Source organism: Pseudochaenichthys georgianus, chromosome 21 (genome assembly GCF_902827115.2).
Source record: "Pseudochaenichthys georgianus chromosome 21, fPseGeo1.2, whole genome shotgun sequence".
Classification (NCBI taxonomy): Eukaryota; Metazoa; Chordata; class Actinopteri; order Perciformes; family Channichthyidae; genus Pseudochaenichthys; species Pseudochaenichthys georgianus.
Window position 1 is genome coordinate 35,513,886 of NC_047523.1, and position 125,503 is coordinate 35,639,388.

The 125,503-nt window shown below is 41.1% G+C and overlaps 8 protein-coding genes across 15 annotated transcripts in view; 5 read left to right on the top strand and 3 right to left on the bottom strand.

Moving 5' to 3' along the window:
- The window catches only part of wars2 (tryptophanyl tRNA synthetase 2, mitochondrial), a 76,544-nt gene extending 57,278 nt beyond the window's left edge, over positions 1-19,266 (bottom strand). Inside the window, exon 1 of the mRNA XM_034110515.2 lies at positions 19,233-19,266. The gene's annotated coding sequence lies outside the window, so the exon portion shown is untranslated. The remainder of the gene's footprint in view (positions 1-19,232) is intronic.
- A 1,149-nt stretch (positions 19,267-20,415) lies between these two features.
- hao2 (hydroxyacid oxidase 2 (long chain)) lies at positions 20,416-27,418 on the top strand. Its single transcript, XM_034110516.2, has 8 exons — positions 20,416-20,616; positions 22,048-22,200; positions 23,014-23,165; positions 23,707-23,990; positions 25,197-25,418; positions 25,820-25,978; positions 26,686-26,755; positions 26,989-27,418. Exons 2-8 carry the CDS (start codon positions 22,070-22,072, stop codon positions 27,042-27,044), a joined length of 1,074 nt encoding a protein of 357 aa, XP_033966407.1. The 5' UTR covers positions 20,416-20,616; positions 22,048-22,069; the 3' UTR covers positions 27,045-27,418.
- A 420-nt stretch (positions 27,419-27,838) lies between these two features.
- LOC117466711 (kelch-like protein 9) lies at positions 27,839-46,115 on the top strand. Of its 2 annotated transcripts, none has more exons than XM_034110117.2 (11): positions 27,839-28,039; positions 30,927-30,980; positions 32,408-32,529; positions 33,310-33,491; positions 33,863-33,995; positions 37,071-37,267; positions 37,626-37,701; positions 38,384-38,941; positions 39,543-39,722; positions 41,394-41,507; positions 44,614-46,115. In XM_034110117.2, the coding sequence occupies exons 2-11, from the start codon at positions 30,976-30,978 to the stop codon at positions 45,108-45,110; spliced, it is 2,064 nt and encodes a 687-aa protein (XP_033966008.1). In that variant the 5' UTR covers positions 27,839-28,039; positions 30,927-30,975; the 3' UTR covers positions 45,111-46,115. The 2 variants fall into 2 exon arrangements, with proteins under 2 accessions (XP_033966008.1, XP_033966011.1); XM_034110120.2 differs by having other exon boundaries at positions 27,841-28,039; positions 33,313-33,491.
- Positions 46,116-50,011: 3,896 nt separating this feature from the next.
- On the top strand, positions 50,012-57,467 carry hsd3b1 (hydroxy-delta-5-steroid dehydrogenase, 3 beta- and steroid delta-isomerase 1). The gene is made up of 3 exons (XM_034109407.2): positions 50,012-50,370; positions 51,063-51,227; positions 56,136-57,467. Exons 1-3 carry the CDS (start codon positions 50,220-50,222, stop codon positions 56,942-56,944), a joined length of 1,125 nt encoding a protein of 374 aa, XP_033965298.1. The 5' UTR covers positions 50,012-50,219; the 3' UTR covers positions 56,945-57,467.
- A 772-nt stretch (positions 57,468-58,239) lies between these two features.
- pla1a (phospholipase A1 member A) lies at positions 58,240-74,327 on the top strand. Of its 2 annotated transcripts, none has more exons than XM_034109964.2 (10): positions 58,240-58,621; positions 59,827-60,055; positions 60,748-61,034; positions 62,404-62,505; positions 63,778-63,870; positions 64,519-64,683; positions 65,872-65,961; positions 66,241-66,346; positions 73,474-73,629; positions 74,185-74,327. In XM_034109964.2, exons 1-10 carry the CDS (start codon positions 58,555-58,557, stop codon positions 74,273-74,275), a joined length of 1,386 nt encoding a protein of 461 aa, XP_033965855.1. In that variant the 5' UTR covers positions 58,240-58,554; the 3' UTR covers positions 74,276-74,327. The 2 variants fall into 2 exon arrangements, with proteins under 2 accessions (XP_033965855.1, XP_033965856.1); XM_034109965.2 differs by having other exon boundaries at positions 58,242-58,621; positions 59,830-60,055.
- A 731-nt stretch (positions 74,328-75,058) lies between these two features.
- On the bottom strand, positions 75,059-86,795 carry popdc2 (popeye domain cAMP effector 2). 3 transcript variants are annotated; one of them, XM_034109967.2, is made up of 4 exons: positions 85,926-86,795; positions 81,802-81,910; positions 80,462-80,894; positions 75,059-75,756 (listed from the first exon to the last, which is right to left on the bottom strand). In XM_034109967.2, the coding sequence occupies exons 1-4, from the start codon at positions 86,411-86,413 to the stop codon at positions 75,674-75,676; spliced, it is 1,113 nt and encodes a 370-aa protein (XP_033965858.1). In that variant the 5' UTR covers positions 86,414-86,795; the 3' UTR covers positions 75,059-75,673. The 3 variants fall into 3 exon arrangements, 2 of the variants coding, with proteins under 2 accessions (XP_033965858.1, XP_033965857.1); XM_034109966.2 differs by having other exon boundaries at positions 80,374-80,894; XR_004554296.2 differs by having other exon boundaries at positions 75,666-75,756; positions 80,317-80,894.
- Positions 86,796-87,869: 1,074 nt separating this feature from the next.
- Positions 87,870-90,940, bottom strand: cox17 (cytochrome c oxidase copper chaperone COX17). 3 transcript variants are annotated; one of them, XM_034110116.1, is made up of 4 exons: positions 90,830-90,940; positions 89,731-89,862; positions 89,548-89,646; positions 87,870-88,002 (listed from the first exon to the last, which is right to left on the bottom strand). In XM_034110116.1, the coding sequence occupies exons 2-3, from the start codon at positions 89,847-89,849 to the stop codon at positions 89,562-89,564; spliced, it is 204 nt and encodes a 67-aa protein (XP_033966007.1). In that variant the 5' UTR covers positions 89,850-89,862; positions 90,830-90,940; the 3' UTR covers positions 87,870-88,002; positions 89,548-89,561. The 3 variants fall into 3 exon arrangements, with proteins under 3 accessions (XP_033966007.1, XP_033966005.1, XP_071063105.1); XM_034110114.1 differs by having other exon boundaries at positions 89,523-89,646; XM_071207004.1 differs by having other exon boundaries at positions 87,870-89,646.
- A 59-nt stretch (positions 90,941-90,999) lies between these two features.
- Positions 91,000-114,718, top strand: LOC117466709 (potassium/sodium hyperpolarization-activated cyclic nucleotide-gated channel 2-like). Of its 2 annotated transcripts, XM_034110113.1 has the most exons (11): positions 91,000-91,089; positions 92,683-92,774; positions 98,081-98,267; positions 98,844-98,948; positions 99,969-100,106; positions 105,164-105,325; positions 106,021-106,114; positions 106,237-106,364; positions 107,001-107,147; positions 108,284-108,521; positions 113,442-114,718. In XM_034110113.1, exons 3-11 carry the CDS (start codon positions 98,094-98,096, stop codon positions 113,612-113,614), a joined length of 1,359 nt encoding a protein of 452 aa, XP_033966004.1. In that variant the 5' UTR covers positions 91,000-91,089; positions 92,683-92,774; positions 98,081-98,093; the 3' UTR covers positions 113,615-114,718. The 2 variants fall into 2 exon arrangements, with proteins under 2 accessions (XP_033966004.1, XP_033966003.1); XM_034110112.2 differs by lacking the exons at positions 91,000-91,089; positions 92,683-92,774 and adding an exon at positions 95,678-96,114.
- The last annotated feature ends 10,785 nt before the right edge of the window (positions 114,719-125,503 follow it).

Below are 125,503 nucleotides of genomic sequence, written 5' to 3' on the forward strand. Positions count from 1 at the left end.
GGGGTTAACTTGTGTGGACCGTGTTATTGTGATTAGCAGTATTGATGTGCTTAGATTAGTTTGATTAGATGTGCTTAGATTAGTTTGATTAGATGTGCTTAGATTAGTTTAGTATTGTTTGACGGTTGTCCTAGCTGTGTTTTCTTACAGCCTTCCTTTGCTAGTTGTACCACTTTTACAGTGAGGTTTTGTTTCCTTCTTTATTTAGAGTGTGAGTATTTAGTAGTGATGGCGAGATGAAGCCATATGAAGCTTTCCAGCCAATTGGTTCGCAAAAGGGTTCATCTCATGAGGCTTCATCATGGGCTTCATCTGAACACAAACCCCGCTGTTGGTCAAAGTGTGTAAAACAGGCAGATTGGACATCTCAACAGTGTGCTGTATCTCATACCGAGTCCCCATTGAGTAAAGCCTTAGAATAACTCTAAACAACGAACATAAAATCATATTTTCATGTTAACAATATTGTATTTATTCCAGTTTAATGATTGTGATTGAAAAACCTAAGGAGGCTCGTAAACATTGCAAAGAGGGATTTGTATAATTCCTTAATAATATTCATAAACGTAACCATGTTGTAGCCTGAGAAAGGCTAAACCATATCAAAGAATACATTTATTAACTACATTGTCTCATTTAGCTGTAGCTTTTATAAACAACAAAAAATACGTATTGACGAGTCGTTGAACCAGGGACCCTGCGGTCATGAGTCAACTGCTTTCCAGCTGAGCCACAGCACACACACTGAAGCTCCCTGAAAACACTGGAACATATTTATTCCTGTATTTATTCATGTTTTTATTCCTACATTTATTTATGCTTGTATCTATTTATACTTATGACATGTTCTGACCTCTATAAGTGAGGGTCTGAGCTCTCTTGATTCCATCGTGTCACCGGGCCCTGGGTACAGGAGGGGTAATATGGTTCTTATTATACATCCATGGGTATTATGAGCGTTGTGGTTCAACGGTTCAATCGATCTGAATCGCTTCGTGAAGCAGTCACGTGGTATCGACCGGTATCGACCGGTATCGACAGGCAGCGAGGCTTCGTTTGTCATCGATGACGTCACTGGCCCAAAACGATACATGCCTCGATACATGCTTCACAAAAAGCTTCGGGGATTACTCGACACACGCTCCGAAGTCTCGGCGCAATACGTAACATCACTAGTATTTAGTTTCCCTGTATGCGTTTAGACTCACTTTAGAGTCCTCCCTTAGTTTGGTTGCCCATTGAAACTTGCGCCCGTGTGGCCTCTATTGTTTGTTATTCAAACCGGTGTTTGTGGCAATGTGTTTGTTTCAGGCTGCTTGCCTGCCATTTTGTTCACCTGTTGTGCATTAAAACAACTTATAACTTGTACCAATCCCATTCTGGTTGTGTTGCTTCCCTTTGATTCCCCTAGCCCAGAAGGGAACGTAATAATGTGTGATAATGCAAGTGGTGTCTTGGCAAATATAATAAATAAAGGAATTAGTCTGGAGTAGCAGCCAGGGTTGTGTTTAGCCTCATACATGATGAATGAGCTGCCCTGGCCCTTTCCAAAGTGAACAAACATGCCTACAGACACATGCAAAGCTCACTCGTTAGCATGAACTATCTTGTTTCATACCTCTGCATATACAAGAACTGTACACATGGCGGTGTGCTACAGACTTAGGTCCAGGAATGTGTTCCTCGAAGTCCTGTCACAATGAGGTTGCCAAGTTGAATACAGTGCGATCAGAGCAGCCACACCCTGTGCTGAGCAGCTGCATCTGACCAACCGGAGCAGAGGCACCAACGTGCTGGCTGAATGCTGAACTGTTGTTTGTCAAGAAACAGTTATGGCTGTTTCTTTTCATGCTTTTGTTTTCTTTACTTTTGACAGAGCCCGGCTTCTGTTGTTTCTGTGTGTCTGTTCCAGCCATGTGTATCATTAAACTAATGGTTAGCTTAATGAATGCCATTGTTAGCTTGTCAGCGAATGAACCCATTATAATTTAATCATTACAATTGTCTGAAGGCCAACTCACTTTCCAAACTTGCCAATGCTTTTATGTCAATGGGCGGACACTCTTGTTTTGTAAAAGAAAAGCAAAGAAACCATGTCTAGATGTTTTTCACGGTGGCCATTCGGTATGTCACAGCAGGAAAGCTGGATAATAAAATGAATAACAAGAACATTCCACTTAGATGATTCCCACAGCCCTTGTGTTATGCATGCAGGCTGGCTGGCATAGCTTTGTGGAACTCTTAATTCAAGCAAACCCCTTTTAAGGAAATGTGTTTCACCTTTGCTTTTTCTGTGAACATGGTCCTTGTTAGTTGCCACTCATTGTATAACAATCAGTCATCTGTTGTCCATATTAGCTCCACCAATGGCAGGGAAGAGTTTCCAAACAGTTCCACTTGGGGGCAGTGCTCCATGCTGCTGCAGCAGTCAAATGTGGAACTTGTCTGATGGCTACATCTGTAGTTAAATCAGCATGAAAGCGTCAGTACTTCCCCCCCGAAGCCTCTGAGGCTGGACGTGCTCCCAGCGAGGAGGAACCCTGCAGAGCGAGCTCCGTAACAACTGGCACACAGGCAGCGCTCGGCCCTGTGTCTGGAGATGGATTTCAATGCTTACATCATTAACAACAACAACAACAACAACAGCACATAGTTGAATCGCTTTCAAAGACTCGAGACGGCTTGTGAAATACAGTAAGCACACATATGATAGAATATTAAGATCAAGCTTAGGGGACACGGGGTGCTTGGGCTTTCTGCACTCTGAGCTGATGAGAAAGTCCCTTTGATTAAACATCAGCTTTACACCTCTTGGATGCCTCGTAACCTTGACTGTCAAATAACATTTTTACAAGCAAGTTCAATAGGATGTTCATCCTCTTAGCGTTTTAATAGATCTTTCCCTCTCTTCTCGCAGACAAATATGAATGCACATACATGAATCTTTAGATGTTTGATGGGAAATAAAGATAGAGGGGAAGAGTCAAGAGGTCGAGGACATGAGTACATCTCATCTTGGAGAACGCTCAAGAGACGCTCTATCAAAGCCACTTTCCTTCCGCCTGTAAATACCAGCTCAATGAATAATATCCCCCCCACGCCACACAGCGGGCATTCATTCCAACTCACAGATCTGCTCAGCACATGAGAGGAGAAATCATCACAAGAGAAACTCAGTGGCCCTTACGATATGTATCATACAGATGTAGTAACAGAGCTTTGTGTTTTACGGTAACATGCTGATAGTTAAGATCCAAATGTCCATAAAAGACCTGCTGTTTTAGTGTCCAGATAAAAGCTGAGAATGCGCAGAGAAGGATTCCTTCAGAGACAATTTTAAAAGATAAATCACGCACTGACATCCAGGTATTTCAACTCAGACCTGCATTCACTGACTTTTTGATGAGTTGGAGGACGCAGAGAAAACTGTAAACACGGACATATTAGCCCCTTAAAAAGTGTTTACACGTTAGCAAATAGTTGCCAATTTACACATCCAGCGTACCCAGAACAACATTAACACTTCACATTAAACACACACACACACACACACACACACACACACACACACACACACACACACACACACACACACACACACACACACACACACACACACTGATTCGTGTTTCTGCGTACCTGTAAGTCAAACATGTACTACCCTTTTAGCTTTGTTTTGATCCACACCAACTCCAGAGAGAATATGTACGTGTATATCCAAGCAGCTAAACGCACTGCCATGTTCACCTGCCAGCTAGTTGCCTGCTGCAGCTAGAGACACAGTCCATCAAAAAGGTAGCATTGTGGGCTATAAAACCAAAACAAGGACCTGAAAGACACTCCAACTCGTGTGGACTGACCACTACAAGTGACTTCGTTATACTTCGATATGTTGTTGGAATACAAATATTGATGAATGTAAATATTACAGGCAAAGGCCCTAATATACAGTTGTGATACTTTAAAGTTATTTTTGTGTGTCTATGTTATGTGAGGTGTCCTTTTAAGATGAGCCCTGCATACGTCATCATCATTTCAGAGATATAATGTGGAGAAATCCAGCAAGTAGCATGTTTAGAGTGAATGAAAACAGAATTAATTTGAAGCAAATTAAAAAGTTTTAATAGTTTTACTGAGTTTTTAAATAAGTGTGTTACACTGTGGTTTCTTTTTAAATCCATCAGGGGTGTCAAACTCAATTTCATCGCGGGCCAAATTAACATTATGGTTGCACTCAATGGGCCGGTTGTAACTATATAAATATACATATATAAATATATAATATATATATATATATACATATATAATGTATTATATTACATTATTGCCTCTGCATTGGATTATTATCGGATAGGATAATAACTTCAGTGCCATGTCACAAAACGAGATGCATTGTGGGACATGTAGTTTATGGGCAACCTGTTTCTGTAAAGTGGCATGTAACCGTATAATAAACATATTATCTTCTTTGCAAGCTCTTGCGGGCCACATGAAATGAAGTCGCGGGCCGGATGTGGCCCCCGGGCCTTGAGTTTGACACCCCTAGACCTTTTGCTGTGGTGGAGAAGTGATGATTTGTGCATTTTGTAAAGGCAGTATCAGGGGCTTTGTGGGAGAGGAGCGGCAACTGGGATATTTCTAGAACATTTTTTACTTTGAAAATGGGGAAATCAAATGAATGATTTACGAAAACCTATATTTAAAAAGGTGTCCTGTGTTGAAGAATAAAATGCAATATTGCCCAATTTCTTTTTTTAATTATAACATTTTAGTTTGATATTATTTACGTGACACTTTTCTACAGTGCTTTACATTCTCCTTACTTTCTGTTGTATCGTATTCTCTTTTACATGTATATAGTTGACTTATTCCTGCATCTTACTTGCCTTATTTGTATTGCATGTGTTAAGTACACTGTATGTTATGTTACAGTTAACATACAGAGTTATTTAGAGGTATCGTTTCCTGTCCCAATCCTATCTATTTGTATTTCGTGAGGAATCCATCTCTTGTACTTGCTGGCGGGGCCTAATGGACGAGAACTGAAAAGTATTCCTAAAGAGATCTTTACCAGTAAGCATCAGGCCTTAAATAGCCTGTCGGAGATTACTGCAGAACTCTTTATAGTCAAGAGTGACAGAGAAATATCGCTTCCAACATATGCATGCTTCTTTTATCAGCCATGGCAAGTGAGACAGGCAGGGGGGGTTTTCTTTCAACCTTTTTTCAGAAGAAAGGAGGGGAGGTGAAGAGGAAAGAGGTGGATGGCAGCGTTCCTTCTTTCCATCAGAGATGCGGAGCGGAGGACTTCTGCCAGCGAGCCGGACTTTGAAAGTGAAACGTAAGAATGGTAGATCACAGAGGCCAAAGAAAAAGGATAGTCTCCTCGTTACGAGTCCCCCGGCCAGGGCCTTTGTTGTGGGCGCTTCTGCTTTTAACTGGAAACAGGTCCAGGCGCCTCCTGTGTTTCTGCAGTGTCCCACACACACACACACACACACACACACACACACACACACACACACACACACACACACATACACATACACACACACACACACACACACACACACACACACACACACACACACACACACACACACACACACACACACACACACACACACACACACACACACACACACTATACGTTCGGGCACACTCACAAACTCTCCGTCATTTCTCCATCCGCTAACGCCTGGTGACAGCTTGTTAAACCTGATGCCACGTGCTAAGCCTCGCTCTCCGCAGGATCTTTGTCCTCACCTGTCAGTGCAGACCGCGGGTGGCCAGGTGGGGGCGCCCTGCTGCAGAGGGCAGGTGGAAACCACAAGCCACGTAGCTGGTATACGGGAGAGGAGCCTCCAACATCCATATACATATGTCAACACCGTGTTGTTCTCACTTTCTATCTCGTCATAAAAACTATTTCACAACCTGAAATCTGAGTCTCTGCAGTGGGCCCTGAAATGTTTCTTCTTGAGACGTGTTATCAGATATGTATTTTTTTATTTTGAGCAATAGCAGGATGGAAAATACAAAAAAGGAAAGATGACATTTCTTAAAATTTGACATAATCCACCATTTTGTATTTAACCTTTCATCTGGAATATTAAGAAGCATTAAGATGAAGGATAATTAGGGTAAACCTAAAGACACACGTACATTTGTTCATGTTTGATGTCCACCTTTAGGGTTGATTTAGCATATGTAGCCAATATTTCACTGGTATTTCTGGTTTGGATGCTGCAAAATATGAAAATCGTATCAACTAGACGTGTTGGTTATAGTGACATTTCATCAGTAGACCTGTAACCTGTCAAGAGGTATTTTACAAAAACGAAAACAGGAAGATTTGCCCACTCCACAGGAGAGGACTGGTGTAAAGCTGTCATGCATTAGAAAAAGAAAGTTCTCCAATAAAGTGAGATTGCCGCTCTCTGTATTGGATTAAATGACTTCTAAAAATCTATTCTTTTGTAGAGCTTAAATGAAACACCCCAAAGCCAAGCACAGCACAACATCTCACTTCATCCCACACACACACATGGTTTTCATTTGTTACATGATATGGCTTATTTTTGTGGATGTAATGCTTTGTTGAATCAAACAGTAAAAGTATGAAACTAATGTGGCGCCACTTTTTATTTGGTAAATATGCTTTGAGTGCCCCGGCACCCTGGTTCCATATTTTGGGCAAAGGGGCAGAGCGACAGGCTTCAGAGGCGGTGCCAGAGCCCGTGGCGAGGTGGGCGTAGCTTTCGCATGTGAGCATATACTGTAAGGTGATTGACATCTTTAAGTGATGACCAGAGGGGACACTAAGAGACCTTTTTTGGATTCCTTGGCAAACACATGCATGCTTTCACACAGAAACAAATGCGTGCACATGCATACCCTCCAGAGCCAATTGATCCGGAGAAAACCCACAATTTGTCCAGATTTCATCAGAGCAGGAACCTGAGAGTTTAGCATATTGTCTGTAATGCAAAACACATCCGAAGTCCCCTCTGCCAAACCATATAATCAAAGGCCCAGATGTGACAAACACAACTGTAGCCTTTTTGGTGTAAAACCCAGTCATTTGGAGATAAAGGGTCTTGGGTTTTGTCCACATCAAGCCGAATAAGACATATTTAACCTTTAACCTCTTTAACGCCAACTTAAAAGCTTGTATTGTCTCTGACTGGTTGCATGTTGGCAGTGTCAGTCAGTTAAGTCATTCCCATGCCTCTCCATCTTGTTCCACATGTGCTGCATATCATTAAAAGGAAACGTCTTTACTCCCCGCTCTGCTCTTTGAGCTAAATATACTGCAGTTGTTTTCAGATTGATTGGTCTCCGAGAGAAATGAAAATGGCCTCTCTTTATGTGCAGCTGTCACAAATCAGGTGCCTGGCTGATTTTCATCAGTTGGATCCATCCTGTGACGGATTATCGTGGCACAGCCGAAGGACCAAGGGGGAGAATGATGCTTCTGCTGTTCTCATCTGTCCTGTTTTTTAAAAATTGTGTTTTTCGCTTTTTGTTGTCGAGAGGGGGACGACATGCAGCGGGGTCGACCCAGTTCTTCCATTCGTACACGATGGTGTTCATATAACATTCTCCCTTTCTGCAGAGTAATCCGTTGTGCTGTGGTTTTCCTATGTGTTACTCATTCCTCCAAAGCCTTTAATGAGCCGCCCTAAATGAGGCATGTTGAGAGGATGTTTTTTTCTTTGCCCTTCATTAGTTCAGCATAACACATTTCTTAAATGGCCTAATGTGTGCAATGTACCAGGGAAAGGATTATGCTAAGTGTATCACAGCTGCACTATTTATTTGGTTTGTGCTTTTACATCGACAGATAATTAGTTACAGCATTTAGGTATGTGCGTGTGGGTTTTTAAGAGGTGTGCTGGCATTCTGCTGGAACTAACACTTCCACACTGATGGCATTTGGGAAAGAAAGTGTTCATATCAATTCATATGAATAATCTACTGCAATTGAAATCACATACTTAGGTTGAAACAATATCTCAAGTGCACGTACTGTATGTACACCAAACATGTCCATATATACAGTTTGCTGCAAAGAGAAGACGAGGAAGTCAGAGATTCCCCTCAGCACTAACTACATCCCTCAGTCGTGTACAATGCATATAAGCTGTGGCCTCTTCTCCCCTCAAGAGGAAACAAGGGTAAGGGGTTTCGGTTTGATTCTAATTGGTCAGGTTATTACACTGCTATTTGCATAATTTGTCCGAGGGAATGGGAAGGTCAGGGAGAGCTGATTAGAGAAAATGTCACGATGGATTCACATTTCAGCAGCAACTGATTGGACATGAAGCTTTCCAAATGAGCCTCGAGGACACGTGAAAAGTCCTCGGATGATGAGAAGAAAAAAAGGATATAAGAAGTGGAAGAAGAAAAAGAAGAAAGCGGCGAAGAGGGCAAAACGGAGAGTCCTGTTATCCCATTCTTATTTCATAGAGGCATTAAATCAAAGCGTGCTGGATTTGCAATGATCACAGAGAATCATTCCAGTGTAGTATTTATTACACATCGTGAAGTAGAAGAGCTGCACACGGAGTTTTATATGTCTGTTTTATTTTCATGAAGTCTTTGTGTCTCCAGTCAAGTTCAAGTATTCACCCCAGTAAACGGGTTCTAACAGCCAGGCGTGAGGACACAACGTTTCAGGCGGGTTATTAGACCAGTCCAGCTTCCCCCCCCCCTAACTTCAAAGGGTTTTTAAAGAGGAACACGATGAACACTATTACTTTCTTGAGGAGAAAATATGTAATTATTCTGCAGAGTGTTTTGCTGAAAGACAGAGAAATGACAACAGCAGACACGCTAGCTAGTCTCTGGAGCTGCTGGCAGACTCTTCTCCTCATCTGTGCTCACACTGCAGAGTTATCAGTCACGAAGCTTTCAACAGGGATTTCATGTCTAATCTGTCACTCCACACTGCTAAAGGAGCAGGGAACCTTCGGATGTGCGCTGAATAGCAAAGGCAAACTGAAATATGAACAGTTGTGTGGTAGAAAGAGGGAGAAAAGGTTACTACATCTCAGATATGTATGACTGTTAAACTCTAACAGTGTCAAGGAAGTCAATATGCTAGCACTATTTGTTGCTATCTTGTCGACATTGTAATTCTTTTTTGATTTTATATGAATGAATTGTATTAATGTATTTTTGTTTAGTTTAAAAGAATTCTGAATGAAAGATTCTGAGTTAGGTTTGTCCTCAGTCAAATCCCAACACTTGATTTATTACATCACATGTAGCCTTTTGAAAGCGGGACCAGGATGTGTTCCTTCTTCAGATTATTGATACAACTGTGAACTGGAGATGTCCTACTTATACAAATATCAAAATCAAAAACAAGGATGGCTTGAAGTATTTTTAAAGCCATTATTAAATTGGCTTCATCGTAAAATAAATCCGAGATCTGCTTTTCATCAGGACCAACAGATGTCTGGCACATTCAAAATAGATTTGTTTTAAATGTTGATATTTTATTTCTAAAGAGTCTCTGATATTGCATACTTTATTTGTTTAGAAACGAGATCATTATAATCCCATTTAAGGTGTATTTGTTGCTTGCGCAGTGTGTTCCTGGCTCAATACAACCAGCTATACTTACCTTCAAAACCTCTCTTAAAGAGCACCTTCGGGGGAGAGCTTTGCAAAACTGGCCCCGGTAATGGTACAAGTCTCAACCTGTCGTCCAATGGACAGCTTCCCCCCCCCATCTATGTATATACTCGCATTTTAGACTATGTTACTAACTGTATATCTGTAGACTTGGTATGTCTTAAATGTCCGGTTAGGATGTATTAGAACGAAATCTAAAATGAAAATTGTAAATAAGCAATCTGTATGTAAAAAACCACCTGTATGTAAATTGTAAATAAGCCATCTGTATGTCAAATATGTCTTATATGTCTTAAATGATATGATGAATTGGAAATGGGGGACCCTGATGTAAACAAGACGAAAGTCTTTCTCTGGTCTGCATCCCCTTAACAATTTTTTGAGCTGTACTGTACTGTACCCAATATACAAGCTGTTAATAAACTTTTCAATCAATCAATCAATCTGTGGCTATGGTGGAGAACTATTAAGTATCTCTACCACACACACACACACACACACACACACACACACACACACACACACACACACACACACACACACACACACACACACGACTATTTGTCGCCCGTCGCCACAGGATATGGGAAAAAAGCTCCAGTAATGCATTCTGGGATTTTGTGGTGAATACACTTTATACGTTCAACCACCACTTGTGCCCAAATACTTTCTTTCGGTAGTTCAGTCTACATTATTTATATCTGGTACAAGACTATCTTACTTTTTTTTTTAAAAACACTAGCTGGCTGTGATGGACAGGTGGGGCATCAAAGGTCACCTTATCTTTAATAGTATGGTCAAATTCAAGACATTTTTTTATTTAAATTAGAAAAAAATGTAACAGACCATAATTGATTATGTTACCAAACATTATTAAATTATATTTTTTGAGCCACAGAGCCCCTGTTTAAGACCCATGCTTTATATTAAAATAGTAATTACATAAATGTACATTAGTGTATTTATAAATGGATATAAATGTATCATTAAACAAATCTTTAAGCCAAGACAAATATCAAAAACGGAGCCATTTACATTAGTCTGTTAGATTAGTCACATTGATATAACTTCTATAAGTGAAGTTTTAGGTCATGGTTAAGAGAAACAATTTTTACTGAGAGATGAAAGTGGAACAAAGTGGATTGAAGAAGGTTAAATGTGTCCTCTCATCGCATTGACTCCCCTCACTCTTACTTTTCAACAAGCCGTTTTACTTCCTGTTTCATGTCATGTCCAACTAACCCTTTCCCGGAAACCCTGGTTGCGTTCCGATAATCCAAATATCAGCTCCTAAATTCTAACCCTATCTCCTATTCCTTGACCTCTGAGTGAAACGTTAAGGGATAGTGGATAGGAGAATGCAAAAGGACTTAGGAGAAGAGACTGCGGTACTTTAGAGCAGTGGTTCCCAAACTTTTTGTGCCCAAGGCACACCAAAGGACAAGTAAAAATCTCAAGGCACACCTATTGTGCAAAATAGCCCTTATAACACGTGTTATCACTCATATCATGTAAAATATCTGTAAATGTGCATAATTATTTACTAATACCAAATAAAATGTGACAAAGACAACTATATTACTCATGAAATATTTATTAACGAAATATTTCAGAAATTAATTTGAAACGTTATCAAATTAGGCTTCATCAAAGCAGCAACACACTCATTTAAACCAGACAGGTCACAACATTAAAAATGAGACAAAGGAAATTCAACACAGAGAACTGTCAATGCAAGGAAGCTGCATTGTCCATGGTCCTGAACTACAAATTATAAATGTAACATTTCAGCAGAGATGGGGTCGTTACTAAAAAAAAGTAATATATTACATATTACATATTACTTTAAAAAAAAAAAAGTAATATATTACACTACTTCGTTACTCTCTACAACTACATAAAGTAACTCGTTACTTTACTCGTTACTCGCAGGGCCGGCCCGCCCCTCCCTGCAGGCAGATCAGGCTTTAGTTCAGTTTCCATTGTCGCATAAGACTGATCCAGATCCTGAATGTTTTCCTATCTGACCGTGGCTGTCCTCTGTCTCCTGCTATCTGACCATGGCTGTCCTCTGTCTCCTGCTATCTGTATATTTTGCGCAGTCTATCTCTGCTCACTCTGTTGCGTCGGCGTGTTCTCCTGTGTGTTGGCCATGTGTTGCACTGGAACCAGACACCGCAAAGACTTCAGCCGAGCACGTACGAACTGCGCATGCGTGAGTGGCAATAACTCTCCTTACCAGCAGGCGGCGGTAGTGTGTATTCGTCATTCAAAACAGGCAACAACCGGAAGACAGAGAAGAAGAACAGACTATGATATAAACAAACAACAAATAGCGTGTGCGGTAGCTCCACCTTAGCATGTGTTCTTTGCAGGTGCTTGTTGAGGTTTGACGTGGTGTTTACAGCAGTGGATAACAGCTTCTGGCCTGGACAGTTTGCACCTCACCGTCACATTCCTGTCTATTCTTCGGATGAACTCAAAATAATGGGCATACCTCCACCCCTCGAGAGTTATCGCTGACTCAGCCATGTTTATGCAGCACTGCACGCGGAGATGTGGACGCGCAAGTCGCGCAGATTACGTACATATAAACCTACAAAGTACTGATATAGTAAATTAAAAAATAATTATTTTTGTGTAGTTGTATATTGCAATAATAACGTATGGTTGTCACAAAATCCCACGGCACACTCGGACTTGCCTCACGGCACACCAGTGTGCCGCGGCACACCGTTTGGGAACCACTGCTTTAGAGAATCCGAATGCACTTTCACTATCCGACGTGTTTATGATGCGCCAGCGGACGTCCTGAATGTGCGTCTGCTGCTGAGGGGAAACTATGGAAACCACAGTTTTCTATACAGCGGACTACAACATGTATGTTTAATAAGAACGAGGGACTACTGTAAACTCATCTGGAGACTCTGCACCGTGCTCTGATGCTGCTGCTTTGCTTTATGAACGTGGACAACAGAGAAACATATTCTTCAGGACCAAAGTTGGAATTGAAATAAAAAAGGAAAGTGAAACTTATGCTCGTCACCCTCTCCCTCCGGTCCACATTAATACAAATGATCCCAATACGTATGATTGTATGAACTAAAGATCTTAAAATCAATACAGATGTATTTATTATAAACGTTAGTCCTTAACATCTATCACTGTGTACATCACCATTCAAACATCTTTTAAATGTTGAACAAACCCCACACAGCTCAGTGAAATGTTGACTTTATTTGATAACTTCAGTGAAAACTAACGTTCATATTTCTCTTTTTGATTATAATACTGATGAACGTTCAAAACAAAGCACTTTAGCGACTTACCACCTATGTTTTAAAAAGCTTAATAAGCACCGTAACTTTCATGATATCATTTCTCGGTCATAATCGGTTGTTTCCGTGAACGGCCGACTGTTGAGTGACGGCAAATGCTGCGGCTGCAATGCATTGTGGGGCAGCATTTTCTCCTCTCCTTTCGGTAAAGCCCCTGTCACACTGTCCCGAAATTGACACCCGATGGACACACGAATATGGAATTGTGAATTTCGCACGAAGATGGCCCCGAACCACACACGAAGGCAACATTTACATTCCATTTAAGACATACAACTGCAATGAAAGTACCAAAAACAATTATGTTACAGTACTATGATACTGTACTGATATCTTCAGACTTTGTTCTTTACTTTATCTGTCTTTATATGTAGAAAATATTACGTTTTCTCCGTCATGTTGTTGTTTCCATAGCAACAACAACTTCCTTTCAACTGTCCTTCAAAATAATATATTATATCCTTTTCAGTTTCACAGAACACAAATTGGGTTATTTACATAATATGTTTACATGATTTTGTTGTGCAATAAAACAACCCGATGGACACACGATAAAGGAAATGTTCAAATTCGGCTGTGATCGTAGCAACATCGGGACATTCGTGAGGGCATCTGAAGCCATCGTATGACCGCCGGTGGAGTTTCTCAGGCTCCGGCAGCAACTTCGTGAGCGGTGGCAAAATCTTTGGCATGCCAAAAAATTTCCGAAGGACCTTGCGAAGGTTCATTTTCGTGTTGAATTCGTGTGTCAATTTTGCCCTTCGTAAGGCCATCGTGAGGGCATCTTGTTATCATCGGTGCCATCGGGCATTCGCCCCGATCAGAGTGAGGGCGAATGCACCGATGATAACACGAAGATGACACGATTTGACAAGATGCGCTCACGAGTGCCTTACGAAGTTGCTGCTCACGAAGTTGAGCCTGAGAAACTCCACCGGCGGTCATACGATGGCTTAGATGCCCTCACGAATGGCCCGATGTTGCTACGATCACAGCCGAATTTGAACATTTCCTTTATCGTGTGTCCATCGGGTGTCAATTTCGAGACAGTGTGACAGGGGCTTAAGGGAGGTCCAGTGGTTCCTAAGCTAAAGGAGGTTAGAAAGGAAGTTTAAAACCTCCTTTCCTTTCATTTGGAGAATTGGAACGGCACTTATCGTGGCTGCCACTGAGGGACTTCCGGGTCATTTCACTTGGTTAGGAAGGTTCCTAAGCCAAATGGACTATTGGAATGCAACCCCTGACTTGTACTCTGACTTTACATTTGACATCGGGTTCCTTTTACACAACTTCACACACTCAGTCCCAAACAATTCCCGGTCACACAAATAAAGAAAAAACTCAAAGCAAATCTTTACATTACATACATTTTCAAATCTCAAAAAGAAAAGTCCAGTAAGTGGGAGAAAATGGCGTTCATGTGCACAAAGTAAAAGTCTTAATGCACTCGCCGAAGAGTTCCTATAGCTTCAAGCACTCTTGTGTAAGGTATAAATCGCTCTCACAAATAGGACCACCTCCACTCGATGTGTGCAAGTCGCCCGCTGCTGTATGGATTGAATCATAAGAGTCTGAAATGGCGTGACTACAAACTGTGAGTTATGCTGGGATCTCTCCAAACATCAAATGCTCTGGACATCCATCACTCCGCCGCTACATGACATTTAAAGCCACTGATGTGTTCACTGCTTTGCCTTTTCTTTGGCACTGTGAACAATGCTAGAGCTACATACCGCCCCACGTTCACGAAGCAAGCTCCTCCATAGACTCTTGCTTTAAAAAGTCTACTTTGACCATTGTTTTAAGTACTCGGTAAAGAGTGTCTAAATATAGATATTTTTAATTTGACTCATTAACAACCTATGATTAATAATGTTAACATTTCAGATATATATACATATTTGAAACACAAATACAATTTTGAGCAACGAGAAATTCTTTACCTTACAATTATGTTTATTCTGATTTTAACACAACAAAGTTTTGATAGTATTTCACAGATTACAAAACAAATCAACTACTTTTTAAAGAAATTATAGAAATGTAAAGTAATCTTTATTCTACCATGTGATAAGTAATCAAATATGATTTCAATAAATAAAATAATAAGGAAAACTGCACTGGTAACTTGTGCTGCAGTTGTTGTTTTCCTGTTTAGGGTTAGAGATTGATGATTACAACTGCAAAAATAAAATGTGGACACTTACAAGTCATCTTTTTAATAGAGTTAAGAAATTTATTGTTTTTAATTCAGAATCAAAACTCTAATCATAAGCATGTTTTTTCATGAACTACAATCTTTATCCCAGGCTTTGAAACCTTTTACTTTGTTCTATAACTTCATGAAAACAGCCTATAATTCAAATCAGACCCACACCAGATAAAGTCTTTGAAATAACTTAGTTGTTTTTCCTTCTCTAAAAAATAAGAAATAAAATAAAATCGCTTTCTCCGGCCTGATGTGAAAAGTTAAACCATGATGGACAGGCGTCAGGTGAGGCCTTGCTGCAGAGCAGAAGGAGTTTGCTGCTTGAGAGTGTGTCCGTGGACTCTGCTGTATTTAGTCTGATAATAAACCTGGGAGAGACAGAGGTGGAGGAGCGGAGCGCCTCGCAGGGCATGATAACACCTTCGACAATTCAACACACATGTGGCGCGGCGTGCTGGGCCGCAGCCTCGGGGCACAGCCTCAGCAGCATGTGGAAGAGGTTTTCCACTCAGCTGAACGTCCAGTACCTCCACTACGGCGGCCCCGGAGCCAGATCTAACTGCGGTATTAGGCATCGAGGCCAGCTGTGGATTAACACAATTTGCACCTCCTCTCAGTGCAGGTAACACCCACACCTCCCCATGGAGGTCCAACTTGACAGATTTAGCCTTTGGCTCCACCTTTGCTAGCCTTTTGTGTTTGAGCCAAAATAAAACGCATACATTCAGACACACAGAAAGACAGACGTCTCTCAAGAAGCCAGGTTTTGTTACCGAAGATATTACATTCACAGAGAGTTAATTCAATTCTAAAGCCGTAATGAAATAAGAGCGGGAGAATCTAATTTAACATCACTGCTGTTTTAAAACGCTTGAACAACTTCTCGAGGCGTTTTGTTTCGTCCGCGGTGAGCTGAGACACTGTGGCATTCATACCATTTCTCTCTCACATCCTGCCATCGATCCATCACTTACGGGTGGGGACCCTAACATAACAAGCTCTAGATATCAAAGCTTGGGACATCTGTGTTTTATATGTAAAGACCCTCAAAACACCTGTCAAAGTCCACACTCCACTTGACAAGTTTGACATTTCCAGAAAAGGCCATGCCGTGCAGTTTTTGTTTGTTTTCTGCCTTAGTGTCTTATATCTGATCAGATTTGGATCTAGTTACTCCTTAATCTACAGAATATTCAACAAAGACATTCATAAATATTAAAAACACAGGAAGGAGCGGTGGTGGCGAAGTCGATAGGGACTTGGCTTGGCAACTGGAAGGTCACCAGTTCAAGTCCCGGCAAGACCAAGTACTACCGAGGTGTCCCTGAGCAAGGCACCGTTCCCCACACTGCTCCCCGGGCGCCGTTCAAAATGGCAGCACACTGCTCCTAACACTAGGATGGGTCAAATGCAGAGAAACAATTTCCCCACGGGGATTAATAAAGTATATCAATCAATATCAATCAATAGGAAGGGGGCGAAAGTTAGCAGGAAAGCTCTGTTAACACATTTCTTATTTCTAGTAGATTATTACATCTTTTTGCTTTTATTTCTCACTTATTTTGGCAATGTGAAACATGTTTCCTGATAGCAATAAAGAACATTTTAATTGAATTGAATTCAAAGGAAGCGGGACAACAACAAAAGGAAAGATGAGGGGAACAAGTAAGGGAGAAAAGAAAGGAAGCGAGGATGGGAATTTAGGAAGAATGGAACAAATGATAGAAGGGTGGATAACGGGAGGAGTGTGTTGCTCTTCCGAACAATCGACCTGTTTTTGGTGTTTTTTAGCCTGACAGAGAGGCCGCGGCTCAGAGTGCTGACGAGAGGCTTAGCTGGTGTTGAGCCACTGTGGGCGGAGCGCTGTGAGGGGGAGAGGGGTGAGGGAGGTAGGATGGGGGGGCTGTACTGCCCTCTGACACGACCCTGTCAAATCAGAGGGGAACCAACACGTAGGTCTGCCAAAAAAAGCTCAGGTGAAGGTAAGACACTAATTTGACCCGCTTCAGTCTCTGTATTTATTTCCACTGTGTGCAGTTTATTGGATTCTACTTTTACAACTGTTGTGCTTTTACACATCCACTACAAATGGCAACAAGGCGTCAGGACGTGTTTATCTCCTAACCGGCGGGACAAAAACAAAATAATCTCTAACAGAAGCTGGTTAAATCTTCACCTTGTTTAGCAGTGTGGCGCACTACATGGCATACAACAGGTATTCTAGAAGTTCACCTGGACAATGTGCTCCCAGCAGCCATTCAGTGCGGCTAAATGAGCGACAGCCAACACAGACAGAGGCTCACATTCATCACACACACACAGCCGCACCGAGGACAATAAAGATACTGATAATAATAGAGAGTGTATTCCGGTAAGAGTAATAATGAATCATAGGCATAGCAGTACAGACCAAAACATCAGAAACATGTTATCACATTTAAAGTGAAAGACAACTAAATGATACATCTGAGTAATAACTAACTCTTTTTAAATAACATCTATTTTCAAAAGACTCACCTGTGCCTTATTATAGTTACGTTCATGTTGTGTTTTTGGTTCAGTTTTCATTAGACTTGGTGGAAGGGTGCATTATGGGACAAAGAAGAACACATTTCCTTTGGTCGGCTACAATATTAGTTTTTTCTTGTTTTGTGAACAGTTCGAGATAAAGTCATATGGATTTGGTGAAGTTCTGCTCTCTCTGAGTCCCCTTCTAAGTTTTTTACGAAATACAGTGAAACTGAGCCATTAGAACCACATGGGTAATTTGACATAACAAACCTCACACAAGTCAGGGAACAGGAATATCCCTAAACTGATGATCTGTCAAAGTTGGGACATCATTCACAGTTTTTGAGAAGCTGAGCGTGCAGTACTGACACACACATTACATAAAAGTCTGCTTGTGTTAACCTGCCCATCAACTTGAATGGAGCTTTAAGAGCAGACTCTCATTCAGTATTGCACTGCCCTCAAGTGTTCAAAGTGGAAAGCTTGTATTGTGTTTTACAGGATGCCTGTATCTGTACTGTATTACTGTAGACTACTTTGTTGAATATTATTGAAAACAGCATAAATATCATGGTATAATTGAAATGATAGTAGCAGGAGTTATTGTAACTGTCATTCTGTGGACTGTTTACAGGTAATGAGTAAGGAGAGAGGGTCAACTGAGAAGAATGAATATTTGTCATCGGTGAGTAAACTTTAGGAAGATATACCGTCATCGTAAACACGTCCAACTGTCCATATGCTCACACAAAACAAAACAAAATTACTTTTAGAAAGAAAACCTGTACTGTCTTTAAATGACTGTAAAGCAACTGTAGCAATGTTTGTTGTTTTTCAAGTCACTGATGGGTTCATAACAGATCAGGTGCTTCCTCAGGAAATCCTCAGCACAGCTTACATAAATAAATACAACTGTCATTTGTTATAGTATTATTTATAGGTAGGAATAGAGCTACAATTGTAACCTTAAAGTTGGCAGTTTAAATGACCTAACCCAAAAATAAACAACTTACAATGCTTGCATCAGGCAATTAATGTTTACTGCTAAATAGTTCAATTATAAATGAATTAATAAACACATTTTTGTTGATTGATGTTCTGCGAGTTGACCAGTCAAACAATAATGTCAGCACTTTCTCAGGCCAGCGCAATTACAGATAATTATTTTGTATCTGCTAAGAGAGTATGTTCATAACTGAGGAAATGTTACCCAAAAAGTTGCTTTGTTTGTTACTATTAGAATTATTATTGTAATAAACAAGCTCACACTGTCCATGTTGTATATTCAGCCAGTTACGAAATTTTTATACAGCCTTTAAGATGTGGTACTATATTATGAAATGTTCTAATTCTGACTGGGCTATATAAGTATGTTAAAAATAGAAAACTGACCAAAATAAGTAAATGTTATCAAATATACAATGCTTATTAAATTAATTGTTGAGAGTACAGTAAACAGACTGGATATGGCTGTTAATGCATTCATCTATTCATGAGGAACTGCTTTGAAAAAAAAACATTGGACTTACTCTTCATCCCAAATGTTCAGTTGGCAGTAGATGGCTGTCAGGTCCTGTAAATAAACAATAAAATAGATAATTATTTGTCTTACTCAACATTTATAGCCTTCTAAAAAAGAACACAGTGGAAATGTTCATTAATATACAGTATTATTGCTATTTTGGTAGCATTTGTGTGTTGCATTTTGACAAAGTAATGTATTCATAATCTAAGTTTAATTAACAAAGAATGAGCTTCAAAGTAAAAGTGATAATTATGCAGAATGAGTCATCAAAAAGTGTACCTACTTAATTATTATTTTACTTTATAGTATTACAGTATAACAAAGGCCTATTCTTTTGTATCACTAATAAAATACATGGAAGAGTATTCTGCAGTAGTAGGCTACTGGGTGGATTAGTAGGCTACTAAAAGTAGGCTACTGCATATCATATTAAGCATATCATAAGTTAAAATGTCTACAATATATATATATATTTTTTTTTAAAGGACGTTGCCCAAATGAAACGTTTACAGAACAGTTAGCTAGTTAGCTGTCATTAGCTTTTCCTATAACGCCTTGTTAAGAAACTAAAACACTGCACTGTTTGTTATAATGTTGATATATTCTTTACATCTCGAAACCAATATGCTCAGACAAAAAAAAGCCAGTTCCAGTGGATCGATTGGCTGAATTAATTGGAAGCTAAAATGTCGCCTACCTGCGCAGTCTTTTTGTAGCCTACAAACAATTTTTTCGGTTGGATGTTTTTATAAATCTAGCTTCATCTTGCTGGCTTTTCCACCCTTACAAATGGAAGCTAGTAGCATTACACCATAAAGTCAGCCTCACCTGGTTAATAGTTTTGGGTGTAAGGCAGTGTTTCTCAAACTTTTTCATACCAAGGACCACTTAACCAATAAAAAAACACTCGCGGACCACCTAACTCCACAAATATCCAAAAACACATACTGTTTTACAAATCGCGAGAAAATGGTACAAACAAGTGGCCACATGTGTGATGAAGGTGTTTATCTGGGCTATATCATGCGATCAAAAGTGAAACTTAAGCTCGCTCCATTGCGGAGATATTCCTGCGAGAGTGCGGAAAAGTTAAATTTATTTATTTATTTCAAATGTGAAATGTTACCAAAATACTCACGGACCACTAGGGGGCGGCCACGGACCACCAGTGGTCCGCGGACCACACTTTGAGAAGCACGTAAGGTGACCCAGATACACAGTGGTTTGCTAGTTTAGCCCTTCCTTTTACTTACCGAAGTACGACATATTCTGATGAACTAAAAGCCGTCTTCCTTCGCTGAAACATCCTCTTCTCCTACTTATCCCACCCGTGAATATACTCTACTCTCGCTTGTCTCAGCTGACTGAGGAAAACAGGCACCTGTAAGGTGAGTAGTCGTTTAGCAAACAGGGAAACAGAAATAAAGCGAGTGTGGAAAGTCCTCCCCCAGAAAAAAAAACCGCTGGGATCATTTGAAACTAAACATTATACATCAAAGTGTAAAAGGCCGTAATATAGAATCTGTGTTTCACTTGTATTTGTAAATTGGGGTGTTCTACTTCAAATTAAGAATACATTGTTAATATAATTGATCACACCACAGGAAATTCGGTTTTCCTTTTTTTTAGACATCTGATGGCTGCAGGATTTGAGTAATTGTTAAAACTTTAGGTAGAATTCCTTCAACAAAAACAAATAAAAACTACATCTGTGGTGTTAACTTGTAGTATGTATCATTAGATAAATATGAATATGGAAACTATAAAGTGAAGTTATGTATGCATGCAACTGTTTGGACTGTAATTGACTTACACTGATCTCGTCTACCTTTGTGTACATTTATATTTAAACATTGTTATTCTTTATTTGTCACTGAGTATTATACAATATACATCGTGGTATTTCAATCTGAGTACTTCTTCATGACAACATCATTTAGATAAAATATTATTTGACATCGTTGACAGTGTGAATCCTACTGAAAGAAGAGTTATCACATGTCACCACCCATATCCCTGCATGCACGTGTTGGCATGTAGGCTGTGTACAAAGCATGTACATGTGTATGGCCATATATACTACTGTATGTACCATCTGGACCCCAGAGCACTGTGTCAGACGCCTCTTGTCCTCACTATAGTTGGAGTCACCATCAGCACATTTTCAGCTTGTGTAAACACAATAAAAGCAAGGGTCACCCTCAGGTCACAAACACTGTCCGTGGCTTTCATAGTGGCTCTATGAAAGTTTGATTTTGACTGACACTAAAGCAACTCTGTGGACACAAGGATTCCTCTCTGTTTAAACTAGAAAAGAGGAACGAAAAATTAGTTATTGACTAGTTAGTTATTGACTAGTTAGTTATTGACTACTTGTTTGCCTCGATACGAGGGCTGTTTGAGTTTGAGCAGCGATGTTGTAACTTCAGTCCTCCATGGAGTCAGTGTCATGTGAGAGCTGGGGATTGGGTTTTATGGAAGATTGATATTTGTGTTAAGTCTTGCTACGGAAAGTTATTGCATTTAGTGTTTTATTGTGAACAAAATGTCTCCGTTTGCTGTTGTACCCTGCAGCTTTTTGTCTCACATTTAAAGCAACATATACCCAGTTTCCAGATGACACTGCATGGTTCAAAATATGAGAAGTGACTGGGGAAAAAAGACCAATGATGCTTAACAACGCTAGCGGTGTTTGACATTGAATAAAGTGATATTTTGAATGCCACATGCTTGTGTTTTATTGACTTATCTTGACATATGTTGTATTGTTTATGCCTAAATCCCCCAATGTCTACTTGATGGTGTCTATTTCCACACAGAGAGGGAGGCCAATGTGCAGTAATGGCTATGGTATGCCTGACAGACTTCGAGGAGTATGCTAAGGAGCATCTCTCAAAGGCCACCTGGGATTATTATGCAGCCGGAGCGGATGAGTGCTGCACCAGGGACGACAATATCCTGGCTTTCAAAAGGTACAGTGGGAACAATGAAGTCTACCCAGACTTTCAAGGTCACATGTATGCGGTGCTAGCTCACCTGTCCTAAATTCATCATTGGGGATTGAAATAATTTATGTTAGGAAAGTTCTTATACCAAAAGTGGAGATCACATTAGGGATAAAGCTTGTAACACAAGGAAAGGTTTTGTGGACTTTAGACTGACTCATTTCTGATTAGATATTAAAGTATGTGTAAATGTGTGCCTTATAATAACTAACTACATTTGCTGAGTATTGATGCCAAGTCAACTCCATGTGGTTTATAAATGTTTTTAAACCATTGACCATCTTCTGTTCTCTTTGTGAATTCCCCTCAGCTTTCCTAATGTCTCCATAAAGACAGAAAGTTCTGCTTGTCCTCACTGTGATAGATCTGTACATATGTGTTTGCAGGTGCATTCGGGGTCAGGTTAAACATTTCCCCCTGCAGGAATAAAGGTTGGACCTTGTCTTGGAAACATTTTCTAAAGCCATAGCTTTGGGAAAACAGAATCCCAGAAGATAAATATGACTTGTCGAGCAAAATCAGCATGCTGTCTTCTCAAGGATAACTGTATTTGACAATACCGGATAGTACGATGTTGCAATGCTTTGTCAACAGGTTGGTTTGGTTCCATGGAAACTTGACATCCTCTCATGAATCTGGGTCACAACCATCTTTTAACAATGCAATTTAACGTAAAGCTTCTACTAGCAAATATGAATAAATATAAATAAGAGGAAGACGACTACCCGTTATTGTTACATTTGGTGTTGTTGTCCACATGTTCATCTGTTTCTCCCTCAGGATCCGTCTGAGGCCTCGTATCCTGCGGGACGTGTCGATGAGCGACACGCGGACCACGGTGCAGGGAACAGAGATCAGCTTCCCTGTTGGTATCGCACCGACTGCCTTCCACTGCCTGGCCTGGCATGAAGGAGAGGTGGCCACAGCAAGAGGTACACAGCCTTTTGAAAAACCTGTTTTCTTATGGAGCTTGTGAGTAGGGATTGAGAGACCTTTTTCATAACACATAATATGTTTTTTAAGTTCCTGAAAAGTTAGAAATTTGGAGACACAGGTTTTTTTTTATCCTATAACAATGTCGGTACGATTGCCACCACTAGATGGGAGAATAACGTCGTAAAGAAAAGACTGGGTTGTTCTTTTGCCTGTAAGAATAATAAGGAAAATTGATTTTACGTTTTTTAGGTTTGTTTTAAAAATAAGTACATTGATTACATTGTTGAAGTTACTGATGTAAATTAAAATGAGTTATAATGACTTTTGGTTTTACATGGGACACAAACAGCACTAGTTCGACCCTTCAAACCAACCCGAAGTCGTCCCTGCGCTGACTAGAAACATTCTGTAATATGTAAAACACTGGAAACCGGACAATTGGCAACTTCTTTGCGTCGCCTGGGAAGCACAGGGACCACGCTGATGCATCCGCTCCTCGCTGACCACATTGATAACTTCTCTCCTTCCGTCTCACAGGCACAGAGGCTCTGAACACCTGCTACATCACCAGCACTTACTCCACCTGCTCAGTGGAGGAGATCGTGGCAGCGGCACCAAACGGTTACCGCTGGTTCCAGCTGTACGTGTACCGGGACCGGAAGCTGTCTGAGCAGATTGTGCACCGTGTGGAGGGGCTCGGCTACAAGGCCCTGGTCCTCACCGTCGACGTCCCCTACACCGGGAAGCGCCGCAACGACATCCGCAACCAGTTCAAGCTGCCGCCACACCTCAAGGTCAAGAACTTTGATGGAGTGTTCCAGGTAACTGTTTTATTAAAATATTCCACATGCTCTTAAAGATGTAACAGCATGAACATGTAATAACAAGCAACTTAAAGGTCTCCTATTATACTGTTTCTCATCAGTATATCACAGCTCTCTGATATCTACAGAACATGTCTCAGAAGTGTTTGTCTCCAAACACCAAACAGGTCATTGCAGCATTACCCATAACCCCCTCTGTTTCAGCCCTGCTTCCAAAGTGCTGATTCTCTGTCTGTTACTTTAGATGAAAATAAGGAGCCCCTCCCCACGCCCCTCTGAGAGACATTTGGTTACAAATAACTCAATGGAGCTCGAGGAGGAGATTCAGGTGATAAGGTGGGGGGGGGGGGGGGTTACCTTGGTTGCTGATTGGCTAATGGTTACACAAGACAAAAAAATCGTTATGACATCATAAAGTGGCCAAAATCGGATCAGCTCATTTTGAGACAGGTTTTTTATATAGAAATGGATCAAAAAGAGAGAGAATCTTTTTTCCTGAAACTTTCAGAGTCTCTTTACACCGAGGGGACACATGTTGATGTAGAAGAGACATGAAGAAGAGGGGACACATGTTGATGTAGAAGAGACATGAAGAAGAGGGGACACATGTTGATGTAGAGGAGACATGAAGAAGAGGGGACACATGTTGATGTAGAAGAGACATGAAGAAGAGGGGACACATGTTGATATAGAAGAGACATGAAGAAGAGGGGACACATGTTGATGTAGAAGAGACATGAAGAAGAGGGGACACATGTTGATGTAGAAGAGACATGAAGAAGAGGGGACACATGTTGATGTAGAGGAGACATGAAGAAGAGGGGACACATGTTGATGTAGAAGAGACATGAAGAAGAGGGGACACATGTTGATGTAGAAGAGACATGAAGAAGAGGGGACACATGTTGATGTAGAAGAGACGTGAAGAAGAGGGGACACATGTTGATGTAGAAGAGACATGAAGAAGAGGGAGACACATGTTGATGTAGAAGAGACATGAAGAAGAGGGGACACATGTTGATGTAGAAGAGACGTGAAGAAGAGGGGACACATGTTGATGTAGAAGAGACATGAAGAAGAGGGGACACATGTTGATGTAGAAGAGACATGAAGAAGAGGGGACACATGTTGATGTAGAAGAGACATGAAGAAGTGGACTTTGCATAATAGGTGACCTTTAATATATACTTTTTAAAACATAAGCAGGAGGATTCAGTCCCAGAGGATTATGGGATCCCAGCCCACACCTTGGACCCCTCCATCAGCTGGAAGGACGTGTACTGGCTGCAGTCCATCACTCACCTGCCCATCATCATCAAGGGGATCCTGACCAAGGAGGACGCCGAGCTGGCTGTGGAGCACGGCGTGCAGGGCATCATCGTGTCGAACCACGGGGGGCGACAGCTGGACGGAGGCCCCGCTTCGGTACATATTCACTCATTTACTTCTTAAGTTACATTGAAGATAGTTTTGTTTCCAATTTCATGTAAGATCTCTGCCAAGTGTGTCTGCCAAGTCTGTCTGGACTCTACAGTACCATATCAGTAAAGGTTTAATTGAATGAATACAAACCACAGTTGTCTTACTTTGGTGGGTTAATCTGGACGGTCTAAACTAAAGCAGTTGTTAATCCTTTGTAGCTCATAGAGTCAGGAGTAAATGACAGTATATGTACTCGCCGCCCAAACCCTCTTTCAGAATAAAAGAGTGAAATAAAAGGTCCAATTTGAAGAGTAGTACAAAAATTAATTGGAAACACATCAATACTTTGCATTTGTTTGTTTAATAAACATTTTCCATGTTACACCGTCCCGTGTTGCTCACAGATTGACGCGCTGACGGAGATCGTGGACACGGTTCAGGGCAGGATCGAGATCTATCTGGACGGAGGCATCAGGACAGGAAGTGATGTTCTGAAAGCGCTGGCCTTGGGAGCCAAGTGTGTTTTCATTGGCCGCCCAGCAGTGTGGGGCCTTGCATACAAGGTACAAGCAGCAACACTGATCACCACTCTTCCGACAGCTTTACTCACACCCACCACGATAAGGCTCCACACACTAAGCCATTGTCCTTGGCAGCTTGAGTTTATCCTTGAAAGTCATTGAAACTATTGGAGCTACATCAGGGGCGGTTCTAGGGGGGGAAGGGGGGCCAGTGCCCCCCTAACATTGACCACTGACCCCCCCCAATTTTTTTTTAAATGTATATTTTCTGGTACTGGGTTTGCCAAAAACCGCAGGGTTTTGTTGCTGTAATGTGAGATTGTGCAGACACCCTTATGTAAAGTAGAGATGTAACTGTTCATTGCCTTTATTTTTAAATAAATATGGTGTTAGTGCAAACATTGCACTATAACTTAAGCTGAAGCTAACAGTAATAACTATAAGATATATCTGAAATAGTTCCAATAAGTGTACTGAAACAAATACCAATAACTGTATTGCATTGTTTTCTTATGCGCAATTACTTCATACTGTCTAGTTCTCTTTTTCGTCCTGCATTTATTGTGCCCCCCTCAGAAAATAACTGGCCCCCCAGTGGCCCCCCCAGTCAAATTGGTCTAGAACCGCCACTGAGCTACAGGACCTCGGTGTAAAGTTTACAGAGAAAATGTGTCCTGTGCCGTTTGCAACTCGTAGAGCTGCTATGCTCTCTGAACTCAAAGTAATAATGGTGCTGTGTGATATTTCAGGGCGAGGAAGGAGTGAGGGAAGTGCTGCAAATCCTTAATGATGAGTTCCGTCTTTCCATGGCTTTATCAGGTAAGAGATTGATTGATTGATTAATTGATTTCATTATTAAAAAAAGAATTAAATTGCAGTTATTGCATGTGTACAACATCTCAAAAGATGGAAACACAAGATTGAATTTGTATTGCTATTGTTGTTCTCTTTGTGTGTGTAGATGTGAGGTTACGACTGAAAAATGTAACTTGCAATATACAATATAAAATAAGCAATATCCTGTCTGACGTTTTTAAATGTGTCGGATCCAGGTTGCAGGAACGTGGCCGAGATCAACAGGAACCTCATTCAGTTATCTAGACTCTGACACACCAGCAGGGGGCAGCACAGAGGACAATAGCACCCACTGAACAGGACTGAACCAAATATTGAACAAGCACCTGAGACTCCATGGTGACAACGAAACTGAAAGACTTAACCTCGGAGTCATGACTTTATCACGGCAGGAAACACACAAAACAGCTTCATGCCAGGGTGTGAGAGTGAGACTGCAACGGAAAGTTAAGGGTCTGAGGCGAAGTGAATAATGAGGGGTTTTGGGGGGGAGTAGAGGCACTTCTCATGAAACCTACAAGTGTTTTGGGGTTTTATTGTAACAAATGCAACGGATCATGACATATACTACAGTTTAAGACGCTGCCAGTGATTGTAGTTAAATAAACGCCAGCTGAAATTGATGAAGATGTGTTGTTTTTCTTCTGGATTTGTATGGCGATAACAGACAGGCTGATTAGCAGATGTCTGTCTTTTATTTATCTTTGTTTCCCAACTTAATCCTCATCACATTTACATGGGCAATCAATCTGTTTAACTGGTAAGAACATTCAAATGCAGTATTGTTTTCAATCTCTTATATTCATACATCAGCTAAAGGTCAAGGCCCAGCGAAAGATAGAAGAAAAGACCGTTTGGTTTTGTCTTTGCATTCTGTTGAGCAACATGTTTTCACCTTTCATCCAGTAAAAGACATGCGCGTGTGCCTTTATGCCAAATTCAAAAGCTTTGAAACAGCTGGTGATACTTTTTGCTGCTGATTTCACGAACAGTATCACAAGTGTGTCACACTGGTGTGGGGAGATGCAAGAAGGCGCACTCTGAGAAAGAGAAGTAGCACAGGAAGTGACTGAGGTCTCGGTTTAGGCAAAAAAAAGTTGATGCTCACGCAAACGCTTCAACTCTCCGAGCAGCTGGTGCAGAGCAGCAGACATCTCTCTGCTGAGTTCCTCTCACACATCGGGCTGTTAAGACGTACAGGCTGGAGGGAGGCCTGGGGTCCGGGCTGCTGAGGAAGCTTTCTTCCAGGTAAGTCGTCAACAGGTGATTCTGTGTGTTTTAGATCTGGATCCATGTGACGCACCTGCAGCAGGGAATATGACAATAAGTATACCTCAAATTCATATGTGTCTATTTAAACTGCAGTGAGGTACATTCAGGCTGCAGTGATGTACATCATTGTACTAATTTGTATCAGGTTTTGTAGAGATTTATAATTAAACTGTCACGGGATCAGCTTTATCGGCCAAGTACGTGCACAAACATGAAAGGTTTGACACCAGTTTCAAATGTCTCTGAACAATTTACAGGACGATGGAAATACACACAGCGAAAAAACAAGACCACAAAAATGAGGTTAAAATGACAACTATGTACATACAAAGTATTTTAGTACAAACATACAATGTCTACATAATGTGTGTATAATAGTGCAAAGGCATCAATATTAAATGCGTACAGTAGGCTAGGCTATTACTTTGAATACATAAACATACATGTATGTACTATATGTCTATATTCAGTGTGCAGGATTTATAGAGGGTATTGTATTTAAAACTGCAAATAAGTAATGTTTAGGTTAGTGAATATTGACACTATAACTGATCATCACTAACGTCATAATGATACGATGAAAGAAACTTGAGTGCGGTCACACAAATACCTAAATGAAATCACTTCTTGAATAAAAAAGAGACATATTGTTTATTGTAGAGGTGATTTAAGGTAGGCCTAGTTGCATGATCCCATTAGCTGATGCACTTCTCAGGGTCCACAAGATTCATTTCATTTCAAACCTTTATTTATACAGATGAATCCCATTGAGATCATTGATCTCTTTTCCAAGGGAGACCTGCTCAAGTAGTTCCACATGAAACATAAAAACATCAACAGAACAACAAAAGGACATCATCCAGCATCATTTACATAATTATCCACATAAACAGGTACCAATAGCTTCCGATTGAGTAGCATCCAATCGAGCTTTAAAAACATTTAGTGGCACCAGATTGTTCAGTTTCATTTAATTTGCAGACTATTCCAAGACAGAGGAGCTGCGCAAGATGCAACACATAACACCAACAAAGAAGAAGACAGGTGCACTGAAACCTGGCAGCTCGCTGAAAACAAAATAACAGGAAATAGCAAGTAGATGTAAAACTGTAATACTATTAAAGTCCTTTTATGATGTAATGATGCTACATTACGTGTTGTCAAAAACAGCACTTTTTCCACTTGAGTAATTACGTGTGGTCGGCAGAAACTGTCACCTTTTTTTAAATTGCGTTCAAACAAACAAGTCTCTCAGACCTTAATCACGTGACACATATTATCACAGAAACGCGGCAGCTGTACAAAGATGAACGGGGGGTCTAATCGAACAATTAAAAACTGCAATAAGAACAATACATTGCAAGAGTAAGGTCACTAAATGATTCATCACATACTTGAAAAAATGTGGTCGGCAGATGAAAATAATTAGGGAACATAAAAAAGATTATTGGTCATTATTTTTGTCCAATTATGCACATGTATTTGTTTAACCCTTGTGTTGTGTTCGAAAGCTGTTACGGTGCATGGTGTTCGCGAGCACATTTTGACCCATGATTTATCTGAGTCCAAAACACACACAAAATCCAATATTGTTTGAACTACATCATAACTAACTTATTACGCATTCATAACCGTACAATCCTGTTGTTATTTAATGTTATGGCCCAAAACTCATGACACCACATATTGTGCATGTGTGAGTTCAGGTTCAAGTGTTAGTGCACATATTCTTTGAGAAAGGTGGAGTTCCCGTGGGGGAGGGGCAGAGGGAGGGGAGACCAGGTGCATGTAGTGAAACATGATTGTTACAGTGGACGAAGGGGGAGGGGGAGGGGTGTCTAAAGTCAAAGATGAATCTTGATTGGTCCAAATTTGACCCCGAGTCACCCCCAACAATTCTGCTGGGTCTCCCCAGACCCGAACACCAAATGATACACTTTCTTTTTTGAGAGACCTTCAGACTTGGCTAAAATTGTTAAAATCTGTTTTGTAGTGTTTATATATCTGCTGTGGAGGATATCATGAAGCCTTGTTCCGATACAAAAAAACTAGAGCGGAGTTATTATATAATTTGAACTTGAAACGCCTAAAAACCCACCTCTTTTCCCTCGCTTACCAGTCAGTCTGAGCTGAGCTATGTCATACCTATTTGTATGCTTTCACTGTCTGTCCATAGCCTTTATGTGCCTTGTATTTATTCTTACGTGTGCTTTTTTTTATCTATTCGTGTAATATTATATTTTATTATAATGTTATGTTCATTGTGAAGCACTTTGGCAAACCCTCTGTTTTTAAACTGTGCTATATAAATAAAGTGGATTGGATTGGATTGGAACGGGTCACGGGAGACCCGAACACAACATAAGGGTATAGGAATGATTCTGCAGCTGAATGTCTGTGAAATGTCTGATTGTATCTAATGATTAACTTCACACGAGGATGTGGTAAATGAACGCTGACATTATAAATAAAACCTCACAAAAAGCACTTTCATCCACAACCTTTGGGGGGAAAACATATGATATGACGTGTATGCTGTCTGTAAGGGAAAGGTCTAAAAGTATTTAGAAAATGTCTGGAGTCTGTCTTTCAACGAGCGAGGCCACAGCAAACACAGAATTGATCACAGTGTAGAAAAGGGAACATCACAACAGGAAGAATGACCTGCAGAGTATATGCAGAGAGTCACATATTCTCAAAGATGAGTCCTTTCACAGAGGAGGAGATATTTCTGTTTACCATAGATGACCTTTTCTTGTAATGGTTTTCTTTTGGGCTGAAAAATCATCACATTTAGCATTATCTTTTATTTTGTATTTCATCAAATCTATTTCCGTCCACTTCAACTTGTATGTGTCTCCAGGAAGTCTCATCAGCGTAACCAGCGTCCTCAACCACAAGAGGCTAATGAAATGGGGTGAGCTGTTTTTATATTTCAATATTTCTCCTCTTGTTAAAATATTTGCCATAATTCAACCCTTGTATTTTATTTTCAGAATTATTTGAGGGTTTATAGATTTGTTCAATTAGAGGAGTTCCCAGTCATGAGGTTTGAAACACAAACACTCAAATTAAAGAGTTGGAGTTTATTTGTTTCTAAATCATTTTGGAGCATTTCTCTTAAGCCCTTACTTCTGCACAATGTGTTTAATGTTTTTAGCGACAGGAACACATGATGTGTTTTTAAAGGATTATATTTGTACTTAGGTAAGTACTTAGGTTTTACATAAATATTTAAGCATTTGGACACTTGTAATTCCAAGAAATGTTGTTAGAATAAAGCAATTCAAACTGCTTTGTATTCACATTGTGTTAAATAAAAATGAAATATTTAATTGTTAATTGTTTAATGGTTTTCCAGGAGGTCTTTGTGAATTACAAGACATGTCATTATCTGCTCCAATTTGGCGAATAAGGCACCTCATAATTTAATTAAATTCCTTATCCATTTGAAAAAGTAAAAAATAAGACACAATGCTCAAACATCTTCTCTGAGTATTAACTAATTAAAAAATATATACTTTCCTGAATTTGGTTAACACCTTTTAATATGTGTTTGTTTTCTTTCTCAGAGTATTGTTTTTGTTTGACCTTACTATATGTGAGTAGCTTGTCAGGAAGTAGTTTAAAGAGGAGAAGTGGGCGACTTTACTGGTTCCTCCTTTTCAAAACACTGAACACAAAACCAATGAGGGACTTTTGTAAGCTGCCGGTCTGTAGCACGAATCTCCATTTATCAAATGATTCAAATCGTTTAAGGCCATGTAAGTATTTAAGGTCTGCCAAAATAACTGAAGGAAGTGGTATTTGTACACAACATAAGAGGAAGTGCAAAACTAAATTAAGTGTCAAACTGCCCTTACAGTTAATGACACTTTTCAAATAAATCATGTTGACAGCATTCAGATTCAGAATCAGGGACAATGCAGAAAAAGCTAAATCAAACTAGTAGGCTAACGTAATAAATACAGAAGCAAAGATTCAAGTCATAGCTGTAGTAATGGCAATCTTATTATACATCTTAAGTCCTCCAACAATACAACATAAATATATATATGAGACATAAAACAATAAACAATGGTGCAAGAAGAGACAGAGTAGAAATTAAATAGTGCAACACAATGCTGCAAGAAATGCAGGATACAAACACTCAATAATCAAATACAAATCCATAAAGCTTATATGATTATAGGAACGACAGCATAGTTATTGATGTCACTAAATCAGATTGCCCTGTGATAAGAGTCTATTGTTGAGGAATTGAAAATTACACAGTAAAATTCAAGCTCCTCCTCCTCCTCCTCCTCCTCCTCCTCCTCCTCCTCCTCCTCCCTCCTCCTCCAGGGGAATTGGAGATGACAGCGGTTCGTCGAGGCTGAGCCGTACATTCTCTCGTCTGAGCAGACATCAGTCCCGGGATCCACCGAGACCTCCAGCTCAGCCGGGGAGACTTCCTGCTCAGCAAGGTGTGTGTGTGTGTGTGTGTGTGTGTGTGTGTGTGTGTGTGTGTGTGTGTGTGTGTGTGTGTGTGTGTGTGTGTGTGTGTGTGTGTGTGTGTGTGTGTGTGTGTGTGTGTGTGTGTGTGTGTGTGTGTGTGTGTGTGTGTGTGTGTGTGTGTGTGTGTGTGTGTGTGTGTGTGTGTGTGTGTGTGTGTGTGTGTGTGTGTGTGTGTGTGTGTGTGTGTGTGTGTGTGTGTGTGTGTGTGTGTGTGTGTGTGTGTGTGTGTGTGTGTGTGTGTGTGTGTGTGTGTGTGTGTGTGTGCATCCTTTACTGCTAATTATTACTGTAAATACTGAGCCCATATGATGACAGGGAGGAAATACACTTTACATTCAAAGTGATCATCCAATGAAAACAGACCAAACAAATCTAACAGCTTAGTTTATAGTTACTTTTCAGATTATGATTTTAAATCCTATGATTAGATTATAAAATAAATATGTATGACAAGGCATATACCTACTTAAGTATCTAATGTAACCTAAATGCGGCATTATTATAGATAAACATGAATAGGAAATAATCCTTACAGCTCAACTAACTACATCTAAATATTATGTTATAACATTTAAGGGGTCTCTCGGCATGATAAGAACTTTTACTTTTGAAACTTGACATGCATCTTGTTGCTAATACTTCATCTCCATTAGTTCTCACCATCACCATCTCAGCAGGTCCATGCGCCTCGAGTTGAAGTATCATGACTTTTCTCACCTTCGCGGTATCTGTTCTCCATTTGTGTCCAGTAGATGACAGGCCTCCTCCTCCACCAGACCCCGAACCAGCTCCTGCTCCTGCTCCAGCTCCTCTACCTACACCTGTTGCAGCAGCACCTAAACGTCCAGATAAAGCCACAAAGCCCAAACTTCCCCCCAGACCGCTGTCCAAGGTGTTCAGCAGCGATGAGCACGGATCTGCTGTGTTGCAGGTTTGTCACTTAAACACAAACATTCCTTTTGGGACACACTTACTGGAGAAAGCTATGTGGGAGTTGCACACTGGCACCTAAAAGAACATTGAATGTACTTCCTGAAGCTCTTTAGAACAGAATCCTTATTGTCACTATACGGGTACAATGAGATGAGTAGAGGTACTCAAGGTTTTTGTACAAAAACAAACAAGAGACGTACAACATTCAGGAGAAGACAACATACAAACAACAAGCATTCATACTACTTTTGCATATATTTATGTTTTTGGTACCACATTTAACTGAACAATAGTCAAATGTTTCTCTAAATAAATGTCATTCGATGTAAAACTGCAGCTAATTATGTCAAATATTGTGATTTCCTGCAGGGCTTTGATGCTTTTCGGGCTGATGAGACACTCTGTGATGTCGTCTTGGTCCCTGGAGACAGCTCAGACACTTTCCCCGTGCACAGAGTCATCATGGCTTCATCCAGTGACTATTTCAAGGCGATGTTTACAGGTGAGATGTCCAGGTTTATCAGGCTGAAAGCAGACAACGTAGGAAACTCGGGCTTTCGAGTCAAAGACATGGTGAAGTACAATACATTTCCATTTTAGAGTAACACTACATGGAATATTTGGGTGAAGAAACCATTAGAAATACATGAATTCACGACAAACCTCAGTCCAAATAAGGCTAATAGTCAAGCAACATGCTAGCAAGCTCTGTGGGGCTGTTGCCTATTTCATTTTTAAAAGAAATATTATTTTAGGATCATTTTGTGACTTTATAATAGATATAGTGGAGAGAGACAGGAAAGTGGGGGTAATAGAGTTGGGGAATGACATGCACTTTTATCACGTGGTTACCGGATATCCTGAAAGGTGTACTTTGTGCTAAATGCTAACGATAGCAAACAAAACATGCTCCTGATTACAATGCTAACACTCGGATATTTGGCAGGTGTATATATATAGTTTAATGACATGCCAACATTTGCTAATTATCAACAAACACAAAAGCCATACTAAAAAGGGGTTAATCCTATGTTATGTAGCCATCTCAGTTATGTTATGTAGCATCACTAAGCCACCAGGGTGGTGGAGGGGGGTCAGGAGGACGGGACTGAGCTGACCACCCAGGGGCACAGCAGAGGACCAGGAAGGGATCTCGGGCGGACGGCCCGGGGGCAAGGCAGAAGCCGAGAAGGGGGACTCGTCTCGAGCGGACGGCCCGGGGGCAAGACAGAGTCCAAGGTGGGGGTTATGGAGGGGCGAAGGCCAACACGGGCGAACTCAGGGGGCCGAGCATGAGGGCGAGGACCGCGGCCGGAAAAGTCAGGGGGCCGAGCATGAGGGCGAAGGCCGTGGCCCTCAGGGGGCCGGGCTCGAGGGCGAAGAATGCGGCTCACAGGGGGCCGGGCTCGAGGGCGAAGACCAGACAGCTCCAGAGGCCGAGCAGAGCCCGGTGTCGGCCGAACAGGAACCGGAGTCGGTGGGATAGGCCTCGGCAGGATCCCCCACGGAAGAGGACCAGGAGTTGGCAGCACCCCCGGCGAGACAGAGGATGGCGGGGCCTCCAACGGAACTGGACAAGGGATTGGCAGTACCCCCGGCAGGACAGGTGATGGCGGGGTTTCCAACTGGACTGGACATAGAGCTGGCAGGATCCCCAGCGGAACCTCCAAAGACACGGGACATAGAGTTGGCAGGACCCCCGATAGAAGAGTAGTCGGCGGGACCTCCAACGGAACAGGACAAGGGATTGGCAGGACCCCCGGCAGAAGAGTAGTCGGCAGGGCCTCCAACGGGACAGGACACAGGGTTGGCAGGACCCCCGGCAGGAGAGTAATCGGCGGGACCCCCAACGGGACAGGACTTAGGGTTGGCAGGACCCCCGGCAGGAGAGTAGTCGGCGGGAACCTCAGGGGGGGCGTTCAAAGAAACCCCACACCCGTTCGCCAAAGCAATGAATACGTAGGCTCCGTGAAAAAAACCTCACAAACGCCTTAAATCGTACCCTGTACACCACTTCTCCGTTCTCTACCACTCGTCAGCCGTTGGATCTGAAGGACCACGTCATTACACAAGACGAACCGACAAAGACAGACAGAAAAACCAGAACTTAAATACACACAAGACTAATCATACAAACAAGACACAGGTGAGGAGGGAGGAGAAAACACAGGGACACCAGGGGGGTGTACTACGAAGCAGGATTTTCGCTTAGCCGGCTAAATTCAGGGCAAACTCCGGCTTTCCGGTCATCCGAAGCTGGTTCTCTTTTTAGCAGGCTAGATCTCCATGGTAATATATGCTAAGCAGCTAACCTGGTCGGGACCAGGTTAGGTTGCAGGCTAAGAGCTCAACTCAGTGAAAGCACCGCCTGCTGACCAATCAGAGCTCAGTGTGCGGAGTTTAAAGCGATCAAGTCATATTACAGGAGAAAGGAAATACAGAAAAGCTGCCGTCGCAGGAAAGACGGCCGGCAAAAATCACCGACTGTGTGAACGTGAACATGAATAGAATATCACCTCCATCTTCAGAGCAATCTGACTATTATAACATTAGCGTTAAGAAAGCACTTAAATATCGGCCACAACATAAGTAACCGGATCAGAGTACATTAAGTACAGTCCGCGGCATATCACTTCATAATGTATCATATATCTCCTTATCTGAGTCAGCTGAGCCGTATCTGGCCGTGCAACACTCACAGTGTCACATACTGTATGCAGAAGTATTATTTTAAGCAACACATAAGTTGACGAAACACTCGAGACAAATGTAATTGAAGTCAGATCGTGTTTTAGACGGGGCAGTGATATCATAAACCTGTTAATGTACGCATTCAAACACTTTTTCTTTTACCAGCTGTATTCACCTTGCAGGTGCAGCTATGTGGCTTTGATCCTGGATAAAGTGTTTAAGTCATGGATGTTTAAAGTTTAACTTCTTCATTTTTGACTAGTATTAAAGTTCACTTTTCATTCAGGAAGTATGACGCTGCGCTGTCAGTACGCTTCTCCATGTTTATGATTGGTCAAATGCTCCAAATACCACCCCTTTCATGTGAACGCGCACCTAACTAGATAGGACACGGCTGGCTTGAGCGATCCACTTGATAACCAGCGTCGTAGGACAGTTTAGCGAGAGCGCGTATGTTTTGGATTAGGCCAACCGGCTAACTCAAACATATCCAGGTTAGGTTGAACCAGGTTCGTAGTATAGGCCCCAGGTGAACACAATCGGGTAATAAGACACACCAGGGAAACTACCGACAGGGAACCACAGACACATCTCAACAAGACAAAACACAACACTGACATATCGTGACAGTTAGTTTGACAATAAAGAACCTTGAAAAGAGGAAGAACTTGACTCCCTTCTGCATTTCAGTTGCAGCTTTGCAGAGGATATGAAGACATTTGTTTACAACCTTTTTAACAGCTATACTTCCGTATTTGTCTGACGTCATACAGGGGGGGGATAATGAGCAGCCAGGCTTTACAGTGTCTGTCTCTGTATCTTCATGACTGTGCACAAATCTTTTAAAATACTGCATTCACCTTGTTGTACTTGTCCTGTCCTTCAGGAGGCATGAGGGAGCAGGAGATGAGAGAGATCAAGCTGCATGGAGTCACTAAACTGGGCTTAAAGAACATTATAGACTTCATTTACACATCCAAAGTCAACCTCGACATGGTTAATCTCCAGGAGACGCTGGAGGCGGCAAACTTCTTGCAGGTCATGCCCGTCCTGAGCTTCTGTAATCAGCTACTGAGCAGCGAGGTGAGAGAAATGATGATGATGATGATGCCTAAATTCAGGTCATTAAAACTGCAAGATCGCTCCAAGTGCTCCACTGTCCCCGAATGCCCTCTCTCTCGGTGGCAATTAAACGGTGCGGAATAAAAGATAAATATGAGTGACCTGTGAATGTAATTGTTAATAGTTGCAGCTCCATGACTTTTCATTGTTTTATTCATTGCTTTTCTTTGTAATGAATCCGTGCAGAATGGCATATCTTCATGGGGGCCCACTTGGGATTGATTATAAATAGTTGCAGCTGCAAAGTATTGATGACATTACGTTATGCAGTGAAAAGTTGAGTTACTTTATTTCCCTCTTGTGTTGTCATTCGATGCAGATCACTATTGATAACTGTGGGGAGGTGGAGCGCATCGCCACAGACCTGCTTCTGAAGGACCTCCAGCTGAATATAGGTGAGTTTTCATAAAACTAATTGAATCTTAATGTATAATCTTTCTTAAATCTGTCATAATACATAGATCAGGTGGAATGTATGATCAGCATTCAGCTACAGAAAGTCAGCAATCCCTAAAACCACTCCATTGTTTGTATCTACTTCTATCTTTAGAAAGGCATAATCATGTTCATATTTTGATCATGTGTATTTGACTTTAATTTGTTTTCCTTGTGGCGGCTCAATCCCCAGTTACGCTTGAGTCGCCGAGAGGCTAAACTTGGCTATAAACTGTGACGCGTTTTCGAAGAGAAAGTCCATAGTGAAGCAAGATAGTTTTTGGGATATTTAATAAACAAAATCATCACATAGTAACTATGGACAAAACGGTCAACAGAAAAAATGACGGCACAAGCTCACCCTCTGTCTTCCGCACTCGACATGAAACAGTTGACTTAAATAGACAAACCACACCCATGTGACAATTACCGGAAGTGCTCAACAAACAAATAAAAGTGACTTAATAATACAATGAACTTGGGCTAAGTAGCATTATGGCACCTACTCCTACCCTGTGTTTCACTCTTTTTGATGCTGAACTTCCCAACAGGGATGTATAAAGGGTTTATCTTATCTTTAAGATTAGACATCATTCTGGTTTGATAGCATAATAAATAACTTTTCTTTGTTGTATCATGCAGGTGAATTTGTGCGACAGAACCTCTCAGCGTTGGTAGAGTGCGGCCGCTACCTCCAGCTGTCTGAAGCCAGCATGGCCAACGCTCTGGCCAAAAACTCCCTGCAGGGTTTCTCTGAGTTGGAGCTTTACCACATCGCCAAAGGATGGTTGGAGTATGACTACCCCACCCGCCGCTCCTCTGTCTACGGCTTGATGCGCCACATTCGCTTCCCACTGATGAGCCCCAGCGAGCTGATTCAGATCTCCCAGGACGATGAAGAAGGAGAAGAGTCCATGATGCGCTCGGACACGGCCTGTGTGAACCTGCTTCTGGAGGCCAGCAACTACCAGATGATGCCTTTCATGCAGCCAGCCCTGCAGACCGAGCGGACTCAGATACGTTCAGACGACACACACATCCTGGCACTCGGAGGTGTGATGCGACAGCAGCTGGTGGTGAGCCGGGAGCTGAGGCTGTATGACGAGAAGAGCGGCATTTGGAGGGCCCTGAAGCCCATGGAGGTCCCACGGTACCAGCATGGCGTGGCTCTGCTCGGAGGTTTCCTCTTTATTGTTGGAGGTCAGAGCAACTGCACTGCAAACTCTTCAGGAAGTTCAAACTGCGTGTGTTGATTTAACATTGGTTTTTAACTATATGGGCAAACACACGTACACCAAACAGCTAAAATGTCAAACATGGTCCATGCTAACTACAGGATAGTGATGTGCAAAAATAAAGGAACAAATTAATTCGTACAAAATATCAATATTATATAAATAAAAATAAGGGAAACAATGTAGACCAGTAATCATTTAAAATAAGCACATTTGCTCATTGATGACTGTGCATCGAAGTTCTCAATCCATCACCAGTGACCAAATGTGCATATACGTTGACATATTGTGTCACAGAGAAACTTGCGCCTTATTATGCAAATACCCTAACCGATACTGTGAAAAAACGATAAAAAGTCTGCCCATAGAATCTGCCGCATAACCTAGACCCAGTTGGTCTGGTGAACAGGAACTGCAGACTTGCACAATTTTGTTTTACAAGCTAAACCACTTCCTCATGCATGATCACCATTCCAAGTATAACCAAAATAATCTAGAAGCATAAATAAAATATTATTTTTAGAGGTTATAATTAATCCTTTTTTTTATTCTTATTGACTTCTCAGGCCAGAGCACTTATGACACCAAAGGTAAGACGGCCATAGACACCGCTTACCGCTACGACCCGCGCTTCGACAAATGGCTTCAGATCGCTTCACTCAACGAGAAGAGGACCTTCTTCCACCTGAGCGCTCTGAAGGGGAAACTGTTTGCAGTGGGAGGAAGGAATACATCAGGGGAGATCGGTGAGCTGCAAATAATTCACTGCTGTCAATACTGCTTTTACTACTGGTAGCTGACTATTTTTAAAGGGGACCTATCATTCCAAATGCACTCTTTTATAAATAAATATGTGTCCCCGGTGTGTCAGGGAACTCACAAAGTGTCCGTACCCAAATCTCTAAAAACGGGGCTACAACGGAGCTGATACAGATTTGAGTCCGATATGACATAATATCGGAAATGTGGACCCGACTGTTTTGGACGTAATATGGTCTGTGTTTACATTAGCATCGCTAACACTCAGAGCTAAGCTGTACTGGAGAGAGCATGCGTAAAAAAGCAGGAAATAAAAAAAAGTTACTCACCTTGTGGTAAACCCGCAAGAGAAAAAGCATTTGAGCTCCCACTGTTTCAGAAATAATCCTTGATGTGGTTTAGAACATGATATAGCATTTAATGACGGGAGCATTACGCTGAATCTGTCGGGTAATTCTGAGCAGGCATTAGCTCCACCTCCTCTTTTTTTTTTTTAAGCTAAGGACCCATAATCAGCATTTCTCTCACAGGGCTGAAACAGAGGGATATGAGGGATGTCTGAAATGCATGATCTGTTTGGTATTTTGAGCAAAACACATCATAGACATGTTTTTTTATATATAGTTATATATCTGAGACCCATAATATATGCCTAAAAATAGCATGATAGGTGACCTTTAAGTCCAATATTATCCCTCTCTTACCACCGATACCGTAAATATCTCTTTTGCTGCCAAATGCTCCACTTTGTTCAGCAGGTAACCGCTAACTGGGTTTCTCTACTGTTTGGTGATTGGTAGGTTGTGCAAAGTTGGGTTTTTAGAGCTTTTTCTCTAGAAATAGTGCATGGTGTGTCTGAAAACAGTGCTTTCAGTGAAAATGAACTGAAACATGTTACTTGTTAGACACTTTTATCCAAAGCGACTTACATACTCAATACTGTGGGCAATCCCCACAGGAGCAATTTGGGGTGAAGTGTCTTGCCCAGGGACACAACGACATGCTGACTGCAGTGGGGTTTGAACCTGTGACCCCCTGATCCGAACACCAACGCACAACTCGCCTCCCAAAAATGGACAGGACTTATAGCGCTTTATCCAGTCGTTAAGACCCCTCAAAGCGCTTTACATACTACATGTCATTCACCCATTCATACAGAGCAGTGTTCCTTACTCTAGGACCTAACATTCACACACCGTTAGCCATCGGGAGAAACTCAGGGTTAAGTATCTCGCCCAAGGATACATCGACATGTTGACTGCACGGGCTGGGATCGAACCCACAACCTTCTGGTTGAAAGACGACCGCACTCCCTCGCAGCCACAGTCGCCCTGAAACTCACTGTAAAGCTATGTAAAGCTGAGGGGAATGCAGACGCAGGTGATGAAGGACTGTCATTGTTTAGTTGTTTTAAAATATTGATTATAGCCTTTTTAAATTAGCATATTAACACATTTTCTTTTGGAAATCAGTACTGAAAGAAAACGTATTGCTCTTCTGATACTGCTCCTGACTACAGCTGTTGCTCCTGTTAACTACTGGAGATGTTTTTCTGAATAAAAACAAAACTCAGGAATCAGGATTATTTTATTGCAGGTATCTAAAAATAGACTTAACTACATGTTCTCCTTTTCCAAACTGCATCTCTCTTTAATCAGACACGGTGGAGTGCTACAACCTGAGGAAAAATGAGTGGACATTTGTGACCAACATGGTGGAGCCTCACTATGGCCACGCTGGAACGGTTCACGGGAACCTCATGTACATCTCAGGTAAAGTTACAATGTTTAACATACGGAAGTGAAACCACGTTTTATACGGAAGTGAAACCACAGCTTTAATACTTGTGAAAAATGTGTAAAAAAAGGCATAATGTTTCATAAGCCAATGTGTGAATTCCTTAAAGTCAGTGTCTTCCTAAACTTCTCTTATGACCATTTCAGGAATGACTCACATAGACATGTTCTGTTCTGTTACCTCTATGATTATATTCTAGTTAAGTTTAGCAAAGACATCACTGTTAGGTAAAGGTGACGCTCATAGTAGGAGTTACAGAAAACCTGCTTGTGGTCAAAAGAAACCACCGACTGTTCACCGGGGGACGCAACTTAGAGCGTCTCCTGTGTCGACCACACGCTTCAAATACCCAGCATCTCACTTCACTTCCTTATTAAAGCTTTCTCACAGCTGCCTAACAAAATCATGCAACTTCTTCATATGTAAGATTGACGGATAGCATCTCTTTTGAAAGAGACTTCACGCTCCCCAAAGTGATACAATTGTTTAATAAATAACAACATCAAATTTCACACAAACAGAAGAGAACCATGTGGATGCTCAAAAGCCTTAAAGAGCGCGTAATGCTGCAGGCCTGATGGGAATTTAATCTAAAATAGAAACTATAACTCCAGACTTGTTTGACTTACTAATACCAAGCAACTGGAATCTTCCTTTTAACTCTCTGGCTATGTGCAAGACAAACCAAACGGGGACCCACTAACAGCTTTAAAGGCAGCCCTGGCATCAGGTTGGGAGACCATAGTACTGGAAACATCGTTTTATATTTTGATAAGATGTTTTTTTTGACGAGGCTTGCATGACTAGCCTATTTGAAACCACTTCCTGTTTAGCCGCAGACCTCATGAGCTACTCTGAGCCTGTCCGCTGAGTTTCTAAGCAACTTTGGCCAGGAAACCAGTTTCTCACATTGAGAGCAGAGAAATAAGTTTCACACGAAGGTCTGTCTCAATACCTCGCAACAAATGTAAAACCCACAGCTCTCAGAAGATATAAAGGGTCGGTCATGTTTACCAGAATACACAACATACTGTGTGTGTGTCACATTCTTAAACTCATGCTCAGTATAAACCAAACAAAAGACACAATACTAAAGGGGTTAAAGTTCGTTTTACATGGTTTTCTGCTTGGGTATCTATTAGGAAGGGGGGGGGGGTTCTTGACTGTTATTTCTAGAATTATTATTATTATTATTTACAACTATGTTGATAAAACACTCTTCTGTGTCAAACCCATTGCAACAGTATTCAATGACTTCATTTATACATATCTAATATTATTTAGATTTTTGAAGCTTTGCATATCTAATTTTGAATTAAAGTATGTCAGCTTTATTTATACATACATTGGAATTGTTGTTAAAGAAGAAGTATGATGAATAATTGTATTGTTCACTGCAACATCCTGTTCCTCTGTGCAATAACGGCAGTAACCACCCAGGGCTCAACGCTAACTTTTAAAAGTGGTTGCCAGGCAGGCAACCAGGCATCAGCTTTTGGTTGCCAAAACTGAAAATACGGTTGCCATTTTTAGTCACCTTATATTTTAAATAATTAAGATACTATACATACATCAACTTAATAATGAACATGTGACGCAAAAGAATGTTCAAATGCTTTACAATAAGTAATTAACACAATTATTTGAAACTTAAGTGGTCGGAAACTTGTCCACCCTCAATTGCTGGTATACTACATACCAGTAGTGCAGCTGTTGTCATGTTCTTCACAGATCCCTCACAAATGAATTGAGCAAGTCACTAGTTTCTTGGTCATCCGTTGTCTCCCTTTCAAATGTGGGTTACCTTGACCTTTGTGATGACCCCCACCATAGATCCATTGGCCCTTCAGCATTGAAGTGAAGGGAAGCTGCCCCACAGTCAAACAACTTAATTTGCTTTGCATTTTTTGTAAAACAAATACACGGCGCACGGCGCATGCGAGTAAACGTGCATCGTTTTCTGGCTCCGTAATCACACCAATGCACGTGCAACTTAAGTATCAGGTTCTGACTGGTCACAACAATAATTAAATATCACTCTTAATACAAGAAATAATTAACATTTATCTATTTTGGGGTTCACATTTAGCTGTTTGGTGTCCTTAATTCTTCATGTTAAAAACTGGTTGCCACTGATGGCAACCAAAGGCCAAGAAGTGGTTGACATTTTTTCTGAATGGTTGCCAAAGGCAACCTGGCAACCGTTACTGTCGAGCCCTGCCACCTTGACCTCTAGAAGGAATGAGCAAAACCATTACAGGACAATGTTGGAAGAAGCTCTTCACGAAAAATATATAAGTACAAAAAAATGTAATAAAAAAACTGACATCATTCACATTGTGTGAAAGGAAGTGTGTTGTTTTTTAAATCTACGGCCTCAGGAAAGTACCTGAACGCATGTTGACTGAAAACTGTTTTTCATGGGTGCAGACTATAGTCTCATAATTCATCATTTCCAGATTTAATAACTTCATAATTATTTGGTTCAATAAAAATATAAAGATTTTACATCAATCAAGTTTATAATTAGCTGAATCCTAAATTGTGTTACATTTCTCCCAAAAGTTTTCACTAACAGTCACACTAAGTGTAAACATTATCCCGTAACCATCCTTTCCTTCCTTGGGTCTTCAACATGGGGTCTGTGACCCCTAGAGGGTCCTCAGAGTTACTCCAGGAGGGACGGATAAAGATGATCTGACAATGCTTTGAAAGTTAAAACAATTAAAGCATTGATAGGACACATTAAATTCACAAGTATCCAAAAAATGAGATGTAGCAAAGATTTACAAAACACTGTCGATCGGCAGTCTAGCTAATGTAAGCTAAATATGCTTAATCACAGTGTGGCATGTAGCGATAATGGCTTAGTATTATGTATGCCCATTAAACAGTGTGTTATAAATTACACTAAAGCGTTACTGTAGGCCCTGTGTTTGGTAAATATCTGCTTTGTCTGTATTTCATCTGGGGCCCTTGGCCTAAAAACGTTGAAGACCCCTGTTACAATGAAACACCTGTAGGGTATTTATCGTTTTGAAACATACTGTAACATTAGTTTAATTCTCCTTTGTCCCGCAGGTGGCATCACCCGCGACACCTTCCAGAAGGAGCTCTGGTGCTACGACCCCGCCGCCGACACGTGGAGTCGCCGCTCCGACATGATGGAGCTGCGCGGCCTTCACTGCATGTGCACGGCGGGAGAAAGACTCTACGTGATGGGAGGGAATCACTTCAGAGGCAGCAGCGACTACGACGACGTGCTGGGCTGCGAGTTCTACAGCCCGGACACCGACCAGTGGAGCGTGGTGGCTCCGATGCCTCGGGGCCAGAGCGATGTGGGGGTGACGGTGTTTGGCGGGCAGATCTACGTGGTGGGCGGGTACTCCTGGAACAGCAGGTGCATGGTGGACATTGTGCAGCGGTACGACCCGGAGAAGGACGTCTGGGAGCGGGTCTTCAACGTGTTGGAGCCTCTTGGGGGGATCAGAGCCTGTACGATGACCGTTCATCTGCCCGAGGGGTCGGTGGACGAGGCTCAGATTCAGGAGTGCCCTCTGCCCACAGACAAGAGCTGATCATGCACCAAAGAAGTTTACGATTTAGATTCAAGATTCAAGGCTTTTATTGTCATTTGTACAATAGCTACAGTGTAGTTATGACAATGAAAATCTTAGGTCACAGGCTCCTCCAACAGTGCAACACAATACAACTGATAATAGTGCAAGTAAATACAATAAAATAGAATATAATAGAAATAGTGCAGAATAGTATACAAGTAATTGGAATATTGATATATATATATATAAGTTTCAAACAGATGTTATGGATGTCTTCAGCCTTGAGTGTGAAGAAGGCAAAACAGGAAGCAATATGGGTTGCAAACACAAGCAGGTGCAAGCGTGGCAAGCTATTACGACAGTCAAGTGTTTGAAAATGCCACGTCGCTCAATAACACTTTGCTATCTTTAGTGCCATTTCCTGCCCTTGCATTTTATTGTCAGCCAAAGTCCCCTGCTTGTGTTTTTAGCTATGCAGTTTCCACATGTTCAACACACCTTCCATCTTTAATGTAAGGTCAAACCTCCCCCTCAAATGACATTTACTATTGATGTCTCACAGGTCAAAGACATAGAAATCAATCTATAAACTCTATAACCTTGGAATTAACAGGAGTTTCCAAATGCAAGGATAGCATTAGTCACTCTATAATAATGTCATGAAACAACGATGTCCTTATCCCACTAACAAATACTTTCTTTGTTACTCAATGGACACGATCAAACGGGGGATCAGCATAACTCATAATGAAGTGTGTCAAAAGCACAATGTGGCTCATTTATGTGTTTCAGCTAGCTCAGAGTCATGAGATGTAAGCCAGAAGACAAAAAAACATGCTTTTATTACGGTTGAAATGTTCAATTGGAAATTCCTGATGTTCCTTAACCATGTAGTTCAAGCAGAAAGACACATTTTCTGAAGATAACTTAGTTTACGCACCGATTCAGACATGTAAAAATGGTTTTGTATATTTATGCAATGTTTTTTTGTTTTTTAAATGAAAATAAAGTTTTAATTTTTCATTTCATTTCAAACCTTTATTTATACAGATGAATCCCATTGAGATCATTGATCTCTTTTTCAAGGGAGTCCTGCTCAAGTAGTTCCACATGAAACATAAAAACATAAATAGAACAACAAAAGGACATCATACAGCATCATTTACATAATTATCCACATAAACAGGTACCAATAGCTTCCGATTGAGTAGCATCCAACCGAGCTTTAAAAACATTTAGTGGCACCAGATTGTTCAGTTTCCATTTAATTTGCAGACTATTCCAAGACAGAGGAGCTGCATCTAAAAGCTGTCTTCCCTCAGACAGTCCTAGCAGTTGGCACATTTAATAAAACCACAGCATTCGATCTCAGGCAGCAGCCACTTACAATTCTCCGTGAGATCAGGGAGCAGATATAAGATGGAAGTTTCCCTAGCATGGCTTTGTATATAAAAATGTACCAGTGACTGAGCCTCCGTACAGTTAGTGAAAGCAAACCAGCCCTTGCATACAGGGTACAGTGATGGGTTAATGCTTTACAGTTTGTCACAAATCTCAGTGCGCTGTGATACGCAGCATCTAACTTGACCAGGCAATTGGCAGGTGCATTCATATAGACCAGATCCCCATAGTCCAGCACAGATCAAAGGTCACAGAGCCTTTTCCTGGCCTCAAGTGAGAAACAGGACTTGTTCCTGTAGAAGAAACCTAGCCTAACCCTCAGCTTTTTAAGCAGGTTATTGACATGAAGTTTAAAAGTGAGACAATCATCAAGCCAGATACCAAGGTATTTGTAACAGGCAACAACTTCAAGTTTTATTCCTTGCGTAGTTAATGATACTCCTTATGTCACATTAATCACTGTCAGTGAAGGCTGAAGTTGTATCAGCCCCCAAGCATTGAAGCTTGCCGGTGGGCGTGTCTGAAACTCGACCAACAACCAATCACATGAATCTCCCGCCCCGGACACACAAGCACGCGGTTTGATTGGCCAGAGCTTGTGCTGGGATATGATTTGATTGGCTGACGCTTCCATCGAAGCTTAAAAAGTTGAACATTGCTCAACTTTTGAAGCGGGCAAAGCGAAACGACGGAACCGCAACGCAGTTCGGCAAAGCGTGACGTCACCCCATTCAAAGCGAATGGGCAGAAGCGTTGAAGCTTCAACGCATGCCTCCGCGTGGACGGGCCGTAACGCAGTGTCCACACGGCGGCGTGCGTTGAAGCTTGCCGGCGGGCGTGTCTGAAGCTCGACCAACAACCAACAACATGAATCTCCCGCCCCGGACACACAAGCACGCGGTTTGATTGGCTAGAGCTTGTACTGGCATATGATTTGATTGGCTGACGCTTCCGCCGAAGCTTCAAAAGTTGAACTTTGCTCAACTTTTGAAGCGAGCAACGCGGGCAAAGCGAAGCAACGCTTCCACAATGCAGTTCAGCAAAGCGTGACGTCACCCCATTCAAAGCGAATGGGCAGAAGCGTTGAAGCTTCAACGCACGCCGCCGTGTGGACGGGCCGTTGGACAACAAGAGAACCTGCAGCTCTGCACAAACATTTGAACAGAAACACACACTCTTTAGTGGATCTGATGACGATGAAAACTATCCTTGAGACTTCATCCTTCACCCTGTAGATAAGACAAACAGACAGCTGTGATATCAACTGCATCGCCAAGGACTACAAATACTGAAAATCAGGCAGCTACTATACATAGACTCTATAATAAGAAGAGACTCGACCTAATTTATCTATATTATGCATACTCTGGCTAATTAAAACCAATCACCCACATCGAAAATAACTTCAAATGAACTTACGTAGCTAACATCAAGAGACTAAAGAGTTTATTTTGGATTCCTGATTAAAAACTGAAGTGTAGTCAGTGAGTGGAGAAGTATCTTTTCCATACAGAAAAGTAGTAACACCACAGTGTGAGTCTTGCATTTAATATATAACAAGTTATAATAAGTTAAAGTAAAAAAGTATAAGCATCAAAAGAGACCAAAAGTAAAAGTACTAATTCAATGATCAATCTCAGAATAAGATATATCTTTGAAACAATTAAACATTGGATTATAAACATTTCAATCACTCCAACGTTAGACCTGGTTAACATTTGTATGACTTAGTATTCGTGGTTATGAATCTATGAAAATAAATCTAAATATGTTTGTTGATTAAAGATTGTATTATTAATCTGAATCTGCAAAGTAATTAAAATTGTAAAAATAATGCAATGGACCCAAAAGTGCTGAAGTATAAGGTAGAAGTAAATTGAAATATCTAAATAAAAGTCCTCCAGATTTGTACTTTAGTTTAATACTTGAGTAAATGTTCTTAGTTGTTTTCCACCAGTAGGAAAGTAATCCTTGATGTTCATGGACATGATAATACTGATAATCACGATAGAAACCCTGCAGCAGTGGAGTTTCCTCCACAGCCACATGACCCAGTTTACAATTCCCAGAGGAAAACCATGGCCAATGATAAACTATAATTCATCACTGTGCCAGGGAAAAGAACTTCTGGCCTTCTGGCCGACAGATGTCACCTTGAAATGTTGAATATTATTGTATTTGGCTGATCTGGCCTTGTACCTTCTTAGGGAGTGAACAGTATTTGAATAATGTACTGGAGCACAGATCTACTCATCTTCCCTTCAAATGAACCTTGGCAAAATGTGCTTTTCAAAGTGTTTTGACAAAACAGAGAGGAAAATTATTCAGCAATGTTTGTATAAAGTGTTGTTCAAACATTGCCATTGTGCGGGCTCAATCTACAAAACTTAAGTTCATCATATACATACGTACAGTATGTATAAAGACGATAAAGATATATATACAAAAGCGTGCAAAAGGAATCACAGCACAGGACTAATTTGCAACCTGAGGGGGAGGGGGTATGAGCCGATAAGCAGGAAACTCTAGGACTAATGAGGCTGATCAGAGCAGGTGTGTGTAATGTGCAGAAAGGGAAAACGCATCCATACTGAGACATACAGTAGGAGCAATGCTTGGATACTTCTATTTGAATTACGGGGGTGTGTCCTTGGTGCAGTGGGTTGTGCGTTGGTGTGGTTCAACAGGTTCAAACCCCACTGCAGTCAGCATGTCGTTGTGTCCCTGAAGACACTTCACCCTAAATTGCTCCTGTGGGGTTGCCCACAGTATTGAGTATGTAAGTCGCTTTGGATAAAAGTGACATGTAATGTAATGTTATGGGTGACATATTATGAAAGACCCACTTTTTCAGTGCTTGTGCACATACATTTTGATATGGTGAGTTTACCCATAAACTGTTGAAATTAGACAAACCCATAAAACATGGATAAAAGAAGCCATTAAGATGTGGCTCCTCTTCCCTCTGCACACCTGGATAAAAACCTAGCTCTGGCTGGTTCTCCACAGTTGCTACCACTCTGTTTTCCATATATTATGATCTCATTTAACGCACTACATCTCAGAGGCAACAATTATCCTTTTTAGCGGACTGAATATGTTTACCTGATTAATACATATCTTAAAAGATGCTTTGTTATAGATTTTCTTTGACTTGTTATACACAAAGCACCGCTAACTGTTACTGTTACTACTTCTACACAGAAAATCAATGCAGGACGTTTTGCACTTGTATTGTATCACCCTTAAAATATCCCAACCTTCTTCCATCAGTCATGAGGAATCATTCATTTTGTAAAGTAGAATTTTTGTTTTTTTAAAAGAACCCAATTATCATGTTTTACTCTGCATCACATGCTGGTTGCGAGTCAGTGTTATTTCCAAAGAGTATACCAGCAGATGTCCTTGGCATTTAAAAGTCCCATCCCATTATTTTGTCTAGCTCCAGAAAGCATCAAAATCCATCCTGTAAAATCAGAGCCCATCCCCTTTTCGTTTTTTTCACACTGCCCTGGAGCAACTAATTACTTTTTCTGGTGAAGTTTGTGAGTTTACAAAAAGTGAAATACTTGAGGCAGGGAGTACATAAGAGTTGTTGTTCTCTCACAAACAGAACTGGAAACATCCAGCCTTTTTTGAGTGTTTTAGCTATCAGAGAGAAGGCTTTAAAAAGGGGTTTCATTGTAAGGGTTTTGTGTCCTGATACTAACAGAGGATTGAGCTGCGATGTCTCTGAGAGGCGAGGTGTGTGTCGTGACGGGAGCTGGAGGGTTTCTGGGGAAGAGGCTGGTGAGGCTGCTGCTGGAGGAGGAGAAGCTGGCTGAGATCCGACTGCTGGACAAACACGTGCAGCCACAGCTTCTACAGTCTCTGGAGGGTAAAACCTGACAAATATATTGTTTGTATTCCTTCTGCAGCAATCTTCAAAATAGGATATATAACCAAATACCTTTAAAAGTATAGAGAGAAGTGTGTCTCTGACAGCAAAGTAAAAATTATTGGATTTACTCTTTTGTACCCTTAATATTATGAGGCTGAAGAACAATTACTTGGCAACGCTTTGTAGTACCAGCTCTTTGATTTTTTTTAAATCTATCTTTCCAAGATCCAATTTAGGGAGCAATTACCGATGAATCATTTTGAAATTAAAAAAGTGATTGATTTGTATTCCTTCTATCTTAACCTCAACTAAACCAGCAGAGATACTTTCTAAAAGGAATGAGTTTAGTTGGTTAATGTCTGTATATGCAACTACTTTAAAATAAATACCGAAGATAATTCTGTAGATGTTTTTTTTTTACAAACTATGTAACGTTAGTCTTAGCACAATCTTAAGCTATGATCCTTAGTGCAATTTAAACGTCTTTAATTTCATCCTATTCAGATCCAATTCTTCTTGCTTCAGTTGATTCAATTGCCTTACATTGTGTTTGTCCTTAGAGCCTCAGATGTGTTATATTGTTTTTACTCTGCTATATTGTGTATTATGTCTACACTTCAATACATTCAGTTTAAATAAAGAATGTGATTTATAGATGAGTGTTAATCAATGAGTGTCTTGTGTGTCAGACTGTCGAGGCGAAACAACGCTGAGTGTTTGTGAGGGAGACATCAGAGACGCTGATTTCCTGAGAAAAAGCTGTCGAGGTGCATCGATCGTCTTCCACGTCGCATCCATTATTGATGTTAATGACTCGGTGGAGTACCGTGAGATATACGGGGTCAATGTCAAAGGTAAGGACAGCACTTTAATTCTTTCACACACAGTGACGTCACGAGCTACCCACAATGCAACACGCGCCATATATATATATATTAGGGCTGTCAAACGATTAACATTTTTAATCAGATTAATCACAGTTTAAAAATTAATTAATCATGATTAATCACCATTCGAACTATGTCCAAAATATGCCATTTATTTATGTATATTGTTGTGGGAATGGAAAGATAAATGAAAGAAGGCGGATATATCCATTTAACATACAGTATGTATGTTTATTATAACATTTTTCTGCGTGTCAAAATGAAAGACAACCCACACACCTATCAATCATCAAACCGTGGGGTCTTAATTCATTACGTGTTGATTTCTATCAACGGGGGAGTACTTCAGGAAAGTCGACAGGGGGGGGGGGGGGGGGGCTAGGGGAGTACTTCGTGACCACAGAGTGTGAACGTTGTGATCAGCTGTTTTAGCGCAGTTCTCCAGTGAAGGGGGGAGTCTCCCTCCGCAGCCGGTTGGCGTAGTTTTGGCACAGTTCCGTTGTACAGACCGACGTTAACAGCAGCCCTGTCTGTGCACACGGAGACCGACTCTGTCGTCCGGTGATCGAACCGCCTTCTGGAAAAGCTTCACAAGTACGTCGGTACGCAAATGCGCTTTGTGACACAAGTGACGGTACGCATTTCAGATTACGCACATAACCTGCGTACCAGTTAGTTATGTGCACCCCTGTACTACAGCAAAAGTATTCTCCGTCGGGACTTCCTGCAACAACACGACGCCGTTATCTTGATTCTGATTGGCCAGAAGACATTATCAAAGATGTTCTATTGAGAAGACGATCACTACGTGACAAAAGTTTTCAAAACCGTGGCTACTGAAATCAATCTTACTAACTGCTGTCTGTGCAATTTACTCCGCGCTAGGTGGCAGACTTTATTTTGCTTACTTTAACATCATTTTTTCATGGTGGGGCTAAGCCATTTCTTGGTATGGGTGTAGCCTACCCCAGCCATACCCTGGCGCTGCCACTGGTGGCACGAATGTTCTACTTTTGACGCCTCACAAGCAGTAGCCAATCAAACCGTGTGTATGTTGGGAGAGCCAGACCGCAGTTATTCCCCATTTTGTCAAAAAATGGAGGAGAAAATGATCGTGGCGGTAGGGAATCACCCGGTTACTCTATGACCAGTCCCTCTTTACATACAGGGATACCAAACCGGAGGAGCGAGGCAGGGGGGAGGTGGCAGAGACAGTGGGGGAAACTGGTAGGTTTTCGCCTGTTTGGGGAGTTTATATCCAGTGTACTTCGTTTGAATGGACAGCTAGCAAGCATAGACAGTATATTTAGCCAGCATGGATGTAGCATGAATGCTTTGCTTTGTATGTCCGGGGCGGGACATTCATGTGATTGGTTGTTGGTCGCGTTGCTCGCGTTGACTCCCCAAGCTCAAGACACGCCCACCGCCAAGCGGCAACGCACGCCGCCGTGTGTAGGGGCCGTTAAAGGTAGGGTAGGTAAGAATGGAGAAACCAGCTCGAGACAAGTGCGCTAGAATTTGAAAGTACGCAGCCGAAAAAAATCTGCACCTTCCTTCAGACTTCCTTACAGAGCCCCTCCTCCAACATCAACACACTCTCACTCCCTAAGCGTCCAATAGCGACGTTTGGTCAGTGTCCGTGGCGTCCAATTGTGACGCTCCTAGGCTCCTTCAGCGTCATAAAGGGACGCAAATAGCTTTCAACTGATTGCAATGTATTCCCATCTGCGTCGGGATTTGACGCTCATGGAAGCACGGCATTCGTTTATGTCGGCTGCCCTTAAAGGCAATGTGAGCGTCCATTCCCAGGAGTAAAGGATGGCAGAAGACACTACACTACCCAGAATCCCCAGCTATCGTTTGGACTACACCATGTGCTCTTGACAAACCCGTGATAGTCCTCAAGCTCTGTGATTGGAGAGTGTGCTCCGAGGGTTACCGAGCCTCGAACAGCACTTGAAATGGGATGGAACCACGGCAGACTGTCCAAAACTGGATTTGAACGGGTCCACCGCGTCCCCCCTCCCCCACCCCGTCCCCAGAACTACACATGCTGGCTATTCTGTTTTCGCAACATGTTCTCTATGGCACGTCTCTACTGGGAGTTGTAGTTTTAAAAGACGTTTTCGTATTTCCCATAATAAGAAGTTGCCAGTATTAAACTGGGTACATCCCTGGAGGTTTAGGGGACAGGAAACCCTCACATTTAAAACATATAATTAATAAATGGGTGAAAATTGCTTGTGCCCATTATGGGCAGTATTAATATATATACCCACATGCCAGCTAAGGTCAGAAGAGCTTTATTTAACAGCTGGTCTTATGTGTGTGACCCCTGTGATAACATTACATTACATTAATTGATAAGCCTGAAACATGCACTTGTCAAGGTTCAGAGGCACATTTTGCAAATATGGCAGTAGCCATCGATCAGCTTAAGATAAGATATACTTTATTGATCCCAAGTTGGAACATTTGCGTTACATCAGCATGTGTAACAGTTAAATATGCAGTTGTGTTTATTTGAAAATCATTTAGTATAATCACACAAATTCTGTGTTTTATATTTAACAATTCTGTGTTCTTTATTTATTGATTGTTCAATACCTGACAAGGCCGGAGATGAAATATCTGCATACATCTTATAAGAGTATAATACATTATGTATAATATCAGTTAAAATAAGTGCTTCAACATAGTTAACATTGCTGGAGGTATGCACACATATTGATAGATGTCTTGTAATGCACTGTTGAGGAACCTGCAACCCAAGTTTTTCATTCAGTGCAGAACTACACCACAGTTGTGTAGGCCTATATGATCTGTCAATAAACCTTAGAAAATCTTGAAATCTTGAAAGGGATGTGCAAAATAGTCATTACATACAGTCTTTAATTAACTATTAGTAGAGAATAACGAGTAATGAATATACTTTATAGAGATCGTATTAATATCTAATAATAAAAATATTGAAATTCAATAACATGCTTTAACCACCAGGTGTCTCTTTATATCATCTGTGCACCTTTATGGTGTAAATACAGCCTATCTACCAATTGGATCAAATATAAAAGTGAGCCGAATTAGTGTTGATACTGCAAGGAGACGTATTGTGTGAAAAGAAATGTAAGATGTTGTTTAATGGCTGATATATTTATGATCCACATCACGTTTTCAGTTCCTCATGTTTGTCTTCTCATCAGGGCTCTATAAATACAGAACTACGGCAGATATGTAATATGTAATGCAGCCGAACCGTGTATTACAATGCCGTTATGTGATGACTTTCAAAGAGAAAAGCAAGCACACTCGGAAAATGGTATTATTATTATTTTAAAAAAATGTTTTCGGTCTGTTTCCGGTATTTGTTAATGACGGTGTGCTCTGAGATGTGAGACTGGAATTGCACAGGGGGGAAATAACGTAGGCTATCTTTAGATGCGGATTTTGTTAAACTAATATGTTTAGGCTGTGGACCAACACTATACATTGACGGGGAAGGGGGTAGCAATAAAGATAACACCATTAAACAGTTTCACAACATAACAGAAATAATATCGATAGCAGCGTCCCTAGCAACCACCTTGGTAACAATGAAAACGTCGCGATTTCCTGAAGTAATCTTAGCAAACTAAAGATCATGTACATCCACTGCACACATCATCTGAAATAACAACTCATATTTCTCGCATCAAATGACATCAAAACGCATTTTAATGGCCAAACTAACTTTAAAATAGGCATTTTCTACCGAGAATAAAACGAATTTCGGCCATGTTTTCTTTTTCTGCAGGGAGAAATTTGAAGATTGTGACATAGACGCCAGCCATCGGAATGAATGGTGAAAAAAACGGGGTTTGTCAAACAGAGCACATGGTGTAGTCCAACGATAGCTGGGGATTCTGGGTAGTGTAGTGTCTTCTGCCATCCTTTACTCAGAACGAATATTTGTTTCTCCGAATCGAAGGGGAAAAATACAAAAGCATTGCACACAATTTAAACCAATCAATGTTGTGTAATTAACAGGGATAATCTGGTGTTTTTTAGTCGATGAGTAGTGCAGATATCACTGTAAAATCAATCGACAGTAACAGGAATACTTACTTCCGGGTGTACAATTCTCCGTTATCCAATGGGAATGGACGCTCACATTGCCTTTAAGGGCAGCCGGCATAAACGAATGCCGTGCTTCCATGAGCGTCAAATCCCGACGCAGATGGGAATACATTGCAATCAGTTGAAAGCTATTTGCGTCCCTTTATGAAGCTGAAGGAGCCTAGGAGCGTCACAATTGGACGCCACGGACACTGACCAAACGTCACTATTGGACGCTTAAGGAGTGAGAGTGTGTTGCCAACACACATGAACGCGCACATGACCAATGAGGGCACGAGATAAGTTAAGGCCATCCAGTTACTTTAGCCGGGCCGGCTCAGATGATTGGTCGTGCTTTTAACAGCGCCACGGCTTCCACAGATGAATTATTTTATGTATTTATTGTCAAAGCATTTCATGTATTCATTGCTGTCGGGATGTTAAGAGCATTCCATGGAATATAACAAAAGTGTTTCTGAAGTGAATTACCTACCCCACCTTTAACTTTTTTGTTGATGTGACGAAAGAAGAAAGATTGTATGGTGGCCCTGAAGGTCAAAACACAATAACAATTTAAAAACACAAAAATATTTGACAAAAAAAAAACTCAAACAAAATGTCAATACAAACTGACAGACAAACTTTTCTGAAAACTTGTATTTTGTCAAATGTTTTTGTGTTTTACGTAATGTTGTGGTGATTTGACCTTCAAGGCCATCGCTCTTCTGAACACCGTGATTTAAAATCTCTTTTAACGTGTATGCACTATTTGTTTGGCAGGAACGCAGCTGCTCCTGGAGGCTTGTGTTCAGGAGAACGTTGTGTCCTTCATCTACACGAGCACCATCGAGGTGATGGGACCAAACTCTAAAGGTGACCCAATATTCAACGGCTGCGAGGACATGGAGTACTCCTGCGCTCTGAAGTTCGCCTACAGCAGGACGAAGCAGGAGGCGGAGCAGCGGACGCTCCAGGCCCACGGAGAGATGCTCCACAACGGGGGCCGCCTGGCCACCTGCGCCCTCAGACCCATGTACATCTACGGGGAGGGCTGCCGCTTCCTGCTGGGCCACATGGGCGACGGCATAAAGAATAAAAACGTTCTTTACCGCATGTCCAAACCAGAAGCTAAAGTGAATCCGGTGTACGTCGGTAACGTGGCTACGGCCCACCTCCAAGCAGCCCGCAGCCTCAAAGATCCACAGAAGAGAAACGCTATCGGAGGAAAGTTTTACTTCATTTCCGACGACACACCACACATAAGTTACTCAGATTTTAACTATGTTGTGATGTCGCCTCTGGGCTTCAACATCCAGGAGAAGCTGATGTTCCCGCTGCTCCTGCTCTACCTGGTGTGCTTCCTGATGGAGATGCTGTGCCTGATGGTCCGACCCGTCGTACGCATCGTGCCACCGCTGAACCGGCAGCTGGTCACCATGTTGAACACGCCCTTCAGCTTCTCCTACCAGAAGGCCAAGGACGACCTGGGATACTCCCCCAGGTTCACGTGGGAGGAGGCCCGCCAACGCACCGTCGAGTGGCTCGCCTCAGAGCTGCCCAGAGAGAGGGAGAGGATAAGGGCAAAGTAATATGAAAATAAGTTTCACATTACTCCATTTCTGAGGTCTTTCCACTGGCTTCCTATCTGTCAAATAATTGATTTCAAAATACTGTTGCTGGTTTCTGAATGGTTTAGGCCCAAAATACATTTCTGATCTACTGCTAAATTATGAACCATGCAGATCTCTCAGGTCTCCTGGTCTGCTTTACTGTATGTCCCCAGATTCAGAACTAAACATGGAGAAGTTTATTATGCTCCAAATATCTGGAACAAACTACCAGAAACTACTCTTACTACTTTTAAATCCAGGCTGAAGACTTTTCTTTTTGCCGCTGCTTTTAATTGATATATCTCACACTGCACTGTAACTTGTATTCATTCGACCTACACATCAAACTGCCTGCACTATTGCTGATACACACATCTGACACCATAATATTTGTTGTTGTTTTTTCCCTTTAGTGTAAATCCTGTCCTGACAATGAATGCATAACTCATGTCTTGTCTAAACTCTTGTCTCACTTCATGTAATAAAAAATGGACTAAATGACTGGCAACTGAAATTCTCACTTATTTTCTCTTACAATTATTACATTTTTATTGTACAATTACTTTACCTTTACAAATACTTAAATACCAGAGAAACACTATTAAACTACCATTAAACGAAATGATTAAATTCCAGTGGGGTAGGTAAGTTTGAGAAACCGGCTCGAGATCGCTAGAATTTGAAAATACACAACCGGAGAAAATCTGCCACTTCCTCACAGAGCCCCTCCTCCAACACACACGAACGCGCACATGACCAATGAGGGCACGAGATAAGTGTGTGCCCCGATGGAAGGCTGACAGGCAGGTAGGCCATCCAATCGGTTGTACTTTTTACAGTATTACGGCTTCGACAGATGACATTTTTGTATGGATTTTTTGTCAAAGCACTTCAGATATTCATTGCTATCGGGGTGTTAAGAGCATTCCATGGAATATAACAAAAAGTGTATCTCGAGCCGGTTTCTGAAACTTACCTACCCCACATTTAAGTAAAAAAAAAACAGTGTCTACTAGTTGTACTGGTCAAGCATTGGAACTCCCAGTATTTGGCAGCATATTTACAAAGAGCATTAAAGCTGAACAATCAATCAGCTAATGATTGATTTCTCAGTGACCCCCCCCCCCTTACTCACTTGCACACACACACAAACACACACGCACACACACAAACAAACAAACACCCGCACACACACACAGTCAGGCCAGAGTCCAGCATTTCAAACAAACGTCCATTGAACACCAATGAGGTCATGGCTTCACCACTTCTTTACAGCTCTGTACAAACCCAGTCTGGGGAAGAAAAAAATACACAGACAAATGTGATGACCGAGCTAAAGGTCGTGGAGCTTTACAGGAAAAATAACCATATGAGGAAACATTTGGATAGTTGTATATGGATTCCTGCTTCGCTTGGTGCCAGATAAAAGCTGTGTTGTGGTTCCAGAGTTACAACACTGCACAGAGCCGGGATTTTCTCAAGCCAAAAGCTGATTTCCATCAACCAATCTGCGGCTAAAGAGAGCGGCTGAGCGCCGTTAAGCACTGACTAAAGCTCCCAGCAGCTTCTCTCCACGCTCACTGCAGAACATGTCTCGGACACACACACCGGTCCTCCTCTGTGTTCTCACTGTGTGCATCACATCTCTGGTGCTGGGTAAGTGAAGAAGCTCATCATGGACATCTTTGTTTACCTTCTTCAGCGCTTTATCTGGTATTTTTTCATCCAATAGCTCAAGGATACATGTAGAGAAAGGGGCTGAGCTTTGTAATTGCCTGTGTAAAAACGTGATTATCATATATTAGAAAATAATGAATAATTTAGAACTGCGTACTGAGTAGGCTACTAGTGTTGTTTATGCTCGACAATAAATGCTGTAGTGTTTTGTTAAGAGTTCTTATATTAGTAAATTCACGATGATACACTGGTAAGAATAAATACCAATATCACATCTATTACAATTAAAAACTATTTTTCCTCACAAAAACATTTGTCTGGGTTTTTGTCATCTGCATTTAAATGTAGTGTTGTTTATTATAAGACATGGGAAGAATATCTTTAAGATTTTCCCTTCACACGACATTTCATATGTGAAGTCAAATACCACTGTCATTATTATAAGTCTTTACGAAACAAAGGTCATGCATAGAGAGCATGTTTCTCAACAAAAACAGATTGATTGAGTAGCTATTGGCTAATTCCCAACTTAGCCTACTTGGTAGGCACACACATAACGATCGACAGACATTACATAATTCACGCTTACAACTGTAAAGCATGGATAAACATATAAATGAATAGTACATTTATGGGTTTCGCTATGAAAATAATTCATACAATTGTTTGCTCAATATCCACCGTTTTATTTTCACCATATGAAAACATTTTTGTGTGTGCGCATAATTTAAGTTCATCTGGACGCAGGAAGTATTTGGATCATTTATATAAGTATAAGTACACTGTAAAAATACAAGTTTGTAATTAAAAATTATACTTAAGTAAAACTAAGTTTGTATAATCAGCAAGTATTTCATGTAAAAGTATCCAATGCAGAAAAAACTAAACAACGGTCTGTTCTCCTTAGCAACTGTCTGCTAGCAAAAATGATCTGTCCTCTGCAATGTCCAAAGTGACCAATCAGATTTGAGTATTCAACTAGACCGTGGGATAAATAAACGTTGTGAAATCTCAGATCAAACGTAAGTCAAGGGTCTTGAACATGATGTCTCCAGTGGCCATAATGACTTGAAGTATGTGGTTTTATTGTCCGAATCTTGAGTTTGCTGTTGTGTGATGCAACATTAAGGAACCCTCAGTACTACACTTGCACATAAAAAAGTAATGATAAGCTTTTCATTGAGCAGGTACAGATGAAGCTCAGAGTGACGATGAGTGTGCCGACCTGAACAACTACACCTTCCTGGAGTACCGGCAGCAGAGAGGCAAGGTGCAGGTTCAGTACCTGCTGCTCACCAGGAGGAACATGGACTGTGCAGAGCGCTTCAGACACGAGTCTCTCTCTGAAACACAGCACCCGCCGACTAACTTCAACATCTCCCGCCCAACTAAGGTCATCATCCACGGCTTCAGGTGGGGAGAGGAAACCTTAAAGACCCTTGGCACTCATCCATCACAATACATGCATGTTTAACTTGTTGGTTAGATTACAACAGTTGGGTTATTTCTCTTGATGCGTTTCTATGTTGAGGTTTAGTTTGTGGTCTTACCACCGTGTTCGGGTCAAATCTGACCTCAATCATAAATATTGTGTTTTACATTTGATTGTGTCAAGGCCTTATGATATCGACAGTTCAGACCAAAGTTAACCGCATGAATTCAAGCTTCACTTTAAAATTGTTAAACTAATATTTAATATTGTTTGCAGGACCAAAACAGCACTGTAAAAGTAACGCTACACAACAACTGGGCATGCACAGCTTTATAAGAACATCCATAACATTCATCTGTTTGCAACTTACAATTATTGATCTAATATATCATATTCCAATTACTTGTATATAGACTCTCCTTGCACTATTGTATCTGTTTTATTGTGTTGCACTGTTGGAGGAGCCTGTGACCTTAGATTTTCATTTATATATCTACAATGCAGCCGTGTACAAATGATAATAAAAGCCTTCGGTCAACCTCAGGCTTCATGCAAGCCATGACAATTGAAATGTGTTTGCTTTGTTTATTGCTTTTATTTCCCTTCTTGCCTTTCCCACATCCTCCTTCCTTGCTCCATACCACCATCTCTCTCCGCCCCCCCCCCCCTGCAGGATTACGGGCAGTAGGCCCACCTGGGTGCGGCTCCTGGCCCGCACGCTGCTGGAGGCCCAGGATGTGAACGTGCTGGTGGTGGACTGGGTCTACTGCGCCTCCTTCGCCTACAACCAGGTGGTGGAGAACTACAAGGAGGCGGCTCTGCAGATCTCCGTGCTCATCAACCAGCTGCAGGAACATGGATGCAAACTGCAGTCCTTCCACTTCATCGGCATCAGTCTGGGGGCGCACGTCGCTGGTTTTGTGGGGACCCTTTTCGAGGGGAAGATAGGACGAATCACAGGTGAGTCTGCACCAAATACATGACACAAATTGGTGCATAAGGAACATGTTGTTGTTCTTTATATATAAAAAAAAATCTGGGTGCCACGTGAGCAGCTTCCTAAGGAGTCCCAGCTAAAGAATGCATGTACAAAGTATGACTCTTGATCCAAGAATGATACAAAATTGCCTCAATAACCATTCTCCCACAATGTAGAGAAACCGCTTTATTCTTAAAGAAACAAACTTAAATATATCCTTATTAGCTGACCAGTTTGATCTAAAAAACCAACATACTAGTGTCCTGTGACCATTTCAGTACTGGAATCGTAAAAAAATCATTTGAGATGCCGTAATTAAAGGTTTGGGAGACCTGTACACCTGTGCTCCACACTTCAATTTGAAGAAGCACCCTTCTTTGTTACATAAATACCCAAACCATGAAGAAAAAACCTCTTGAATATTGCCTGTGAATGTGAAACTCAAAGCTGCCACTCTGCTGCAGAACAACAGGGCAGACAGAGTCTCTCAGAGCCTCTCAGCTGGGAATGTGACTCACTGTGACCTTGGAAGATAATCTGGGCTCTTCAAAGGACAACAGCACTTTGTGAAGAGCCTCTCTGACTCTGCGTACAGACTCATCTCTCTAGGAAACACCAGCTCGCACAACACTCCACTGTTCTCTGGTTTATAACAGGTCTTTTTGTCTGAGTGAGGAGGTTTGAATGAAGGTGAAATGCAGAGACACAGCTGCTGCCTGGAGGCCAGTCATACACAAATAATTATAATATGAATAAGACTAAAGTTAAAAAATAAATAATGATTCATCTTGTCTACGTGTAAAGCGTAGTTTCTAAATGACATTTTGTTTATTTCCGGGATTGTCATGAAGAGTGGGTACATGAAGAGGAAGGGTTACTGAATGCAACATGCAGCAAGACTTCCACTGAAAATATATATAGCAAAAATGAGGAAGATGAAGTCAATGTTTTGTAAGGGAGTCTATTCAGTAATGTCTGACAGTAATTTCCTTTATTTTGTTTTCTGACTGAATCCAAAATAATTCACTGAGAGATATCTCCCATTTCTTTATTTTGAATAAAAGATTTCTTTAAATTAAACCTCTTTATTCTCACAAAGGGACGTAATAAAAACACATCCAGGTGTTTCTGCACGTCAGCAGCAACATAATACTTTATTATAGGTGCAAACAATTTTAGAAAAAAAGGCTCATGGAGAAAAAATGAAGCTGAAGTTGTCATGTTTCTAACTTTGTATTAAAAATGAAGGATATGTAAGTTTGAGTGTGGTAATTCAAACTAAAAATGCAAATGAAGTAAACTAAAGTGCAGTGATGTGTTAGTTTCTAATCCCCTTCTCTGGTCCCGCAGGTCTGGACGTGGCTGGTCCTTTGTTTAAAGGCGCCGACACCTACGACCGCCTCGACCCGTCTGACGCTCTGTTCGTCGAGGCCATCCACACCGACTCTGACTGTGAGACAACTTTCAAATCAAGTTCTGTTTATATAGCACATTTTTAAAACGATTTTTGGTCGAGCCAAAGTGCTGTACATACAATAAAAACACCTTACAACAAATACAACGGCACAAATTAATAAAAATCACACACAGGGAAATGTCAGGAGTCGTGCTCCGCTCTGACTAGAAGGCCAGGGAGAAGAAGTGAGTTTGAGCCTGGTCTTGGGCACTATCAGCAGCAGCTGGTCAGCCGACCTTAAAGCTCAGCCCATTTAGTGCTTTAAAAACAAATAAAAGCGAATTGGAAGCCAGTGTAGTGATTCCAGAATTGGGGTGATATGGTCACGCTTTATTTCACTTACATCACACAAAGCCAAATAGAATTAGGCTAAATCGCCAACCAAAATACTGAAGTACACATGAACCATCATGTCTTCAAGTGTGTTTACAATACAGAAAGCATATGATTCCTCCATGTCAAAAAGGTCACCAGGATACAGTTCAACTCTTGAGATTCAAGCATAGTTTATTGTCATGTTGCAACGCAGGGATCAGTAGAGCCTGGTGTATTTATTGTAAGCAAGAAACACATTACAAAACAAAGCAGAACAAAAAGACGAGTACATCTCTTGTATTTAAATATTGAATGCAGTACATTTTGAATAAGAGGAAAGATGAGCCGTTATTTTTCCCGAGAGCAGTGATTCTCAAATGGGGGTACGTGAGATTAAAAATAAATAAAAAGATTAATTTAAAAAATACCATGCATGATTACAAAAATAATCTTAGTACAATAAGTTAAATAGAAAATGTAATTTAAATAAAATATTCCTAGAGCCACTAAGGGGGTCCTCATATAAACATGTCAGATTTGTGTATTGTATTTTATAGTTTTTCATAATATATCCTTTTGTTCATTGGCTTGTTAAACACATATTACTTCAATTGAAAAACTCCTTGGAAAAATCTGTTAATTTGTTTTTGTTATAGTCTGTTTTTCATGCATAAAGATGAAAATATCTTTAGTTTGTTGTAATTCAAGCACGAAGGAGTTAATAAATCACACACTGATGGAACATCACTATATTGTAATTATTTATATAGGATTTTTCTATCAAAAATGTCCGGGGTTAGTCAGGGGGTACTTGGCTGAGAAAATGTTTCAAAGGGGGTACATTACTGAAAAAGGTTTGGGAAGCACTGCCCTAGAGGGTACATTTGGAAAGCAATGGTCATGGACAAAGTAAATAAAGTATTTAACGATTATCATCATTTGCATATCATCAGATTTTGGGATTTCCATTTCTGTCGGTCATGTGGATTTCTTCCTGAACGGAGGGAAAGATCAGACGGGATGTGCTCGCTCCAAGTTCAGCTCAGGTAAGATGACACTCACTTAAACCAGAGGTAAATAAACTCAACGTGGGTACAGGTTTAATGTACTTTACTCAAGTACTTACATGTTCTGCTACTGTATACTTTGTAGATTCAGCTTCATGTAATCAAAAACTATATTTAGCTTTACAATTATGCAATAAGATAACTTGTTTGATCCTAGGGGAGAATTCATATGTTACTGAGCAGTCTCTCAAAACATTGAAATGAGCCCTATCGCCACATTGTAATCATGCATCAAAAGTCATACTCCAGTCATATCTGAAATGGGACATTGACATTCATACACTTTAATTTTAAATGTATTTTATCGCTAATGCTTTTTCAATTTGACTCTAAAGTTGTAATATCGGACTCTTAGTTTATAAATAGTTTTAACATATGTATTGCCTATTTTATTTAAGGAGCTAAGCAGTTATTCCACCATTGATTTAAAACCTACAAGGTTGAGTATCTGAAAAGGAAAGCTTTGATTGTTGTTTTATCTCCAGAAATGTGCCTTTTATCATCAAGAAGTCATGATTAAAAATTCAATAATGGATCCCAGTTTTACACATTTAAATAACTCTTACTTCCTGCAGACATGTAGCTGCCTGAGTGTTTGAGTGTCGTCACTTCCTGTCTCTCCCTCAGTGTTTGGTTATGTGCTGTGTGACCACATGAGGGCGATCTACGTCTACATGAGCGCGCTGAACGGCTCGTGCCCGCTGGTGGGGGTCCCGTGCTTCAGTTACGAGGACTTCCTGCAGGGACGCTGCCTGACCTGTGACGCCTTCAATGGCAAATGTCCCACTATAGGTGAGGAAGCAGGATGTGCTGCTTTTATATCGCTTTTTATTATTTTCTGCATTGTTATTCATATTTATTCATCTTTATCTGACGTGAACTCTTCAAACATGATGCTTCTGACCAGGTGGAAAGTAACTAAGTAATAATAATAATACATGAAACTTATATAGCGCTTTCCTAAAAACAGAAAAGATGGGGGGGGGGGGGGTATGGTCAGAGGTTGAATGTTGAAGTACATTTACTCAAGAACTTAAGTAACATTTAGAGGTACTTGACTTTATTTTCGAATCATTCTACTTTATACTTTTACTCCATTTCATTTTGTGGGCAAATGTTGTACTTCTGACTTGATTTGACATTTTTCTATTCTACTTTGCAGATTGTTATTTGTACAGAACTATAAATCATGAAATATTATTTTTTGGTTGAGCTACCTGGCAGTCTTAGTAATGTGTCGATAATTATAATACAATCATTTCACATATGATTCTGAAATTAGCCACACTGCATATTTTTACAAATGGTACTTAAGTATTGTTTACCATTTTGAATGTTGGACTTAGAGTATTTTAACACTGTTATAATGCTACTTTTTCTTAGGTAAAATATTTGAGCACTTCTCCCACCTCTGACATTTGTTTAGTTTTATTGTTTCTTATAATGTGTTTTTATATTGTACTACTCCACGTGGCCCCTGGGGACATGCGTTTTGAATTTAGAACTTGTGGAGGATCATCACTGTGCTGGGGTGAAAGAGTATGTAGATGTTTCCATCAGAGTGTGGAGGAACAGACATCGTATAGTTTAACAATGGTTATGTTTGTTTCGTCCTCTGTTAAGTCTCAGTATCACCAGCAGGTATGACGTCAGCGTCTTATCGTACAACCCCCTGGCACACGCACTGATACAGAGACACAGTTATCTACATGGGCCCTTTTTATGTGTGCTGTTAAATCTGACATATAATGCGACTCTAAATCGTGTGTGTGTGTGTGTGTGTGTGTGTGTGTGTGTGCGTGTGTGTGTGTGTGTGTGTGTGTGTGTGTGTGTGTGTGTGTGTGTGTGTGTGTGTGTGTGTGTGTGTGTGTGTGTGTGTGTGTGTTGTGTGTGTGTGTGTGTGTGTGTGTGTGTGTGTGTGTGTGTGTGTGTGTGTGTGTGTGTGTGTGTGTGTGTGTGCGTGTGTGTGTGTGTGTCCAGGTTTATCAGAAAACAGTGGGATCTCCATATCTCCGTTACCCAAAGAGCAGAAGCTTTTCCTCCTCACGACTTCTTCATCACCTTTCTGTAGTGAGTATCTGAACCAATTTAGTGGCACAATGATGTTAATGATAAATTAATTCTGTCATTTGATCTTGATCTATGCCAGGGCTGTGTGGGTTTGGTTTATGTCTGTCTTTCCCCCCCGTAATTATACACTTCAAACGCAGATTTTAGCATTATTTTAAGTTTTAAAGGCCACTTTTAATACTCTGTTTCATATTGTGTCCTACTTTAGAGTTTTTATATTTTTCGGGAAGATGTTGAAGATCAGTAGCCTACTTAATACATGTCTCTCTCTGTGCTCAGCTCATCAGATCCTGCTGCAGGTGGAGGTTTCTCCTCTGGATAAGAGCGCTGAGGTGGAGATGACGCTGGTGACGGAGAACCAGGGGACCGAGCAGAAGCTCCCGCTGTGAGTACAACATCTGCAACTGTGGAGGAAATTCTTAACCTGTTAAGCCCGAAGGTCCCGCCGGCGGGTACTTTCGTTTTTTTTTTCACGACACTGTGTCTTGGGGATCTTAATATTTAAGAACCTATTAATGTGTTATACCAGATTAACGGGAATAATCTCAGCTAACTGACGATACAAACCATTTTTACCAAAACAAAACTCAAGTCTCATAAGAAGCATCTAAATGACCCGAGCGAAAAATGCTAACCTATTACTGCACCGATACTCACTCCTAGCTCCCTTATTACTTATCCTAGGTGCACATCCAACATATCTTTTATGATCGCAAGGAGACACAGAATCTAACGGTGCCCACCTCAACACTGAAAGATACAAACTCGCGACCTTATCAACAAAAACGTACATCAAAACAAGTGGCGCTAGATAGCCTAAAACGCTAACATGTTTTACCTTGGTTTTGTCTGGTCTAAACTGGTCTTCAATGGCATTAAAACGATGGTGTAGTTAATCCATAGGTTAATCCAATGTGTCTGTGTCCCCTTTGAAATGTTCTGATAATCCATAAGCAATAAAACAGCTTTTCCGTTGCTTGATATAGCTTGCCTTAGAGGGGAGAAATATCATTTTACATACATTTTACATATTTCTCCCCTCTAAGGCAAGCTAGCATGCGCAGAGAGGCTACCATTTAATTTTTTTTAACATGAGAGTCTATGGGACGATTTCCCTTCGATTCTATTGGCTCTAACGGTAAGAGATGTCACATGTCAAAATCGAACAAGGAGGGCCAGAGATACGGAAAATCCACCCAAATGGCCCCAGAAGAGGTTTTTGCTAAATCTGTCTAAAAAGGTCAAATATCACTTGTTTTGCATCAATCTTGATACAGGGTACTTATTATATGTTGTACTTTGGATTCCTAAAGCTTTTAGTCTACTAACCCATCATCCAAGGTTAGTTTTCACTATAAGTACAAAATGTTTTTTGGACGGACTATAATTTACAGTTTTTTACCATGTTACATTACATTGCATTTAGCTGACGCTTTTATCCAAAGCGACTTACAATAAGTACATTCGACCAGGAAGACACAACTTTGAAGAAAACAGAATCATATAAGTACATCAGGTTTCATAGAGGCAAACATTTCAAGTGCTACTCAACTGGCTTTAGATAAGCCAGTCCTTTATTAGTATATAAGTGCTCTGTTAGCAGTTCTTTGTTAGTAATGCTATCGCTCGAGGTGGAGTCGAAAGAGATGAGTTTTCAGTCCGCGCCGGAAGATGTGCAGGCTTTCTGCTGTCCTGATGTCAATGGGGAGCTCATTCCACCATTTTGGAGCCAGGATAGCAAACCCACGTGTTTTTGCTGATGGGAACTTGGGTCCCCCTCGCAGCGAGTCGTTTGGCTGATGCAGAGCGTAGTGCACGCGCTGGGGTATACAGTTTAACCATGTCCTGGATATAGGAAGGGCCAGATCCATTCGCAGCATGGTACGCAAGTACCAGTGTCTTGAAGTGGATTCTAGCAGTTACCGGAAGCCAGTGAAGGCAGCGGAGGAGCGGAGTGGTGTGGGAAAATTTAGGAAGGTTGAAGACCAGACGAGCCGCTGCATTCTGGATGAGCTGCAGAGGTCGGATGGCACATGCAGGTAGACCAGCCAGGAGGGAGTTGCAGTAGTCTAGGCGTGAGGTGACGAGAGCCTGGACCAGAACCTGCGTGGCTTTCTGGGTCAGCTGGGGACGTATCTTCCTGATGTTGTAAAGCGTGTATCTGCAGCAACGGGTTGGAGCAGCGATGTTTGCAGTGAAGGACAGGTTGTTATCTAGGATCACACCCAGATTCCTTGCAGTCTGAGTCGGGGAAACAACAGAGGTACGGATGTTGATTGTCAGGTCAAGAGTGGGACAATCTTTTCCCGGAAGAAAAAGCAGTTCAATCTTGTCATGGTTGACATCCACTGAGAGATGTCAGCTAGACAAGCAGAGATACATGCGACGACCTGGGTCTCTGAGCGGGGACAGGACAGAATTAATTGGGTGTCGTCAGCGTAGCAGTGGTATGAAAAACCATGCGGGCTAATGACTGAACCGAGCGAGTTTGTGTACAGGGAGAAGAGGAGGGGACCAAGAACAGAGCCCTGAGGGACCCCTGTAGTTAATTGACAAGGGTCGGACTCGGACCCTCTCCAAGTTATCCTGTAGGTACGGTCTTTGAGGTATGAGGTGAGGAGGGAAAGTGCAGAGCCTGAAACTCCAAGTTCTTGGAGAGTGCGAAGGAGGATCTGATGGTTCACCGTGTCGAATGCAGCAGACAGGTCCAACAGGATGAGGACAGAGGAGAGGGATGCTGCTTTGGCAGTGTGCAGTTCCTCAGAGACAGCAAGGAGGGCAGTTTCTGTGGAGTGACCTGCCTTGAAACCAGACTGGTACGGATCCAGAAGGTTGTTCTGATGGAGATAACAGGAGAGTTGTTTAAAGACAGCGCGTTCAAGTGTTTTAGACAGGAACGGGAGTAGAGAGGCAGGCCTGTAGTTTATAACATCAGACGAGTTGAGAGTGGGTTTCTTTAGGAGAGGGTTTACTCTTGCCTCCTTGAGACTGTTTGGAAAGTGACCAGAAGTTAGAGAAGTGTTGATGAAATGGGAGAGAAACGGTAGAATATCAGGAGCGATAGTCTGAAGGAGGTTTGAAGGGATAGGGTCCAGAGGACAGGTGGTAGGGCGGGCAGAGGTAATGAGGGTAAGAACCTCACTTGGAGAGAGAGGGGAAAAGGAGGTCAGTGTGCGGGTGGAAGGAGGATCTGGTGACCCAGCGGTGAGTAAAGGTGTGTCAGAAAAAGAAGAGCGAATATCATCAACCTTTTTTTCAAAGTGGTTAACAAAGTCGCTTGACAGAAGTGAGAAGGGGGAAGGGGCTTTGGGGGGGTCCAAGAGGGTGGAGAAGATAGAAAATAGTTTTTTGGGATTGGAATAGGAAGATTGGATCTTATCTTGAAAGAAAGTGCTTTTTGCCTGAGAGATCGAAGCAGAGAAAGAGGAGAGGAGAGCCTGATAGGTTAGGAGGTCGTCATGTTTGGATTTCCACCGTTTCCGCTCTGCTGCCCGAAGGACGGTTCCATTAGCACGCAGTGCATCATTTAGCCAGGGAGCAGGAGGGGACTGAAGAGCCTGCCGAGATGTGAGAGGACAGAGAGAGTCTAGAGAGGATGAGAGAGTAGAGAGGAGAGTTTCTGCAGCAGAGTTTGGAGGCAGGAGTTGGAACGAGCGGCTGCAATGCATTGTGGGGCAGCATTTTCTCCTCTCCTTTCGTCAAGGGAGGTCCAGTGGTTCCTAAACTAAAGGAGGTTATAAAGGAAGTTTGAAACCTCCTTTCCTTTCATTTGGAGAATTGGGCTGAAGTCGAATAGTCCATTTAGCTTAGGAACCTTCCTAAAGGAGTGAAATGACCCGGAAGTCCCTCAGTGGCAGCCATGATAAGTGCCGTTCGAATTCTCTAGAATGATGAGAATGATAGGAAAGGAGGTTTCAAACTTCCTTTATAACCTCCTTTAGCTTAGGAACCACTGGACCTCCCTAACCGACAGGAGAAGCGAAAATGCTGCCCCACAATGCCTTGCAGCCGCAGCATTTGCCGTCACTCAACAGTCGGCCGTTCACGGAAACAACCGATTATGACCGAGAAATTATATCATGAAAGTTACGGTGCTTATTAAGCTTTTTAAAACATAGGTGGTAAGTTGCCAAAGTGCTTTGTTTTGAACGTTCATCAGTATTATAATCAAAGAGAGAAATATGAACGTTAGTTTTCACTGAAGTTATCAAATAAAGTCAACATTTCAGTCTTTACTGAGCTGTGTGGGGGTTGTTCAACTTTTAAAAGATGTTTGAATGGTGATATACACAGTGATAGATGTTAAGGACTAACGTTTATAATAAATACATCTGTATTGATTTTAAGATCTTTAGTTCATACAATCATACGTATTGGGATCATTTGTATTAATGTGGACCGGAGGGAGAGGGTGACGAGCATAAGTTTCACTTTCCTTTTTTATTTCAATTCCAACTTTTGGTCATGAAGAATATGTTTCTCTGTTGTCCACGTTCATAAAGCAAAGCAGCAGCATCAGAGCACGGTGCAGAGTCTCTAGATGAGTCCCTCGTTCTTATTGAACATCCATGTTGTAGTCCGCTGTATAGAAAACTGTGGTTTCCATAGTTTCCCCACAGCAGCAGACGCACACAATGACGTCCGCTGGCGCATCATAAACACGTCGTATAGTGAAAGTGCATTCGGATTCTCTAAAGTACCGCAGTCTCTTCTCCTAAGTCCTTTTGAATTCTCCTATCCACTATCCCTTAACCCCGTGACGCTTCACTCAGAGGTCAAGGAATAGACGATAGGGTTAGAATTTAGGAGCTGATTTTTAAACTATCCGACTGCAGCCTTGGAACGGCACTTAACATGGCTGCCACTGATGTACTTCCGGGTCATTTCACTTGGTTAGGAAGGTTCCTAAGCTAAATGGACTATTGGAACGCAACCTGTATGTTTTTAAATGATTATATGATCATTTGACGATAGTAACCACACTATTTTATTCACTTTTATACAAGTTTTGCAGATTGCACAGTAGCAAAACCACTTCATCTCATCCTCATCCACAATCCCTATTACTAAATCAAACCTAAAGTATGTGACTGAATTTCCCCACGGAGATTAATAAAATGTCCATCTTATCTTATGTGATTCCATGCACAAAAAAGTTACAGCACTGGTTTTTGGGTCACAGCATGTGACCCAAAAACCAGAAAAGCTGAGCAGGCAGATTTATTTTTAAGGAGATGTTGTAGTGCCGAGAGATTGGGAGTCAGAGGCGGTGCAATGAAGGTGCAAAACGGAACTTTATTTGAGAGCAGCTACGGTCATGTTGTCCGGTTGCAGTCCGGGAAGAAGAGAGAGAAGTCAGGAGGGCACACAACATAAACACATAACATGTCCGTGTGGGAACAATACCCCCAACTGTAGTTCCATGTATGAATTATGAACCCAGTGTATAAATAGGTGGTCACCACAATGTATTGTATGTTTCACAGTAAAAAGGCCCGGCAGGTGCAGCTGCACATAGTGTAACAGAAACATTTTCATCATACCGCAGAGATGGAGTACTCGAGTGCCGATGTTCGGGACGACTCGGACTAGCGCACTGATTGACGCGACTTGGACTTGGACTCGTGAATTCTCGCGCACGATGACTTGGACTCGGACTTGTGAATTTCCCCCCCCACGATGACTCGGACTCGACTTGTACATTGACGCTCCGACTTGGACTCGGACTCGAGCAAGTTTTCTCTGGAGTCTGATGTCCTCTATCCTGGCTTGTGCACCTGTGAGGCGAGTTCACGTACTGGCCCCCGCTCTTCCAGTCTAAACATGTCTAGGACACACCCCGCATCATGCTGTGCTTTCACACATTCTGCTTCCACATTGGAAAAGAGCAGCGCAAAATGCTTGTTATGTTATGTGGAAACAAGATTGAAGAGAAGGCTCCGTAACACATTACTCGAAGGATCGAGTTCAGACATATAGGCTGTCTTGAACACTATCATCAGAGTAACGTGATCTAATCAATAAATAAAGATTCAGCCATAACACGAAAGCACATGGCTACTTAACATGCAGAATGACGTCATTTTGCATGCTAAGTAGCCATGTGCTTTCTGGCAAAACTGATTTAACCGGTAAAAGTTCCTTCAAAATAAGAGTCCTGATCTTATTACTATCAAAATAAAAGTGCAAAACGAAAACTTTACCATAGGAAAATATTGGCATACAAATATAATCACTTCTCTAAAAGTTAACTCATTTTAAATATAGTTGGACATATCAAAGGTCATTTACAATATTAATATTAGTAATAAGCTTTATATTTGTAGCACCTATTACAAGAATTGTAGCCAAACTCGCTTCACAGCAGTTCAATAGACAGATTAGTATAACATGACAGGATAAAAGCAATGTAGAGGAGCAGCTACATTTCAACACATATATCCACGAAGATTAATACATGAAGACTTGTGACTCGGACTTGACTTGGACTCAAACACAGGTAATGATGACTCGGCTCGACTCGGACACTCCTTGGGTGACTCGGACTTGGACTCGCGGACTCGACTACGACTCTCCCTTGGTGACTCGGACTTGGACTCGGACTCGAAGAGTGGTGACTCGAGAGTGACTTAGACTGTGTATGAACAGGTTCACTTGAGTCCTTACATACTGTAGATATAGATACTTACAAAAGATTATTGTAAAATTAGGCTAGCAAATCATATTATTCAGTATTTCGTTACATCGTTATTTAATATTTTAAATATTACACAATGTATTTTAGCCATAATTGTTTTTGTATGCGGTTTATTTATTTGTAACATAATATTTCCTTGCTTACTATACTATATATCCCATCCATATCATACTATATTAGGTAAATATGTTACAGATTGTTTCCTATATTAAGCATGTATTGCATTTATTAAGTTAAAGGTGTACCCTTGTCATGTTAGGGTTATTAAAGAAGTAGACGTTTAAAATATGGAGCCAGTTTTAGTTACTATAGTACTGTAGTATCATATCCGCATATCATGTGTTTTTCTTATATACATGGTAACTATATATGAAGTATAAAGTAGCATAACGTGGAACTATTAAAAAAATAAGTACCTCTTTGTACTTTTCTACAACATTAAAAGGAACAATATTACATGTCACTTGTTAGACGCTTTTATCCAAAGCGACTTACAATACTGTGGGCAATGGAGCCGTTTTGCGCAATGAGTGATTTGTTTTTTAAAGTTAACTTGAGGAAAGGATCTACATTTTCGCTACTGGTTTATGTGTTTGTATTACAAAGTGAAACATTTAATAATACGAAGAACTGTTGAGTGTGTTTCACATTGTTAAATCAAAACGAGTGAGAGCGCAGTCAGTTGTAGTTATTTATTTAAGTAATAAACACAGTAGTAAATAAATGTCCTCCTGAGTGATGAATGTTTATTAACTTAAAATGTGAGTCTGGCCTTGTGTGATTATGACAACATTGTTTACATGTGTGTGTTTCAGTCGGAAAGACACAACGGTGTACAGCGTGGTGTTGTCTCACCCCTTCGCTCTGTGTGAGATCAACTCCATGAAGATAAAGAACACTGGAAATCGCTTCTACAGGCAGGGAGACATCCACGTGAAGTCTGTCTGCCTCTCAGAGATCCCCTCACAAAGGTACACGCACACCCACACACACACCAGTGGTGGATTGTAACCATAGGTACAACATAAGCTACTTGACATGAGTAATTACATTTATATAACTCTATACATAAACTCCACTACATTTCAGGCATATATTGTAGTTTTTACATGACAACATTTTGTTTTGGTAATTTTCAGATCACAATTATTTTTGTAAATTCTTGTCCTGTGAAAGCAGGTATCTCCAGATGTGTTCTCTAAAAGGGCCCTATTGTGCTCATTTTCTGGTGTGTCTCTCTCTACTGATGCATGTGTACATGCTTTGTACAAGTGCTCTATTGTTCTCATTCTGCCTGTGCTGCAGCACTAAAACCTATACAACACACTACAGGAAAGAGACAACTCCAAAAAGCATAATAGACCCTTTTCTGTTGAAGTTTGAAAATAAAAACAAATGCAATACTTGTGAAGTTCTATTTTGACTGAAGATGTGTTGTTGAATACTTCCTCATCTGTTATTTAACATTATAATTGTTTTCTGCTTTAAAGAAAAGGTTAGAAATGTAGACTATATCTCTGTTTCAGCCGAGAGGAGCCGCTGTGTGTGAACAACATCGACATCAGACGCGGAGCTCCGTGGTCACATGACTTTGTGCAGGTGTGTGGCTCCTCCTGAAGAAATTAGACCTTCTCTTGAAATATGCTTTTAATAAAAAACACTCGGTTCATATTGTGAAGTCCCCCATCTGTTCCACATTTTCTCCACCTTAGAATCAGCCAAAGAACCGCAGCTCTGAAATGTTATCTGGTTAGTTACAATATCTATAATCGGGTATTAGGATGCTCAAGGTTTCTGATATATTTTCTTACAGTTTTAATGGTGCTTCGAGAAACTTCCGATGGGGGAACCGTAGTGATTTTTGGCCTTTACATGCACAAAAACAGATATACCACACAGCAGACAGTCACAGAAAACAAACTACACTTTCACTGCACACACAGAGCTTTATGGAGAAATCTTGGCCCCATGAAAATACTTAAAAAAAACGTTTTCATCTTAATCTGTTTGTTTTTTGTAGTCAATAACAGGACAAATTATATGATTCACAGTTTACATGTGTATATTAAATACTCAGTTACAGAAAACATGGTCTACACAGACATTGCAATATATAAGAGTTTTCCTCGAGATGAATTTGGCATCAGATAAATAAACTAAAAGTGGAAACAAATCTAAACCGCCAAGACATTTCTTGTCTGAAAAGTTCCTGTGAAGTATGCAAAACATTTTCCAGACAATTTAAAAGGAAAAAGAGTTGAGAAATGCATGCTGACTATTTCTAAACTGTTGTTTAACGGGTCGGATCCAGAAAATACGTAACAAAGTTATAGTGTTCTCTGTAATATAAGTTGTGGGAAGAAAAAAAAAACATGAACAGTCAAATGTAATCACATGAAGTCAATGTCTTACCTTTTATTATTGGTAAGATGAACACTTAATATATCCGTTTGAATTATTTTCATACATTTAATATGCTGGTAACGTGGAAGCCATCCCTCTGTCCTCAGGTACATATATGAAAGTGTCATTAATATGTATTAAATGTCAGCATGTCCCTTCTTTTTTTTGTTGAGAATTGTGACAGACACAAAATATTTGTTCATTTAGAAGTGTATTGGTTCACTTGGTGTTTACAAAAATCTATTATATAACATTTTTGCTCATTGAAATATCTATATTTTCTAATTGAATACATGTGGTGGGTCCCCCTGCTTCTAAGATTTTAAGGCAGATTTGGTGGCATTAATGCTTCTTCAGAGGCTTTAAATCATGACCAGATGACACGAAGAACTTACAAATTGTGGACATAACATACATTTCAGTTATTATGGTGATGAATATCAGCTTTCCACAAGTATTGATTGGTAAAAGATATCAATATTATCCTTATCACTCATACATGAAATAGAGAGAAGGAAGGTCTTCTCCGTGCTCAGGCCTGATGTGAACTGAGGTGAGGGAGGAGGAGACTCACTGCTGATAATGATTAAGTGTTTCCGGGAGAAACTGCTCTCACAGTTTGGGAGTGTCGGTGGGAGCCAGCGGCGCTCTGCCCCTCAGGAATCGAGGTGGAAGTTCCCCGTTAGCATCCAGTCCTGCAGAGACAACATCCAAGCTTCTGTTAGGATCTCATAGTCACAAAACAAACTTTACATTTCATTTAGCTGACACTTCTATCCAAAGCGACTTCAAATAAGTTGGATCAACCATGAAGATATGCTGCTGTGTCACTTCAAAACTAAGAGCAACTTCAAAACATGGCAAATTGCAATCAGTGTCTTCATCATCTACTAAATACATGTACATTTAATACCATCATTATCATAATGAGGTACTTTTACTATACTTGATTACTTCACTTTCCACTCCAGGTAAACATTTACTATTTACTCCAGTTAATGTATCTGACAGCTGGAGTTAATTTTCAGCTTCAAATGTTAAAAAACAAGGCATTGTATAGATTTATAAAACTTGATACTGTAATGCAATTTAAACTGTCCAACAGTACTATTGTGCTTGACCTCTAGCTATAATATATGGGCAGAATGGTCACTTTCAGAGAGTTGTAATATCAAACCCTACCAATTAATTTGACTTGGAGATTTTACTAAAGTTAAACATATGACTACTTTTCCCGCTACATCTCAAGCTGTCCCTCCTTCATTAAAGCCGCCCAACATTAAAGCCGCCCAACATTAAAGCCGCCCAACATTAAAGCCGCCAAACAAACCAAACCCTTCTCTGACCCCCGAGCTCTGAAATGTGATTCTCCACCTGTGATTGGACGAGGACTGTTTTTGGGATAGTGGGCCAGCAAGGGGAGGGGGGGGTGAAGCGTGTGAGGGAGGCGGGGTCAACAGATGAGCAGACAGACAGCCAAATTGCGGCCGGGCTCACTGGATTAATAGCTTTCTTTTGGACATTTCCAAGCCGTAATCCTCTTCTGATAAGAACACAGCTGCTGACCTATCGACCTCTCTGCTCTTACAACCTAATAAATTGAGCCTTTAACACATTAACACACACGCACACACACACACACACACACACACACACACACACACACACACACATCTTTTGTTACTTCAGATAATACTTTTTCATGCCCTTGATTTCCAGTACAAATCAAGTATCCCCAAATGAGTTGATTGGGCGAAGAGGTTGCCAAGAGTGAAGCACCGCTAGCTGGTGAGGATGGCCCAATTCCAATCCACCCCCTACACACTACCCCTCCATTTGCGCGTTCGCTTGGAGGGTCCGCCACATTAAGTGCTGTTCCAAACCAACGAGTGTGGAGCATGGATGTATAATAAGAACTGGATACAGCGTCGGAGGCGGGGTCTCGTTCTTTCCTATGAGAGCTGCTCATTGGCGCATGAGGACAAAATGGCCCAACTTTTGAGAGAGCGAAACGTCACAGATTACCCATCATGCCTAGCTGTCAGAGCAGAAGAACCCGTATGTGCGCTCACAGAGCATGCAGCCCCTTAAGCCCCGCCCCCCGAGCTCCCACACTCGGCTTAGTAGAATGCTTGGTATGGTGTGGAGGGGGAGTGGGTTATCAAGCCCTCAAACAGCGAGTCTGCATCAAGCCCACAGGAAGTGCGCCAGACTCTGATGAAAATATTCATTGTGTCCAAACGGCGGTACTACAATTTCCGTATCAGTCCGTGGCGTCACTGGGCCCAGAAAGACTTTTTCTCATTGACTAACATGGGGAAAGAGACGTCTGTAAATCAGCGGAGCATTTTTAAAAAAACTAAATAAACTAACCAGAATGAAAACATTTTTAGCCCTTATTATAATCATTTGGTCCTTAAAGTTGTACAATGCACTAAAAGTCGAATCTAGATTTATTTTCTGTCTCCATTCATTCTACTGAGTGGGAACTCCGGGGGCGGGGCTTAAGGGGCGCTTGCTCTGTGTGCGCACATACGGGTTCTTCTGCTCTGACAGCCAGGCATGATGGGTAATCTGTGACGTTTCGCTCTCTCAAAAGTTGGGCCATTTTGTCCTCAGGCACCAATGAGCAGCTCTCATGGGAAAGAACGAGGCCCCGCCTCCGACGCTGTATAGAGAGGCGAAGTCTCTCCCTTTCCGGTGGACCCCATGGGACCTTATTTCGGAAAAATTATGTATTGAAGTCAATGGCGAGAGAAAACGTATCTTTTGATCCCGTTTGAATTGTGCCATGAATTACACATATGATGTTTGTCAATCTTAAAAAATCATTTCCATGTCAAAAAAGTCACAGTTTTTCGTAACACTGTTGAAATATAAGACTATGAAAAGACTACAAATCCCAGAGTCGCATAAGTGATGTCATAATTGTTAAATATAAGAGTAAGATAAGATAACTTTAACAAGATGCCTGTGTGCTTTGTACCAGGTTGTTATCATACCAGCAATGGGTCTTGCTCGTTCTTTCGCTTCCCGTCTGATGAAAGGACCAGGAGTGGCTGGCTGGATCAAGTTAGCTACCTAGCTAGTAGTAAGCACGTTAGTATTACAGACTTAGCCTTGTCATTTTCATTAGCCTTAACATTAAGTAACATTAAGTAACCCAAAATGTTAAACAGTAAGAGTAGTAGTCATATTTTGTAAACCCTTTGAAGAGTACTGTCACACCGGTGTGATCATTCTATAATACACCCGGGGAGACATGCTAATGCTACATTAGCATCGGCGATCTTTTCTACTTCATGCTATCTGTACAAATGGTTAACATTGAACATTAAAAAGGTCAGGCAGTTCAGGGAGAATCGAAGGAAGGCAGGCAGCTTTGCATGACATTCTTCTGGACGTGTTAGCATGTCTCCTCCGGGGGCATCCGGGCTTAAACAGTGTATTATAGAATGATCACACCGGTGTGACAGTACTCTTCAAAGGGTTCACGAAATATGACTACTACTCTTACTGTTTAACATTTTGGGTTACTTAGCTGGGTTAGCAGTTTGGGTTACTTACTGGCTACTAGCTATGTAGCTAACTTGATCCAGCCACTCCTGGTCCTTTCATCAGACGGGAAGCGAAAGAACGAGCAAGACCCATTAGTATGATTACATCCTGGTACTAAGCACACAGGTATCTTGTTAAAGTTTGTAGTCTTTCTAGTTGCGTATTTTTCATAGTCTTATATTTCAACAGTTTTACGACAAACTGTGACTTTTTTGACATGGAAATTATTTTTTAAGATTGACAAACATCATATGTGTAATTCATGGCACAATTCAAACGGGATTGAAAGATACGTTTTCTCTCGCCATTGACTTCAATACATAATTTTTACTAAATAAGGTCCCATGAGGTCCACCAGAAAGGGAGGGACTTCGCCTCTCTATACAATTCTTATTATACATCCACGGGGTGTTTCTCAATGTCGAGTAAAGCTGCTCCAGAGCCACTATTTCAAGCATACTACGTCATTGAGTGCCGCCGAAGGACTGTTCCAATGTCCAGCATACTTGGAATTCTACCGAGCCTGGCGTACTTTGTAGCGAAAAATTTCAAGGCTGCACATGTGTAGACTCCGGTCTTAAAATCCCCACAATGCTTTGCGCACGGACCAATTTCCCCAAATCTGTGGCGGAAAATGTAATGTGGGGCCTCTCATATGACGCACACCTGCACACTTGCTCGCCTGTTCCACTCTTCGTTTTCCGAATGCCAGGAAGTATTCTTGCCTCGCTTCTGAAGCAAGTGACTCGGAAGACGTGCTACCAAGCAAGCGTCCTCGACATTGAGAAACACCCGAGGTCTGCATCGGTGCTGACTTCACGTGCTACCCTGCCTGACCGGACTCAATGCTGTGCGTGCCCGTCAGGAAACAAGCTGTTTACAAGTAGTTCCTGCAAACATCCACTGATAAACTGCGATGTTAACAACCTCATGATGACCTCATATGTTTTTAACTTAGGAACTGTTTTAGTCTAGAAAAAGGTAAATGTGTGCATTTTATTATAAAGTTGTGTATGTTTACAGACTGTTGCAAAAACTAAGAAGCTTATAAACATCAGGTTTAAAACTAAAAGAGCTTTACAAAAAAGTAACACGATTAAAGAGGTTTGGAGTTTTATTTTAGTTATTAATTTACATTTTTTGTCAAAGAGATGCTGATTTGAAACCGTTGTTAAATACAGTTACGGCATTTCCTGTTTCTGACGAAAAGAGGGTAGGCCGTCCCAAAGCTTGCCGCTGTATTTACTCCCTCCATCTGACAGGAGGGAGCCTCGTTGAGCTGCGAGTGTCACTCCGTCACGGAGTGGGAGTGGGTAGGGTGTGATTTGGAATTGGGCCGATATCAGTGCAACAAGCCCAGTGCATTGTGGTTGTTGTAGTTTTTTTAACTACATTTTAAACGTAGCTCTTTTCTACTCTTCTGGATGTGCATTCACAATTTTACGAATGGTTTCTAATAAAAAATACGGCCCTGTTTTAGGAAAAAAACGTCCAGCAGTTTAATACTTGAATGAATTTAGCCATTCTCCGCCATTGCATTTAGGGTAATTTCTGTAAAGTATACCCATATTACTACTGTTCTGTTTTACTAGTGTTCGTTTTACTTTGAATTCGGGTTAGTAAGAAATGTGCATTGCAAGCCCCCCACGCACACACTAAGCATGCACCCCATGTCTCCGTGCAGGTGAGGTACTTACATGTAGCTTAAGTGGTGACCCAGTGTGTTAGCCGCAGCCCCCTCCATGCCCCTCTACCTCAAATAATCCCTCTCACTGCCATAATCCGTTAAGGAGCCCGCCACATCGGCAAAATCCTCCAGGACCAGGCTGGTTGAGTCCTCACCGGTGGGCAGCTCGGGGTCCGACGCCCAGGGGATGTGATGGCGGTCGTTCAGAGGGGTCTGGGGGTCTTCCAGGTGGGGGGTTCTTGGTCCCTGCAGGCTGGGCTGAAACTCGTCGGGATCTGAGGTCTCTGAGGACCGATAGGTCGGTGCTGGGTCTTCTCCCTGATGATGAAGATGCTCTTTGACCTCGCTGCCCTCGCTGCTCTGAGAGGAAGGGGCCAACACGTGGTAGAGGCTGGGCAGGCGGATGTCCAGCAGCATGCCGCACTTGATGTATAGCTTGTCGTTGAGGTTGTAGAGCTTCTCGGCGATGTCGTGGCCCAGCATGACGGAGAAGATGCGGGAGATATAGCGATGCTTCGACATCAAGAGGTAGAGGCGACGGCGACGCCACGAGATGTAGCGAGAGTCTTCTTCTGCTGTCATGGTCACCTGGGGGGCATTAATGAAAGACATTAATATCAAAGAGTTAAAGGCACCTAGTGGGGTTTTTGACCGCTAGCTGCTGGATTGAGCAGCATGTTAAGCTAGCAAACATGGACGTTAACATTGTCAAATTTTGATTAACCTATGTTTTAAAAAGCGAATTTAACACATATTTGCACACTTGTAGAGAGTTAGCTCCAAAGGTTGATACTACTTAACTGTCATTTACTAGGTAAAACTAGAGCCAACAGTTGATTAGCTTAGCGTAGCATGAAGACTGAAAGCTTCTAGGTATAGTCCAAACTTTAGATCTGTTTAAGTGTACTAAACTTTAAATAGCTAGTTTACTAGCAGCCCATATTAACACAAAATGTTAACACGCAAAATACTCTAAGGCCAGATTCAATTAATTGTAGGGTTCATTCATGCTGTATCCAACAAAACAAAAACAAAGAAAAGCCAAGCATCAACTATTTTCAGAATCTCAAATGTGTTTTTTAAGCTTTTCTTTGTAATTTAGTGGTAATATAAGTATGTTTGGTTTTTTTAGAATGTTTATCTGATTAAAAACTAGAGAGTAAACTGATTTATTGATAAGGACGATAACAGTTAAATGCAGCCATGTTTCTGGTTGTAGCCTACACCTCATTAATTAAACATAAGCATAGCCTTTCTGTTTGAAAACCATGTCAGCTAACCCTCGAAGAACCTCTTCTCGTCTTTAAGTACGCTAATCTAAAGCAACAGGATATGTGAATGGTAGAAGACAACTGCTTTGTTCATCTTATCAGTCATACACTGAGTCCGATATAACAAAAGACAACTTGATATCCACGTCTTTGTTTCTTGTTCCAAATCCTTTACTGCCACATTCTAGATTTACAAACCCTCAAGTAAAGTAAACTTCCTGTACCTGAAACTTTCCCTCCTCGTTTGGTCTGAGAGACTCCCACTCTGGAGAGTCGAGGAACTGGTGGCGGTGGATGTAGTGCAGGAACTGACCCTCCAAAGATACATTGATCCTGAGGGAAAGAGACAGAAAGAAGGTTTAAAAGACAGAAGGGATTAGGAAGTAATAATGAAAGTTGAAGTCACTTTGCAAGTCAATCTTGGAATAAATATATCTGCCAAGGCCACTTCACTGAAGACTGCAGTTACAGTGGCTGAAAGTAAATAAGTTCATTTAGTAAAGTGCTATATTGACATTCTTGTACTTTACTATTTCCATTAAATACAATGTTATACTTCTATTCCAACTTTTGTGGAGGCAGACATTGTTTTCTTTTAAATTCACTACATGTAATTGACACTTAAACATTAAAACTAACTAACATATGATTCTGCATTAAGGACATTGGGACATTCCTCCCGCTGAAGGAAGTTTTATTTAATAAAAGAATAACTTCCCGCAGAGTGAGATGATCCAGCACACTGAACATCAGCCTTCATGCATTACGTCATTAATGTGAGGCGAACATCAGTGCGAAAACGATCTGCTTCATGTCGATCACCTGACATCTACTGGAAAAGGTCAATTATTCTTAAAAATAAAGCATTCTTTTTTTTTATTAAAGAGAGTTTAATGTGTGACTGACAGCTACAAAGGATACAAAGTCAATGACAAGTCTAACTGCAAGTCACTAACTATGCAATACAAAACCACAGTGTAGAAATACTCTGTCAACACTTAAAGGTAGGGTATGTAATTTTGGAGAAACCAGCTCGAGTGCGCTAGAATTTGAAAATACACAACCGAAAAAAATCTGCCCCTTCCTTCAGACTTCCTTACAGAGCCCCTCCTCCAACACGATGGAAGGCTGACAGGCAGGTAGGCCATCCAGTTACTTTAGCCGGGCCGGCTCAGATGATTGGTCGTGTTTTTTACAGTACTACGGCTTCCACAGATGATGTTTTTGTATGTATTTATTGTCAAAGCATTTAATATATTCATTGCTGTCATGATGTTAAGAGCATTCCATGGAATATAACAAAAAGTGTTTCTGAAGTGAATTACATACCCCACCTTTAAAGTCTTTGGTAAATGGACTTATTTTCCACCACTGCTATAAACTAATAAAGGAAATCTAAAATGCAAAGGATCGTAAATAGGGGTATTCTGTAATAAGAGGAATGCTTATTCAAGTGTTTCTTCACTATTTATAGCCTTTCTTTGTGGAAAAATCTTTATTTAGACTCTTCAAAACAACGGGTGTTAATTAACAGCTATTACCCCAAATAACACTTCTCTCTACAAGGAGTAGGGATTTACACTCTGGTGCTATAAATGTACTGCAGAGACTGTAGGCTACTTTGTTGAATGTACCCTAAAGCATGTGGAACGCTGTTGTTTCAGCAGTTTCATACAGTATGTGACCTATTTTCTTTCTACTCATTTACTCCCAACAACTTTTTTACCACACAAAAGGAAGGGTGAGTTGAAGGGATGTAAGCAATAATGGTGCTATTGAACATAAGTACTTGAATTATCTTGAGTAAGTCGGCCCCGATTTCCGGGAAGAAATTGCTTTTATGTTTTTGAAACTGTTTGCGTTGTGTGCATATGTTAAATGATATTAAAGAGGCCTTTTTATGCATATTTTCAGGTTCATCTTTGTATTTAGTGTCTCTACTGGGACATGTCTCCATGCTATAATGTTCAAAAAGCTCTTTATTTTTCTCATACTGCCTGTGCTGCAGCACCTCTTTTCACCCTCTGTCTGAAACCAGAGCCCAGTCTGCTCTGATTGGTTAGCTGGCCGGCTCTGTTTTGATTGGTCAACCGCTTAGAGATGTCCCGCCCCATAGCCTATCACGTACAATGTGTTGGAGCGCTATCCAATAAAAGTGTGACTGTTACATAGTGATGTCACTTTGTGTGGCCATGTACAGCATACCAAACAGGAGACTGGAAAGGGAAACTAAGAAGAGATGTTGACTACATATCAGTAATGACGATCTTTAAATATATTTACAAAATAAATGAGTTTGAACATGAACAAAGTAACACAAATCATGATATGCGTTTATGTTTGTCTTGTTTTTTGTACACTGAACTGTGAGCAGCATGGCTATGTTTTTTAAAGAGAAGCAGTCTGCATCCACTCGGGTCCTAAAGTACAAAGATGTGACCAGCCGGCAGAGAGCAGAGGGACGACACAGCGGTGAGTCACTGCCAAAAATACTCTGTTTACAACATTTCTCTTGCGCCGGCTCCAGGACTGTGAAATCTAATGCAGCTCTACTTTGAGGATGTTTGGATGAAGAGGATACATTTCCTGTGACCGTCACACTCTGCCAACTGCATGAAAGAGTCCAAAAAGAGGCTAGTTCTGCATTAGTCAGTAAAAAAGAAGATTTCCTAAAAACAGAAAGAAGTAGGATGAATTAAGACTAAGAAGTACTACAGTGTACATTATTATAGATACACCCTTTTGTCTGTTAATTGGAGTGACACTAAAACCTGCAACAACAACTAATAGCTGTGTCTAAAAAATGGCAAAGTAATACAAGTCTTCTTTATTAAAAAGATTAAATAAAATACCCAATAACTGCTTTGGGAAGCTTTTAGTTTGTACGTTTCTTTGAGTGTTTGGAAAAAGAGATGCTAAGAGGTTTTAAAGTGCAATTTTGGGATACTTGAGTATTTCCATTTACCGCTGCTTCAACTCCATTATATCTAAGAGGGGGATCATTTACTTTTTGCTCCACTGCATTTATGTGACGACGAGGGTTGGACTTACAAAATATAGTCATGTTCTTAATGCATGAAGAAGAAATGGTTCATATACATTCATTATAATCTAATATAAATATGCGTTCTATTTTGACAATTAGGAGCAACGTGGCAAAGAAAATGTTTTTTGCATGGTTTAACTTGTCATCTTGGTGCACTGTGACATCTCTGATCGGTGTGGTACTTTGATTTAAAACACTTTAAATTACCAATGCAAATTATTTATTGTTATGAAGTTCTCAGCAGTTCCACTTTAGCTTATCGGAGCGTTTTAGCATCTTGCAACTTAGTTTTACTCTCACTCTAAAATGTTATTAAAGAAACCTGTACACTATCAGCTCAGCAGCAAACAGCAGACAGACACAGTTTAAGATTAGCTGGTGAACAAAGTGAAGCAAATAACATCTCAAGAGAGTTGGTGGAGACCAAAAACAGAGCTAAAAGAAACTGAATATTTGGCTTAAAATCATAGAGTAGCATAAACCATCCTATTAAAATGTTATCAGGCCATTAAATTACTATTATCAGTTGGTTTCACTACCATTTTAATGTTTCAAGGGGCAAACTGCACCCACCAGCAGGCCAGAAGGTGCATAAGAAACATGATGAAAGGGTCGCAGTTTTGTCAGGTTTCACTTTTAGTTACACTGCACTAGGGTAAGGCGCCAAAACTACGTGGTTGGTCCTAGGAAAAGATTATGATTCAGGTTAAAATAAGTGCAAACTAGTCATGTAACTTATCTTATGTATGGGAGGTCTGTTAAAATAACTCAACGTTGACTTCTTCATACAAACTCTGGTCTCATGGGTGAAAAGTAATGTATCAGTCTTCATACTATGTCAATCACCAAAATTCCTTCTTTGGTCCATTGACATTTACTACAGCCGTCCTTTGATTACACCGTCCAGTGATTATATCGGTGAGCAACCAATGTATAATAACAGCCTGAACCTACTTGTAGGCCTCTGCTAACCAGATAACTGATAACAGCCATTTAAAGGACTGATATCATTCGAAGTAGGTGCTTAACAACACCTCCAAATGAATGCTAATGTCTGCCAGATGTAAGTGTAAGTATAAGCAACTGTTTGCCAACACGTTCACTGTGTCAAAGTTGATAGAACTGATTTTGTGGTAAAAGCTTGTTTCCACTGCCTGTATCGAGCAAAACATTTGTATTGTAGGTTTAAGAAGTAGTGTTTTTTACATGTGTGGTGTTGCTACTTTTAACCAAGTGTTGTATTATGGTAGGGACGTGGTGATTTGCATTATGTCAACACGTAATTCCCATATGCACACACACCTCCCAGACAGCAGAAAAGAGAGCTGGTCGATGGGCGTCTTTCCCTCCACAGCGTACGTCTCTCCTGCTTTTAGCTCCACCACCTTGCTCTCAAAGGCGCCTGCGATCTGCTGGAACACCTGGACGGGCACGCCCAGCGGCAGGTACACCGCCTGGTAGAGGGAGGTCATCTCCTCGCTGCGTATCCGCTCCTGGTGCAGCCGGTACAGCAGGTGGCAGATCTGACCCAGGCAAGCCAGCAGCAGGAGGAGGTTCCAGGTGAAAACGTCCAGGCCGCACATCGTCATCCAGCCCCACAGGGTCATGCACCCGAAGGCTGGAGTCAGGAAGCCGAAGATGAAGAGGCACCCGTAGGCCCCGCTGCCCCCCATGTAGCCCAGGACCAGCATGGTGTTGCCCAAATGGTAGATGGCTCCCTCTGTGTTGTTGGTCCAGCCATCGCAGAGAGGAGGGAAGAACAAGCTCTCCAGCAGAGTCAAGTTGCTCATGTTTGTCTTCAAAATGACAAGCTGAGGAGAGGCTTCTGATGCACCAAACTAAAACAGTAAATTCAACTTCTCGTCCAATGAACTGTGGTGCTATTTATGTCCCGTCAACATGTAGAAGTAGATGTTTTTGTTTGTGAAAAAAAAAAAATGCCGACAGGAGAATGTCAGAAGTGTGTTCCCTTGGCGTGCCGTGGAAAATTCCTCAATGTGAAGAAGTTCTCACGGCTCTGTTATCGAAACACAGCTGGAATGGGTTTCTTCTGATTCTCTCATTATCCCTTCCTCTCCTCAGTCTTTCCCTCCCGAGTCTTCCTGACGTCTCCTTCGCTCTGGCTATTTCTCTCAGCCACCGGCCTGCAATGTCGAGCCAACAGCTGGAAGAGAAGGGATAAGGGAGGGTGGGCGTTGATATGGGCCCTAGAAGGATAACCATGTTTGGAATTGAAACCCAAGGAGGAGAGAGTGGTGGAGAGAAAGCAGGCCTGCTACTTAACATAACAGAACGAGAGGGGGAGAGAGAGGCAGGAAACGGGAGAGAGGACAGGGACTATAACAAATATCTGTGACAGGGACTCAGTGGTACATACAAAAAACTGCTCTTACTTTGCGAGTCCAGTCTTCTGTCAGGAGAGCAGCTCGTCAGAGCATATTTAGAGACACGGAACAAAGTAGGATGATTGCACAGGTCAGATTTCAGGTGGGCCTATAAACACCAACACCCCTCACAGATCATGCTCTGCCCTCAGCCAGGACCACTCGCCTCTCTTTTAAATACATTTGAAATTCAGCAAACAACTTTTTAAAGAGGCCCAATTATTCTTTTTGGGTTATTCCCTTTCCTGTAGTGTGTTATATAGGTTTGTGTGCATGTAAATGGTCTGCAAAGGCTAAAATCCCCAACAGGAGTTTTTTTCCCACTCACTGTCCCCTTGTTTACTTCTGTAACATTATGCAACACTTGTGCTTCTATTGTCTAGCGCTCCAACACATCGTACTCGATAGGCTTAGGGAGTGGGCTCTGGTTTCAGACAGAGGGTGAAAAGGTGTCAAGTTTCACTGTCAAAACAGTTTGACAAGCAGACAAAATGATCTAGAATGCTTGATACCCTAACCCTACTAAAAAGCTTAACAATTCCAGATAAATACAATTACCCTTGTAATACATGGACTGGCATTAAGAGGGTAAACAGTTACTGTAAACGCTACTGCAGAGTTGCTGTAGCTTAGCATTTCCAGCTGGATTTTTGGAAGTGTCCAACTAGATGTCCACTATCAGGCACACTTCAGCAACACTGACCCACTACAGGGGAAGAATGCAGATATGCCAAGTATTGACTTTGCAGGGGCAGAAGTTATTTTAGGCCTAAGTGCATACCGGGGACAGCAACTGTGGGGGGGGGGTTCAGAAACCAAGAATACATTTGCAAGTGCATTAAATCGACATTAAAACAACCCGTCTTGTTGCATAGGACTTTTATTCAACATATAGAATTTTAGACAGACATTTTTCAAATTCAGAAAAAAGGTATAAATAAGGAGGGGGTGGGAAAGAAGAGGGGAACACCAGGGTCGTCTTGCACAGCAACACACTGCAGGAGAAAAAACAAAAGCGCTATGATTAAAAGCATAAACAACCTTGAGTGTCGTTTGCAAATGTATAAAAGGCTTATGATGAACCCTGAGATCAGAGCAAACAGCCTGGTCAGTGAACAACATGTTTAATGATTTAGCTGTGTAGCATAATTTCCAAGTAGTATTTCTTCCAGCCTCGTGCTTCAACGTTCTCCATTTTACAAGAGCGAGTGAACATAACGCGATGCCAGCCGGCCAATTGAGCTGCTGAAATGTGAAGCGAGCCGCGCGGCTGCAGGCATGTTTCATGTGTGGTCACGCAAGCACACAAGACAGTTGCTCCACTCCCCCCTTCATTCTCACACACCTCGCAGCACACTCATTACACGATTTTCTAGTTTGACACTGCAGTACGTGCAAAACAATGGAAGAAATCAGCATTAGCCAGGAGACAAAGAAAGAGGAAACTTGACACTGTAAAGCCGAGTGAATACAAATGGCTTCATTAGTGCTACTATTTGGAGTTAATTAAATTAAGTTGGGCATTTACATGGTTCACAAAATGGCAGATGCTCACTTACTAATGTTTTATAAGAAAAATATATGTTAGAGGGGGTAGGACCAGAACAGTTTTTTTAAGCTTCTTCTTGCCCCTGTTGAACATGAACAGAGACTATCTGAAAATTATTTTTATTTTTTATTTTTTTGGTACTTTGTTATAATTATTAATCCGAGTGAAAAAAGAAAAAAAGAGAATATATATATATATATATATATTATTGTTATATTTTTTTGTTTCTGACATGTTCAATAAATTGACTAAACTAAAACACCAGACTGATTTGATTCAAGTTGAGCTAAGGTTATCAAGCTACATTTGGCAGCAGTGTGCCATCAGTACAGTCGAATACAACAACAAAAAACAGACCGTACAAGTTCTGTTGGGTATATTTTTGAAGCATCTAATGAAATGGAGACGATATATAAAGTTTAGAGGTCACACAAAGCAAAACGCAGATTTTTTTATAATTGCATCTTTTAGACTTACGAAACGTTGCGTTCACCGTGTGCATCAAAGCCATGATTCACTTTTAAGTTTGCATTTCTTTTTCAGACTTTGAGCAGCCAGTTTTACACAAATGAGGTCAGGTTGTTTTGAAGGCCTAGTAAGGCCTGCAGGAAGTCTCATTAGTATCATAACAAAAAGGTAATTGAGGGTGAACCGTTCATTACATGCAGCGTTTCGCACTACTGCAAATATGTCCATGCTACTTTTAGCCATGCTGCCGTGTCTAAGAACAGAAAACACAATTGACTCTGGACATTTGTGGTGAATGTTCCCACGTAAAAGCACATGTATTCCACCTGACAACACCAATCATTTCTCAAATTGTACTCGATTATAATGACTGCACTGGTGTTCTAGTCTGTCTTGAACAAAAGGTGAATCGGTGACAGCTCAGGTTTACAAATGACCCAGCAGGAAGAAATTATACTCGCAAATAAGTTGATAGACAACATGCGGTTTGATGCTTACCACACACACACACACACACACACACACAAAATGGAGTAGTTATATCTTGAATCCAAGAGCCCTCATGCAGTCCTTGTGTGCATCGATCAGCTCAGTGCAGCTTTCCGCTCCCTTCTCAATGATGCTGCAGGAAAATCAAAAACTTAAATTAAGAAATGTTTTGTTACAGAGAGAGAGAAGCAGTTTCATTCTTTGGACAGTTACTTACCAAGCATCTCTGACTTGCTTAGTCTCTGGACAAGCACAGCATGCCTTCAGAGGCTTCTTCTGCTCAGGGGCCTCGGTCACAGCAGGAGCCTCCAGGCAGGCAGCAGACACGGTCGACATCTTCAGGCTGAAACTATAAAATGTATAGTTGTCAGATGCTTTTAATACCTTGAGCGGCAGACTTGAAACGAAGGCACTGACATTAGAGAGCAGTGTTTTCACTTTCATTTTGTTCCTGGGGTTATAACTAGTTTCTAAAGAAAACAGACAAGCCCTCGTCAATTCACAGAGGCTGACCTTCAGGATAGGCAGAAGGAGCTAAAAGGCATTAGATCCAAATCTAAAGTTTGACATTTAATAGAAAAACAGCTGTAAATAAATGTTTAGCCACAATAAAATGGTCTTGGACAAGTGTAATGTTACATACAACCCAATTAAGTATGCAAGGTCTTCCTGTACAAAAGACTGCTTTCTTTTTCCACATTTATATCAAATGTGTTGAACATATAATAAAGTTGCTCCTATATCCGTTTAAAATCATTGCAGGGCTGCATATTACCTAAGTGTTGCAATTTATGTAAAGCATAGTGAGAACCAGGAACTAGGAACTATTTAGCAGCCAACAATTCAAAGAAATTATAAACCCATCCACCAAGAAAAGTACAGAGCAAGATTATGCACTTTGCTTAACTAGTATTTGGAAGAACAACAAAAAGGGATTCAAAACAAAATGTAGGTAATGATAATAATGTTTGAAAGCCTAGTGACACTGAAGGGTTGGACTGATGTAACGTTAGCTTAGATGACAGCATCGGCACAAATGCAGCACAAAACACGTGCATTTTCAAATGATAAAAATGATACGTTCAAGTAGAGGAAACACCTGGACAGAAACATCATGTGATTTGCTGTACAGCTTTAGCCACAGACAGCATAAAATGGCTTTAAGAGACATTGCATAACGTTCAGTTGCTAACGGCTGCTAACACACACGTTTATGTAATGCGGTGTCATGGCGGATAAATAATGCATTTAAGGTAACAGAAAGCGTAGTGTATAAGTTAAGACAGCAGCTGGGAGATCTTCATCATGTTACTTACTTGTATGGAGGCCGGAGGCTCAAGTTATCAGATGATTTCACCTTCAAAAAGAAAGTAACACGATAGAAGGAAGCTCACGTGTTCGCTTTTTTAGTCAAAGTCACGTGATTAAAACCGGCTGCAGAGGCTTCTGGGAAATGTAGTAATTATTCTGTCACAACGGCTGGAAGAGAGTTAAGAGCTAATAATGAAGAAAAACATGCCTCGACAGAAGTCCAGAGCATATATGTTTTATATATTAATATATACATATATACAAGGTACGTTTTTAAATATTACGTTTTATTGTGATTCCTTACGAGAAATGCTGTTTTCTTGGCGCATACAAGTTTATTTTTGACCTTAATGAAAACAATTTAAAAAGTCAAATAATGTTAGCTAAACTAGCTAAAACAAAACTAGCTTAAAGCTAACATTAATAAACGAGTTATTCATTTCTCAAACTCCTTTTTTTGGTGGAACTATTTCATATATTTATCTCTTTTGAAAGTGAATCTTACATGTGCCACAGTTAATCACCAGTTTCCTTATTCTATTAAACATGAATCTCAAATTGGTTTAATTTATTTGTCTAAGTGGGTTATAAAAAAGTGAGCCTACAGCTAATGTTGCTAATGTAATGTAAAGCTAATGTTTTCATTTTTGTTAACAAATGCTGGACAGGACATTACAATATAGTAGAAATAACCACAAAATACTTGTAGTCAAACAAAAAATGTAATTTACAGCTTAAAAGACTACATCTGTACAACTCAATACAAATAAACAGAAATGACTTATGATGTGGATTTACAGAATTGATATCAAAATATGTAAATGTTTAAGTGCGTTTACATTGTTTTGATGGAAGAAACATATAAAGAACAATATGAGAGAATTAACATCAGCTACTACATCACATAAATACTAGGGCTGCACGATATATTGTGTCGTGACGATAATCGCGTTATGCGCATGCGCGATATTCATATACGATTTTTATTTTACATTTTAAATTGTTTTTCTTTTCTTTTTTTAGGACGTCCGATATTAAGTAGGCAAATTAACTCAAACACGTCATGTTACAATTCTTTTGCTGCTTGCTACAAAAGGAAAACTTGTGCGGCTCTCATGTCAGGGGTATACATGCAGGCTCTGCATGCACAGCAAACCACCAATCACAATCATTCTTGATCAGATCACAGCAGGATAACCGAGCTAGCTCAGCTTGTTGCTCTGATAACTTTAGATCCAGAAGTCCGTGACTAAAATGCTTCATCCGGTTAAATATTATAAAAAAAATACCAATTGTATAGCATGAAAGTTCAAGAAAGGATGGTTTGAGGACAATAAAAACGGTGTTTTCTTAAATTCCTGTATTTTTTCGCATCGCAATATATATATCGCACGGGAAGAAAATATCACAATGTCAGTTTTTTCCAATGTCGTGCAGCCCTAATAAATACTGCTGTTTTGCAGCTACTTTGGCATCCTGTGATGTAAAATGTATCTACTGGTGGGAAGAACATATACACTTCAGTGGCTTGGGAGTTTATTAATATGAAAAATACTTATTACTGCCCTATAATACTGAATAAATGTGTTTTTTCACATGTCTACTGGGTCTACAGTGCGTCAGTAAAGCAAAGCAGTGCGTAAGCAGGGGCACTGAGTCACTTATTATAGTTTGAGGGCCAGCTGTGTGCTAGATAAATGAGCAGCTAAACATATTATTAATTTTCTCCATCCTGTGTGATGATATGCACCTCCAATCGAAACATATGCAGTCTTTCCACAGGAGTTGAATCCATATGGTTTGGTACAAATGCTAATTATACAAGAGGCAATTAAATACCTTTTTGTGTTCTGTGTAGAAATCTGGCACCTGGAGAGGACCACGGTGAAAGTCCTGATCGTCTGCCATCTCCTCTTCCTGTGTGCATAAAGCAGCGCCAAGGAGAGAAGTGTAAGCACCCTTTGTCTATTTGTATTTAATCAGAGTAGGATATGCAGCTAATACATAATCTCCCGTACTGTATACTCTAACAAGCTTTGTTGGAACAGAGAACCTATAAGAAACAAAATACTCCAAAGCAATGTAAGGCAGTGCTCAAAAAAAGTTTACTGGATCGCATCGTAGCTTATGTGATAAAGGATTGTGACAAAGATAAAAGAGACTTTATTTTTCATCTAGCTAGGGCAGTACATAGAGGACTCACACCGTGTTTCCCTGTCCTGGTGGAAAACAAAATAATGATCAAAAAACCCATGCTTAGCAACACGGACACGTCACTTATTTTGGTTATTGAGTACCACTTTACCAGATCAGCTATGTTCTTAAGAGACTTGAATATTGATTTATTGGTTTGAACACTTACATTGAGAGTATATAAATATGTTTCTGACATGTGCTACCTCTTGTGGTCGTGTAAGTAATAACAGTAGGCAACACAGAATCATGACATATTTTTAACCAGGAGGACCACAAGTGTTTCCTAGCCTTACCAATGAGCAGTGGCGTTTTTATATGTACAAAAGTGGTGGGGCACATACAACTTAGATGTCTATAAGCTTCTGCAGTGACGTGCAGTGAGGTTCATGGCTGAGGCACTGGCACTGACTCTTCAGGTTTACAAATATTATATTTTGATTTAAGTCAAAGTATAATATTTGTAAACCTGAAGAGTCAGAAGCTTTTTTAGTCTGATGCTTCGATTAATTTTAAACAGACAGTTCAAAAAAGTGATTTTATCATTTACATATTGAATTGTTCTCTCTTAGTCTTACCTTGACTTGAAGATGAAGTCCATTTGCCTATCCTTCTGGACAAAAATCTCTATTACTTTTTTGTAAAGTCCTCCTTATGTTCTTGTAGTTTCAAAAGTCTATCATAAATCTAATCGATAGATTTATGATTCGAAAATGATAAAAGTAGGGTAGACATGTGGATATTATCCGGCCGAACAAAACGTACATTTATCTAACAGGTTTGTTTCCCACAGATCTTATTACGAGCTATTTTCTAAAATCCTATGGAGAAATCTCATTGCTTTTTTGTCTAGAGCCATGCACAGTTTACTTCCTGGTTTTAGGACGCCTCACTGCAGCTCTCTCGTCTCCTCTTCACACACCACACTTTTCGCGGCACACGTACTTACAGCCAATCAGCTCTGAATGATGTGAGATGACGTATGGTGGGGATGGCAGCACTTTGCTCCTATGGTCATTATTTTTTTGCCACACACATTAAATAGGAAAATACTCTGAGCATGCGCAGTGTAGTTTTTACAGTCACTATTGACTTAGACAGTGAGAGGGAGGGGCAGGATCGGGTTTTGTCCCACATGGCTCTAAACAGCTCAATAGGCACACACTGTAGACACTAATTAGAAGAACACAGACTAAAACAGCAGCAATGTACAGACGAATCAGATGATTAAACATGATCTTAAAATATATTTTATATATATATATTTTTTTTTTTGGTAATCATTATTTGTAATACTTTCTGCTGACACTAGGTGGGGCTGTGCCCCTAATGACCCGTCGCCACTGCCAATTAGTGTTTTTGTCTCTTTGCCTAACCAGACCGTAACCGTATCAGAAAACACTTCAATTCATAGTTTTTTAAAAGACCAGGAAACCGTTATTTAGGAAGGCAATGAAAAACCAACCCTTTTGTTAATTTGTTGTCATTCTGTGGTTGCAAATTGAGATTTATTTGTAACAAGTACCTGAATGAAATCTAGAATAGATATATTATACAACAATTTACTAAACCCCTTAATCCTCTTCAGCGGCACTATGGCCTGAAGACTATTTCCCAAAGACTCTGAACGGTAAACAAAACCATGCCAGTGAATTTGATGTGAATATAAGTGGGATGCATTCGTGTCATGTTTTATAAATTAAAGATATCTTTTCAAACTCTCCCTCACAGTATGACACACATCTCATGCACTACACTTGCAGTAATGCACCTTACTGCCACGAACCCTCAGTTAATCCCTCCGTTAATCCTTGCCCCCTACATCCTTCTATTTTCATTTTTCAAACATTGCTGCAATATCCAGTTCAGGTTATGATCCTAAAATCAGGACGACAGCTACTTTACATTTTCATTACCATATTCTCAATAAATCAGTAGTTGCTCCTGAATAAAACATCAAAGAAATGGTAGAAATGTGGCCATCAAAACTTCACAGAGCCACATTTACATCTTAAATGGTCTTGTTGTGTTTGACCTGAAGTCCAAATACCCCAAAATATTTTCATTTGGACAATTTCCAAATGGAAACAGAGGACATTGAACACTTCTCACTGCTTCTGCCGGGATGCTGCTCTGTTGAAACATTGTCAAAATAATTGTCAATTATTATTCTGTCGATTTTTCATCTTATCTTTTCCGCTCTACTTGGAATGATTTATTTCAGCTGCTGTTTGTTGTTGTGGTTCTGATGTGAAGAATGCAAACAAACAACACAGCATCAGGTAACAAGGCACCGTGTTTAATTACATCCTGCTAGAGATGGCCCATCCTGAACTTAACCCTGCCCACGCTGCCACATGTCGGGGTCACATGGCAATAACTGTGATCCCCTCCCCACGCACACCCCCACGCACACCCTCACCCCCACGCACACACACACACACACACACACACACACACACACACACACACACATGCCATTGTGTTCAGTATTAATGTATCGGCCTTACCCTCTTGACATGGCTTGATTCATGTGGGGATGAGACACAGTCACTGAATAGTTGATGAGCTGGGAGAAAAAGAAAAGACATGGAGCGGTGAGGTGGGGGCTGAAATAGGGAGAGCGAGACGGAGAGAGAGAGGGAGATGGAGACGGAGAGGGAGGGAGGGAGAGAAGGAGGGACCGCGCAGAGAGGTGGGTATCCACTCGCATCGCTCCACAAAGCTTCAATAAGCCCGGAGGTTGGGAGCCTTGCTGAAAAATTACCTTGTGACCAAGAGGGGAGGTCAGCACTCGCAGACGCTCCTGAAAAGCCGCAGCAGCAGCCGCAGCATCAGGATCAGCATCACAGTAGCGGAGGGAGGAGGATGGCCTGCGCGTTCGGCTGATCGGACGGCACCAGAGCTGGGTCATGGAGAAAGTAAAAGGTCCCACGGCGAGATGCACCACCGCCACCTGTGGGTGGAGAGCCCTGCTCCTGCCGCAGCTGAACCGGCAGTCGCTGTACGTGTACGGCAGCGAGATGGCCGTGGAGAAGGAGTGCATGCGCCAGCTGCAGAGCGGAGTCTTTGTGATCCATCCGTTCAGCCTCATGAGGTATTTAATATTCCTGATAGATCCAGGTCAGTCCGGGGCTAAAACTCCACCTCCGCTCTGCAGCCCCATCATTTCTCCATCAGTTGTCCTGCAGGTGATTCATTGCTTGATTCTGCATCAGAGATTTGAGAAGTCTACTCTTGTTTTTTCTGAAAGGGTTAACTGATTCATGAATTGAGTGGAAGAAACATAATCTGCAATCATTTTAATAGCTGGGAAAAAAACTACACATTATTCGTCCCATTGTCTTTTTCTGCAGTTTTTTGAGTGTTATATAGCAAAAAACAAGCAATTTGATGACATCACCTTGAGAGTTCTTCTATTTGTCTGCTCGTTTTGTAGAATAAAATGAAGCATCAAGAAAATAATCATCAGAGCAGTGTGTGAATGTTGACAAAAATAAAACAATGTAAAGGTTATTCCCCAAGGTTAAATGAAAGCGCGATGCTATTTAGTCTTCTAATTAATGACCTGCCTACACCTTGCCCAGAGGCGAGCTCTATGCAGACGATGCAGTCATGTATTCACCAGTTAGGACATGCAGCTAATCACCGGAGAATTACATTTTTAATCTAAAAAAAAAAAGATTTCTTTGTGTGTTTTTCCATCAGAAAGCGGCACAGAAAATCAAGATATGGAATAAGTGGAGGTCAATTATTTCAATTGTTAGAACAGTATAATATGGAAAAGCTCAAATGTATAAAATAATAATAATGAATAAATAATCATTTTTAGAACAATTCAAAACCGTAACGACTTATTGTTTCAAAACAATCAGGCACTTTTTTGCACCAAGCAGCCCATTCTTTTTTGCACTCAATGATTTCTCCATCGGTTTCATATTTGATCCCAGCATGCGCTCACTGCTATCATCAAACTCTCACATCTTTATTCAATCAGGCACTAAAAAAAGACTGCTTAGCTTTCAGAGCTTCACTCATTTCCTCAAATGAGTGTGTACGAATGTTCTAGCCCTCGATCTAAATATATCCCAAAACAAGTGAGTAACAGCGTCAGTGATAGGAATATGATTAATGGTTAGTGGCAACTGTAATGCATCACATTTGAACTTTTCTCCATGGAGAGCTGTCGACTGTGAAGCACATTACCAACTGACATCAAATTACTTTCAGATCCTTCTCACCAAAGGTCAGTCGTGGCTCAAAGCAAATCAGCACTGTTCCCATTTCTAACAAAGTTCCTGTAAATCACTAAGTATGTGTATTTCATTGTGTTTCTATAATCGTAGTGCATTGGGGTTTTATAATATTGAAAGCGACACACGTTAACTTCACATTAAGCGCCCAACAAGGAGGAACGTTGGAATAAGCCATAGCTATAAACTCTCTGCACAACACATCAGGTTCAGGCTCTTTGTTGGATTTGTATTCAATGTTATATAAATATATTACCATCGTGTATTTCTTTCATTTGAGAGTGAGGCTAATCTACAAGCCACTTATTTTGGTTCCCTGCTCGCATGTGGGATTACTAAGAAGCATAAATCAATAAATAAACACATTGATAATGATTTTTGCAACAGAAAAATACAATTAGTTAAAAATGCAGAGAGAAAGACAAAACAAGTAACGGATAGGAAAAATGAATAATTGATAAATGGCCGATTGTAGTTCTTTAAGTGTTTTTTAGGAAGAATCCAGGCGTCATAATAAAAAGGAAAAACATTTTATGGATCTGGTTTTGAATGATTGTTATTGGTTTGTAAGGCGATCAGTTGGTCTGAAAACAGAGGGAAAGGTTCGGGATCAGAGCGCAGAGTAATTTGAGCCCGGCCATCGAACCCTGGCGGAGACGCAGTTACAGTATCACTACTTAGTGTGCATAAATCAGCTTGCATTACCCAGCATGCTCTCTCATGAGTTCTCCTGGCAAATGAACTGAGACGTTCCACTACGAGATCTGAGGCTCACACACATATGTTTCTGTGTGTGATCTTTTCCTGCAGGAGTTACTACATCATGGGCATGATGGCCATCACGTTCCTCAACCTGATTGGCATTCCCATGGAGATAGCCTTCGTGGACGGAACCAGCGGCTTGGCATGGGAAGGATTTAACGTGTTTTCAGACACACTCTTCCTGATCGACGTGGCTCTGAATTTCCGAATGGGCATCATAGCCGAGGACGGCGAGGTGAGAGTGGCTGTACTCTGTATTCAGACACAATCTGGAAGAGTGTAATCTCTGTGCAGACGAGCACATACAATCCATCTCTGCCCCATCTGTAATCCACTCAATACACGAAGGGCTAGATTAACCAACATCCCCCCGCCCCCCCCATGCGCCTGGACATGGGCGAAATTGGCACCTGCTGTTTGATTTTATAACAGGGATTATGATGTTCTGGATAAATGAGAAGTATAACATTTCAAATGAAGTGTTATGCAGACTAAATCCTGTTTGTGTTCATCTCATACTTCTTGACCTCTATCTCGCCGATCACACACGGCACATCTGTGTTGTTTTTGGAGCGAGGTCTTTACTCTGCACAGGCATCTGCTTTTGCCAGATTTATTCTCAAGCCGCTCTGCCTGAAATATTCATGTGCGAGCATCGGTGACAGTCCAACTACCCTCTGAAGTGAACTGTCTTTGAGCTCACTGATTATCTCACCACTGTCATGTTGGTTCAGTTATACATCTGACCGTGTCACGAGCCTCGCAGCATCTCCATCCATCTGCTGAACCTGCTGCTCTGTTCTCTTCACAGGAAGCTATTCTGGACATCAAGCGGATCCGACTCAGCTACCTGAGGACATGGTTCATACCGGACGTGATCGCCGCGTTCCCGATCGGCTACATCCTGCTGTTTGCGGTAATAATAAAACCGATTGTGGGAGCAGAACACAGCCAGCCGTTAGCGTGACATGGGTTGGACTTCCAGTACTCCTTCTTTGTATACGATACTTCCAACTGCGTTACTGAACCTCACATATCTTCCTCAATGTGCAGCTCTATTAAATACCTTCTTCATCATCTTATTTGTATAATACATTCAGTTTTCTTTCGTGTTCACTGTGTGTTCAAACAATGTATTCCGGCGTTACATAACTTTCTAATTATAAGCCACGAACACACAAATTAAAACTATGTGCGTAATTGTTTTGTGAACTGACAAACAATGCAACACACGCTATTTTCTGCTTCAACTGACATTGTGAAAAGTGTGAATGTCAGATTACTTATTAGTTGTTTTACATTTGAAATTATTAAAACGACTTAAATCTGTTTCCATGATGGAATAATCAGAATGAATGCTTTAAGGGAACGTTTATCATATCAAGGGGTGTGTTTGGGTTATTTTCCTCAACGTGTGTATCTCATGCACTTGTGATATGTATTTGCCTTTCTGGTGCTTTCAGTAAATACAACGAATAGCATGTTGTATAAGAAAACATTTCTCTCTCGTATGAACATTGAAGTAAACACAAAAGGGACCAAAATGAAGATTGATAGTTACATTTAAATGTGCCGTATTCAACCCATACTCTCCTTTAACTAACTCAAAACATCCATACGTGCAGTATTGCAGTCTTTCGTCATGTGTTCATCGTGCTTCTTGACATTTTGATGATGTTAAGAAAATATATATTGCGAAGCCCTTAGTAGTAAGTCAATGGTAATTAGATTGATTCGACTGCAAAATACATACATATAAATATATATACATTTCATAGATAGAATAAACAGTTAGGGTTTTTAACGATAGGAAAAGTATACAATGTTTTATTTATATATTTATTTGTAACGATATTTAAAGTGATAGCAGAAATACAATTAAGTAAACAACAAACACACCACTGTTCATTTACTGTCTGTATTTCTTTGATCCCAGGACTTACAGTACTACAACGAAGACAACCCCTCGAAGACGAACAAGATGATGCGGATCCTGATGTTCGTGCGGATCCTCAGTCTGATCCGCCTGGCTCGGGTGTCCCGTCTGGTCCGGTTCTTCAATGAGGTGGAGAAAGTAAGTTCAAACGCCAGACAAAGTCTTCAAAGCTCCCCCTTAGGAATTCAGTCAACCTTCCTCTGACCTGCAGATGCCTTCCCAGACGCGGCGTCCGGTAACAAGTCTGACTTTGAACACTTACTTACAATGTCGTTTGTAAAACAGCAGCTGACAAGATCGCTTTTTAACAATGCATAATCAATGAACAGAGCTGCAAACACGTAATTGCAGTCCCACTGGATTGAATCATGTCGGCGGTAATCTTATGATGAAACTCGATATATCTTGGAACAAATCCTGGTGTTGCATAATGTATGTAATTTGTGAGTAACCCCACGCCACGTGTACCTTTATTTTATTGTATTGTATCCTATATAACCTTGGAAACCATGGAAACCACATCGAGAGAGAACACTCCTTTTGAAGATGCAGATGTACAGACAATAAATGCAGACAAAAGAATACATGACCGTATCAATTAAAAGCAATGAATACAAAAAAGCATCGGCAGTTTATAAGATACAAATTAAACCATGAATTTGTCTCATTATGCTTTTTAGCGTTTTGCTTTCCCTTTCGTGCAGTGTGTTATTTAGGTCTCCCCCCCGCCCTTTAACCCTCCATTGGACTTCTGTCACACTTGCTCTTCTATTGGCTAGCACTCCAACACATTGTACGTGATAGGCTAAGGGGCGAGACATCTCTTAGCGGTTGACCAATCACAACAGAGCCGGGCAGCTAACCAATCAGAGCAGACTGGACTCTGGTTTCAGACAGAGGGTGAAAAGAGGTGCTGCAGCACAGGCAGTATGAGACGAATAATGAGCTTTTTGAACATTAAAGCGTGGAGCCATGTCCCAGGAGAGGCACTACATACACAAATCCGAACATGAACATAATGGTGCCTCTTAAATAGGGTACATCTAAATGTTGTTGCAGCATATTACAAGAATGTGGGGCAACGCATAGCAAATCTGTCTAACTCTGTGAGAACGTTTGGCCCCTGCAGGGTGAGCCATGTCTGTGAGAATAGCTTCAACATTTTAAGAGCGAAACTGAGAGTTGGAGGGGGAGCTTTTGTAAAAAAGGCTTTAGAAATTAAGGAAAACAAATCCTGATCCCTCCTCACTGAAAAAGCAAAAAGCCTGGTGTGTCCCACATCTATCTCCACAGGCTGTGTACTGCATCTAAAGGTTTGAGAGAAAGACCCCCCTGCCCATAAATACCCCCCAGTAGTCCAATACAAAGAGGAATTCTGCTTCAATCATTTTTCTTGCAAAGAAGTAGATCTATTTTGAAAAAGGAAAAGCCCAATTTTATACTGAATTTTGATAACAATGTCATAATGGACTTTAGAGTATGTTTTTAAAGTATTTAGTTAGTTGAAAAAAGGAATGTTAAAACTACCATAGTGGGTATTTATATTATATATATTTATTTAAAATTAGGAGGTGTGTGGCGCAGTGGATTGTGCGTATGTGTTGGGGTCAGGGGGGCACAGGTTCAAACCCCACTGCAGTCAGCATGTCGTTGTGTCCCTGGGACCCTTCACCCCAAATTGCTCCCGTGGGGATTGCCCACAGTATTGAGTATGTAAGTCACTTTGGATAAAAGCGTCTAACAAGTGACATGTAATGATAATGTAATAATATTTCTTGATTTAGAAACCCATTTCTTTGCCGAGTTTAGACCCCGTTGGAATGAATGATGGAGCTGTTTCTGAGGGATGTTAAATGACAGCTGTAGGTTTACAGTGGCTATAATCTGCACAGGAATAGGTTTCACATGTATGTTTCCTGTGTTCTTAAATTCACATGGATACATCTGTTTACTCACTAATCCTCTTTTCCCCTATAGGCCATAAGGCCGCAGTGAACTCGCTGCTTGTTGACCCAAGTTAAGTTAATCTCGCTCTCGCTCGTTCATCACATTTTGTGCCAGCTCATTTTTGGTCTCCAGGTATTCTTTGGCCTTGAGCAGTCTGTCATTTAATTTATCATTTCAAATGACATGGTCCAGCCATCACAGTCCGCGTCCTTGTTTCTTTATTGATGTTCTACTTCCTTTCTTTTGTTCAATTTCAAGGTTGTGACGTTGTTAGGGGTAAAGATGCAGCACAAACCTTTCACAGGCGTTCATGCAGTTTATTACAACCTCAAACTGGCGCATTTGAATTTCCTGGATAAAGATGTCCCGTTGTTTTTAAGATTTATTCCTTCAGCTTCCAGATGTTAGGCTTTTCTCAACCTTGCATAACGCATTGATTGTGCGCCTGCAGCCTTGTTGATTAGGCTGCTGGAACTTGGACAAATCTCAACAAATTCGAAAGGTTCACGCCATTAAAGATGTTACATTGGAGGGGTTAATGCAGAGCTTTGTTTGCATGTAGAATAGAATCGTTTAATGTCATTATACACAATGAGAGAAATAAATGCTTCTCCCTTTCAAAAGGTGCCATCAAAACAAAAAACATCACAACATAAGACAACAAATACACGCAGCATGCATACTTCGGAATAAGGAATAAAGCAGTAATTATTTCCAGGGGTATAAAAATAAAATCTATAATGTAATAAATAATAATGGAAGGTATGTATTTATAATAATAATGATATATATGTACAGAGTCACATTTATTTCACATGCAGGATGATTAAGAGGTATGAATTTAATCATCCTGCATGTGAAATGTTGTTGTTGATGTTGTTGGATGCAATAGATCTGTTTGGTTTTTCAAAGATGTTTTGCCTTGCATGGCCTCAGATCTACTTCATATAGTAAACAAATCTCTTCACTCAGGTATTTTTCCACAGGCCCTGAAAACTGCAGTCATTAAACCGCTCTTAAAAAAGAATAATCTAGATGCTTCAGTAATTAACAATTACAGGCCCATATCAAACCTCCCATTTCTAGGTAAAATCATTGAAAAGGTTGTTTTTCAACAGTTGAGTAATTTCTTGCATTTAAATGACTGTTTTGATGTGTTCCAGTCAGGCTTTCGTCCAAACCACAGCACTGAGACTGTTCTAGTAAAGGTCTTTAATGACATCCACTTAAACACAGACAGTGGCAGAACTTCAGTGTTAGTATTATTAGATCTCAGTGCTGCGTTTGACACTGTTGACCACAGCATATTACTAGACCGACTGGAAAACTGGGTGGGACTTTCGGAAACAGTTATAAATTGGTTTGAATCCTACTTAAAGGAAAGAAACAACTTTGTTTCTATAGGTAAATACACATCTGAGTTGACAAATATGACATGTGGGGTACCTCAAGGCTCCATCTTGGGGCCTCTTCTCTTTAACGTCTACATGCTACCACTGGCTCAGATAATGAAAAACAACAAAATAAGTTACCATAGCTATGCGGATGACACACAAATTTACGTAACAATTTCACCAGGAGACTATGCTCCAATTCAAACACTGAGTAAGTGCATTGAACAAATCAATGACTGGATGTGTCAGAACTTTCTCCAATTAAACAAAGATAAAACTGAGGTAATGGTTTTTGGAGCAAAGTCAGAACGTATAAAAGTGAGCGCTGAGCTTCAGTCTGCAATGTTCAAAACAACAGATAAAGCCAGAAATCTAGGTGTAGTCATGGACTCTGACCTGAGTTTCAACAGTCACATTAAAACAGTTACTAAATCAGCCTACTATCACCTAAAGAACATATCTAGGATTAAAAGACTAATGTCACAGCAGGATTTGGAAAAACTTGTCCATGCTTTTATCTTCAGTAGACTCGACTACTGCAATGGTGTCTTCACAGGTCTCACTAAAAAATATATCAGAAAGCTGCAGCTGATTCAGAACGCCGCTGCTCGAGTCCTCACTGACACTAAGAAAGTGGATCACATCACTCCTGTTCTGAAGTCTTCACACTGGCTTCCTGTGTGTCAAATAATAGATTTCAAAATACTGCTGCTGGTTTATAAAGCACTGAATGGTTTAGGCCCAAAATACATTTCTGACCTCCTGCTAAACTATGAACCATCCAGATCTCTCAGGTCTTCAGGGACTGGTCAGCTTTCTGTCCCCAGAGTCAGAACTAAACATGGAGAAGCAGCGGTCAGTTATTATGCTCCAAATATCTGGAACAAACTCCCAGTAACCTGCAGGTCCGCTGCAACTCTGACTACTTTTAAATCCAGCAAGAAGACTTTTCTTTTTGTCGCTGCTTTTAATTGAACTATTCACATCTTAGACTGCACTGTAACTTTTATCACTGTAACTTTTATCCATGTATTTTTTCTGTTAATGTTTATTTTATTAGCTTTTCTTTTTAATGACTGATTTTAAATGCCATTTTCTTAATGTCTTTCGTTTTTTGTAAAGCACTTTGAATTGCCTTGTGTTGAAAAGTGCTATATAAATAAACTTGCCTTGCCTTGCCTTGCCTTGGTTGTTAGGATTAAACACAAACGTTCCCTTTGACCAAAGTACGGCTGGCTTGGTTCAGGGAGAAATTTTCTGATCCACCAAACAGAGGGTCAGTGGTTCAATCCTGCAGTCAACATGTCCAGATGTTCTTGAGCAAGACACTTAACCCCAGACTGCTCTTGATGGCATGTCTACAGCATTGAAGTGTTTGTAAGCTGCTTGGTGTTAATGGGTGTGATGTAATGGATGACCTTGGTAAAGGTCCATTTATCTGTCAAAGATTGACATGTTTATTGAAGGATAATGCTCAAGGTCATCGCGTGATGGGATCACGCAAGCCGCAAGCACAAATTGAGCCACTGGCGTTCAGAAGGGGGGGGGGTTTCCTGCAGTTTTTAACCCTTTAATTCTAGCACTCTTGCTGGAGCACTCTTCGATCTCAACCTTCATTTAGCTCTCAACTCCATGCCTGCAGGTTTTGCAGCATCCTTTCTGTTATTGTGTCAAAATGTGTCCACAGACACACAGATAGAAATATCAACACCTGGCAAAGTAGTTCCTGCTACAGAAGGTGTATCAAGGGGCGCATTCTGCCTTGAACTCACAAGCAGAAATCAAATCTAAACCCAGCATGCTGTGAACGAAATTCCTTAAAGCCTCTTGTTTCCTGTCGTCTCTTTCTGAAAGGTGTCTAATGCAAACCTGGAGGTGGTCCGCCTCTTCTTCCGCGTCTTGTCTCTGTTCATGATGATTTTCCTGCTGTGTCACTGGAACGGCTGCATCCAGTACTTTGTGCCCATGCTGGAGGAGTTTCCCACCGACTGCTGGGTCCGCAAAGAAAACCTGATGGTAAAACTACATTCACAAAAATCTTCCATAAACAGATTATTTGAGTTGCCTGTGATGGAATGTAACTACATCGTTTTTACTCCACTACGTTTATCAAACAGCTTAAGTTACTTTTCAGATTACAACTTTGCTATGCTATTCCTGTTCACTGAAAACCACCCATCCCTCTAGATGTGTTCATTTTGAATGTTTCTTTGTGTATTGAGAACATTCTCCCACGTCTCATGCTAAACTAATGATTTTAAAACAGCTGGAAAGTGCATGCTTGCCCATCTGAAAACATACACATAATCTTATAGACTATGATGCATTGCTGTAGATTACACTACCCAGCAGCCTTTAAAGGAGTTCAAATGAGCACAATACACATTATTTCAGCACTTATATTAATGCAAAACATTATATTTTATATTTAAAAGCTGTTTTTTACGAGAACATTTAATCTTTGACTTTTGATACTATCATAATACGCACTTTCACACTGTGATATTAGTACTTGTATTTAAGTAATTTATCTAAAAAAGTGTCTTGAATTGTTGGAAATGAGTCATCAACTATTTTAGCGATCAAACTAATTATAAAAGTATTGAAGGGCATTTAAGCCATGCTGTGTTTCACATTCCTGTGAAGATGTTCTTGATGTTAAGCTCTACAGCTACAAAAGGTCTCATTAATTATGAACATTTTATTCCCAGAATGCCTCAGTGAGTGTGAAATACTCCTGGGGAGTTTTCCGGGCTCTCTCGCAGATGATCGCCCTCTCTTATGGCTCCATGGATGCTCCAACAAGTGAGACTCATTGATCTTTTCTTTAACCGCCGCTATAAAAAGCGCAGGTATCACATCGTCCCCCAGATATAAATACCCACGGTTTCAGAGTAAAAGCGGGGCGGCGGTGTCTTGTTCTCCAGATTACGTGGAGATGTGGATCGTGATGGTCAGCATGGTGTCCGGGTGTCTGATGTACACCGTCCTCGTGGCCAACGCTACGACCATGATCGCAAACACCGACCCGGCGGCCAAAGAGTACAAGAACAAGGTAAGGAGATACATCTAGGTAGTATTCAAGGTACTCAAGTGAAACAGAAATAAGCGTATTCTTTAAAACCATTTAAGAACAGACATTTATTTTTCTTGTTGAATATTTTTGTTTCATTTTAAAATGATATATATATGTTATCACTTATTTCACAGCATAAGATAAGAGAGATAAGATAAGACTTTATTTATCCCGAAGGAAATTGCTGTGCCAGAGTTACAAGAATACAATAAACACAGCAGCACAATAATAAAACTGAACACTAACAGAGAAAAAAGAGAATGAAATATCTACAGGAAACATAGACGGTCACATCATGTAAATATTAACAGTATTTAGTCGTGCAAAAAAAAGCGTAGTGGCAGATACGTAATTGCACGTTATTATAGAACATTATTAATAATTAATAATAATGATATTACACATGTATACATACATATTTATCAAAACAAAAAACTTTGGTACAGCAACTAAGTAAATGTAGTTGATTGCATAATACCACTTCTGTGTAGCTTATGTCTTCATCTGCACCTCATGAATATAGTAGCAGCTTTTGCTACTGTCTTATCTTAGCTCTTTAAAGCTGTGTGTATCATGTGATGGAGATGGAGATGATAACACTGTGTCTCCCCGCAGATGAGCCGCTTGGAGCACTACATGTCCTTCATGAAGCTTCCTCCAGAGCTGCAGCTGCGCATCAGCAACTATTACCAGGCGCGCTACGGAGGGAAGTGGTTCCAGGAGAAGGACGTCATGCACACCGTGTCCTCGGCACTCAAAGAGGTACGGCTGCTCGGGACCTAAAGCTGGGTGTTTTTATCTAGACTTTTCAAAATCATCCTATATTTCTAACAATGTAGCAGCACCGTTGATGTATACCATTCACATAAACACAGTGGAGCATTGCACGATTTTCAAAAAAACCAGTTTGTGATTATTTTGATTGCATTTGCGATATGACAAGATATTAGAGGGAATGCTCATTTTTGCATATTCAAATATTTTCACATATATTTCGCTTACTGCGATTTGACTATTGCATCAGTCAATACAGCGATTTGGATTACATATTGATTACTTGTGCAGCCCTAGTGTGCAACAATGTACACCAAAGCCCATTTCATGTGAGTCCCTCACCCTGTTCCAGTCCCGCCTCAAAACCCACCTCTTCAACTCTCTATCCATAAGCCCCCCCCCCTCTCAATCAACTTCCTCCTGACTGCTTTTCTGTTGTGTTTTGTTTCTTTTTGGCTTTGTCTTTGTTTTTGTTTTGTTTGTCTACCCTCCATCCCAAATGTAAAGCGTCTTTGGGTTCAGAAAAGCGCTATAGAAAATGTATATATTATTATTATTATGTTGGTTAAAAACCTTCTTTGCAATTTGTGGGGGAAACTTCTGAAGCAATGGAGAGTCAGGACTCGGAGAGACACGAGGAGAGCTGGAGCTTTGATGGCAAACTGACGGTTTATTTGGAGTTACGGCCGGAGAAGACAGGCGGTGTGTCACGAGTTGACACAGCGGTTGCCAAACCAATTCTGAAGAACTCTTCTGCAGCTCGAGGTTTTAACTAGTTCAGACTAGTGTAATAATCAACGTTCTTTCTCAGTGAGACTAAAGCAATAAGGACCCTGAATCTAACTAGAGCTCTCGTCCATAGAAAAGAACGCGTGCCAGGGAACCTTCGTCCCTGAACAGTAAACTACCTCATGGCGGCTTGTGCTCTGTCACAGACTGGCAACAACAATGCGCCCAAGCTGCCCCTCCTTAAGAGAGATAGCAGCAATACCCAAGGCCGTAGACCTATGCCGTGGGAAAAGAGACAGTAAAGAGAGAACACGATGAACTGGGTCGAAGGTTGAATACCTAAGCAGATTATTCCCTAACACAATTAACTCAATTCTGATTGTGATTTATTTCAGCAAATCATGATGGTGATGTGCAGCCGGCTGCTAAGAAAGGTGCCGATGTTTCAGAACAGAGAAGAGAACTTCATCAACTCGGTGCTGCTGAAACTGGAGTACGAGGTTTTCCTGGAGGGAGACGCCATCGTCCGAGTGGACGTCCCCGGGGATCGCATGTTCTTCATCGACCACGGACAAGTCGTCATGGAGACCGACTCCTACGACCGGGAGCTGTGTGACGGAGACTTCTTTGGAGGTGAGTTACATTCACTCTGATTTAAATATCTGGAATATCATCAGGCATTTCAGAAGTGATTTTACCCAGACAGCAACAGTGAAGGCATTTGAAGTAGGACAGGAAATAACATAAGGGAGTTTTGCAAATGGTTCATTTTAGAGAACATTTTATTCCAGATTGTGTTGAAAAACTGTAACCAATACTATTTAGAAAAATGTTGGCTATTTTACTTGCATCCTTCGGTTACTATAACCCTTTATGAACACTCAGTTAGAAATACACTACATGTATACAGTGTTGTACATTTAACGTTTGTAGACTGTAAGTGTAAATATGCACATTCACATCTAACTGTATCTCGTTGCGCTGTCATCGCTACTACCTCACTTTTACCACTCTTATCGTGTCTATTTTTGACTGCAGTGAGAGTTGCCAAAGAAATGTCGTTGTACTTTGTATGATGACAATAAAGATATATATTCTATTCTGAAAAACCTTTCTCACACATTCTAAACCCAAACAGGCTGGATAGATGTGTATTGCTCTACAACCCAGATGCGTCCAGAATCTGGCTCATGTTAGTCCATTGTCTTAAAAAGAAACGAACAGAAACATCTGTACCACCTCAAGCCAAAGTACAATTAGTACACACTACAGCAAAGATGTTACATATTATATAATGAATGTAATAAATGGAAATGATAAAAAGTGCTACACGGCAGTTTGTTCTTAGATTGTGTCATTTCAATGTATGTACATTGTGCAGTCGGGTAGGTTTTGTTAAGCAGCAATACTGTCCTCATAAAGCTACTGGAGGTTAAAGTATCAATTTGAGGAAACGTGAACATGTTGACTCATTGACGCTTTCAATACTATCTCAGCAGATGGAGTTTGCTCTATTCATAGTCTCTTTTTACCATTCTGTGTTTAGAGATCAGTAAAGTATTGAGCTGTGGCAATTTACATTTAAAGGGCCAGTCCTCAGAAATTCATAAGCATTTAGAAGCATATCCTTCTCTTTTTCTGCCTTCCCCAAATACCCTGGAGGGAGGTGAATGTAATGTCATGTGTGATCCTTAAAGGCCCATGTCATGCTTTTCTGGTTAGTACCCGTCCCCTTGTTGTTATGTAGCTTTTTCTGCATGTAAACGGTCTGCAGGGTCACAAACCCTCAAAGTACACCCTACATTACTGTCCTAATGTGCAAAATGTAGTGACTGCTTTTTTGTCTTTTGTTTTCTTAGTTATGTTCTCTGTATTTTATATGTTTGTGTTATGTGTAACGTTGCTGCCTTCTTGGCCAGGTCAGCATTGCAAATGAGATTCTATCTCAATGCTTTTATCTGGTTAAATAAAGGTTAAATACAAATAAAAAATGTAGCGAGTAAAGCTCTAACACAGAAAATACCTGTCTGTGCTGCCCCAGAACGCCTCGTTGGAGATTTCTCTTTTTCTTCCTGGGTACTAGTGTTGCACGGTGTACCGATACTTGAAAGGTACCGCGATACCCTGCCGTTAAAAACGGTACGATTCCTCCGTTTCATTAGTATCGGTACTTTAAGAATGACGGGGAAAAGTACTCCCGTGAGCCGTGTGTGTTCAGCGCTCTGCTTCCACTCCTTGCACTGGTGCCTGCAGTCCCGCTCCTCTCAAGCACGCTCTAAGTCCCTCCCCTCTCTCTTGCACGCGGCCACGCGCTAGCTGCCAGAGCATGTGAGAAAACGAGAAGCATGGCTGCAAGTGGGAGTGCAACTGCCGCTGCGCCTCGGCTTGTTGACAAAAAAGACGCCAGAAGTCTGTGAACGGGCCGTTCAGCTGTTCAGAGCAGAGCTTCCTGTCGGAGCAGCAGAGCGTGATGTGCACTGAAAAGTTTTTCTGTCGCAATATTATCGTTGAGCAAACTTAACTAGCAAACTAGCATCACTATCTGCTAACGTTAGCTTTAGCCTTCGTTTTCTATTAGTTTTTTTCATAGGCTATAAACGGAGGTGGTATAAGTAGCCTATATATCTTGTACTTGAGTAAAAGTAATAGTACCCAGGTCTTGTACTTGAGTTAAAGTAGAAGTACCAGAATGTAGGAACAATCCTGCAATCAAAATGTTCCTCAAATAAAAGTACAAAAGTATTATCATCAAAATATAGTTAAAGTAGCGACAGTAAAAGTAGAAGTGCTCAGGTCTTGTACTAGAAGCAGTAAAGGAATGTGTAGGAATACTCTGTTACTCTCTAAAAGTACTGCATTCAAAATGTTCCTCAAGTAAAAGTATTAAAGTAGCGACAGTAAAAGTAGTCATTGTGCAGATTGGTTCATTTCAGAATAATATATATGATATGTTTTATAATGATTGATCATGAAAGTGTTCTCAAAGCTGGTAAATGTGCAGCTAGTTTGAATGACTTTGTAGACTGCAGGGTAGCTGGTGGATTTACTCCAGGTGGAACTAAAGTCTGATTTAACACTTGATTATATTTCACATCATTCATCCAGGTCTGTGATGTAACTAAAGGGATTAAATACATGTAGTGGAGGAAAAGTACACCATTATTTCTGAACTGTAGTGGATTAGAAGTGCAAAGTAGCAAAAGAAACATTGAAATACTTAAATAAAGTACAAGTATCTCAAAATTGTACTTGAGTTTATGAATTTAGTTAGTATAAAGATAGAAAGACTAAGCCTTGCACAGAGGCATGCAAATACATTTTCAAAATGCTCAACAGTGCTGCCAAAATGTTAAACTCACTGCTACACAATTAAAATAAATGCTTTTATATATATATATATATATATATTCTTAGTAACACTGCTGCTTTAGTTGTTCTGACTGCTAAAATCATCTGTTATTCCTAATTTTAAAGCCGATATTCCGTGTTTCCCTTTTTTTAAGAAAAGAATCGGAATCGCAATTCTTGACTTGGTATCGGTATCGAAACCAAAATGTTGGTATCGTGACAACACTACTGGGTACAGCAACGTATTTGGGTATAGTTACGTTTGGACCAATCTGCGGACTTCCTCACACACACACACACACACTCGGCGGGACGTTGCGAGGCTCGCTGCTGCGAGGAGCGGGACACTGTGAGCTGGCTCACTGATGTGGGGTCGGCGAGACAGCGAGACACCGCGGAACTCAGCCTGGGCACACACACAAACTCCCAGCCAGGCTGCGGGTGTGTGTGTGTGTGTTTCGGGCTGGGTTTCGCTGTCTCGCAGACGGCCACTGGGCTCATAGGGAGGGGGGGGGGCAGGAGCTCCAACAAGCCGTTTAGGACAGAGAGTGAATAAACATACTATACAGAGATGCTGTTTGAGAAACCAATGTGAGTTGAAAATTGCACAGTATAAATGTATTCCAGTAGACCTCAACAATGGGATTATGACCAGTAGAAATGGCCATGACACGGGAGCTTTAAAGCATTTTGTATTCAAAAGTAATAATCAGCAACCTCTCTTTCCAGAAATAGCGTCTTTACAGTCTACAAAAGTTGCTGTCAGATTTCTGTTAGGACTATTTTTGCCTCCATTCAAAGCTCACATATTATCAGTAATACCTGATCTAAATCCTTTTTGTCAAAGAGTTGTCGACAAAGGTTTTATATTGCAGTGGTAATGGATTGGAGAGCATTGTGTGCGGCTCTCTTAAGGAAATTATGCCAAACTCCATTTAAAAATATGTCACTCTTATTCTAGATAATCCTCAGAGCTCCCTGTGAGCAGTTTCCACTGGAAATGCCTTCGCCTACAGAAAGAGTTTGTGTGAAAACAGCTGACAGCTTGTTCTGTGGAGTATCTACAGTAACATGCATGGTGTTTCCAGGAAAGATGATGCTGCTGTCACTTTTATTACGTGCTGAGGCTGATCATTCAAAACCTGGATGAACAAAACCAGAACTATCTGCATGTGTAGATAACAGAGGTAGGGAATGTAATGTATGCAGTGAGTGAGTGAGTGAGTGAGTGAGTGAGTGAGTGAGTGAGTGAGTGAGTGAGTGAGTGAGTGAGTGAGTGAGTGAGTGTGTGTGTGTGTGTGTGTGTGTGTGTGGGGGGGGGGGGTGTGTGAGTGAGTGTGTGGGGGGGTGTGTGTGTGTGTGTGTCCTAGCATTACTATACGTGTGGGGACCTAAATCTGTTTACACAGCCACGTGTGGGGACTCGCCTCCCTTATGGGGACAAATTTGAGGTCCCCATAAGGGGGATCATTACTTTTAGGGTGAAGACTTGGTTAGAGTTAGGGTTAGGCATGTGTTGGTTATGGTTAAGGTTAGGATAAGTCTCCAGGAAATGCATGTAAGTCAATGTAATGTCCCCTGAAGTGATGTATACATGGTGTGTGTGTGTGTGTGTGTGTGTGTGTGTGTGTGTGTGTGGTGTGTGTGTGTGTGTGTGTGTGTGTGTGTGTGTGTGTGTGTGTGTGTGTGTGTGTGTGTGTGTGTGTGTGTGTGTGTGTGTGTGTGTGTGTGTGTGTGTGTGTGTGTGTGTGGGGGTAAAGACCGGGAAGAAATAAAGCTTACGCCGCTGCCATATGGAAATGTAATATGTGAATTAGTTCACATGACATTTATTTTCTGATTATTTTTCTACCGATGGCCAAATAAGGGTCATTTTTCAATCCATTTTCATCGGTTACCTTTTTTACACAAAAAATAATGAACACATTTGCAAGTTTACTTGCCCAGGTGAGGGTGAGGGTATTTTCAAACCAAAATGGTTAAATCCAGCCCTTTCAATTTGGGGGATTTACTTAATTCTCCAGCTTTAAGTGGGAGCAGGTCCTAATCTGATGTTGGCAGAAACCCTCTGCAGCGGTTAAAGCTAAGCAGGCATTCCAAAACAACTCGGCTAAGTCCGGTTATTTAATTTAGGATTAATTGTCAGACCTCATCCCGTCATTAGTGTTTACTCGCTCATTAACCAAGCGCTTGTGTTTCCAACAGAGTCGTGCGTGCTGGCTAAAGGAAAGCATCGGGCCACGGTGAAGGCTCTGACCGACTGCCAGTGCTTCTCTCTGTCCTGTGACGACTTCAAGGAGGTGCTGCTGTGCTTCCCAGACATCAGCAAGGATATAGAGCAACTGGTTCAGCTCAACTCAGAGGGTGAGCCTGTGTGAGAGCGAGAAGCTGTCCTCGGGCGTCTTTCTCTTCCTGAAAATGAGAGGAGATGCGGACATTTCCGGGACATTTTGTGCGATTGTAAATGGACGATATGACTGAGGCTGATTCCTCGTGTGGACATGAGTTGGACATTTATTCGCTGATGAGATGGACAGTTTTAGAGCGTTTTATTCTAACTGGTAACTCTTCCGATCTATCAGTTATAAGCAATAAACTAAAGACCTCAACCGTAAAGACGGGTCAAAATATTTATTTTTGCTTCCTTGTTGCATTTTAGCGTTGATGTTTGGGAAGTCAATGCATACCTTAGTGACTTAACCAGAAAGATTTGGTAAACCTTAAAGAGAAATTGTGTTTTTTTACAACCTGGGCTTTATTTATGACGTTCGGGCCATCATTTCCATCAAAACAAACTAAAGATTGGGCAAGAAACACACGAGCAGTCAAACGACGAATCCTTGATGTAAGCTAAACGTATTTAACCAAAGGAAAACTGTAAAAGTATTAAGCAACTGTTCAAACATTAGTCGCAGTGTATAGCATAGTTTCCTCCATATCACCAGCATTTAGGTGCACTCACCTTTAGTTTTATCTTCAAATAGCCATAACATCTAAACGTGCGGTCATCACTTCTAGGGACGGGGCGATACAGGATGTGATTCCAGATTTCAATAAAAAACACTGCAAGTAGATTGTGATGAAAAGTGTCCTATCAGTGACCCAGTACGAACATGATTCCAGGATGTCAGAGTTCGAAAGCATAAGTGTATCATTTTTGGGATAAGACTTTGTATTGAAAATGCTGACTGACATTACCACCTGTCTGATTGTTGGACTTCTTGTGTTTGTATCCTGTTTGGAGAAGTCACTCCATATTTCAGCAATAACTTTGACTGCTAGCTGTTCTCTGAGGATGCGCTCACTGAAATCGATAGGGAATTATTGTCTGGACCATAAATGTTTGTACAAATCTTAATGCAATCCATCCAATATGTGTTATTCCATTCTGAAACAAAGTGCTTAAGGAGGCCTTCGATTGGACCCAAGTTGTAGCAAACTAGAATTTTGCTTTAACGAAATATAAAAAGAAACCTCTTATATCTCATGTGTGTGTTTCTCTTCAATGACATTTATTTAGAAGTAACATTACACAAGACACGTTAATGCCACTGTGAGAGCAACACAAATAAAGCTGATTCTGTAATATGATTATGAAACATCTGTGAGAACAGCAGGTCGTTTCCCCTTCCCTTTGTTTCTCGTACTCTTTCATCCAAACACGCACACGGTGCCCGAGGCCAGCCGGTGTTTGTACTCGTAGAGGTAGTAGGAGGCGGGGGGGAAGTTGCACTTCATCTCCATCCTGCCGGGCACCACGTGGACGAACACGCCCTCCCCCAGCCCGTCCTGCAGCTTCTTCAGCATGCGGGCGGCCAGGTAGCACCGCGCCCTGCCCGGGTCCTCCTCGATGGAGGCGTACACCTCGGGCGGCGGGTTGGGGATCTTCCACTCCAGATCCACGATGAGCTGGTGGATCCTGCTCTTATCCAGCGAAGTGGGCGTGTCCCGGAAGCACACCACCACCTGGGGCACGGGAGGGTCAGACGCCACGGAAATGAAGTTGTTTGACTGCTGCACAACTTCCTCCTTCTCCTCCTTCTCTTCCTTCTCTTCCTGCTTGGTTACCTCCTCTTCCCCCTCCTCCTTCTCCTCCTCCATGGGTCCCACTGCAGGGTGCAGCATCACCGCCCAGCGCAGCCATTCGTAGTTCTTCTCCAGGGTCTTCAGGATGCTCCCCGCCGCCTCCTCGGGGGGGGCTCGGCTCTGCACGGCCTCCTGGAGCTGGTGCCGGATGTCCACCTCCGCCTGCTCCAGGAAGTAGCCTAAGCAGCGGCTTCCTGAGTTCTTCATCTTCCTGTAGAGCGCCCCCATGCGGTCGGACCAGGTCTTCATCAGCAGAGCCTGGTCCCGGCCTGTCAGAGACGCCTGGGTGAAGAGGCACAGCAGCCCGGTGCCCAGCACGAAGTTGATCTGTTCAGAGGAAAGGGAGGGAAAGTATGAGTTTCCAATAGTGGGCAAAACTAGCTAGGAGTGTGTTCAACCCTGCAGGGAGCACCAGGTTGTTTTGTGACATGGATGCTTTCAATGTTGAGTCAATTAAAGATGGAGCTTCTTCTGTTCGACCACAGAAGTGATTTTAAACAAATGCTCTAAATACTCAGTAATCAATTAATCCTATAACTAAGGATTGCCAGGAACTATAAGTCCTGTTCGCTCATTGCTTTTTGCATTTCGACAAAATCTGAAGAACCAGATCAATTGTGCAAAAAACCCATTTGTTAGACCCCGCATACAACACACATTGAATTAATAGTTCCTGTGTACAAAGTATTGGAGATATGTTGAATGTTGTTATCATTGTTTTGCTTTTATAGGTTGCTAACAATCACCTGAAATAATTAGCGTTTCATTTATGGTGTTCTCCCACTGTTTTGACAACAGCAACACACTGGCTGTTTGCAGGACAAGTGAGCGCCGCTGACTGCAGCCTATATTATCTTGGAGCTCTTTGGGGTGGCAGGAAACCAAGGTGGTGCATTTGATATGCATCTGGATGTATGAAAAAAAGGCCTGAAAAAACATTATTTCCGTTTATTTTAACTGACCCAGCTTGTTTGAGTATTTCCAGGGTTGTTTTTCTGACAGCGGAGAAATGACTCGGCTCAACACCAGCACATCATTTCGACTAATTAATCATTTGCATCATATAGTTAGTCTTAATGGGGTTGGTTATGATCAAATTCACGCCTGGCACAGCTTTAATGTTGTTGTTGTTGTTTATTGCAGCGTTTTGTCTTCAGCAGCACACCAAGCCACATGGGATTTCTGTCGACTTCACTGAACTTAAAAGTGTTTCCAGATCATTAGCCTTACTGCAGAAGAGGCTGGTTACGGCTCTTCTGGCTCATTATCTTAAACTGATGTGAACACCTGGCCCTGTGAGACCACCCCAACCCCCAAAATAGCCCATGCAGATGTCACTAATCTTTGTAGAAAGAGCCATGCCAGGTTATCCAGGGCCTGTCACTGCAGATAACTTTGGATCATAGAGTTAGCAGATTTTGTGAGGTTTACAAAGATAAGGCATTGCCTGTGTCGAAGCTTATCACCAGCACAGTGTTTATACATGATACATTCTACCAAGGTTAGAGAAACATGGCTGCCGTTTCTTTGCTTAACAAAGTCAACTACTCCAGTGTGGACTCAAGAGCTACAGGGTGACTTTGATTAGAATGTATTTTAGCAAAGCATAGGGGTCATTTATACTGCCTATGAAGGGGAAATGCCCACCATTTTGGTTAGCCAGCCAGCTCTGTTGTGATTGGTCAACGGCTTAGAAATGTCCCGCCCCTTTCCCCTTATCACGTACAATGAGTTGGAGCCCGAGCCCAGCGGTTCCCAAACTCAGGGCCCGTTTAAGAATATAAAAAATGTTCGCGGCCCACATTCAACTATAAACATTACGGAGGCTAAATCAAGTTCTGATTGGTCGATTCAGAACATGTGACACGTTGTTAATCCAGTAGAACAGACCGCTGTCAAGGACTGTAATGACCGTTGCTAAAGGAGGATCAAGAAAGAGAAAGGAAAATAAAAATCTTAATGTTTCCACACAAATCATAATGTTTTGCAAATGGCTTGGCAGCCCACTTGCAATGCGTTCGGGTCGCGGCCCACAGGTTGGGAACCGCTGCCCAGGCCAATAGGAGCGTGAGTGTTACACATGTTACATAGTAATGTAACCATGTTTCAGAAGTAAACAAAGGAGTCCAATGGAGGTGTTTCAGCAGGGGGGAGGGCGAGTGTGGGAGAGAAACTCCCTCTGGAGAGAACTTCGGGATTAAAGCCGTTGCAGACCATTAACACACTACAGGAAAGGCAAATCCCCAAAAAGCATAACAGGGCCTCTTTAATAAAGTGAGAGTGCTTGTATCTTATTGTTTTATTTGTTTTATTTGTTTGACTATGACTGCTCAGTGAATGACAAAGTGTGAAATGATTTCCCCTTAATGAAAGCACTGAGCTTTTCTCAGTGCATTTATGGAAACAAATCCCCGCAAGGAGCACGACACAAATCACTCGTTCAGCACTCATTTAAGATGGAATTGCTTCGGCATTAAAGCTAATCCACTGAGGCTGGCAGCCGAAACACCCTACAGCCCCCGAAGAAGTGGACTTGAGTTTCTCGAATACAAACTGTCTGTCTCTCCAGCCGTGACAGCAGCATCTGTGTTGAACGACTTTGCAGATACTTAACACTTCACTTTGTTTAATAAATGCTGGTCAAACATAGGTCAAAGGTTTTTACATAACGAGTGAGCCTGTGACTGCTGCAGTGTTTATTAAGGTTCATTTATTTGCATGTTGGATGATCGTTATGTGAGTCCTGCCCAAGGGCAATTGGACAGATGGCATTTGGTCTGGTCTAGGGGGGGTTTACATAAGAAATAAAGTAGAACATAAAGCTTTATTTGATCCCATGCAAAAAGCGATATGTGTGCACTTAAAGGAGTGGAATTATACTAATGTTGCTTCAACCAGAATACAATTATCAGGCTTTAAGATTCCTGCTTTTAAATGGTTTAAAGCCCGAGCAGCTGAACAAATTCATCTCCTTTCGGTACCAGCAGTGAAGGCAAAAGGGAATTGGCCAACTCAGCTCGGGTGAAAGACAAGAGAAGGTCACTGCTCTGCTGAATTAAATATGTATTTTCATACCAAGACGATAGATGCAGCATGCTTGGAGGTCCCACAGGACCTCCATTTTTTTTGTGGTCAAATTCAATGTATTAGGTCAGGAAATTGAATATTTAATCCTGCACAGCTGTGTTTCTCCATGCTTTTTATTTTCCTTTTGAAACCTGTCCTCTGTGATTATGTTTTACAACATGTGGTTGGAAATGGCTTGATTCTTGGATTGCATGTAATTAAGAATGTATTGATGACAGGTGAGCTTAGCTTCAAAAGCTGTGTGTGTGTGTGTGTGTGTGTGTGTGTGTGTGTGTGTGTGTGTGTGTGTGTGTGTGTGTGTGTGTGTGTGTGTGTGTGTGTGTGTGTGTGTGTGTGTGTGTGTGTGTGTGTGTGTGTGTGTGTGTGTGTGTGTGTGTGTGTGTGTGTGTGTGTGTGTGTGTGTGTGTGTGTGTGTGTGTGTGTGTGTGTGTGTGTGACCTCAGGCTTCTTGCGGCTTTAGTTAAGCAGGAGTACGTGCCCTTGTGCAATGACTTGTATAATGGGAGCGAATGAACATTTAATGACCCCCCGCAGGGAAATGAGGTGAGCAACACACACACCCACACACACACTGTGCCCTGCACCTCCACCGACCTTCACGCAGAACTCCCTGAGCTCCCAGCGTTTGGGCTTGCGGTTCAGGATGAGCTCCTCCAGCAGGGTGGGCTGGTCGGTCAGCGCTGAGACCCCCATCAGACGGTTGTAGAGCGCCATCAGCTGCCTCTCCAGCCGGTAGTCCTGCACGTACTGCAGGAAAACCTCCGTCTCCTTCTTAGTGAACTGTGCCTGGGCCCTCACCTGAAACAAGAGGCGGGGGGGGGGGGCAGATTCAAAGGAGAGTGTGAGCCCTCTTTAGTCCTGGGTAGCAAAAATAACATACAAATGAAATGCCTGCAATTTGCAAACAGCAAAACATAATATTAGAAGTCTTTTAGTTGTGTGTTTCTTTGTAGTCAACTTGAGGACCCTTGTGTCTCTAAGCAGTTGTTGTGTGATGTGTTGTCACTTTTAGACATTGTTTTGTGTAACTTTGTGGTGTTTTTGTATTTCTTTTAGTGGCATCTATTTTACGTTTTTGTACAGTATCTCTTGAATAGTCATTTTTGGACTCTGCAGTAATTGTGTGTCTCTTATAGATTGCTTTATGCCTTTTTGCTCCCCTGTTCAGACATACATTTCACATGTTAGGCTTACCCGTCACCATAAATGCACGGCTCAAATATAATGTTTCTCTTGTCGCTAATAGGTTTGACTTACCGTTGTAATTATGTTCCTATTCCTAGTCTGAGTTATGTAATTTCACCCTAAATCTAATCTTGTGTCCTGTAACTGAAAAATGAGGCTTTACACAAATACATTACCACTAAACACTGACTGATCCAGAAAGGTGTTTTATTTTTCTAAGCAAAATGCATTCAAGAGATTTGTATCATTTGTTACATTTTAAAATAATTAAACAGTATATTAAAATCATAAGCGCATTAATACTGTCTAGTGGAAGTTAACAGATGCTTCAATCATACATCTGGTGACAGACATCTGCATCTACATAATACGCTTAGCATCATGAGTTCAGTCACAGTCACATCAGTTCAGTTACACGGGCATTACTGTTCAAGGTCAGCATGCCCTTCAGTGTGTTTGCAGCATAACCAGTTAGAGTAAATTCTCTTTCAGATACGAAACAGGGAGACAGACATACTCCAACCGCCCCCACAGCTTTATATAAGACATACCCTAAGAAAGTTCCTTTCACAATAAACACTATTTTCCCAACATCAACAAAACGCAGACACACTGTTTTTCTTGCTGTGACAATATTAAATTACCCAAGTTAAAAAAGATCCCTTCACATTAAAACACGGTGAGACACTCCTTTATTGGCTTACTACAATTATATAAAAATAGCGTCCATAGCAACGACTATATTACACCACCTGTATCAACATCAAAATAAAAGTTAAAACAACTTTCCTTCACAATAAAACACTGAGAAACATACACTCCCTTATTGACTTACTACAATCATATAAGACTACCCTTTCAAAAATAAAAGTTGCCCTAACAATAAAACACTTTTCAAACTTCCCTAACTCACCAAACTAATATTAGTTTACCCTTCACAATAAAACACTGAGAGGCAGACACTCCAATCTTCTACCATTCAAAATAGATTTGAAAAGGTTCCTCACAGTAAAACAATAAGAAGCCCACATGCTACTCTTCCCTTATTCGACTATACTATTCAAAATAAGAGTATACTAAAAATGCCTGTACTAAGTGAACCTTCATGTTTGAGACCCAGGCTGTGTTTCCTCACCGCGGTGCCCAGCTGGTAGTACACCACGGCCAGGTCGTCCTCCAGCCGGTGCACCTCCTGGTCGTCCAGCAGGCCGGCTCCTCCTGCTCCCAGCTCCTGGTCCATGGAGTCCAGGTTCTTCTTGGCCGCCTCGCTCTCCTCTGCTGAGCCGCTGCCGCCCAGGTAGGAGCAGATATCCTGCACCAGCACCCTGGACATTTTTTTATAAAGCATTGAATGTTGTAGGCCCAACATACATTTCTGACCTCCTGCTAAATTATGAACCATCGAGATCTCTCAGGTCTTCTGGGACTGGTCTGCTTTCTGTCCCCAGAGTCAGAACTAAACATGGAGGAGTTCAGTTATTATGCTCCAAATATCTGGAACAAACTCCCAGAAACCTGCAGGTCCGCTGCAACTCTGACTACTTTTAAATCCAGGCTGAAGACTTTTTTCTTTGCCGCTGCTTTTAATTGAATTATTCATATCTTAAACTGCACTGTAACTTTTATTCATGTATTTTTTCTTTTAATGTTTATTTTATTATCTTTGCTTTTTAATGACTGTTTTTAAATGTCATTTTGTAAAGCCCCTTGAAATGCCTTGTGTTGAAAGAGGCTATATAAATGAACTTGCCTTGACAACATCAGGAACATATCATATCATATATATCAATATTCCAATTACTGTATATAGACTTTTCTGCACTGTTTCTATTATATTCTATTTTATTTTATTTAACTGTACTATTTTATCTGTTTTATTGTGTTGCACTGTTGGAGGAGCCTGTGACCTAAGATTGTCATTGTCATAACTACACTGTAGCTATGCACACGTGACAATAAAAGCCTTGAAATCAGAAACTGTTATGGATATGCAATAGAAGTCATATTTATAAACATACTTAGAATGTGTTAAATGGAGTTATAAGCACACGTAAGTATTTTTACAATGAATTATTAATGCTCACATTTTAAAGCAACATAATACTTTGCAAAGAAGTGAGTTATTGAGTATTGAGTCTTATTGAGTATTATAATACTTGATCTTTTAAGTCACAAAATGCTTTATAAAGTGTTCTTATTATTGTTTAAATAATTAAAAATCATATTTGAGTTCTGATAACTATTATTATACAGTGTGATAAGCAGATTTAAATGCATTATTGTTAGTATATTAACATGAAATATTTAGAAAACTCACCTCACAGTTTGCATGTAGCCCACTGGCTCCAAAACCTTTCCAAACATCGCCATGGCTGTGTTCAGACAAAGAGAGAACAATTAAGTTAACCCCTCATTCATGTTAACTAGTATAAAATCCTTGTGCCATTATCTGTTATTAATTGATTATGTTTGGATCCTTTTTACTACTTTTATAACCCCAGACCAAAAGTATTGCAACTCACCTCTGTTGTTCTGTGTGCACGTTTGTTCTGACCTTCACAGTTTGTCCAATATTTATACACTCTCCTGAACAACCATTAATCTGATAAGACTTCTCGACATGCTCTGTCTGAACTTGAGAGGAGGATGTAGTATATATGAGGTGTACATTTCTAGTGGTCGTAGTAGTGGAAGTAAATGTTTCTTTCTCAAATGAATGCATAGTGCTGATATATATATGTATTTATACACAGAAAAATGTAAGCCAAAAGTCTCATTCACTAGATGCCAAACAGTAAGCCAATAAAAGACAATTCCTCATCATGTGATGTGCTCTTTTGTCCGGCAGTGACAGAAAAATGTAAGCCAAAAGTCTCATTCACTAGACGCCAAACAGTAAGCCAATAAAAGACAATTCCTCATTATGTGATGTGCTCTTTTGTCCGGCAGTGGCACAGTCAGCAGGGGCTTGGAATGTGAGCCGTAGGGTCGCCAGTTCAAGTCCCGAAACAGACCTAAATATGGAGTGTGGACTGCTACTTGGAGAGTCCCAGTTCACCTCCTGGGCCCTGCGGTGGTGCCCTTGAGCAAGGCACCGGACAACCAGTGGCAGAGCCAGGACATTTTCAGTGGGGTGGCCAGGATGGAACCAGTGATCATTTTGGGGTGGCATTGAAATCACTATTATATGAACATAAAAATACATCTCACTATAAAATAAGGGGTTATTTAAGGCACCTACAACACACCTCTACATTATTTGGGATTAAGCTAGTGGTGGAATAGATCAAATAATATCCAGTATATCTAAATATTTTTTTAGATATTTTTTTAAATATAAGACTAACATTCCTGACAATAGATCTCAATAGTCATCTTTTATGGTGTAAATGTCTTTTTAATAATAACATTTTTGAATGGAACATTCTCAACATGAATGCATAAATCCAAATAAATATAACTTAAATATGTGGAAAAATACTGTGTTTGAAATGTATAATTTATTAATAATTTTGACCTCCTCATGGCAGCTGACTCCGGACTATTAACTATCCTCATCCTCCTTGATCTTAGTGCAGCTTTTGACACCATTTCCCACAGCATCCTCATTGACAGACTGACCTCCATCGGGATCACTGACACACCTCTCCTCTGGTTTAAATCATATCTCTCTGGCCGCACTCAGTTCATCCAACTCAAAACCTTCAAATCACAGCCACTTCCAGTCACGACCGGTGTTCCCCAGGGCTCTGTCCTGGGGCCTCTTCTTTTTATCATCTATTTACTTCCTCTTGACAATATCTTCCGTAACCACAACATCCACTTTCATTGCTACGCGGATGACACCCAGCTCTTGTCCTCCAAACCAACCATCCTCCCTCCATCCTCCCTGTCTGACTGCTTACAGGACATCAAATCCTGGTTTTCCTCTAACTTTCTCAAACTTAACGACAGTAAAACCGAGGTTCTCCTCATTGGCACACAATCCACCCTAACCAAACCTGACAGTTTCTCCATATAGACAACTCTTCAGTCTCCCCCTCCCCTCAGGTTAAGAGTCTGGGTGTCATCCTCGACGGCACACTTTCATTCAAATCTCACATCAGTAATATCACTCGGTCTGCCTATTTCCATCTACGCAACATCAACCGCCTCCGCCCGTCCCTTAACCCTAAGACCACAGCCATTCTTGTTCACACCCTGGTCACTTCCCGCATCGACTACTGCAACTCCCTTCTCTTTGGTCTCCCTCTCAAATCCATCCACAGACTTCAACTGGTTCAGAACTCTGCTGCCCGCATCATCACCAGAACCCCCTCCATTAACCACATCACTCCTGTTCTTCAGCAACTTCACTGGCTCCCCGTCAAATCCCGTATCGTTTTTAAGATTCTGCTCCTCGCCTTTAAGGCCATCCATAACCTCACTCCTCTGTACCTCTCCGACCTCCTGCACATCAACACACCCATCCGCACACTCAGATCTTCTGCTTCCCTCAGCCTCACTGCACCCCCCTTCCGTTTAACCACCATGGGGTCTAGAGCCTTCAGCCGCTCTGCACCCCGCCTCTGGAACTCCCTCCCACCTGACATCCGCAACACTGACTCTCTCCCCATTTTCAAATCACGTCTCAAAACATATCTCTTCACACTCGCATATCCACCCTGATCATTATTACATTACATTACATTGCATTTAGCTGACGCTTTTATCCAAAGCGACTTACAATAAGTGTGTTCGACCAACAAAATACAAACTATCCATCACACATCCTCTGTTTTTATTTATTTGGTTATTTGATTGATTTATATACTGCATTGTCTTGTTTATGTCTCTTATGCTGGTGTTATGTATTGTGTATCTTGTTTTTTATGTGTTTGTATGGCGACCTTGAGAGCCTTGAAAGGCGCCTATATAAAATAAATGAATTATTATTATTATTATTATTTATAATTGAAATGAGATGTTAGCTTTTTGTTTTGATATATATATATATATATATATATATTGTATTCCAGTCTCCCTTCAGATATGTTAAGTGGCATGGCATTCAACACAATGCTGCTCACCTCCTTCAGTTGGGAGAAAAGCTGGTTCAGGTTCAGCATTATGGGGGGACAGGGCTGCTGAGCCTAAAGATGGATCTGTTGGACCTTGCACCAGGGGGAGGGACAACTGATTTAGTATGAATAGCTGCTAAAAATGTACCTGCATTTGTTAAATGTCAGTGAAATTAAAAACCTCTGAATTTTCTGTAAAGATATTAACAGTACTTAATGTCAGCAGTAAAAAAAACAACATACAAATTATTATTTACAATGGACTACGCTTAGCTAACAGACTAATTTCCACCACTCATGGACCACACCCACCTTTTCTCTTGAAAAACTGGGTGACATACTGTCACCCTTTAGTCCCTCTCTCTTTTCTTTCTTTCTCTCCTTTCTTTTCTTTTTGAAAGCCTGACTTTGTGAGTCGTTGATACATCGTACACAAGTAAGTACTAGCATCCCTGCTCACATGCTCTCACTCTCTGCTAGAAAGTGCCGTTTGGAGGCGGAGACGGGACCAAACCATTACATGTAAATATTAGGGTGTGTACAGAGGCTTTGGATAATTAACTTTTGAAAATAAGTTAAATGAATTGTAAGTTTAGTGAGTACATTATCAATATAACGTTATATAAATGTTAATTATTGATGAATGATGAAAGGTTACTTAAATTAGTTTTTCTTAATGTTCTAAAATTATTTGGCCACGGCCACCCCCAGCTCCGCCACTGCGGACAACCCCCCCACTCCCATTGCTCCCAGGGCGCTGTACAATAGCTGCCCACTGCTCCTAGTACTAGGAGGATGGGTTAAATGCAGAGGCCAAATGTCACTGTGTGTGCCGTGTGCTCTGCACGT

Coding starts and splice junctions, on each gene's coding strand:
- hao2 (XM_034110516.2), top strand. CDS start 22,070: ATGGCTATGGTATGCCTGACAGACTTCGAGGAGTATGCTAAGGAGCAT. Junction 23,166..23,706: donor AGAGGTGGCCACAGCAAGAG/GTACACAGCCTT, acceptor TCCGTCTCACAG/GCACAGAGGCTCTGAACACC. Junction 23,991..25,196: donor ACTTTGATGGAGTGTTCCAG/GTAACTGTTTTA, acceptor TTAAAACATAAG/CAGGAGGATTCAGTCCCAGA.
- LOC117466711 (XM_034110117.2), top strand. Junction 33,996..37,070: donor TTTCAAGGCGATGTTTACAG/GTGAGATGTCCA, acceptor CCTGTCCTTCAG/GAGGCATGAGGGAGCAGGAG. Junction 38,942..39,542: donor TTTCCTCTTTATTGTTGGAG/GTCAGAGCAACT, acceptor TTGACTTCTCAG/GCCAGAGCACTTATGACACC.
- hsd3b1 (XM_034109407.2), top strand. CDS start 50,220: ATGTCTCTGAGAGGCGAGGTGTGTGTCGTGACGGGAGCTGGAGGGTTT. Junction 50,371..51,062: donor GCTTCTACAGTCTCTGGAGG/GTAAAACCTGAC, acceptor CTTGTGTGTCAG/ACTGTCGAGGCGAAACAACG. Junction 51,228..56,135: donor ATACGGGGTCAATGTCAAAG/GTAAGGACAGCA, acceptor TTTGTTTGGCAG/GAACGCAGCTGCTCCTGGAG.
- pla1a (XM_034109964.2), top strand. CDS start 58,555: ATGTCTCGGACACACACACCGGTCCTCCTCTGTGTTCTCACTGTGTGC. Junction 62,506..63,777: donor CATCCACACCGACTCTGACT/GTGAGACAACTT, acceptor GCATATCATCAG/ATTTTGGGATTTCCATTTCT. Junction 65,962..66,240: donor TTCTTCATCACCTTTCTGTA/GTGAGTATCTGA, acceptor CTCTGTGCTCAG/CTCATCAGATCCTGCTGCAG.
- popdc2 (XM_034109966.2), bottom strand. CDS start 86,413: ATGAGCAACTTGACTCTGCTGGAGAGCTTGTTCTTCCCTCCTCTCTGC. Junction 81,911..85,925: donor TCTTTTCTGCTGTCTGGGAG/GTGTGTGTGCAT, acceptor TCTTTCCCTCAG/GATCAATGTATCTTTGGAGG. Junction 80,895..81,801: donor ACGAGGAGGGAAAGTTTCAG/GTACAGGAAGTT, acceptor AATGCCCCCCAG/GTGACCATGACAGCAGAAGA.
- cox17 (XM_034110116.1), bottom strand. CDS start 89,849: ATGTCGACCGTGTCTGCTGCCTGCCTGGAGGCTCCTGCTGTGACCGAG. Junction 89,647..89,730: donor AAGCAAGTCAGAGATGCTTG/GTAAGTAACTGT, acceptor ATTTTCCTGCAG/CATCATTGAGAAGGGAGCGG.
- LOC117466709 (XM_034110112.2), top strand. CDS start 95,930: ATGGAGAAAGTAAAAGGTCCCACGGCGAGATGCACCACCGCCACCTGT. Junction 98,268..98,843: donor TCATAGCCGAGGACGGCGAG/GTGAGAGTGGCT, acceptor TTCTCTTCACAG/GAAGCTATTCTGGACATCAA. Junction 106,365..107,000: donor CCAAAGAGTACAAGAACAAG/GTAAGGAGATAC, acceptor GTCTCCCCGCAG/ATGAGCCGCTTGGAGCACTA.